The 144,179-nt window shown below is 45.4% G+C and overlaps 1 protein-coding gene across 5 annotated transcripts; it reads right to left on the reverse strand.

Moving 5' to 3' along the window:
* Window positions 1–40,016: 40,016 nt before the first annotated feature.
* Window positions 40,017–99,113, reverse strand: GATA5 (GATA binding protein 5). Of its 5 annotated transcripts, XM_084848410.1 has the most exons (8): window positions 98,987–99,113; window positions 98,015–98,161; window positions 77,243–77,935; window positions 57,560–57,729; window positions 44,939–45,064; window positions 43,966–44,053; window positions 42,642–42,766; window positions 40,017–40,785 (listed from the first exon to the last, which is right to left on the reverse strand). In XM_084848410.1, exons 3-8 carry the CDS (start codon window positions 77,775–77,777, stop codon window positions 40,627–40,629), a joined length of 1,203 nt encoding a protein of 400 aa, XP_084704536.1. In that variant the 5' UTR covers window positions 77,778–77,935; window positions 98,015–98,161; window positions 98,987–99,113; the 3' UTR covers window positions 40,017–40,626. The 5 variants fall into 5 exon arrangements, with proteins under 5 accessions (XP_084704536.1, XP_084704538.1, XP_084704535.1 ...); XM_084848412.1 differs by lacking the exons at window positions 98,015–98,161; window positions 98,987–99,113 and adding an exon at window positions 87,342–87,497; XM_084848409.1 differs by lacking the exons at window positions 98,015–98,161; window positions 98,987–99,113 and adding an exon at window positions 85,849–86,152.
* Window positions 99,114–144,179: the final 45,066 nt, after the last annotated feature.

A 144,179-nucleotide genomic window follows, 5' to 3' on the forward strand; every position in this document is an offset into this window, starting at 1 on the left:
CATGCAGACGGTCCCTGGTTCGATCCCTGGCTATGCTGGCTGGGGCATGCTGGGAGTTATAGTCCAACACATCTGGAGGGCACCAGGTTGGGGAAGGCTGGCATTTTGGATTAGATGGACAACTAGATGGAGCACCTTTATGGGTAGGCATGTGCTGAAGCTGGGGAACAGCACAGGTGCCAGCTCAGTGGTGCACCCTGAAGGGGTGCTGGCAGTTGCCTAAAGGTGCCATGTGAGTGGCTGGATGGGGAGGAATAAGCTGAAGCTGAACCCTGACAAGACCGAAGTACTTTTGGTGGGAGACAAGAGGAGGCTGGGGGATGTTGACCTGGTGTTGAATGGGGTACAGCTACCCGTGAAAGACCAGGTCCGCAGCCTGGGGGTCATTTTGGACTCCCAGCTGTCCATGGAGGCTCAGGTGTCAGCTGTGAGCCGGACAGCGCTGTATCAACTCCATCTGATATGGCGACTGCGCCCCTTCCTTCCCGACCATCTGCTCCCATCGGTAGTACATGCCCTGGTCTCCTCTTGTTTAGACTACTGTAATGCACTCTACGTGGGGTTACCCTTGAAGATGGTTTGGAAGCTGCAGCTGGTACAGAATGCGGCGGCTCGCCTGATTAAAGGCAGCCGCCGGCGAGATCACATCACTCCAGTGCTGAAGGAGTTGCACTGGTTACCAGTTGTTTTCCGGGCCAAATTCAAGGTGTTGGTTTTGACCTTTAAAACCCTATATGGTTCCGGCCCAGCCTATCTTAAGGAGCGCCTCCAGCAGCACCAGACAGGCTGCTTAACAAGATCAGCCTCGGATGGCCTCTCTGTCCCATCAGCCAGGATAGCTAGACTGGTGGGGACAAGGGAGAGGGCCTTTTCTGTGGTGGCCCCCACTCTGTGAAACTCCCTCCCTAGGGAACTCCACCATGACCTCTCTTTAATGAGCTTCCGTCATGCATTAAAAATGTGGTTGTTCAGGCAGGCATTTGGGGTGGGTTAGGGTATTTTAGAAAATGTTTTTACTGTAGAATTGTATTGTTTTAAACTGTTTTATTGTATGCTGTACATCGCCCAGAGCGGCTGGGTGACCAGCCAGATGGGCGATTCATAAATTTAATAATAAATAAAAATAAAATGTGCTGATGCCAGTTCTCACCTCCAATACTTGTTCCCCCAGAAACTCGTATTCAGATGTAGCTATGTACCCATCATGACTAGTAGAAGTGGAGGCTGATGGCTCTGATGCTGGCGGGCTGTGAATCCATTCTGGGATTCAGTCAGAACCAGCCAGATCTCTAAAGCAGGTATCCAAGGTGCTGAACCTATTTTGGGGATAGGGTTCAGCACCTTGGATACCTCCTTTAGAGTTCTGGCTGGTTCTGACTGAATCCCAGAATGGATTCACGGCCCACCAGCATCAGAGCCATCAGCCTCCGTTGTACTGGGAGCCAAAATAAAGGTGTTGTTCCAGTAGCCCTGCCTGCCTAGGACTGAGGCTTACAAGCTGGAATGTCCAGAATCCCACCCAGGACTCAGCTGCAGTACATCAGAGGCTCCTGGGAAAAGTCCTCATGAAGAGGACCCTACTCATGAGACTTACTCGCTGGATTGTCACCTGGCTGTGGTGAATGGGCTTGTATGTTCCAATGAACCCTGTGAGCGAAGCCGTCGGGAGTTATGTACTCCCAGCAGGTCACCCATGGTGGCAAGGTCAAGGGGGAGGAACCAGACAAAGAATGATCCAAGAAAGTCCTCAATGGCAGAACAGGTGGAAGAGAACAAGGTGTATGTTACAATGGTTGAGAAGGCGGATGAAGGCTGCAGCAGATAAAGGACCACCAATTGTCATGATATTCATGCCATTGGATTAGAGCCTTTTCTGTGAAGACTGTGTGTTGATCACTGTGCACTGATCTCCACACATAAAACAAATTAACGCACAGGCGTCTTCCAATCTAAACCCAACCAACCAAAAGTCCCATGGCGATTGGTGAATGGCAACGGGGGCAGGACTGTGAAATCCGGAAGGCCCTAGTCATGGACTGGCACATGGGCGGTGGATACAGATTCAGCCGTCCTGACTCAAGGACTGAAGCAGTTGAGTAGTTCGGCAGCTGTACCCACGACTGAGCAGTCCTATTCAGGATCCACTCTGCTCACCCCGTATGGGGAGGGGGCTAGAAAAGGTGCCCTAAGCATAGTCTGCCTCATCTTCTCCCTGACTGGATTACCGCATCCAGTGGGGTCACCATTTAGCGGTCGCAAAAGACAAATGAACTTTGGAACATGGAATATACAGACACTGCTGGACAATACAGATAATGAATGCCCTGAACGCAGGACTGCCATCATTGCAAGGGAGCTGAGATGTTTTAACATTGACATAACAGGACTCCAAGAAACTCGAAGAGCAGGAGAGGGACAACTGAAGGAAGAAAAAGGAGGTTACACCTTCTTCTGGAAAGGACTGCCTGAACAAGAACGACGAATACATGGAGTAGGCTTTGCTATTAAAAATGATCTTATGAAGCTCTTGTCAGAAGTTCCTACTGGCATTAATGAATGACTCTCAACCCTCCGAATAAAACTCGCCAAAAACCAGCAGGCAACTATTCTAAGTGCCTGTGCACCAACATTAGATGCTGATGAAGACATCAAATAATTTTTTTACTCCCAACTGGACACCATCTTATTAGAGATACCTAAGGAGGATAAAATCATCCTCCTGGGCGATTTCAGTGCAAGAGTTGGGCATGATTTTGATTTGTGGCCAGGGACCATTGGGAAAGAAGGAGTAGGCAATAGCAACCAGAATGGAATTCTACTTCTGACTAAATGTGCAGAGCATAATCTTGTCATTACCAACACACTTTTTCGTCAGACAAAGGACAAAGAGTCTATTGCACTGCACTGGAAAGAGCATTACCACAACCTCCTTAACCATAACTCTGTTGTGGCTGATGAGGTTTTCTCGCAAATCCCACAAAAACAAACCAGAGATGAGCTTGCAGTATCCCCTAGTTTGGAGGAAGTCAGTAAAGCCATTAACCAACTGAAAAATAATAAGCTAGTGGACCCGATGGGATCCCTGTTGAAGTCTTTAAAGAAGGTGGGCCTGAAGCTACACAACAGCTTCACAAGCTCATTGAAAATATCTGGATGAGGGAGGAGATCCCAGCAGACTTCAGGGATGCCATAATTATCACTCTCTTTAAAAAGGGTGATAGAACGGTGGAAATTATTGAGGCATCTCCCTTCTAGCTATGGCAGGCAAAATCCTGGCAAGGATCCTCGCAAACCGCCTTCTACCTATCTCAGAAGACATCCTCCCTGAATCCCAAAATGGCTTCTGCCCTTCCAGGGGGACAGTGGATATGATCTTCACCACACAACAGCTCCAAGAAAAATGCAGGGAGCAAAACCAACCCCTGTACATGGCGTTTATTGATCTGACTAGGGCCTTCGACACTGTAAATTGTACTGCTCTCTGGACCATCTAGGGGTGGACGAAAGTCACTTACCTGTCGTCGAAGCTTGTTCGCGGTGGGGGGGAGGCGCTTCGCTGCTCCCCCCGCGAAGTTCAGGCCGGGGGGGAGGCTTCCCGCCTCACCCCGGCTGAAATTCAGGCCGGGGGGGAGGCTTCCCACCTCGCCCGGCCGAAATTCAGGCCAGGGAGGAGGCTTCCCGCCTCGCCCGGCCGCGAACACCATTGTTTTTTTTAAAAAAACAAAATGCCCCCGTGATAGGCTACGTGACGATTAACGTAGCCTATCACAGCTAGATCTGCAAAGTCAGCCGTGATAGGCTACGTTAATCGTCATGTAGCCTGTCACGGGTGACTTAAAAAAAAAAAGCGCGTACGCTAATGGCGGCCCCCATAGGGAGCCGCCATTCGCGATCCTTATTTGGTCACTGTAGTCTACGTAAATCTTTACGTAGACTACAGCGACCAAATAAGGAACGGGAATGGCGGCTCCCTATGGGGGCCGCCATTAGCGTACGCGCTTTTCTTTTCTTTTTTTAAAGTCACCCGTGATAGGCTACATGACGATTAACGTAGCCTATCACGGCTGACTTTGCAGATCTAGCCGTGATAGGCTACGTTAATCGTCACATAGCCTATCACGGGGGCGTTTTTTTTTTCTTTTATTGGAATGGTGGGGGTGGCAGCCAGTCGAAAGACCGGCTGCCGCTCCCGCCCCTCACGAACACCCGCCGAACCGCCGGCCGGACCCGCCGCCGGGAGGGACATTCGGCAAAGGTAAGTCCCGTCCCGGGGGTGGTGGTGCGGGGGGTGGTGCGGGGGGCGGGGGGGTGCGGAGAATTTCTCCCCGAAACTTGTTCGGGGGGCCGAACACGTTGGCGCTCGGCCCCCCGAAGTCTCGGGGAGAAATTCTCCGCCATCCCTAGGACCATCCTTCTGAAAACCGGATGCCCTAATAAATTTGTGAACATCTTGCAGCTCCTCCATGACAGCAACAATCTTGGATAACAGTGGCTCTCAAAGTGATCCATTCAAAGTGGGATCAGGCGTTAAACAGGGATGCATCATTGCTCCAACCTTATTCGCTATCTTCATCTTGTTGAAGGGAAACTTCCCACTGGTGTAGAAATCATATATCAAACAGATGGAAAACTTTTTAATCTCAGTAGGCTGAAAGCAAAAAGTAAGGTAATGACATCCTCTGTCATAGAACTTCAGTATGCTGATGATAACGTAATCTGCGCACATTCAGAGGAAAATCTCCAAACGATCCTAAACATCTTTGCAGAAGCATATGAAAAGCTCGGCCTCTTGCTTAACATCAAAAAAACCAAAGCGCTTTACCAGCAAGCACAAACCAATCCCTCTGTAGCACCATCAATCCAGCTTAATGGTGTGGTGTTGGAAAATGTTGATCACTTTCTTATCTTGGCAGCCATCTCTCCACAAAAGCCGACATCGATGCTGAAATTCAGCATCGCCTGAGCTCTGTGACTGTAGCATTCTCCCGAATGAAGCATAGAGTGTTTGAGGATTGGGACATTCGCAGGGAGACCAAAATGCTTGTTTACGAAGCCATTGTACTACCAACCTTACTGTATGCCTGTGAAACATGGACCATCTATAAACGCCACTCCCAGCTTCTCGAAAAATTCTACCAACGCTGCCTCCGAAAACTTCTGCAAATTACTTGGGAAGACAGATGGACTAATGTGAGTGTACTGGAAGAAGCAAAGACCACCAGTGTTGAAACAATGATTCTCCAACATCAACATCAGCTGGATCGACCATGTTGTTCGAATGCCTGATTATCGTCTTCCAAAGCAGTTACTCTATTCCCAACTTATGAGCAGAAAACGGAATATTGGTGGACAGCAAAAGAGATTTAAAGATGTTTTTAAAGCTAATCTAAAAAAACGTAACATAAGGATTGAGAACTGGGAAGCTCTAACTCATGAGCGTTCCAACTGGAGGTCAGCCTATATTAAAGGTGCTGTGGACTTTGAAGAAGCACAAGTACAGAGCGAAAGGGAGAAACAAGCTCAGCAGAAGGCACGTCAAGCAAGCCCTCACCGTGACCGCCTTCCACTTGGAAACCTATGTCCTCACTGTGGGAGGCTGTGTAGATCCAGAATCGGCCTTTACAGCCACCTGCAGACCCACTGCTAGAGATTAATGTGTTGATTGACCTATCTTCTATGAATCTGTCTAATCCTTTTAAAGAGTTATCTATATAGACTCTATCTTTGGAAGACAATCTTACTCGGTCACGAGTGATCGCCATGATGATGACTCATGAGAGTCCCTTACTCATGTAGTGCCTTCCCTTTGCAAATAGGCATTCCTTCTCATGGGTTGGTCTGGCCTGCCTTGTGAGGTGCTGCTGCTCTTGGGGTCTAGATGGTCACTCAGCCTCTGTCTCAGAGGTGGAGTTCCCTTCCTCTTGTCAAGATGAACCCATGGCCATCCCCTCTAAGGCCCCAGGCATCTTCTGGTCTTCTGGCATGGGCTGCTCCTCAGTGTGATTTGTCTCTGGGAGCTCTAGCTACTCCTCTGAAGAGGATCCCGCCAGTGGGGGCATGACACCATTCCACCTGTAGAAGCTGACTGGACCACTAGTTGAGTCTTTCTTCAGCACTAGTGATGGGACAGCATCCTCTGCCTCACCTGAGTAGCACACTAGGTTGGGGAGGGCAGGATAGCTTGCCTGGAACACACAGCTCTGACCCCCACCAGGGGGGAACTGCCAGGGCACTGCTGTTGTTGCCCCTTCCCCACCACTCAGCATCTGCTGCCTGAAGTAACTGCCTCCCTCTGCCTACTGGTGGGGCCAGCCCTGCTATACTCAGCCTCTGAGGAATGCTCACTCCAATCTCGCAATTAAATTCCTCCTCCAAACTCCTTGTTTTACTTCTAACTTCACCCCCAGTTTGTCCTTTTCTTGTATTTTAATCTAACCTACAGCCTCTGCCTCAGGGATCTTTGGGGAAACCTATTACGAGGAAAACAAAACTTAACTCCTGTATCTGCGTACTATATGTGCACATCATTTATTCTGTCTTGGCTGTCCGGACAATGCAAACCTAGCCATGTTTACTCAGGAGGTGTAAGGCTCGCTGTGTTCCATGGCCTGTACTCCCAGGTAAACATGCATAGGATTGCAGCCTTAGACTTTCCCCAACTGAGGTGAAAGTGCTAAGTCGCTGCCAGATGCCCAAGGGGACACGGCTCTTGCACCTTTAACAGTTATGCGGAAGAGGGAAACTGAGCAGGGGGGAGATTACCATGACTGGCTACACCTGCTGAAATCCCCTCTTCTATACAACTATTACAGGTGCAGGAGCCTTGTCCTCTGTTCCATCCAGCCGCCCTCTCTCTGGCCACAGCCAGGGGAGGAGGAAGTGCCTCCAAGATAGGCAGGCATTGCATGCGGGCTCCTTCAATTAGTTGCTCTAATTGAATAATTATAACTTATCTGTCTCTGATGGTTTGGCTGAAGACTTTGGGCTCTGTTCAGATGGGACATGTGCACTGAACGAGGCAAGCAAGCAACCAACTGTAATGGCCATGATAAATCTGACTGCATGGATGCTACTTTCTGCCATGTCACTCATGTCAAAAATAAAAATAATAACCAAATAGAACGTAGCTGCAGTGCAACGATTTCAAATACAATGCCAGATCTAAAATAGAAACTGAAAAACTAAAATGCCTGGGAAAATAAAAAAGTCTTCACCTGGTGCTGAAAAGAGCACAATGTAGGCACCGAGCGAGCCTCTCTGGGAAGCTTATTCCACAACCGGGGTGCCACAGCAGAAAAATAGCCACTTCTTAGTAGCCACCCACTTCACTTCGTTTGGTGGGAGCTCTGGGAGAAGGACTGCTGACTGGGGACTGCACAACTGGGGATCCATATTATAAACATGGATGCTACCTCATCCTGGATATGTGGGGCGGAGTGGTGGTGGTGCCGTAGTTCTTCATTGCTGAGAGGAAGGCGCTCTGCATAAGGAGTTCCAGCTAAGTGAAATATTATGGCAGCTAGTGCAATTGCCTTAGGAGATTGTCCCCAAAGGCACACGGCAACAAGTATTAAGAAATAAACACAAGTTACCCAGCCCTGTAGACCTAAATATAAGTTCTCTTCCACACACATAACAAGCAAACCCTATTTAGCCTCCTCCCCTTGACTATATATAACCTCTCCGTCAACTAAGCCGAAAAACGTTACCGGCAAATTCCTGTCATGGGGATATATTTTTAGCTGCTATTGTCTGCTCTGACATTGTGGTATACGGCATGGATTAGGACACACAGAGGAGCCCATCATGCTTTTACAATTAATTGCTTTTAGTAGGAAGTTCTGGTAGAATATTTATAGAAATGGATTTTTGTTGTCTGTTTTGTGACTTGGCTTCTCCGATGGAGGTGTGTGTGCGTGTGTGTGTGTGTGTATGTGTATGTGTGGTAGATGTGGGTAAACGTTACATTATTGCTTTGGCTAGAGAAATCTTGGTGGACTTGCAATGAGGAGTTACAATGCAATCCCATCCATGTTTACTCAGACGTAAGACCTACTGTGTTCCATGGAACCTACTCCCAGGTAAGCATGCATAGCCTTACAGCACAATGCTATGCATGTTTACTCAACCAGGCTTGCTGCCCAGTAAGCCTGTGTAACCTTGTAGTGCAAGCCTATGCATGTTTACTTGAAATAAATTCCATAGTGTTCAATGCAGCCAGCTATCAAGTGTGCAATGCATGGACTGCAGCCCCAGTATGTTTGGTGTAGTTCACACAAACAGCTTAACTGTTCCTGGATTGTGCCACTTTAATGAGCTTCCGCCATGCATTATAAACGTGGCAGGCTTTTGGAGTGGGTTAGGGTATTTTTAGACATATGATGTTTTAATGTAAAATGTTATTGTTTTAAAACTGTTTGTATTGATGTACATCGCCCAGAGTAGCTGGGTGACTGGCCAGATGGGCGATTAAGAAGTTTAATAACTAACTAACTAACGAACTAACTAACTAAACTATAAATTGCAGGTGGGGGAATAGCGCAGCTGACTGTTTCTCCATGGCAGAGGGGGTGGGGGTGGGAAGAGAAACATGTACAAAAGTAGCATATTAGGAGGAAGGTTGGGCTTGTATTGTTTAGGTGATAGAATGCTCAGAACTGCAAGATAGATTCTTATAGTAGTTTGCATCCAGAAGGTCGGAGACTAGAGTGACCTGGAGCAATAAAGCAGCCTTCTCCCACCTGGTGCCCTCCAGATGGTTTGGACTTCAACTTCCATCAGCCCCAGCCAGAATGACCAATGGCCAGGAATCCTGGCAGTTGCAATCTGAAACATGTGGAGGGCACCAGATTGGGGAAAGGAATTTCAGCAGGTGTAGCTTGCATCACTAGGCTTGCATGTGTCTTAGTTTACAGAGAACAGTCCGCTATTCAGTCCTCCATTTGAAGGCACCTCTGTTTGAAGGGCTGTCAGGTTCAAGTTCAGTTTTACAACAAAGAGCCACAAGGAGGGAGAGCCTCCCATAGGTACTCATAATTTTAATGATGAATATGGCATGGGGACTATTTTGCCGTTACTTGTGGGATTGTTATTTTTAAATCTGGCCAGTTAGGGACAGCGCAGTTTAGCCAGCCACCACATCAGTAGGACAGAATTAGTAGGGCCTCAGGGAGCTCATTGAGACCATGGTACAAACATGTTTATTAGCTAATCACATCATTATTTTAATTACATTAAAATAATTTCTAATGGAGTTGGAAAACAGGTCACTCTTAATGGCCATAGAGGCTATAAGCAAGGTCTAAGAAGCAAAACTATTTTTTGGCGGTGGCAGGCAGGATTGGTAGATAGCACTTTACAGAATAGTTTAATCCAACGCCAGGTCCCTGCTGCAAGGGACTTATAATCTAAATTTAGTTGTGTGTGTATGTCTGCGTGGGGTGGGGTGAAGAGACAACAGAAGAAGGGAGGAGAGAAAGGGACAAGGATAATGAAAGATGAATGCAAGCAAATGCATTACATTCCTACAAAAAACAACTTGTACTTATTCATTCTAAAAAATAATAGAAGTACACGCACACACAACCAGAAACCAGCAGCAGTCAAACCATAGCAGATAGTAAATTAACTTGGAGTGCCCTACTGAAAAATAAACAGTGTTCCTAGCTGATGCCTACAGGTACAACGAAAAACAGCCATCGGAATCTCCTGTGGGAGAGAGTTTCAGAGCCTGGTTCCACAGCTAATACGGTCCTGTTCCACATGCCCACATTTGGACCTCAGATGGCAATGGAACATAGACCAGGGCCTCCTCTGAGGACCAGTGTGTGAGGACAGGCTCATATAGATGCAGACGGTTCCGTCACCACCCAGGACCCAAGACACTTAGGGCTTTAAATGTCAAAACCAGCACTTTGAATTGGGACTAGAAACTTATCAGAATCCAGGGAAGTGTGTATACTATTGGTATTATATGACCAGATAATGGGGCTCCCACCAGCAGTCTAGCTGCTTGTATTTTGCATCAATGGATGTTTCCAGTCACTTTTCAAAGGCAGCCCCATGTAGACCAGTTGTGCCTAACTTGAAAGTAGACTTGCTTCTAAAAGCCCTCTGCCTTTATTATTATTATTATTATTATTATTATTATTATTATTATTATTATCTACTACTGCTACCATTCTGAAGGCAGAATCAAACAGATATGAACACAAACACACTTCTGTTATCGGAGATATATATATATATATATATATATATATATATATATATATATATATATATATGACTCCCGGGATTTCTTCTTCTTATGAAAAGAGCTCCTCAAACATAAGAAGAGCACTGCTGGATCAGACCAAAGGACTATCTAGTTATGCATCCTTTTTCCCACAGTGACCAACTAGATGCCTCTGGGAAGCCCACAAGCAGTATATGAGCACAATAGTCCTCTCCTGCTAGTTGATTGGCCATGTTGCCTACTTTTCAAAGGACAGTCCCCTATTTGAAGGTATCCTTTATTTGAAGTTCAGTCTAAGTCTGGTATAAACATAAAGAAGAAGGGAGACCCGGGAGTCTTGATCTACTGCAACTCACCCTGAGATAATGAACCAGTTGATCCCAATCTACCTTCTGCCTGCCTCTGGTATATAGCCATGATGACTGTCATGGGACCAGCTGTGCCCTGATCGGTGTGTGGAAGGAAGACCAAGCCAAATAGAGTGCTCCATTCTTGTTTGCCCTTCCCTTCCTATGACCTTTCTGCTGCCACTGGGTGGAATTCTTTATTTTCCCCAACCGCCTCCATGAAACAGCCTTAAAAACCTTTGGGTCTCTTATAAATACCTTTATGTAATGTGGGTTTGGCTTTTAGGCAATGGGTGGGGGAACCCAATAAAAAAAGTGGCCACAAAGTTTAAATGACAAAATTTTAAACGTTTACCAAAAATGTGTTATTGGGAAAAAGGTTTTAATATATGAGTGGATACAACACATACACACAAAGCAAAACCATGAGAGCAAAAGGGTAAGAAAATAACCAGGGAAACACATCCAGCTATTCCTAACTAGACCATGTCCCTATTTTCCAAGTTCTTCCCAGCAATATCTTACTGTCAGACTTCTCAGCTTTTCCAAGCATTCAGCTTCTCCTAAGGAGTTCTCTGATTTTCTTTCTCTTTTTAATTCTTTTCTTCCAGCCTTCTATTTCAGCCTTCCTCTCTCTCAAAACTGTCTTTGTGCCTTAGCATTTTATATGTTAAAGTTAGCCTGTTCTCTTGTAACTGGTGAATCAAGAGGGCTCACTTTTACCCTACATTCCTTCTGCTGGAGGTCTTTGCAAAACTCTGCAAAAATTGAAACTACAACTTGCCAGTTATAGACTTCTTGACACCACAGTGTAAACAAACCCCCCTCTGCGATGCCTTATTTCTCTGACCATCTGTCAACCACCTGCCCACTCCCTTTATCTCTTCAACTTTCGCAGACCTGATTGTACCAAAGCCTAGTAAAACATTAGCTGAACTTTTAACCTTTACACTGACCAACACACACAAAAAGGAAATTAATCCTATTACATCCAAAAAGCCATATCCAAAATTATACAACAGTTCTGTTCCTTCCCAATTATTATTAGCCATTGATTGCCTTATCCTCCATGAAAAATCTATTTTTTAAAAATATGCCAGTGTCAACCCCAGTTATGCCACAAATTTCTATTCCTTCCCACTTTCACCTCTCCTTTTGCTATCACAATTTGTGAGTTGTTGTTGTTGTTTTTGTTGTTGTTATTATTATGTATGCCTTTTTTCCCTCTTGCAGCTTACCCAAGGCAGGTTACATGGTCCTCTTTCTCTCCATTTTATCCTCACAACAACCCTGAGAGGTAGGTTAGGCTGAGAGTGAATGACTGGTGCAAAATCACTCAGTGAGCTTCATGGCTGAATGGGGACTAGAACCCAGGTCTCCTGAGTTGCAGTCTAACACTCTAACCACTACACTGCATTATCTCTCTCTATCCACATGGTACAGACTGAAACTGGGTTCATAGTCATTCCCTCTTCCCAAGAACAGCCTGGGAATTGTCTTTAGCAGATGCCAAAAAACAGAACTGTAGTCATGTCAGGGAGTGGGGATGTGTGATGTGACAGAGAAATCTCAGCAAACAACATTACTCAGAATTCCCTGACAGTTAAAGCAGCTCGAAAGCACTATCAATGTGCAGAGTAGATATGACCTCCTGTTCTTGCTCCTGTAGACTCTCCAACTGAAAATGTGAGTCTCACACAACAGGGAGAGTAACTTATTTACTTATTTACTGGTTTCCCTAAGCCTGCTGACACATCCTTCTTGTGCTGGGTGATGCTGTTGTAGCTAGGTAAGCAATGACATTCACAGCCTGAATGTCAGAAATAGAGGCAACTATGTTGTGGTTGGCCTGGCTTTTCACCTTCTGGTTAGGCTCGTTTAGAACTGTTGATAACAAATGGTAGGACAATTATGTTTTTCTAGCATCTCTTTAATGAAAAGAAGAAATGCCATCTTGACTGGAACCTAGGAAGCTGCCTTCTATGGGTCAGACTATTTGTCCATGTAGCTCAATATTGTCTGGTCCAACCGGCACTGTCTCTTTCTCTCTCCAGGGTCTCAGGTAGACAGACATCTCTCCATCACCTGCTACACCTGATCCTTTTAACTTGAGAAGCCAGGGATTTGAACCCTGGCCTTTCTGCATGCAAAACAGGTGCTCTACCACTGAGCTAGATAGGACCTTGCAGAGCAAATGAGGCAGAGTAGGGCTTTCAGCAACATGTCCTGAGTGGAGTTTTGGCTGTATGAGAATAGAGCTGTTAACAAGCATGTTCCTTTTTTCATCAATTCTGTGAAATATTGGAAGATATGCAATAGCATTCCTGGAACGTGTACCCAAGTGGTGATTTTCTCTTGGCAACATTATGTTCTGCGAAGGTGCCTATTAAGGGATCTTATGGACTTCTATGTGGCGCTTGTGTAAGGTGAAACCTCAGGAGTTTTGCTGAGAGTCAACATTTCTCTACTTTCCCTGGTTCCTTTATTGTTTTCACTCATTCTCAAGGCCAATACCCATGGCATGGGGCAGTTGTGTTTGTTGTCTGTAGGCTGGTGACAGAGCAAACAGGGTCATCAAGTGATAAATAAACAAACTGACCTCCCTCCCCTATCAAGACTTTTGTATAGTTGCTAGCTGCAGGTGCTTAATGGCCTTTGATGGCTGGTAGCTACTAGATATGAGATGTGACTCATCCTACCTATTTGGATGGGCGCTGAAATAAATAATTGAACTCTCTGAGTATAGCCAGCAAAGGAAAAACAATGTGGCTACCAAAAAGAGGGTCTTCTCTGCTGTGGCACCCTCGTTGCCACTTCCCAGAAAGGCTCGCCTGGTGCCTACATTGCACTCTTTCCAGTGCCAGGTGAATACATTTTTATTTTCTGAGGCATTTTAGTCTTTTAGTTCTGTTGTTTTAACTCTCTTACTGCATTTTAAATCTCTGCATTGCTGCTAGGTTTTGTTCTGGTTTTACTTTTATACTGTAATTTTAAACTTTTAAATTTTATATTTTATGCTGTATTTTGTGGTTTTAATTGTTGTGAATCATCCGGAGAACTTTGGCTATTGGGTGGTATAGAAATGTAATAAATACATAAATTCTGCTTTTTATGTTTTTGGTCTGGCTGGTAAGGAGCACAATGGGAAAGACTGGGGTCTGTAAGGGTATGATATTGCTTTATTATTATTATTTTTGGAAATAATGCCTGTCTAAAGAAAACAGCAGAACAGAATTCTGGGACACCCTTATCTAACTTCACTGCACATGATCCCCTGTGAGGTGGGGAGGGAAAATGGGTCAACAGGCCTTCTTGAGTAACCCTCGCAAGAAAAATCTGTTCATGTGAATACAACCCAAGGCATCATCATCGTCTCCTCCTCCTCCTTCTCCTTCTCCTTCTCCTGGCCTGCTCTGCTTTCTTGGTGCCATTGAGGAAGAATTTAGAACCTTCTGGGAACTGGAGTAGCAGCAGTATCAGTGTCTGACCTGAGAAGAGAAATCCACCCCCTTTTCCAGCATAAGTTACTGGCGGCCAATGGGAAAAGACTTTGAAAATGTCCCTTTACATAAATAAAGCTATATGTCAAAGTGTTGTGTTTGGACACAGAGCTGAAATATCGCGTGCCAAATGACGAGCTTATAAACATTAAAGCCATATGCTCCAGCGAGGAGCGCCTCAGCCAAAGTGCTCTGGCGTTGCTGCAGAAGCCTCATTTATCCGCCAGGCTCGGCTGGAGAACTGGCAGGGGAAGCTGAGAGACGAACCCAGCCTGACCCCACTGCATGGAGCACGCTGAGCCACAGGGGCTGGAAAGGAGGAAATCCAAACCATTTACATGGGCCTTTGGACATCTATCATCCAATAATCTGTTTGGCTCAAGTGGAGACATTTAATGTGTCAATCACATCCGCATTACTGTAGCGATTCATTATTACAGCAGGATGAGAGACTGAAAGAAAACTCCCAGCAAGGGCAACCAGGATGGGGGGGGGTACTTTCTGAAGGCAGAGGAAGGTTGGATCACTCCCATAGTATGTCTTGGTTTCCCCTTTTCAGAGCAGAACAGAATTAAATTGGGTTGGGAATTTCTGGTGCAAAGATGGAGCTAGTTGTTACGAACAACCAGAGTTTACTCTTGATCACTGATTCAGGCTTCGCACGCAGGTTTTGGTAACTAAGGGAGCAATCCTATGGCTGCTAGACAGTGGCTAGATGGCCATAGGATATGCTGTTTTCCGGGAACCGACCTCGGAGTCACTATGACGTCTCCCCATTTCTGCGCTGCCTCGGAGGCAGCACAGAGAAGCCCCATCTTCCGCACTCAGAAGAGGAGTGCGGAGCAGCTGAAAAGGGGTGTTCCGGCGTGGGGCAAAGGAACTGCGTGTACGACACATCCAATGTGTCGTACACACAGCCTCCTCTCCTGCTCACCCCCCCCACAATCGGCTGTCTAGCAGAAAAAGCAGGGCAGAAGAGGTGCGGAGGAACAATCCCCCCGTGCTTCTCCTGCTTTAATTTGGATAGGTGGTCGCCTCCGAGTTCGGAGGCGGCCACCTATCTAGATAGGATTGCACTCTAAGACTGCAGCAATCCTAGACAGTTTCCTGGGTGTAAAACCACTGAACACAGTGGGACACACTTCTGAGTAAACACTCATAGGATTTGTACTGTAATCAAGTTTATTAACACAGGTTATATACAGCAATCTTGCAGGGCTCTTAGTGCAGGCTTGCAGCAGGGTTTCTCATAGGCCAAGGTAGAGTGGCCAATTAGGCATCACTGGAAAACAGGAAACACATCGCCCCAAAAGAGGAAGCTGATTTGCATAAAATGTACAAGTGTATATAATATATTTAACATATATTATACATTATATCTTGTGCATTATATATTCTATAATGATAGGATATAATGATAGATTGATGGATGCACATTTAGAAATGATTACTATAATTTAAATAGAAATACAATAGCCATAATTCAGGTGTTCAGAAATTCTGTTCTGACATGACAATTCTACTCATGCAAGACAAGGACACACTCTCTGGCTCCTTCCACCTCCAACCTCCTTATGTTGTGGGGCAAGTTCTGCAGCACAAATGTAACCGTATTCAACCAAATGTAGTTACAGAGCTTCATGTGATCAGGGACCTCATGTAAACCAGTATGCCTGTGTCCACCAGTTGCTGGGGAACATGGGCAGGAGGGTGCTGTTGCACTCATGTCCTGCTTGTGGTTTCCTGTTTGTCAGCTGGGTGGCCACTATGTGAACTGAATGCTGGACCTTTGATCCAGCATGGCCTTTCTTATGTTCTTAACCCTGATAAGGCAGAGTTCTTGATTGTGTGGAACTCTGCAACCGTATTCAGCTGAAGGCACTTGCCTGTCTGCTGCAGAGCCTGTCCATCAACATGGGGAGGTCATGGCTGGAGGGATCATGGCTGGAGCACATTTATTTATTTATTAAATTTATTAATCGCCCATCTGACTGGTCACCCAGCCACTCTGGGCGATGTACAACCCACCATAAAACAATTTAAAACAATAAAATTTTACCATAACATTTTTTTTTTAAAATACCATAGCCCACCCCATGCCTGCCTGAACAACCACGTTTTTAATGCACGACGGAAGCTCATTAAAGAGGGGGCATGACGGAGTTCCCTAGGGAGGGAGTTCCACAGAGTGGGGGCCACCACAGAGAAGGCCCTCTCCCTCGTCCCCACCAGTCTAGCTGTCCTGGCTGATGGGACAGAGAGAAGGCCATCCGAGGCTGATCTTGTTAAGCGGCCTGTCTGGTGTTGCTGGAGGCGCTCCTTAAGATAGGCTGGGCCGGAACCATATAGGGTTTTAAAGGTCAAAACCAACACCTTGAATTTGGCCCGGAAAACAACTGGTAACCAGTGCAACTCCTTCAGCACTGGAGTGATGTGATCTTGCCGGCGGCTGCCTTTAATCAGGCGAGCCGCCGCGTTCTGTACCAGCTGCAGTTTCCGAACCGTCTTCAAGGGTAACCCCACGTAGAGCGCATTACAGTAGTCCAAACGAGAGGAGACCAGGGCATGTACTACCGATGGGAGCAGATGGTCGGGAAGGAAGGGGCGCAGCCGCCGTATCAGATGGAGTTGATACAGCGCTGTCCGGCTCACAGCTGACACCTGAGCCTCCATGGACAGCTGGGAGTCCAAAATGACCCCCAGGCTGCGGACCTGGTCTTTCACGGGTAGCCGTACCCCATTCAACACCAGGTCAACATCCCCCAGCCTCCTCTTGTCTCCCACCAAAAGTACCTCGGTCTTGTCAGGGTTCAGCTTCAGCTTATTCCTCCCCATCCAGCCACTCACCGTCTCCAGGCATTTGGACAGGGATTCTACGGCCAACCTTGGTGAAGATTTGAATGAGAGGTAGAGCTCTCCTCACTCCCCTCCAGAAGTGGAATATCTGTATACCTGAATAGGGTTATTATGTCTCATCTTAGTGGGGAGGGATTAAAGTCTGTGATCAGGTGACCTGTGTGACTGCTCAGGCTGCTGCCCAGGTGCTAACTGTTGATGGACAACTGCAAGGCCTCTGACGGCTCTTCAAATAGAGGACTATCCTCTGTAAAGTAAGATTCTGGGCCATCCTTGTTTCAGGGGAGTGGAGAAGTCTGAGTTAAAGGGACCGAGCAAAGCCAATTTACTGCGCGACAATGCAGCACGCAGGGAGCGCCATATCCGTGCACGTTGGGGGCCTCTGCAAAATGATGGCACATCCTTCCATTTGTAAAAGAGCAGGAGCAGGCAGAGGGTTTCACAGTGATCAAAAGCAGTGGTGTTGGAGCCTGGAATCCCAGGGACTGGGCTGGAAAATGTGCAGATTGATGATCGTTTCAGTCTGAAAACAGGCTTGCTAAGTAATAGGCAGGCCTGTGTGTGCTCCATGCCAAACAGCTCAAAATCCTGTTCCTGGGAAATCCAAATTCTGTACCCAAAAAATGGAATCCAGAAACCTGTCAAAATGATGCTGAGCAAATTGGAATCACTGCAGAATGGTCTTTTGCTTCTGCCAGTCATGGGCAGTTGAAAGGGGCACAGGGCACAGAAGCTCTAACCACTGGAAATCTTAACCAGCCTTTGAGATTTTAGCAGGTGTTGCCAATGCATTTTCAAGCATATCTCTGCAGCCATAAAGGTTAGAAAAGCTTGATTTTTTTTTAAAGGCAGAGACTGTCAGGAAGCTGACTTCTTTGCCCATTACTGCACCCTCCATTGGTGTATACACAGGCCTGGTTATTATTATAGCTGCTTTCACAGGATCCAGAGAAGCTCATACAATCAGCTGTCACAGATCCTTGTTTGAGTAAAATCAAGCAGTATTCTGAGAATCAAACAGAATGCTGCACAAACAAACTCGGTTAAGATTTGAAGAACTTGAGAAAAGCCATGCTGGATCAAACCAAGGGTACATCTAGTCCAGCATTGTGTTCACACAGTGGCCAACCAGCTGTCAACCACAAGCAGGACATGAGCGTAACAGCACCTCCTGCCCATGTTCCCCAGCAAGTGGTGTACATAGGCATACTGCCTCTGGTACTGGAGGTAGCACGTAGCCCAGAGTAGTGGCCTAGCCAATATAGATTGCCCCATTGGGCATGGTGAACTTGATATCCAGAAGCCCAGATGGCCATTGCTCACTGTGGGTTTCCAAGTGACTGACCTACAACTACCAACAGCTCAGGCCAATGGTGAGGGGTGGGCAGACTTGTAGGCCAAAACATCTCAGGGGCCACAAATTGCCCACCCCTGTTCTAAGGGAGCAATCCTGTAGTCCCTGGGTGAGCATCCCAGGAACCATGGGATTGCTTGGAAATCCTTCCAAAGTTGGAGACAGCACTCTAATCTCGGAAGGGGGAGTCAGAGTCCCCTCTTCCCCCGCCCTTCATGGCCAGTGTGGAAAGAACCATGTCAGCTGCCCTCCAAGGTCAGAAAAGTGACCTCAGAGGAGGAGGAAAGGGGGTGTTCCAGTGGGCAGGGAAGGGAGTTAAAAGGAGAGGATATTCTGAGCTTCCTCCAGCCTCCTTCCCTCTCCCTCCAAAATACCCTTGCTAGCAAATCTCACCAAAGACAGAGGATGGGGAGGTGAAGATCATCTCTATTGCTCTTCCCACCCTGCCAGCTTCAGTGTGGCAGGGTGTAAGAATCTTGGAAGCCTCTGAATTTGGGGGTTTCCAAGCAGCAAGGACCCAATCAATAGGATTGAACCCTAAATCTATACCAGGTTTCTCTGACCTGGTGCCCTTCTGATGTGTTGGACTACAACATCCGTCACCCCCAGCCAATATGTGTTTTAGACTTAGAAATGTTGGCCAATATTCCCAGGATAAAATGTTGTATTGCAACAGGGAAGGGTTTACTGGAATGCCAGAGCCACTCTTCCTGTACGTAAGTGGCAGGAAGACCTAAGTTTGAGTACGAGGCTGAGTTTGAGCCTAGGGCAAGAGTTTATCAGTGGACAAGCAGCCTAGGAGATTCTGATGAGGCGTGGGCAGAATGCCAAAGGCTAAAAGATGATGCAATGGCACTTGTGTCCCACTGATGGACTTCCAACAGGCAGCTGTTCGGCCACTGTGTGAACAGAATGCTGGACTAGATAGAACCTTGGTCTGATCCAGCAGGGCTCTGATGTTCTTAAATGCAAAGAGGATGCATATAGAAATATAGCATGCTGCTGCAAAATGTCTTAAATCAACAAGTCTTTTTGCAAAGTGGTCGTCAGCTACTGCTGTTGCTACAACCATTTATGTCCAGTGGGGTTTCAACAACAACAACAACAACAACAGTCTTACTTTACTTAAATATAAGTGTTGTTTTTAAAAAACAAATAACATTTAATGTTAAGATAAATTTCTGATCATATGCTTCATTACATCATTTGTATTTTTTACAAAAGGGTTAAAGTGCCTCCTTACATGGCTAGAAGTGCCCTTCTGAGTTCACCCAACTCCCCCACCCCAGAAAATTCCTTTGAAAAAAGCATTGCTAGAATCTGCAGTTAAAAGGATCAGATAGCAGATGACAGGAAAGATCTCTGCCGGAGAGCTCCAGAGAGCTGCCGGAGAGAGAGCAGACAACGCCCGGCTAAATGGATGGGCAGAGTAGCCTGTCCTGATATAAGGCAATTTCCTATGGTACAATGCCCCTGTCTCCCTGTTCATAGCCCTAACCATTTATGCCTGATCTGGAAAAGGTTATAAATTTCCCCCAGCTGACAACAATTTTATAGCATGCAAAGAGTAACACTGCACAAAATTTAAAACAAAGAAACAAACATTGCTTGTATAGCTTACAGTCCAATATGGACATGCTATGGGCAAAAGAAAGAAGGAAACAGAAGGAAGGGAAAAGCTGAGACCCCAACGATCCCAAATAGGGGTGGGCAACTTGTGGCCCTCCACATGTTTTGGCCTACAGCTCCCATCATCCCTCACCATTGGTTATGCTGGCTAGGGATGATGGGAGTTGTAAGCCAAAACATCCAGAGGGCCACAAATTGCCCCCTCCTGATCTAAAATCTTGGAAGGCCATTTTTAACAGGTTTAAAGATTGGTGCTGTTTCAAGCTAGGAAGAGACACAGGCCTGGGAGAGCCTGCAGAGCGGAGAAGAAAAGTGGTCTAAATTTAGCACTTGGTGTCCTGGCCCACTGGCTAAGGTCTGTGCCCTCAGAACACTAGCTGTAGCCTTAGGACAGCCCCTTCTCTGAAGATGGAATTTAAAAGCTCTGGAATGCCTTCATCAACACACCCAGCACATCCATGTGCAGAGCCCTGCATTCCATCCCTGTGCTGGTGCATGCATCATTTATGCGCTTCCTGTTTGACCTGAGAGAACAAAGCAGTTGCCAAGGCCCCAATCTGCCTGATGCCGAGTCCTCCTTCCTGGCCCAAGTCCTTTCATCCTTCTTCCATTTAGCAATACCCTCCAACATGAGATGAAGGAAAACAGGCACGTTTCTTTTACAGCAGGGTGGAGGACGGGTGACCCTTCAGATGTTGTTGAACATCTGAACAATTCCTGAGCCTTTGGCTAATGGGAGCCGCAATCCAACAACATCTGGAGGGCCCCATGTTCCCCACCCCTGTTTTACAGTGAGAGTTTCATGATATCATGAGCTCCAACTATCCTTATCAACCAGCCTCTATTTCATCTTCCTAAGAAAAACACTGTCCCCGCTTTTTTTTTTTACTTTGGGGAAAGGTTGGCCATGCCTTTTAAAAATTGTGTTAGGAGGCACACCTGAAGACTAGCTTTCATCAGATTTCGGCAGGTTTCCCAGGCCTTGGAAGTTACGTCTCTGAGTGGAGGGCAGATACATCTTGATTCTAGTGCACATGTACATAAGTGCAACACACATGAGGGTGAAGGGTTCACATAAACCTCCTCACGCTTTGAAAGCATGTGCTGGCCAGCCATGTCCCCTCAACCAATGTGCGTGCTGGGTTGGAATAGCCTTGCTAACACACTGGCCACGCTCCCCGCCTCTGGCCACAGGTTCAGTGTCCGTGCATACCAATGCATGCATGTAAGTCTCCTCCATGTCAGGGGGAATCCTGGTCAATCCACTCATACAGATTAACCTTTCACAGGGTTAAGAACATAAGAAGAGCCCTGCTGGATCAGACCAAGGGTCCATCTAGTCCAGCATGCTGTTCACACAGTGGCCGACCAGCTGCCAAATGTGCCACCAGCAGGAGGCATGGCTGGCATGCACAGAAGTTTGTGAGAACCCTCCACAGACATACAGTGCCAGCGCACTGCTTCCCTTCCCTTCAACCACCACTCCAGACAGCAAAGCATGCCAAATATACTTGAGTTGCAACAACTCTGTAATAAGCAGAGATGGGATTGTGATATCTCTGCACCAGCTGATATCCTCCCATGGTTGTTTTCAAGAGCTTGCTTCAGAGCCAAAGAAGCACTTGTATTTGCAGAACAGTAAAATCGTTCTCCACCACTTTCAAAATGGTACATTTGTACACTCTTTTGTCATAGGCAGTGAGCAGGAGGAGAAGAAAAAGCTCCGATTAAGTTCTGTGTATGAACACCTTCAAGCCATTGAAGAAATTATATGCAGGGACCGCATTTAGAGAAAGTAGGGGGACAGCCCCACCTTTCTTTCAGGCCACGTGCGATTATTCTCCAGGAGTACCTATACCTAGGGTGGCCATGTGTCCTACAAGACTGCTATAGATGAGGATGGGGACCAACATGCTGTCTGAGCTCTTATTAGGAACCTCTGAGCTCCTCACGGTGTGGAATGCAAGTATAAAAATACGAATTGGAAAAGGGAGCAAGAAAGCAATGCCTTTTCTTGGTCCTTGATTAACTTGAGGAAAAAAACTAACACAGAGAGAGGCAGAGGGGCAGAGGCAAGGAAGGGAAGCTAGCTAAGTGCACCTGGCAAACAGTCCTGTGGAAACCTTAGCATAATTCCCTGAGCTCTTAGCTTCGCGAGAAGAAGGGTGAACCACTGAGCTTGAGGTCAACATCCTTGACAATCACGCTGCTTACTCCCACTGCGAGATGTGGGCTTCCTGGGTCCCAAGTGACACACAAAGCATCCATGTCTCCGATACTGCAGTCACGTACACAGTGTGGAGGTCTCTCGGATGGGCCAGGCAGTTATCCATCCAAGGTCCCTGTGTGATTGGGTAACACCATTGGAATGCCTGAATGCAGCAAAGGGGGCTTCACAGGATGTGTAGCTCTACCTGGGCACACGAGGCAACAAGGTAGCACAACCAAAAGAGCCTCGAAATGTGAGTTTAGTCCAAGACGAAGAGAGAGAGAGAGTGAGTGTGAGAGAGAGAACTATGAGGAAATTGCTGGGAAGTGGCAGGGTGGCAGGGTGCCTGCCAGGCAAGCCCTGGGAGAATCTTCGAGTCAATGCAGCAGTGTCCAAGTGCATTGAGTTCTGTGGAAGATCTCCCCTAAGAATGCTCTCAAAGGGGATTAGACCCCAAGGGCCATTATACAGTTCAAGCTAGGAGCACAAAGGAGGCAATGTCTTGTGGCATACCCTGGATGGGGTAAAGCAAAAGATTCAGTAGCTTGGCTCTGGAGACGTACAGAGGTTCCTGGCTTCTTGATTTAATTTGAGCTGGCTGACGTAAGCGTGACAAAAGCCAGGCTTTTATGGGACAAACAGGTCAAGGTTTCTAGAACAAGAGAGACCATGAAGAATTCCCAGGCAATGCTTCAACCCAGTGATTTACTTGAAGTGAGGATGATTCAGTACTGGAGAGTATTTCCCACCATTACTTTAGTTTGGTCAATGTGTAGGTTACTTGCGGGTTGCTTGACTAGGTGGCAACTTAAACATTAGGAAGGCATATGCATTTTATCTGGAGTTCCCATTGTTTATCAACTCACCTGAGGGCAACTCCTATTGACTGACTTATGGTAGAGGACACATAGAGAATAAAGTCAGGTAGGATCCTTTTGCTTCTTTTGTCCCAGAACAAATGACATATTAGACAAGATGCTAGGGTGAGGCATACATGTAAAAGCCATCATGGCTGAGCTTCTTGGTAACAATTTCCCCTGTTAATGGGGAGATGATGAAGGAGGCACCCTATCACAAACCTTCATTGGGTGATAGCTCTTTGTCCCCCTCTAGAGACCAGAACTGGGAAGTGCAATATTTGCAAAACAACAACCCATTCATGATACTATCAATATCTGACAGAGTTCCTCCTAAACAAACAAAGTTTAAAATGTTGCAGAAGGTGCTCATTTTAACTTGGAGGTTCCCCAGGGATCTTAGTCAGTAGTATGCAAAGGTTCTTTAGTTCATAAATCACCTTTAAGCCTCCTTCAGGAGAGCAAGGAAATTTAAAAGGGCAGTTAGCTCCTGGCGTGGAGATGTAGAACTTTATTTGGGTATTCAGTTTCCTCTTTCATTCATAAAATAAACATCTTCTGATTTATTTGAATGAGGCTGTATACTCACTCAATGTTTTCTTAAAGGACCTGGGAGCAGCCCAGCAATGTAAAATGCTTTCGAGAACTTGACCTGGGAAAGGGCAGCCTTTTAAATTATGCCAATTCAGGAAATGGTTGGATTCAACACATTAGACGGAAAGGTTAAAATGTTTGTGCTGAATTGTATTAAATCTTTCTACAGTAAATCCTGGAGGAAGCCGGACATTTGAAGGAACCCACTTATTCTTGGTGCCTCGAAACGCCTCTTGTACTTTCAAAGGGAAATGATCATTAATCAGGCTGGACAAGCGCAAGCTAATAAAAGCTGCTGTTAAATTGGAACACGTTTTCCATTTTTAGTTTTTATTGTCAAATGCCCCCTCTTTTTGTATAAGGGAATAGTGACTCTTTTTTACCCTCTGTCCTGGAATGAGATCCAAAGAAACAAAAAAGTTCGTAAGTGCATTCACATTTCTCGAGGGTATAAGAGGTGATCTCTGGGTGTAACTTTGGGCTAAATAATTTAAGAGCTGCTTTGCTAGATCAGAACAAAAGTCCATCTAGTCCTGTATTCTGTGGCCAGTCAGATGCCTCCAGGAAGCAAACAAGCAGCAGAGCAAAAACAACAACAGGCCTCACTGTTCACTGTTGTTTATCCTGCAACAACTGGTATCCAGAGGTACATACATTCCCCTTGCACAAGTAGAATTATTATTATTAGCAGCATCCCTCATGAAGCAGGCCATGAAGATGTTGGCCTAATTTTGTTGTACTTGTCCTGTCCTAGCTTGGCATGGGGTCCCAGGGCAGATGGGGTTGCAGCGGTGGTACTGCCTGGAGGGGTTGGATCACATCTGGCACAGCAAGGTCAAGTCTGATAAGGCAAGGCCAAGGCCAATCCTACTATTCTATGATTCTATGAAGGTTGGAAATGCAGGTTCCCAACAGGCTGGGCTGGGCCAGGTCAGGACTCTGGACAGATCACTGGCTGAAATTCGCCTGCAAAGCGCAGTTGTCTCAGCAAGGTGCAGAGGCCTTGTGAAGCTTTCCGAAGGCTGGCAAGTCTGGACCTGCTGTTAGCTTTGCCTCCTCTGGTGAATAGTCTGCTACTTAAAGGGCCACTGTCTGATTCTGCAGCAGCTGGCTCCTTTAGTGTGGGGGTGGTGAGGACTGCATCAGAGGGATGCCTGCTGAGTCCATGAAGTCTGGTAATGTCATGTCCTTTGGCCTGGAAGGTCCTGGAGCTTTCTCTGACCAGAGGAGAGAATGATGCTGGAGAACATGACAGTATCCCCCCAGGATCTGTAGTGAATTCCACAACCTAATGGTGCATTTGGTAAAGAATTACTTCTGGTAGCCTGTCCTGAATGTATTACCAACCAGCATCATTAGGTGAGCCCTAGTGACTACCCTCTGTTGTTTGTCCCCATCACCTGGCATAAGAATACAGATCTAGCCAAACATTCTACAACAGTGGCAAGACAGATGCATCTGGAAGTCCACATATATTCCCATTATTATTCCCATTTTACAGACAGAGTGTCAAGGCTGACTCAAAATGTCTAAGAGCCTGCCTCAGGCAGAAAATCCAAATGGCAACACAGTGTGCACGTGTGCATGTGACACACACACACACACACACACGCACACGCACGGAGCACAATCCAGGAGGAGATTCTCTTATACAAATAGCCTTTTTTGTGCCTTTCTACTTCATTTCACCAAGTTTGCTCAGAATTGTTGGTGGATTGCGTCCCATTGGTCCAGAACACTTTTGTCTGTCTCCAACTTTGCTACTGTTATGAGCACCCAAATCCCACCATCTGAGACAACTGCCCAGCTGCCGATAAATAATGTTGCAGAATAGAAGCTTCCTTTAAGCTACCCAGTGAGTTGGTTCAGAGGGAATGCCAAAGCAGTATGAGTGAGCCTTGGGTTTTGGTCCCCTCTGACTTCCTCTTTTGCAGCAATTCATCATTGGCTGTTAAATCCATCCTGGCAAACCTTAGTTTGCCTGGTTCAGATGTAACAGCACACTATGGTTTGGTGCGAAAGAGGAAGTCAGGGAGGAAATTGAAGAGATGGGAGATGGTGAAGGAGGAGGGAGTGTGAAAGCCTAATGACCCTTCATCTAGCATGAAAATATAGCTTGGCACTTGGAAAACAAATCAGAGACTGGTGTGCAGAGAATGGTACATAACATTTGGGAGTATGGACCAATCTGAATAAATTGACTTGGGCTCTTTGATCTAGCCAGTGAATGAGCAGTCCTACTTGGTTTGCACAAAATGGAATGATAAGCCTATTGCAATGATTGACAAGCCCTGGGGTTTTTTTGTAAGGAGATGCCACAAAATAAATTGAACAGTTTTATTAACAGCAACAACAACATGGCATGGCTCTGTGGCTGAACAAGCTCACTGAATCCACTGTTGGGGTGGGATTTGAATGCAGGTCTCCTACGTACAAATATAATACCTGATTATAGGAATATTGAGCAACATTTCTAAATCTAAAACACATGTACCCAAACCTCTACATGGGCCAGGTTTCTCCTTTAAACTCAGCGGTTATTCCATCGTTGTTGTTGTTGTTGTTGTTGTTGTTATTGTCATCATCCTTATCCTTCTCCTTCTCCTTCTCCTTCCATCAATGTTTTGCCCCCTACCACAAGCTGATTCTTCACTAAAGCTCTCCTCCTTGGCCTTTCCTGCTTCTTTGATCACCCTTTTTTGTCATGCTACTCCTCAGTGCTTTGTTGGTAAAATGATATTTCAAGAGTTTGTCAGCTGACCTACAAGTCCTGCCCCTCCTATTCCAGGGCTGTGGAGTCTACCTACACCTTCATTGGGAAGTGAGAGGCTCTCTCCACATGGTCAGAGGGTTCACTTCTTCCTCCAGGTGCTCTTTGCCTCACAGCAATCCTGTGAGGTCATTTGTCTAAGAAAAAACTAACTTGTCCAGAATCACAATGAACATTGCAGCTTAGAGAGGGCATTTGAATCTAGGTTTCCCATCTCCAAGCCCAAGTGATACCCCTGTGCTACCTTCGTTCCACAGTGACCCATGGCTCCATGGGAAATAACGTAGCCAGTTTGTCATTTCTGCAAGTTCTCCAAGTTAAGAAGGCCACATTCTGAGTGTCAAAGTCAACTGCTGCAGGGCAAAGCCTTTGACCGTCTCCAAGCCTTGTGATTAAAACTGACACACAGAAATAAATGAGTTATTAATATTTCATGCCCCGAAGTGGCTAAATCCTTTCTAATCACATTTTAATCCTAGGCAAAGTTAGAATGTTTAAAAAGGAAGATCAAACTTCTGCCACTCACACTCTGTAGGGGCTGGGAATGAGGGATGTTACGGCAATAGCGACAAGGGCCATTTTGAGCACGAAGAAGGAAAGAGGGTTCCCAAGGAGTCCATACCATGCATCAGTGATGGACAATTATTCCAGCCTAGGAAGAGGGTTGATCTTGACCAGAGAAGCTGTTGCCCTGTCCATGATGCAGCAATTTCTCTCTCATTGAGCATCTTCGCTGATGAACTCTCCCATCACTGAATTTATCCTATTGTCCTTCAGGGAAAGACAAGCATTCAGTGGGAAAGCACAAGGTTTGGATGTAGAAGATCTCAGGTTCAATCTCTGGCGGCTCCAGTTAATAGATTGGGAAAGACCCCAGCTTGGAAATTGGTCACTTGTCAGAGTAGACGGTACTGGGCTCAGGGTGGCCACTCATTGCCCCCAAAGAGGAAAGACATCACCAAACAAAAAGGGCAAAAGAGGACAGAGATTTGCATAACATTTGCATGTGCTAATCAGAAATAATGACTATATATCCCACCCTAGAGGGGAAGACTGTGACCAGGTGACCTATGTGCCCTGCTCAGTGCTGTCCAGGTGATGTTCTTAGGGTTCTTTATTTTTTCAACTGGACTTAGACTGGACAGTGCTTCAAATAGAGGATGCCTTCAAAAAGTGGGCTATCCTTTGCTAACCCTTCAAACAGAGGACTGTCCTCTGTGAAATAGGGCCACCCTAAATGCTGACCTAGATGGACCAATAGTCTGACTTAATATAAGGCATCATTCTATGATCTCAGCAACTGAGACTCAAAACTGCATAGCCCTGCTAGGAGATGGCACCCAAGAAATGAACTGCGTTTTTGTCTGTGTTGCAGGATGGATGAATCTAGGAAATAGGCTACCAAGTTTATTGTCCCATCAACAAGGAGACTTCCAGTGGCCTTGTGACCAAAGCTGAATGGCAGAGTGTAGCTTAATGCCCCGTAATCTGGAATGATAGAATGCATTTTAAATGCTTTCTGACAGCCCCAAAACAAACGTACAGCCTTCTAAGTAAGTTCCCATGTAAGCTGTCAGGCTAAGAGAAATGCTATCATTTATTTTTAAACGTCTTGCAGTATTAACAACAGCCTACCGTGGAAATTCTCCTCTTATGTTTGTGGTTTGAGAGTTATTAATCAAAAGAGCAAAGATGACAAGGTCAAATATGGACATCTCATTCACAGGGTTGCCTGGACCTCTGAAAAATCGGGATTCATATGGATCGAGCAATAATAAGATTGGCATACAAAAGTGGTTAAACATTTTTGGCTTGGCTCATGGTCTGCATTCCAATTTAGGAAGGGGCCGCATTCCAACAGTGGGTGGGGCTACAGGCATGTGGTGGGGCCAAGGACAGATGTCTTGCCAATTTGGATATTTTCTCTCCAAATATGCAAAACACAGCTCAATTCTAAGCAAGTCTACTCAAGAGTAAGCCCCAATACCACAGCTTTCATGGCTGCAGAAGCTCACCTCAAGTCTATGCAGGGTATTAAAAATTTAACTGCCTTTAAATACCTTGTTATATTCTGGAGGTGATGGACTTGACCCTGGGGGAGCTGGGGGTGGCGACAGCCGACAGGAAGCTCTGGCGTGGGCTGGTCCATGAAGTCACAAAGGGTCGGAAGCGACTGACCGAATAAACAACAACAAATACCTTGTTATTTCAAATCACTGACTGGAGATAACATTAGAAGAAGGTTGCAGCCCAGATGGGGAACCCATGGATGGCTGCATCTGGCCTGCAGGCAGGAAGCTCCCTATCCTTGTGGCATGCCATATGTTAAGTTTGCTGTCAAAGAGGCATCAGTTGCAAATTGTATTTTTAAGGTTTTCTGTAATCCGCCCAGAGAGCTTCAGCTATGGGGTGGTACAGAAATGTAGCAATAACAATATCAATATCAATATCAATATCAATAACAATAGTTGGGAAGAAATTATGGAGGGAATAGCACTATTTTTTCCTCTACCTTTCCACACTGGGTCTTCAACTACAAATCCCATGGAGTTCCATGAGCCTTTCCTCCGTGGTTCCAGTCTGTTTCTGGACCCAATTCAAAGGGTTGGTGTTGACTTTATTGGCTTGGGGCCAGAGTATCTAAAGGAGTGTCTCCTCCCATACATATACCATAGATCTTCTTTGAAAGCCTTCCTCCTGGGGCCACTCAAGCAGGCGGCTAAGGGGAGAGAGGGGGCCTTCTCAGTTGTGGTGCCCCATTTGTGAAATGCCATCTCCAAGGAGGCTCACCTGATGCCCACACACCCAGAGATTGGATGATGTCATCCATCAGGCAAGGACCCCGCCTCCTGATGTCATCCAGTGTATGGTGGGCTCGTGGTGGGGGGAAAGATCCAGCCTGCCACTGCAAATCAGTTCATCACCCCTGATTTAAAGTATGGTCATTATTTCTAAATGTCTGTCTGTCTGTCTGTTTACATTAGCACAGCCTTCCCAAACCTGGTGCCCTCAAGATGTTTTGGACTGTAGGAGTTGTTGTCCAAGACATCTAGAGGAACGTCAGGCTGGGAAGGCTGCATTAGCATATTCAAATTTTGCACAAATCGGTGTCCTCTGTTGTCCTCTTTTTTGACAATAGCCACCCTACTGTCAAGTGGCTTTTCACCCACAGGGGAAAAGCTATGGGGCTCATGTAAGTGCCTTGTATCTTTTCCTTCTGTGGGTGAAAAAGCAGCTTGTAGAGGGAAAATCTGGTCTGAAAAATGGCAAGAGGAGAAAGGGTTAAGCAGCTTCCGCCAACCTGTCCTGTTTCCACGCAGATGCTGCTTGCTCCAGGCTGCTTTGGGCCAACCCCCCCCCCCCAAAAAAAAACCACTAGGAAGGAAAGAATCGCAAAACTCCCACGTTATTTGTAGTTTTGAGTCTCAAATGCAGCAGACTTGGAAAGAATCACCAAAGGAAGGCAGATAAGAACAGAAACAACATGTTGGCAGGGTAAAGTAATTCAAGGGAGAAGGAAACATGGCACTGCCAGCAAGATCAGGGGGGAGGTGATGCCAACCACCAAGAAAAGGCGCGAGGTAGAACTCTGTAATGACAGCAGTCTTGCTCAGTGGAACAGCAAGTGCCTTATATCCATAACACTGTAAGCCCAGTTCCTGGTATGCTCAGATCCAAAGTCACTGGGGTTGTATGAATTAATTAGGCTGAGTGTGCAGGAGGAATAGAGCCCTAGGGTGGCCACTTGTGAATTGCCCCCCCCCCAAAGAGAGGACATGCATCGCAAAAATAGAGGACAGAAATTTGCATAAAATTTGCATAAACTTTGCATTTGCTAACTTATAGGTATAGATGCAGATTTAGACATTATCATTATCATTTAAATAGAAAAACAGTTCATGTCACCCTAGTGGGGAAGACTGTTACCAGGTGACCTGTGTGCCTTGCTCAGTCTGCTGCCCTGGTGCTGTTGATGGGCAACTTCAAGGCCCTTTTATTCTCCCTTCTGATGGTCCTTTTTTTATGCTGGAGTTGGACAAGACAGCCCTTGAAATGGAGGACACCTTCAAAATAGAGGACAGTCCTCTGGCAGCCCTTTAAACAGAGGATGGCTTCTGTAAAAGAGGGCACATGGCCACCCTACGACCACATACTTTGCATGGAGGAGGTATCAGGTTTGACCTCTGGCATCTCCAATTAAAGCACAGCAAGTAGAAAGGGAGAACGGTTGCCAATAATGTTCAACCTCTTTCTGCCCAAGGACTGAATTCCACTTCGGAGAAGCATTCCAGGGGTGGGCGGGTCAAAGGCAAAAGAGGCAGGGCAGAAAAACCAGCATATTTTAGCTTAAAGCTCCTGCTGGCAGTCACTAAACCGTAGGAGAGGCAATTCAACCTTTCTGAACGGGGAAACAACTGAACTGTGCCAAAGATGGGAAACCAGCACATGATTGGCGGCTGGGGAAAACAGAGTTGGGCCAGAGAAGGGGGAGTGGCCATCTGGGGAATGCTGAAGGGACAGATTCAGCCCCCAGACCTGAGGTTCTGCACCCCTGGGCTAGATGGATCAATGGCCCGGTTCAATATAAGGCAACTCCTTATAGCAAAGCTGGGGAAGGCTGCTCTCTGGAACATAAAAGAGCCAGTCCCCACTAAAGTGCTGGACCAGCGGTTTGTTGTTTATTCGTTCAGTCGGTTCTGACTCTTCGTGACTTCATGGACCAGCCCACGCCAGAGCTTCCTGTCGGCCGTCGACACCCCCAGCTCCCCCAAGGTCGAGTCCATCACCTCCAGAATATCATCCATCCATCTTGCCCTTGGTCGGCCCCTCTTCCTTTTGCCTTCCACTTTCCCTAGCATCAGCATCTTCTCCAGGGTATTCTGTCTTCTCATGATGTGGCCAAAGTACTTCAGTTTTGCCTTTAAGATCATTCCCTCAAGTGAGCAGTCTGGTTTTATTTCCTGGAGTATGGACTGGTTTGATCTTCTTGCAGTCCAAGGCACTCTCAGAATTTTCCTCCAACACCACAAAAACATCTGTCTTCCTTCGCTCAGCCTTCCTTATGGTCCAGCTCTCGCAACCATAGGTTTGTTGTTGTTGTTGTTCAGTCGTTCAGTCGTGTCCGACTCTTCGTGACCCCATGGACCATAGAACCATAGGTTACTATGGGGAATACCATTGCTTTAACTATGCGGACCTTTGTTGTCAGTGTGATGTCTCTGCTCTTCACTATTTTATCAAGATTTGTCATTGCTGTTCTCCCAAGAAGTAAACGTCTTCTGATTTCCTGGCTGCAGTCAGCGTCTGCAGTAATCTTTGTGCCTAGAAATACAAAGTCTGTCACTACCTCCATGTTATCTCCCTCTATTTGCCAGTTATCTATCAAGCTGGTTGCCATAATCTTGGTTTTTTTGAGATTTAACTGCAACCCAGCTTTTGCACTTTCTTCTTTCACCTTTGTGCAATCAGTTTAAGACTGCTCCTTATAGCTGCCCTAAAGTTTAACTGCTGGCTCATTCGTCCAGCACTCATGGGAGCTCTTATCAAAAAGAAATCTAGCTGGGTACCACCAGAAATAGAGTCATCCTGCATTTGTCATGCACAATGGCTCGGAAATGCTTAAGCAGCACACCTGGGACAAATCCACTAGGATCTTCTCCCAGGCAAGCCCATTTAATGAATGGGAGATATACAAGAGCAAGCTTGCGTTCTGGTATAGAACCCATTCATTTCAATGGGATATGTCCAGGAAAATGTTTGGGTGGATTGTGCCCCGGTCCTCTAAATTAAATCTGTATGGATTACTTTGAAGGTACAAAGCTATCTGATGGAACTGAAGCCACAACTTCCATTTTTCCCTACAGAGAGCCTTTTTTTTTTTTTTTTAAGTCTACCAGGTTAGTGCAGGATTTATTGCACCATCAATGTGATCATAAACAAGAACAACCTGTGTTGATATAGATGTGAGTGCTTCATTACTTTACTTGCTGACTTAGTAAAAATTCAGAGGCATCAGTGTAAAGGGCAGGATGAATGGATCACTGCAGTTATGTTGTAAAACCATCTGGGCAGGTGGCCTTTGGACAGCTGCAATGGATAGCCTAAAGGCAGCTGTGCAACATCAGCAAAGATCATAGCCAAGGCACATGCAATGACAGGCACACGTTCATGAAATTGCACAGGTTGTGCACGTGCTTTGGGGTTTTGCTCTTATGGAGAAATGGCAGCGGCACATTACTAAGTCTTTAAGGGTGCAGTCCTATGCATGTTTAGACAGAGAAAAGGCCTACACCTCCCAGCATGCCCCAGCCAGCATAGTAGGCCTTTTCTCTGTCTAAACATGCATAGGATTGCACCCTTAGTTGTATATAAGTACAAGAGGGCTGCAAGGGAGAGGCAGAGAGGATCAGGCAGGCTAGATAAATAGATCGTCATGTGATCAAGGTGCTCTTGGACTATAGATTGAAGGTGGAGAAGTCACATGTTGGAACTCTCCCTCCTATGAACTTCCCACACACAGAAAACTTGATATCGGGGATGAGGGCATCCTCGTTGGAAGGATGCTATCAGGAAGCTCTGTTCAATTCTGCATCCAGTTCTCAAACTGTATCAGCATATTGCTCTCAGTGGAATGTGTGCTTCTATATGTATTCTGATGTGCACTGAAGTACAACCTGAGTTGAGTTTGGCTTTCAGAATGAGGACAACGTTGCTTCGTGGACCTTCACTGATTCCAACACTTTGCCAGATCTGATTGGCTCCATGACGTGATCACATCCACTATGTGATCCCTGATTGGTTGGGATCATGTAGTGAAGGAGAAAGTAGTTTCTACCTTGTTAAAGTAAAAAATAAAACAAAGAAAAAACTGTCACTAAAACGCAGCAGATTTGGAGAAGAATGCTGAAAACAGGCATGAAAAAATGACAGATACATTTTTCAGAATGCTTTTCAGAATCTGTTTTATTTATTTATTTATTTATTTATTTCATTTTATTTCATTTCTATAACGCCCAATAGCCGGATAGTGTGTTTTACATACACACCTTTTGCCTTAAAGTTTTAGAGGGAAAAAAATATTGGAGCTCTAATCTTAATGGTGGCATAAGCTGAAATAGCTTCTAACTAGTGTAACCAATGTATCCTACTTCATGGAGGACAGTCCTCTATTTGAAGGCACCCACTATTTGGAAGGCTGCCCTGCCGAAGGCTGGGTTAAAGATAAAGAACCATAAGAAGGTAGAGCACGGGTACTGAAGATGCATTGTATTTCCATTTAAATCAGAGCTATCATTTCTAAAGATGCATCTACACATATAAATTAGCATATGCACATTTTATGAAAATCTCTGTCCACTTTTCTCCTCTGTGATGCATTTTCTCTTTTTTGGTGATGCGTGAGTGGCCACCCTACTTCTGACTGGGTGGGTGGGGAGGCAAAATATGCCAGCCATCAACAGAAATTAGAGTGGTTGTAGAGGGCACGGAAGACAATAGAGACAGTGCTTGCTTCCTTGCATTTGGAGAATCCAGAACCATGTGAGGAAAAATACTTTCCAGTCAAAGATGGTAAAGCTCACCTAATATCAGGTTTGAACTGAAGTGGCTCATGATGATAACACATTTACAGTTCAATCTGATGCACCATGGAAGCTGGTGGCTCCAATGTCGGTGGGGTGGTGAATCCGCTCCGGGTTTCAGTCAGAACCAGTCAGAACTCTAAAGCAGCTGGATAGCTCCTTTAGAGTTCTGACTGAAACCCAGAGCAGATTCACTGCTCCACTGACATCAAAGGCACAGGCCTCCACTACCGGTGCATGATTACTTAGACTTAAGTCCACTCAGTTCAATGGAGCTTACTGGCAGGTAAGGGCTTCTTCACATGGAGCTTTTATCCTGCTAGTGAGACTGGTCACTCACGGAGGTTTGTGGGTCCTTTAGATGACGTCGTCAACCTCCAGGGCTTCTCTAACCTTTATTACATTTTTTAAAAAGATCGGAGATAATGAGCTATCAAATTACAGTGCTTGAGTTCCCTCAGTGAAAAGAGGAAAACTCACAATAAGAGGAGCTAGACCACAGCGCCATCTAGCAGCTGTATAATGAAACATATCAAAGGCTCAGATAAGGGGGAAAAGGAGGGGGAAAACGGGGGGTGGGGGAAGGAAGCATGTGTAAAGGAAGTCCATCGTGATCGTGGAATTAAAAACGGAAGCAGAAAGCCCCATTTTAAATGTAGGATTTTAGGCTGGTGTAGAGATGCTTGAAATGTGCCTAGGGCCGTCTCAGACTCTTTCAAGTCCAGGATTTGGATTATGACCATTGATTCTAGCCTATAGTGAATATATTGTACTTTAAAAACACACACGTTGCTTTATAGTTTTACAAAAAATGAAAACAAAGTTTAATAATGGACTGTTTCTACCCCCAGCCATATATACCTATTCTACACTGACACTATAAAGTTGAGATAGGATTGGTATAATTATGCTGACAAGGTGAGGAGTCATCAATTTCGACCCTTCCATATCCAGAAAGATTCATAGACAGGTGGGAAGGGGGCTGAAGGTTATTTTGCAAAACTCACTATAGGAAAGCACAAAGGCTGCAAGACAAAACATATATGGACATCACCTTTGGGTGGGGGTATAGAATCATAGAATCAAAGGGTTGGAAGGGGCCTACAAGACCATCAAGTCCAACCCCCTGCTCAGTGCAGGAAGCCTGATTCCCAGGCGGTTTCCCATCCAAGTACTAACCAGGGCTGACCCTGCTTAGCTACCGAGATCAGACGAGATCAGGCGCATCCAGCCCTTTGCATGCTACATTCTAACTCAGGTGCACAAAAGGGAGTCTTGGAACAAGCCCCTCTTCCAGCCCGTTCAACAGCAGGTCAGACTCACTGAGCAACTGTTTCATTTCTTTCCCTGTTGTTATCGTTGGTCGAGCTGCAAGATCATGAGCTGCATTTACCGGCAGTCCATAAATAACCCTACTGGAGCCATCAGTGTCGGGCTCTTGGCAGAGGCTTTGGGTCCCTGCGCTTGCTTTACAAAATGACTCACGGCAACAGGGAGGTGGGGGTTGCACACAAGGTTAAGTACATGTGACGTGGCCATTGTCTGTGGATGTCATTCTGCTACAGTAACAACGGGGTCACTGGATTTAAATAGCTCTCCTAGCGTTATGCATTTGGCCTTGTTTGTTATTTATTTAATGTAATTTAAAGTATTTGTATCCCATTCCTCAGCCAAAAAGGCACCAGGAGAGGCTTACATACAATCGCTAAAACAAGACAGCCCCTGCCTGCAGGCTTAAAATCTAAAAAGACATGACATGCGAGGAAAAGGGGATAGGAAGGAAAGACAAAAAAATTAAGGAGTCTTTCAGCAGGGCTGGTGGAATGGCCCTGCTTCTCCTCCCTTCACCCTCTGTTTCTCCGTTTTGCTAGATTCTTCTTTGAAGCACCCCATATCTGCACCCCACGTCCCCTTGTGTTTACGGAGAGGCATCTAGCCATCACATTTGTCACACCTTCAGCCATTCTCTTGGCCCCTTCCTTCTGAAGGTCCCTTAACTATGAATATGACCCAGGGCAGCCCCATCAAGTAGAAAGGTGACAAAAGTAGGAGGCAAAACACAAAGACATTCCAAGCAAACAGGAGAAATGCTGTGTGTGTGGAGGGTGTGTGGAGGGGAAGACAGGAGGGTATAGGGCCTCCAAGTAGGGAAGAGAACATAGGGAAAGTAGGGAAGAGAAGGGCCTCAAAGAGGAGGCAAGTATACAATACCCCTTTAACCTCCTCTGGTACCCATCACTCCTATTGCAATAATAGAGGTGGCATCTCACACTCATGGCTCTGAATTTCCATCACTCCACCACAGCCCCCTTTATCTGCTTCCTTCCTCGGCATTTGGCCTTGCCTGGTATTCTGCTTCTGCCATTATCACAGCACCTTGTTGTGTTGTCTTCCCTGAAGTCTGAAGTGCCCATTGATCCCTAGGCCAGAGGAGGGGAACCCATGGCTCTCCAGATCTTAGTGGACCCCAACATCCATCAGCACCAGCCAGCATGGTCAATAGTCAGGGATGATGTATTTTGTAGCCTATCACCACCTGGAGGGGCACAGCTTCCCCACTCCTGCCCTACAGCTACTCTTCCCACTCTTCCCACTGCCCTATTCCACTCTCCAGGTAAAATGGTGTCTCCTCCATATCACGTGCTTTACTATACTCCTTGCAGCAAGCACAGCTGCTGTGTAAAGTGGCCTCAGGTTGATCCTATATTACCAAACCAGATTAACTTCCCAGCTTCCTCTTTCATTCTTCCCATGTCCGCTTGGGTGCAGCAGGCTTAAAACCCAACAATATGATTCACCATGGCCATCCATCTCCTCTCTGTAACCTCTCTGTTTCAGTACTGTGGGACACGGTACACATCTTACATTGCAAAAACAAACCACATATTTCTCTTTGACAAGTGAAACAAGCAGTGCCGGAAGCCTTGAGCCAGTTGGATTTCCATTCCAACAGAATGGGCTATTTCTTGACAACTTCCTGATTATAAATAGCTATTGCTATATTGGAGCAAAGTTACTCAAGAACGGGTCATAATGAATTCATGACACTCTGCCTCTCTTCTTCTCCTTCTCTTCCTCTTTTTAGGGTAGGGCTTCAAAAATAGGTAAGAACAACAACAGCGACAAAACCCCCAGAGTCTCTCAGAATCCCCTTACATTGTTTCCTTCCAATAACCTTGGAGCTCCTCCCCATTTACAGGAGCTGGCAAGGAAAGGAACCAGAGGTTATTCAACATTAATATTCTTCATGTTACATCTGTGGAAAGCTGGGAGATGTCAATATATATTTGAATCCAGGGGCAACGATCAAGGTTTGGTTGAGGGAGGAGGCTTGTAGAGGAATTTCCAGAAGACCGTTGTATATCGAGGAGATAGATGTGACATGCTGCAACTGCTCCTCTCATGCCTAAACTTCCTGTGAGGCCTTTAAAGCCAGGTCTCTTAGGCCTCTTCCAGAACTATCGGTCTCCTAGGTCTGATTCTTGTTTTTCAAGGTTAGAACTAAGAGTCAGGATGGCCTTGGAAGGCAAGGAGGATCTCTTTGGCAGTGGTCCACCTGCTAATTTAACTGAAGATGCCTAGACGTCATGAGATCATCACAGCAGGTGATATTAAGATGGCTATGGACACAGCATGTAGACCCAGAGAGCCCCTGTGAGAAACAGCACATAGACATGGGGGACTTCAAGTATATAAGGCCCTCCAGAGCGTCACTCACTCCAGCTTCGGCACAGACTGGGACTACGGAGGTGCTGCGCATCAGCTGACTGGAGTCTCTCCACTGTCATTATATGGGGCTCCCGACAGTAGAATGGAGGAGTAAGTTATTTTGCTTAGTTCAGCTTTATAACATCACATGTTTAACTGTAATAATCTGCCTGCTATAGTTAATAAAGCTTTTTGACTCTTACTGATGTGGTCACTGCTCTGAATCCTACAGGAACCTCTCTGCCTTTGGCAAAACAAGTCCTGTGCATAAAAGCCAAGGGTAGAGGTGCAACAAGGAGTCACAGAATTTTAAGAGCTGGAAGGGAACTTGGAAGTCCTCGAGGCCAACCCCCTGCTGAATGCAAGAATCTTGTAACTATAGCAACCCTGACAGATGGCCATCCAACCTCTGCTTGAATACCTGCTGTGAAGGAGAGCCCACCACATCCTGAAGCTGTCTGTTCCACTGTTGAACCGATCTTACCATTAGAAAGTTTCCCCTATTGTTTGGCCAAAATCTGCTCCCCTGCAATTTCCACCCATTGGTTCTAATCCTGCCCTCTGGAGCAAAAGAAAACAGGTCTGCCCCATCTTCTAGACATTTGAAGACCACTATCATGTCTCCTGAGTGCTCATTGGAAGGACAGATACTGAAGCTGAAGCTCAAATATTTTGGCCACCTAATGCGAAGAGAAAACTCTCTGGAAAAGACCCTGATGCTGGGAAAGATTGAAGGCAAAAGGAGAAGGGGACGGCAGAGGATGAGATGGCTAGATAGTATCACTGATGCAATGAATATGAACTTGAGCACACTCCGGGAGAGAACGCAGGACAGGAAGGCCTGGCTTGCTATGGTCCATGGGGTCATGAAGAGTCGGACACGACTGAACGACTGAGCAACAACAACAACAATCATGTCTCCCCTTAATCTTCACTTTTCCAGGCGAAAATATAGCTGGCCCTTTCAACTGTTCCTCATAGGGCTTGCTTTCCGGACTCTCCCTCTCCTCCCCATTCTGGTGATGTTCTTCTGGACATGCTCTAGTTTGTCAATTTCCTTCTTAAGATGTATGGCCCAGAACTGGTTACAATACACCAGATGCAATCTGAGCACCATAGAATAGACCAGAGCTATTCTTATGATCTGGACACTATGCTGCTGTTTATTCAGCCTAAGATTACATTCATCCTCTTTCTTCATAGAGGTGTGGCCATTTCCTGAGATGATCATTGGAGGCTCTCCTCCAGGCGTCCCTGCCACATGAGGTGTGGTGGTTGGCGAGTGGGGAGAGAGCCTTTTCAGAATGGTGCGCCACAGGGAAGCTCGCCATCTTACTGGCATCAGATAAACACTTCCCCCCACCCCCAGACCTTTTTAATAGAACTTTTAGCTCAGAACATTTTGTTACTTGCGGCCAAAGCAGACATTACTTTTTCATTTTTACTTCAGAGTAAGTACAGGGCCCTCGATCTGGATTGGGGCCCTAGCATGTGGGGTAAGGGGCGCTATGGTCCCAATATGGATAGCACTATTTATTTCCCAATAAAAATTGCAGGTGTCCCCTCCATTTTGGATTGGGCCCATAGAAGGGGGAAAGGGTTAAACCCCTTACCCCCATGCTAGGTCCTGATCCAGATTGGGTCCCTGCCCACTCTAGTGTAAAAATTAAAAAAAGAAATAGCTGCTAGCTACATGTTGAATTCTGTTTTTGGCCCTTAGTTTGGCTTTATGTGTGTACTAGCAAAATGTCCACCATTATGAAGGTGGGAGGACCTTCAGAGGACATTGTACTGCTGTGCAGGATTCTGTCAATGCAACCTGGGCCAACCAGTGTCAAAGTAGAGGGCAGGGTTTGCTCTCATTCCAGCAGTGTCCCCACGTGTAGATAGAGCATTAGGAATGAAGGGAAACCATTACGTATATGGAAGAAAAGGGTGCCCTGGAGTGGAAAGCCAAAACCTCTTTCTAGCTCCTGGTGATTTCTGCCACTGAAAATCAAGCTGGATCCTTTTAGTTCTGAGTCAAACTTTCAACAGACTGAAAGTTTGGCCTGATTCCCCCCCCCCCCCGGAATGTGGGGGAGGCTGCAAAACCACCAGCTCTCTTTTGTGTTTTTTTGAGGTGGGAATTTCATGGTCAAGGAATTCACTGGCGTTCCCCCTTGCTGGTGGCCATTTTAAAAATCACCCAGAATGCCCTGTAACAGTCTTAGGTGACAACAAGGGGCATTTTGAGGGGAAAAAGGTGGACAATGGAATGTTGGGAGACTTCTGCCAGCAGACCTATACTAGGCAAAGCAATGTAATGGAATTTGAGTGTGTGACTTGTTTTTAAATGGTGATAAATTAGGCACTCCAGTAATGAACACCCTATTAAGGTTATTGTTTTTAATATTAAACAGTCAGTGTTTTAAACAGGGGTGGTTTCCTCCTCCACCTTCTCTCCCCCTTGCCTTGCCACCACCAATAAACCGCAGGAAGGCAACACTGTTTACATTTTAATAAAATTAAGTTACCTGGTGCCACATTCTATCATAGTCTTTATTGGGAAGCGGAACAAAATTGCACACAGAGGAGTCATAAAAAGGGGCAGGGGAGAATCACTATGAACAAAACATAGATTCTGGGATTCATTTCCTTAGGATGGATCACAGAGAAGACCTCCTCCTGGGAACAGAGGTCCTGGTTTCTCCTGCTCTCGATTGGTGTGGGTAAGAGTAAAAGCTTTTAGAGAACCAAAACACCAGAAGGGTCAGATGCCTCAAGACGAATGCCATTGACTGTACTTAATTGGTGTTCAAATGCGGAGTCCTCCACAGAAAAAGAAATTGGCCTTTCGAAACCTACAACGGTGTTGATTACAGGAAGTCTCTCCGATCCAAAGCGGTGAGGCAGGAAGGTCCTTTCTGCCTGCTCACCACTGACGTCATAAGAAAAGGTTGTTCTTCTGCAGAGTATTTTATTTTAAAATGGAAGACCAGTTTCCTAGGCCAGAGCCAAGGCACACCACGAGTCTTGACGAAGGGGAACACTGAGCCCCGACTGCTGTGGCACCATGGTGGCTGAAGAGAAAGCGTAATCCTCTGGTTCGTACTTGAACTGGGGGTGGCTGTCAGCCAGTGTATCTTCAGACTGGCTTGGACCCTACAAGGGTGTACAGTAAGGAAATGAATGAGTTTGTCATCATTAAAGGTGAGGCTTCTAGAGCATTTGTTAGTTAAGCCCTGCAGTAAAAATACATGGCTGGTGAACTGGTTACTTCAAATCAAACCCCTGACAATGCAAGCCAAGTGCCTCTCCCACTGCTAGTCCCACACGCTACCAGCAGCCTCTGGCACTGATGGCTTGACGATCCAATACTAGGCTCCAAGAGGTTCCGTTGACTTCCCATTTGGCAATCAACCATCTAAGCTGATTACAAGGGGTTGGCAAGATCTTGTGTAGCAACACAATTCCAGCAAATACGTACTTGTCGAACAGACAGCAGAGAAGGGGAAGGACTGCAGAGAGATGGCCTGGGGCAAAATATAGTTTTGGGGCCTTCCTCCTGCTCTTCTCCCATGCTGTGGGTTGATAACATAGCATATTGCAGGGAATATCGACAGAAGCAGAATGTATTTTATTACAAGAATAAATCCCCTAATACTGAGACATGTACCCTGCTCGAATGACTTCTTCCTTGCTGTCATTTTGGTCAACTTGTCAATTACATTGTTAAAAGGGATTTGCCTAGCATGCTTATTTTCGAGAGCATTATAGGGTGGTTAAGCCTTTGTTGCCCAGTCATAGCTCTTGCACAACCCTTTAGCAGGTTCGGTTTACTAATGGTACACTTGCCCGATGAAACTAATGTATGGTTGTGACTCAGCATTCTTAGGGAAATGCATCTTGGCAGGAAAAGATTTTTCTGGGCCTTTGGCATAAATTTGGTTTGAGGCAGTCAATGTGCAGTTTTCTTTTGCCATGGCTGTTCCACAATACTGAGTCTTTATTAAAATGTTAAGAAAAAGCTGAAGCCCTTCATACATTAACTCCATATAGTCCAGATCTGTTGGATATTTTCTACTCATTAACTGAGTGCTGATCAGAATGGCTGTGTTGTGTGAAACAAATTGACACAGGGACAGGCTGCACGGTGGCAACGTTTCTTGCAGTGTGTGCGTGTTGTGTATTGGGGAGGTAGTCCTCCCTCACACTCAGGGCTGTGACAACTGCTTGTTGTCCCTCAAAATTTATAATCCTCAGCCACTATGATGGCTGTGCATCCTACTTTACAGAGGACAGGTGGCTATTTAAAGGCATTCTCTATTCAAAGGGATGCCCACTCTAAGTCTGGTATAAAAATAAAGAACATCAGAAGGAAGAGCTGGGCCTTGAAGATGCCCATCATCAACACTTGGACAGCAGACACAAAGGTCATCTGGTCACAGTCTTTCCCACTCTGGTGAGATATATCCTTAAATCAGTGGAGGCCAGTGGCTCCAACTTCGGTGGGGCTGTGAATCCATTCTGGGTTTCAGTCAGAACCAACCAGGACTCTAAAGGAGCTATCCAAGGTGCTGAACCCTATCCCCAAAATAGGTCTATCACTGTGGATAGCTCCTTTGGAGTTCTAGCTGGTTCTGACTGAAACTCAGAATGGATTCAAAGTCTCACTGAAATTGGAGGCACCAGCCTCTACTGCCTTAAATTATACTCATTATTTCCAGTTAGCACATGCACAGTTTATGCAGATCTGCACCCTCTTTTGTCTTCTTTTTGAGTGATGCATCTCAACTTTTTTAGTGCTACATAAGTGGCTACCCTACAGCCCATCCAAAAGGAATAGAATAATTCCAATGGTCTTTGATTTGACAGTGGTATTATTGTTATAAAAGTTGCATTGAACATTATGGCTGAATATATTGCTGGTCACTTTGGCAACACGTAAATTGAAAAACTGAGTAAAAATTAAATTAAAAAAAATGTCAAGGCTTTCTGCAGTTCCCATTATACTTTACCTGGGAAGCTGACACTATAGATTGTCCTGGATATTGCGATGTTACCACGGGTTCCGTTTTTAAAGTGACGGTGCTTTCAGAGTTTGTAATGGAGGAAGGGGAATTAGTGGTTGAAGCTGTGGAACCTGAAGGAGAGGGGAAGTTATACATTAATGGAGACATGAAGCAGATCGCATCATTATCACCCACTGCTAGCATCACCTGCATGATTTATTCATATTCCCTTCCCCTTCAAAACTTCTCACAGGCCAAACACCATTCTTTTTGCCTCTATCCTATAGGTTGATAGGAAACTCAATTCTCTAAGTGCTGATTCTTATATACCCCCCAAAACATCATCCATGCACAAGAGAGGTATCAGCAGCCTTCAGGAAACCCCAAGGTATGCAGACAAAAAACATCAGGGAAAACCCTAAGGATCCCCCCTCTTTAGTTCCCCCCCGTAAAGTTTGAGCATGTTCAGTGGTATGCTCCTTTTTTCCTTAAATTTGAGCATGCTCAGTGGTTTGCAGACTAAGGATGGTCAATGGCAATGGACTGACCAACTGCTGAGAGCGAAATCGCACAAAAATGGGTGGGGGGAATTAATGGGGTATCCCGTAAGAGGGCAGGGATGGCTGGAACCTTGACCAGATGCACTTCACACTGCAACATTTTGCTTATTTTATTTTATGCATTTATATGCTGCTTTTCTGCCAAGGCACCCAAGGCAGGTGACACAAATGTTGCCAGAACAGAATAGAGCTCTGTCAGGCCGATGGAAGGTCTTCTTGGAAGATGATGGCAGAAGATCCCTGCCTTGAGCTTCCTCACTTGTTGTACGTCCCACTTGTCTAAGTCCATGATCTTCATTTCCATAATACTGTCATCCTTTCAAGTCACCTTTACCCTTGATCGTTGTTGGTTTTTTAACCCATTTTCCTTTGTTATCTCTCAGGGCCAAGCCAGATGATCAGCAGAACCATGTGAAACAATTCTTGCTGGATTGCACCACTTCAGACTGTGGGTTTGGGGAATGAGTAGGGCTGATAACAATACACATATCTATATCTGTCCATCTCCATCTCCACCTCTATCTCTATCTTGGCTCAACTGTATATCACAGGGAAAGAGAAAGAGTAACTGAAACAAATGCAGACCACTGCCTCCACTTTCCCCTCCCATTATCTCCTCTGTATAGAAATTTAGATGGTAAGTTCCTTAGACTGTCCTCTAGTACTTCATAAAGCACCATGTGCACTGATGACATGATGATGGTGATAACGATAATGATGATGATGATGACAACAGCAACAACAATAATAATAATAACAATAGCAGCTACCTGTTGAGGATTTGCCTTTGGTGACATTTTTAGGTTTCCGCTTCCTTGTCTGGATGCTTTCCTTTTTCATTGCCAGAGGTCTTGGTACCTTGACATCAAGAAGGACAAGATTTAGACCTGCATTTCTATACTATATGCATACACACCACTGAGCTACGCCCTCTTAAGCCCCTCCCCCAACATCTTGAACTCCCGAGTACATCACCCATAGAGAATGTGAAGGATGGCGACTGTGCCAGTGTTTTCATCTTTGTATCTGGCATTGCACTGAACTGATGAAAGAGGCTGCACACGCAATTTGTGGTAAAGATGTGGATTGCATCCACACCATTTGATGTGAGATACCTTATGAAGTTTCTCTTTAGTTGTTGCCAAAAATCAAAAGAATGAAATGATACCGAGATGTCTAAAGGAACTCAAAGTTTGAGAGAGAGACAGAGAGACAGACAGAGACAAGCAGACACACACCACACAGACAGGCAGAGACAGAGACACACAGACAGAAATCACATTTAACATTTTTGGCAATGGTAAATATTTGTTGCAATTATGCCATAAAAAGAGAGAGCAGGGGCCTTGAAGTTGCCCATCAACAGCAGTCTGAGCTGGCATGCAGGTCACCTGCCATAGCCTTTAATCCCTACTACGGTGAGATGTATTGTGTTTCTACTTAATTTATAGTAGTGATTTCGAAATATGTATCTATACATATAAATGAGCATATGCAAATTTAATGCTAAAGCATAGAGTCTTTTAGCCTCTTTTTGGGCGATGCCGTGCTATGAAACTCTCTGGATGATCTTGGGCCGTCACCGTCTCTTAGTCTAATCTACCTCACAGGGTTGTTGTGAGGATAAGATTGCTTGTGTGCAAGAAACCATGTACGCCACTTTGAGCTCCTTGGAGGAAAGGCAGGATATAAATGTAATAAATAAATAAGACCTGTGCTCGGTTTCACAAACCAACGCCTTACCCCATGGAGTTTCATGTATAGCCCACATGCATTGCAGACCGGCTCCCCTTCTGCATTCCGTCTCCAAAGTGTAGTGTTGGTTGTGTGACAGTTAGTGCAGCAGAGACCAGCGCGTCTAGATGAGGACTGAAAAATAAGAAAAACAAATACACTAAGTGCACGGGCAGAGTCTTTGTGTGGGGGAGAATTATATTTGCATCCTGTGGAAGAGGTTGACATCTGAGGTTAAGACCATTTCCTGAATGATACAAAGTGTTGGTTTGGTACCAGAGACAACAGCAATCATTTGTAAGCAATAATGTTCTGCTGAGATCACTTCTATTTGCAGTTTTTAAAAATACATGTGACAAGGTCTAGTAATATCCTTTTAAACCCTTCCAATAAAGTTAAATGGATTTTTGCCAAAGAAGATAGTTCAGAATATGGGCAAAGACTTAAAAAAGGTAAAATTACTTAGCAATCTCTCTCTCTCTCTCTCTCTCTCTCTCTCTCTCACACACACACACACACACACACACACGGTGCGGGGGGAGAGATTTCTTGCTATGAATAGGCCAACTACACTGATTAAATTTCTGAAAATGTAAAGAGGTAAGTCAATTTTCTGGAACAGCTGAAGGTGATTGAGTTCCTTCCATGACAGAACTTTTACCATAATAAGAAACAAGCAAATGCTTAATCAATTAACAAAAACCTTCTGGTTTAACATCTAGTGTTAAGGGTTCACTTAAGCTCCAAAATGGCAGAAAATTACAGCTGTTAAGGGCAAATGGACAAATTCCTGGAGGAAAAGGCTATCAATGGCTATTAATCTTGATGGCTATGTGCTACCTCCAGTACCAGAGGCAGTGAACCTATGTACACCAGTTGCTGGGGAACATGGGTGGGAAGGTGCTGTTGCACTCATGCCCTGCTTATGAGTTCTGGGTTGACAGCTGGTGGGCCACTGTGTGAACAGAATGCTGGACTAGATGGACCCTTGGTCTGATCCAGCATGGCTTTTCTTATGTTCTAAGGGCCACACCCTTAACAGTTGTGTTATTTAGGCACTATGCATCTGATATGGTACCCTATGTTTGGTTAGTTCCAGCTTCACCACTACCTTGGAACTGGATGGCTGTCAACAGCAGAATGGTGGACCCAAGTCCCAGATTTGTCTTTTCACTGGAATCGACACACGGAGTCTATGCAACTGAAGCTATCATGCAACAGACGCCACCTCTCCATGTTACAAGTACCCAACTGGCAACTAATACCATCCACATAGCATCATAGAGTTGGAAAGGACCTTGAAGGTTATCTAGTCAATGCTCTCTTTTCACCCTCCCCAACCTCTTCTGAGGTCAGTGTTGTGACTTTGGAAAGAAGAGCTTTCCATGGAAGCTTTCCATGAAGCTTTCCATGGAAGCTGGGCGGGGTGGAAGGACCCATGATTGGATGTCCTCCTCTGCACTCATAGCTCTGTCTGTGGGCAAGAACGAGATCTGAAGTATCCTATGGCACCCCAGACGCTGTCTAGGGGTCATAGGATTGCTCTGTTAACTGTTATGGTGTAACCCCCCCCCCATTCAAAATCCACCAAGGGTTCTCACCACTTACCTACATCTGCCCTGATCCAGCTAGGGGCACTGTGTGTGTATATAGAAGCGAGCTTTCTAATGGATGAGGAACTGCATGTGGATGTGGACTGGGTGCCAAGCCCAATCCAACAGTGATGGCAACGTGCCTGGATCCTCTCGCTAACAAAATGAAATCCTGACAATTTGTTCACAGGAAAGGGTGGCCTGCAGAAATCAGCCTTCCATGTCCTCCCCCTTCACTGCCAAATAGGATTTTAGCCTTGAGGGGGTGGGGAAAAGAAAGTTCACAGTGGCTCAGTGGTAGAGCACTTGCCTTGCATGCGGAAGGTCCCAGCTTCAATCCCCAGCAGCTCCGGGGAGAGCTGGAAACATCCCTATCTGAAACCTGGAGAGCAGCTGTCGATCGGTGTTGACCATACTGGGCTAAGATGGACCAATGATCTGACTCGGTATAAGGGCACTTCTTATGCCCTCCATTGAATCAGGACAAGCATTAAAACCAGACACCCCCCACCCCCCACCCACTGCACTCTTTATTATATCAGTCTTTATGACGACCCAGTGAGATTGCTTATTTTTACTACCATTTTAGAGTTGCACAACTGAGGCAGAGAGATCATGACACTGTGCTAACAGGGCAGCAGGAGGGCTGTAGATTTCCCAGATCCAGTGTTCATCACTGAAACCCCACTGTCCCTCGCCTTTTAAAGGACTTTAAAAAGCAGAAGCGTTAAGAATTAGAATTATGGAAGCCAACCTCCTTTAGTACCCTTTCTCTGCCCTAAAGGGAGAAAAACAACACAACTGCCACGTACCGTCCACCGTCTGACATGATGGTTGTGCTGATGGTCTGTACTGACTGAGGCATGGGAATCAAAGGGAAAGGGCCCCGGTTCAGTGGCAGAGCACTTGCTTTGCATCCAGGAGGCCCCAAGTTCAATCCCCAGTATCTCCAAGTAGGTCACGAAAAATTCCTGCGTGAAACCCTATAGAGTAGCTGCCAGTCAGTGGGCTAGATGGGCCAATGGTCTAACTCAGTGGGCCTGTTTGGACATCATGACAAATAACTGTAAAACAAGCTATGGGTTATTTAAGGGTTGTCTAACCCTCAAACAACCCTTGCCACCTGGCTTCGCATGACACAACAAGGCATGGCAAGCCAGGTTCTCACCAGGGCACAGCATGATGCAACAGCCCCGTGGGTAAATTAAGCCATGGTGGGTTGTCACGTTGTGCAAACCAGATCAGTATAAGGCAGTTTCCTATGTTCCTAAATGCCTCTCTGTTATTGATTTAATTTATAATAAGAACTCCATACACCTGAAAATCTAGAATGCCAGGGAGAAGGTTCTAGCCATCTCCTTGACAGGCTAGCTGTGTTTGTAGGGTAGAGGTGGGTGAAATCTGTCGGTTTAATTTTGCATTCTTTCAGTTTCTCACTTTTTTGTAATCTTATGTTCGTTTTAGCCTGTTTCTGCATCAGTTTCTGCATTTATTTTTTGTTTAGAAGTCTGCATGAAAATTCATACATATTAGCATGCACATTCCTCCTAATATAGTCATCCCTGTATGCACTTCTTGCCTAATATATGCATTTTTGCCAGCAATTTCCCCTAATTTAAAGCAACTTTGTATGTTATTTTCACTAATATACACATTCCTTATGCGCCTTTCCCTACTATATGTATTTTTGTATACATATTTTGACTGGAGAACTGCAGTGCAAAAATCAGAGAAGTGCAAATACCAGTGGATAACTATATTTTGGTTCGTATATTTATTTGGGAAGTAGGTAGGTTCACATTAAAATGCAAACTGAATGAATTTCTCATCCATCCCTAGTGTAGAGGGAAATCTTTAAATACTAGAGAGTATTTGATTTTGCGGGGGGGGGGGGACTCTCACCCTAGACCCCAATCCCCCCCAATTGGCAGTCTGAAATGGTAATGTCCAGCAGTAGATACATCTTGTGGACTGGCTGATTGCGTGATTCCACCAGCTCTCGCTTCTGGTGCTCCAGTGATACTCCTCAGCCTCAAAGGGAGAAACTATTAGTCCATGAAGTTCATCATCCAGCTGCCTTGGAAATTATGTACACTATGAAGAACTTCATCTCTGTTTACGTTACTATTAAAAACTTGGGGCCACAAATGATGAATGAAGTGAAGGGAACAGGAACCCAAAAGCCAAGCCCTGCCAAGATCATACTCGGGTTCAGCATTTCAGGAAGAAGGATGGTGTGATGAGGCAGGGAAGACATTTGAACATTCTGATTCCAAAGGCAGCAGTTAAAATAGATGCTGTGTCCAGATTCTAGGCTAGCTTGCTTCTCTTTCATGGTCTGGTTCATGATTGCCTGCAAGGATTTGCACTGAGCCTTGCGGCATCTTAAAGACCAACAGATTTATTTTGGCAAAAGCTTTTGTGGACCAGAGCCCACCTCAGATGCATAAAGTGTTAGCTTAGCTGTCAGATTATACTCACATATATATTATATATAGAAAAATGAAAACATAAGGCATTTTTCCTGAATCCAGCACTCTCCAGAAGCATTGGACTTCAACTCCCCCACTCCCAGCATGGTCAATGGCCATGGATGATGGGAACTGAAGTCCAGAATCTGGAGAGTCACAGCTTTCCCCACCCTTGGTTTAGGGCTATGATTCTTGTACTAGGTGTGACAGGTCTTGGGTTGAATGCCCAGACGAGCCACTGCATTGGGGAGAGAGGGGCATTTAGGAAAGGGCCATAGCTCAGTGATGGAGCATTGTTTCTAGTTTCCATTTCTAACATCTCCAGGTGGAACAGTGAAAGACTTCAGTCTAAGACCCCGGAGAACTGCTGCCAGGCAGTGTAGATAACATTGAGGTAGATCAGGCAGCGGAGGCTGGGGGCTCCAATGTCAGTGGGGAATCCATTCCAAGTTTCAGTCAGAACTCTAAAGGAACTATCCAAGGTGCAAAGCACTTTGGATAGCTCCATTAGAGTTCTGACTGGTTCTGACTGAAACCCGGAACAGATTCTCTGCCCCATTGACATCAGAGCCCCCAGCCTCCACTGAGATCAGGGGTAGGCAATGTAGTGCTCATGGCCACCAGTGTGCTCCAGACACATTTCTTGGCACCTATGAAGGTGCTCAAACCCTCTCACTTAAAAAAATTAACAAAAAGATTTATGTTGGTGCTGAACAGTGTGAGCTTAAAGGAGTTGTTTAGTGTGTTGGGGCTCAGCCCCCACCTCTGCTTTGTTCTTAGTCTTTTGGTCAGATTACTTGTCCTTTGTGACTAGCTGTGCCTCCTGTAGCAGCCATTTTGTGGTGGTGACCACAACAGTTCCTCAAATTGCCTAAGGTGGCCAGGGACCCCCAAAGGGTCACCTACACCTGAGTTAGATGGGACAATAGTCTGACTTGGTATAATGCAGCTCCATACAAGTTCCATAAAACTTCCTAGTCCATTTTGGGTTGTTTCAAGATCTCTATGAAGCATATGTGGGATGCCTGGAACAGTTCAAACGTTCTTTATGAAATGCTTTATTAGGATTAGTTCTTTTTCCTATAAGGAAAGGAATCTAGCCGAAGCTGTACCATTGTACCTTTGAGAGGAGCATGCTACTAATAAGCATCTTTTTTTTGTAATTATAAATATATAATATGGGGTCAGCATAGTCAACACCAATCCTTTGGCAGGTCACATTCAGTAGCAACAACAAAAAATGGCCTATATTCCAGAACTCAATAATTTAGAGATTAAAAACAAATAAACATTGTGATCAAGATAATAAGAAATGCAGATCACATTATTGTGATTATTGTTGGCATTTGCTTTAGAGCATTCTCTTCAACATAGGAACATAAGAAGAGCCATGCTAGATCAGGCCAAGGGTCCATCTAGTCCATTCTGTTAACACAGTGGCCAACACGCTGTCGACCAGGGACCCACAAGCAGGGCATGAGCGCAACAGCAGGAATTTGCCTACCCCCCTTTTAAAGCCATCCACGTTGGTGGCCATCACTACATCCTGTGGTAGCGAATTCCATAGTTTAACTATGCTCTGTGTCAAGAAATACTTCCTTTTGTCTGTCCTGAATCTCCCACCAATCAACTTCATGGGATGACCCTGGGTTCTGGTATTATGAGAGGGAGAAAAATCTCTCCCTATCCACTTTCTCCACACCATGCATAATGTTGAACATGGAGGTGTTCAAAATCGTATCTCAGTAATTCTTACACCAGTCCTGTAAGGTAGGCCAGTGTTAGGATCCATATATTACAGTTATGGGCCCCAGAGGTTAGCCCAAAGATGCATTTGGGGACCCACCTTCCTAAGGTAATGGATCCCTTTGAGAAAATGACTTCCCTAAGTTAGTGGTTGTCAACCTTTGCAGACCTGGGATGCATCATTAGCCTGAAGATGCATTTGGGGATGCACTCATTATTATTTTTATCATACATTTGTATGGTGTGGTGGTAGTGCTCCTGTTGTGACCCACCATGGTCAGGCTGTGACCCAGTAGTGCGGGAGTGTGAAAGCTTTTACTGCGGCCCCCCAAGTGTGCTGCACCCCCCACTCAGTTCCCCTCTTGACCATTTCCCAACTACCTGTACTCTCCACTTCCTCTGCCAGAGATCTCGACACAGGTAGCTCTTTCTCTGCTGCTGCGAGCAGTGAGGAAAGGGCACTCTGAATCAAGATCGCTTATGTGGGTATGTGCCTGTGCGGGTATGTGCTTGTGTATGTGTGCACACGCACCTGTGTGTATGCATGTGCATCTCTGCGCGCATGTGTGTGGCCCCCAACTTCCGAGCCAGCATCGGAGCCGAAAAGGGTGTGTACATCTGCAGCTGTGGGTCCCAGCTCACCAACTGAAGACCAGTGGCCTAAGGCCACTTACTGAGCACATGGCAGAGACTAAATCTGAACAAGAGAGACTTCCTGGTTCACAGCTTAGCCTTAGCTAAGCTCCATAAGACCTTAAAGCAGGGGCGCAGAACCACTTTCAGCCCGAGGGCTGAATTGCATTTCAGAGAAGCTCTCGGGGGCTGCGTTCCAGTGGTGGGTGAGGCTGAAGTAGGGATGTACAAAATGTACTTACCCATCCATTCTGGGGCACCGAGGGTGGAGGGGAGGCACTCCATCCCTCCCCCCGGAATCCTTCCCGGCCGGCTCTGCTCCGCTGCGACTCTGTGGAGCTTCCGGCTGGGGCTGGCTGCAGCCAGAATTCCGGCCGCAGACAGGCTGCTGTGGCCGCAAATGGCAGCCACTATGCGGGCCGCCATTTGCATGGCTGCCAAGCCATGATACGCTACGTAAGTATTTACGTAGCCTATCATGGCAAAAGGAAGCCACGCAAATGGCCGTTGCTACGCCATTTGCGTGGCTGCCTTTTGCCGTGATAGGCTATGTAAATACTTACGTAGCCTATCACGGCAAACAGCAGGGGCGCAAATGGCGTAGCAGCCGCCATTTGTGCCCCTGCTCTTTGCCGTGATAGGCTACGTAAGTATTTACGTAGCCTATCATGGCAAAAGGCAGCCACGCAAACAGCGGCTGCTATGACGGCTGCCATTTGCGGCTGCAGCAACCCGGCAGCAGCCAGGAGACCAACCGGAGCAGCTGCTGCTGGATCCACCACCAGAGCCGCTGCTGCCACAGCCGCCACCAGGTAAGCTCCGTCCTGGGGGATTCCACAGAGTGGTGGAGGGATGGGAGGCCATTCCACCACGGATTCTAGGGGGCTGGATTCCAAGGAATCCGGCCTCACTGGAGTCCGTGGCAGAATTCTCTGACATCCCTAGGTTGAAGGCAAAAGGGCCAGAGCTACCCCTGTCCCAATATCAGCATATTTTAAGTTAAAACCACCAATTAAGCCTTAGGAGAAGCACTTCAACCTTTTAAAATGGGGGAAAACTGCACAAAAGATGAGAAACCACCAAATGATCGGTGGTTGGGGGAAAGGGATGGAGCTAGGGGGAGTGGGCGTGGCCTTCTGGAGAGCCCGAGAGGGCTGGATTGGGACTTGGGCTTGTGGTTCTACACCCCTGCCTTAAAGGAAGAGTGCTACACTTCCAGAGGAGAATTACATTTGACATTCCTTGTCTCCAACATTTGGCATTGGTGGTAAAAGAAGAGGGAGATACAGGGTTGTTTTTGATGTCAGGAAGGGAGGGAAACACACACATCACTGTGAATGTGCCAACAGTTTTCTTAAGAGAAAGTGAATTCCTACCCCTTCTTATTCCAGACAGCCTTTGTAGAGCTTTGACCTTGGCTAGGAAGTTGTTGACTTCAATACTGCGCCCTGCCGTGTTTATTTATACAAAACTGGACTGAGCCCTGAAACAGAAAGCCCATCACAGACTGCATTTGGCAGCCAAATGCAGCTGATAAGCTTTCGGCATTGTGCACTTTGAAATTAATTTGTTCAAAATATGCTGGAAAGTTTCACAGGGAGGCTCAACTGGAAACCCAGACAAATGTTCCAAGATGAAGATAGTTACAGTCTCACTTGGGCTCAAGCTACACATGCGATGCTCAGTTGTACAATTCTTTTCTCTGATTGTTTATTGCATTTGAAGAAAGGAAAATGAAAATCCAACCCTGCTCTTCTTCAAAACAGAACATCAGAGCAGCGTGCAGCACAAAATAATTGGATTACAGCAATAAAACCATAATTACAAATAGGAATAGCAATCACATAGAAGAGCACACCCCCACCATATCATTAAAAAAAAATCAAATCAAAGCAGCCCTGGAACCTGCAATACAGAAAGCAGGAGAGTGGGGGAAAGGAGATAAACAGGCCCCCTTAACCCTGTTCCCTTCCTGCCATTTGTCTGCTCAAAAATTACTCCACTCCAACCTGTCTTCCCATCTGTGTGGAAAGAAAAAGAGATACCTTTTTTGTGATCACAGCTGATCAGTACATTTAAACCCAGATGTTCTCTATACTGAAGGAGGGATAGTCCCGTTTTAACTCTGAAAGAGGTACAGAACTCTTCTCAGGCTTACCTCCCCAGAGACTTTTGTTCTCAGCCATGCTTGGCTAGGAGAAAAGAACTTTAGGAGAGAGCTCCGGGCTCTTCACTTGCACACACCTCTGCTGTTAGAACTGGGCAAACAGCCGCGGGCCAACTCTCTCCCTCTTTCTACCCAAATACTAAACAGGCACCATCATGTCGAGTTTGTCCCGTACTAAAGCCACATATCTAGGGCTCGGGTAGTTTCAGTTTTTAATCCAACAACAAAGCCAGATAGAGTTCATGGGAAATACTTTTGGAATCCCAAGGACAAGTCAACACTTTTGCTGCCAGAGGTATATGATCTATTCTCCAAACAACTGATGGAAAAAATGCTATACTTGAACACTTGGTGAGTAATAGTGGAAGGGATAGACACACACTATAAATTTAATGAAGTGTGAGGTACTTAAATTCAAACATGGACAAATAGCCTCCTATCTTGTGACATCAGAGTTTTTGCAGACTGAATTTGGAGTGGACATGCATTTTGAAAGCTTGAGTTTCCATCAAAAAATCCAGAGTTGGAGCCCCAAACTTGAATCCTGAAAAGCAGGGGCAAAGGTGTGTGTGTGTGGTGGGGTGGAGGTTGGGGGGCATGGATGAGAATAACATTCTCAAGATTTAAATGATTTGGATCTATTCAAAATTAAAATGGCAAAAGGCAGTATACATAAAAGACCATTTTGCAATGCCTATGACAAGGTGTGGTGCTATATGGATACAACAGCAGCAATGTTACCGACACAGGTCAAGCTAAATAATTTGAGCTTTTGCCATGAACACCTAGTATATGTAACTGTTTATAACAATATTCACTTGCTAACAGGAATAAGCCCACAGTGGGATTTGAACTGGTGACTCTAGGACAGGGCTGCAGCCCTCTGGCTGTTCAGGAACTGCTACTCCCACCATCCCTCACCATTGGCCAGGTTGGCTGGGGCTGATGGGACTTGGAGTCCAATAACATCTGGAATGGCCTTCCCCAACCTGGAGCCTTGCAGATGTGTTGGACTGCAACTTCCATAATTCCAGGCCAGCATGGCTATGCTGGTTGGGAATACTGGGAGCTGTAGTCTAACACATCTGAGAAGTCCAGGTTGGGGAAGGTTGAACTGGAGGGCCACAGGTGCCCCAGCCCTGCTCTAGGGCTAGCAGGTAGAGATTTTGCCATGCCACCACCCAACTACAGCCAAAGAGAGAAATGGACGACAAGGGTAGCCAAGGAAGGCTTCCGTCCCCTACTGGTTAAGAGAACAGGTCAGCTAGTCACTTATACATCCTCCCCCTCTGGAAAGAGGACTCAATTTGCATAAAATTTGCATATGCTAATTTATACAGATAGATGTACATTTAGAAATAATCAGTGTAACTTAGATAGAAATACCATACTTCTCATTATAGTCAGGAAGCCTTTGACCAGGTGAGCTGTGGGCTTGCTCAGGCTGCTGTCTAGGTGCTCACTATATTGATGGACAAGTTTCCAGGCCTTCGCTCTCCCTCCTTAGTGGTCTTTAAACCAGACTTGGAAGGAACAGTCCTTCAAAATAAGGAGGCCTTTGCACAGAGGACTGTAAAATTGGGCACTTGTCCACCCTAGGCCCCTGTGAGAGTTTGGAGGGGCAGAGAGCTTGGTGTGTCCTCAGGCATACTGGTGCTCATGTACACTACATCAGAGACCTCAGCCCCAAATTCAAAAACACTTGCGCCCTGCTTTTGGCTCAAAGAACTGGGACATTGCCTTATACCAGGGGTGGGCAGAAGGTAGATCTCCAGATGTTTTGGGCTTCAACTCCCAGAAGACCCTTCCATCATGGCCAGTGGTTGCCACTGTTGAAGTGGGAGTTGAAGTCCATAGCATCTGGAGATTGACCCTTTGTCCACCCCTGGTCTTATACCAGTTCAGACCCTTGGTCCATCTAGCCCACTACTGTCTGCTCTGACTGGCAGCAGCTATTCCAGGAGAAAGAGGTCTTCCCCGTCACCTGCTGTGGTACCCTTCTAACTGGAGATGCCAGCCCAGGACCTTCAGTAGGCAAAGCACGTGCTCTCCCACTGAGCAGTGACCCTTTCCCTGAAAATGAATAGCAGCTGAGAAAGACTTAAATGTATAGTATCTAGGAAGAATATTCTAGGAAGAATATTCTAGGAAGTGAATATATAAATTAAAAAGAGTGGTGTATATGGCTCCTGAGGAAGACTTTCCCTAGTTAAAATGGTAAAACACTGGGGTTCTGTTGGACTGATACATTTGATATGATGCTGATATGTTTGATATGATATATATGCATTGGAATTGATTGAGATGTTCGACATGAGATTGGTATGTTTGTACATACATTGGAAATACTTACTTTCTCTGTAATTTGGTGTGTATAATTGTCTGATTTGTTTATACACATGCTTATAACCACTATAAATTCACTTCTTTTATAGAATATATTGATTACATGCAGTTCTATGAGGTCCCTTGTACCTTGTGTGCTTTGGCTGAGATGTAATTGGTGGTCCTGTCTTTTCTGTTTGGTAGGGCAAAGAAAGCCTTCCATGCCATTCCAATTTGGCAGGCAGCTTCCCTTGTGCAAAAGGAGAGGACCACCCTGAGTCTCTACATGGGGCATCTTCTCAATTGCCCGAGAGCCTAGAAACAGATCAGTCCCAGTGCTTATATACTCCAGTATCCTGTGACCAGCCAGACCCTTCCAGGAATCCCACAAGCAGAGCAGGCCACTGTTTGTCCCCCCACCCCCACCCCCACCCCCTCCAGCAGCAACTGATATTCAGAGGTATACTGCCTGTGAACAAGAAGGTTCCATTTAGCTTATCAGGTCGGAAGCAGGAAAAGAGAGGCGAGCACTCCGTGGAAAATCAGCCTGCTGGCTCATTGTCACAGCACTATGCAATTCAGACCACAGCATGTCACAAAGAGAGTATCTAGAGATGTGCAAACCTACCCCTGTCTGGGTTCTCTGAGTGCCCCCCCAGCCTGTGCTCGCGGGTCCCCGGACTGCATTTGAGCCTTTCCTGCACTTGGCGAGCAGAACGCACTCACCCCGGTGGCCTCGTTGAGCACCGTAGTCACCATTTTTTGAAAAATAAAATGGTGATTGCAAAAAGGCGCATATTTGCAAGTGTGGAAAAATGCACATTTTTGCAAATGCGCATATTTGCATATGTGTGAATATGCACATTTTTGAGGCTGCTGGGGTGATGGGCAGGGGCTCGGTGAGTGGGGCTCGGGGGTGTGGGCGGGGGGGCAGGGGTGTGTGGGCAGGGGCTAGTGCTAGCACAGGGGGGCAGGCCCATGGGCCAAATCTGGCATGCTTACAGTCTCAATTTGGCCCTCTGGGCTTCCCCTGTCCCTGGATGCCTCCTCCCCCTGTCCCTGGATGCCTCCTTCCCCTGTCCCTGCCCACCAATTGTTTGGTGGTTTCCCAGCCTTTGTGCCACATTCTACAAGGTTGAAATACCTCACCTAAGGCTTAGTTCCTGGCAGTAAGAGATTTAAGCTAAAACATGCTGGTGGTTTTGGTGTTTTGGCCCAGCCCCTTTTATTTATTTATTTATTTATTGCATTTATACCCCGCCTTTCTCCCTCTCGCAAGGAACTCAAGGCGGCTTACATTATCCTCCTCCTCACCGTTGTATCCTCACAACAACAACCCTGTGAGGTAGGTTGGGCTGAGAGTCTGTGACTGGCCCAAAGTCACCCAGTGAGCTTCCATGGCCAAGTGGGGACTAGAACCCGGATCTCCCGGCTCCCAGTCCGTCACTCTCACCACTACACTACACTGGCTCTCTTTTGCCTTTGGCCCCACCCATCACTGGAATGCGGCCTCCAAGAGCTTCTCAAAATTGAACTCAGACCTCAGGCTGAAAGAGGTTCAACACTCCCATGCTAACAGAACAAAAAGCTATAGGTGACTCGAGCAATGAAGTTAAACCACGTATTGAAGATAAGAGGAGGGGGGAAATTCCCAAGCAGAGCAAAACAACAGCAGCTCAGGGTTGGTGAGCCTTACCAGTCTTTTCTGCGGCTTGATAAGTGGCCGATTAATGCCATTCATCTTGTGATAGAGCCCACAGGCATTACACAGATAATGCCCAGTTCCATCTTTCCTCCAGAGCGGGGTCGACATAGCCCCACAGTTAACACATTCTCTGCCATCTCCAGGGAATTCCTCCAAGAACTCTGTAATGCAAAAAGAAGACACACATTTTGTTAGGCATTCAAATGGGAACCTTTGTCACACCAAGGGACACTGTAGGTAGGGGTGTGCAAGGATTCCATTTCAGTTTGCAAATCATTCAAACTTGCCCTGTTCGCAAGCCCGAACGCAAATGGGAATGCATTTATTTCGAAAAATGTTCACACTTTCCCCAACTTGAAATCGCGTTCGAATATAGTATGGTAACCTTGTGAACAAAATCCATAAGTGTGTATTTATGAGATATAGAACATTGTTATGAATGGGGGGAGAATTTGAGGCTAGTATCATGGCAAAGTCATTCAAAATATTCTGTTGCACCTTAAGGATACCCCATGATCAATAGTGTTGTCAAGTAATGGCAATTAAGCGTGGCCTTCTCAGTTTTTCATTTTCATTATATCTGGTACTGTATTTTACATTTTTGCACCGCTACTAGCTTCCATTTGGTTATTATTTTTATTTTGATATTGTAGTTTTAAACTTTTATAGTGTATTTATCATTTGTATTGCATTGTCTTGCATTTTATGGTTTTAATTATTGTGAATCGCCCAGAGAGTTTTGGCTATTGGGCAGTATAAAAATGTAATAAACAAACAATGTAATAAATGAATGAATGAATGAATGTTCCAAAAATATGCATTCTCACGCTTTCGTCAATGGGGGGAAAGTGCTCATTTCCCCCTTTCGTAATGTATACCTATCTTGTTCAAATGAATAAAAATACAGTTTGTAAATGAAACTGGGAGTGAGCCGAACTGAGCTTTGAAGTGACATGTTTGTGGAAAAAGACTTAGGTTAATATTTTTTGCAAGACGTGCATCGACACATGGACCGCAGTTCAGAAACCCCTTTCCCAACATGGATCCCTATCTGAATGTGGCACAGCTGCTTTATTTCCTCATCCAAGCTTCTTGGGCAAAGAAGAGTTGCACTGGAGAACCTGCCTCACATCCAGAAGCCTTTGCTGCATCCAGCTAGTTGTGCTTGCATGAAAAGCTTGTGCGTTTGGGCACAAACAACATTTTTGTATCTCCCCTCAGCCAGAGTCCAGAGGAAGAGAGGTGATGCAGGAATTATTGACATGAGTGCTCATCCTGGAAACTTGACAAATTATCATGTATTCTGCCCCAATATCTTTTTAATCTGGATGCAGAAAATCCAGGAGGCATCACCCCCACCCCCACCCTGTAGCAGGAATAAGTGATAATTTGCTGTTCTTTAATAGTGCTGGAAATCTGCCTCACCATTCTGGTTCGCGGTAGAGCTGATCTTTAGTAGAAATCATTATAATTGGGGTGCATGAGTCCAAGTCCAAGTAGCTACTGTGTGAAGGGCACATTTTCTAGGATCTGGCTTTGTTTTGTACCTGATTGTGATATTTGTGTACTATGTTTTTTCCAAGGAACTTATGGGGCATAGTGTGTGCGTGCGTGCATGTGTGTGTGCATGCATGCGTGCACAGAGGTGGGTGGCCAGCTGTCAGAGGACCAGAGGATTTGAATGCAGGTCTTCCCAGTCCAACCAGGAGCAGAGCAATTATGTGATTTATTTATTTATGGTATTTATATGCTGCCCAAGAACATATGTTCTCTGAGTAGCTTAGAATAAAGTAAATCAATGACACAGAAAATTAAAACCACAACATCTAAATGCAGTATAAAACCAGGAAGCAGAAAATCACTTTTTTCAGTGCTAATCAGTGAAATCCTATTTTTATCTCCAATAGGTGATCGGAGATAAGAGTGATTAAAGGTGCAATCTTATGCATGTTTAGACAGAAAAAAGGCCTACAACTCCCAGAATGCTCCAGCCAGCCATGCCAGAACTAGCCAGTTTAGTGAAAGAGAAAGAGGTTCCAGGCACAGACTAGTGTGGGATGATCCCAATCAACCATGTGCAAAGTGGGCTACTCCTTCATTGTATGTGAGTGGGAATAGGACACAATTCCTTTGTGATGAGACAAATACACTCAATATATCAGGGGTGGGGAACATATGGCCCTGAAGATGTTGGTGGACTGCAACTCCCATCATCCCTCATCATTGGCTATGAAGGCAAGGGCTGATGGGAGCTGCAGTCCAACAACATCTAGAGAGCCCCAGGCTTCTCATCCCTGCTGCCATATATGCTTAAAAATAAGTTTGCTTAATTATATAGTATGACTTCCTATCAGTTTTCTCCAGAGCAAGAGATGAATGGGGGATAGAGCAACAAAGTCCCAGTGTTACATTGGGGGCAACAACAGAAAAAGCAGGTTTGGCCTCATTTGGAAAGCAGATAGTACAACACAGATAAAGGGGCCTGATAGAAGGATCTGCATCACATAGAATTTACCGGCCATGCATCTTCTTCTGGCATGTATTCTGAGGAATACCAACATTCATGAGAATACAATTTGAAAACTACTAGCGTAGAAGAAGCAGTGCCATCCCCCCCGCATCTTTTAGCCAAGCTGACATGGGGAGGGGAATATTCAGTCTTTACCTCGTATGTACCACTTGGCCAAGGTCCTCTGTACAATGCAGAACCCAGCTACTGCATTTTGTAATAGGCCTATCTATGTTGGTGTGGGCCCACTTCAGGCTTGCAAGATCTACTTTGTTTCTTTGGAGACCTCCAATGATTGGGACCTGGAGCCAATTATCTGGCGCATACACTGGGATGACAGATAGACAGAACTGCAGATCTGTAGCTGAGTTACTAGAGACCATGGACTGAAATGGCATCAGAGCTCCTCAAAGTCTCATACTGCACAGGTGAGGAACATTGGAAATGGGGGGGACATTTGTTCAGTTTGCATTTTAACATTTTAAACCACGATGCGAACTGAAACTCCATTCCCCTCCAAAATTCGCACATCTCCGAATTTTGCAGTGGAGTTACCCAATCAAAAATGTGGACAAAATGCATCTGTTAGGAAAACATAAAAACTGCATTATATTGATTGAAAAAAATGTGCATATATTGGGCAAAAATGCACTCAAAAATGCATCTGTTACAAGGAACGTGCACAAAAATGCTTATAAATTCCCATGCAAACTTAAACAAAAATCTCAAAATTTGGGATGGACTGGATTTATGATTGGACAAATGAGAAACTGAAATTGACAGATTTGTCCATCCCTAAGGAGCTCTGAGGCCGAGAAATAAATGATTAGCACATGGCCAGCCATAGCAGAGGGGTTTAACTTGTGGTTTCATTTGCTATTGTTAAGAACTATTGGAAGTCAATAGGCAGCAATCTACTAATAGATCCCAATCCTTCTCCTGCCCAACCCTTAGTCTACACATGATACAACATCCCCCCTCTCACTGAGGCAGGGTTTCCTCTCAAACCCCAGAGAAAGAGGGCAGATCCCAGGGGATGGCAAAACAACCCATTCCCACCCCCAACAGAAGCTGCTTTTTTCCTTCTGAAATTGAATAAATCTTCTCACAGGATGCATGGGCTGACACTTGGGTGGGGTGGGGTGGGGTAGAGTGAGGAGGGGAGAACTGCAAAACAAAAAATAATGTTCTTCAAGTACTTGAAAAGTTGTCACAGAGAGGAAGGCCAGGATCTCTTCTTGATCATGCCAGAGTGCAGGACACGGAATAATGGGCTCAAGTTACAGGAAGCCAGGTTCTGGCTGAACATCAGGAAAACCTTCCTGTTAGAGCAATACGACAATGGAATCAATTACCCAGGGAGGTGGTGGGCTCTCCCACACTGGAGGCATTCGAGACGAGGCTGGACAGCCATCTGTCAGGGATGCTCTGACTTGGATTCCTGCACTGAGCAGGGGGTTGGACTCGATGGCCTTGTAGGCCCCTTCCAAGCCTACTATTCTATAATTCTAGGATGGAGTGGTACATCTGGACAGCTGAGCAACGTATACAAAACTGCATACAAAAATGGCACAAGTTAAGAACAGACAATTCAAAATGCAACCTACATCTTTGGTGTAAAGTACCTAGCGGTATCCAAACCATACCCCCTGGTACAAGCAGAGACTGAGAACCTGTGTATAGTCAAACCCAACATGTTTTTGTTTTAAGAAGATGGCAAAACCCTAAGCAGACATTCACATGTTTGCATGTAGGGCTAAACTGTAGGGGGATTTGGGTGCACACATAAGCCCTGCCTGCAACGTCCCTGCATGCCTGGCTTGCATGTAGACCTGCATAGGGCTGTGTAAGCATGTTCAGCTGAAGGTGCTTACAGAGGTTCTGTGATTGCAGTCCCTGCTTTATCAGGGTTTCTGAGCATGGGAACTCTGTAAGCGCATTGAGGAGGAAGGTCTGCATGGAAGCCGGGCATGTGGGGATGTAGGGGGCGGGGCTTACATGTATGTCCATGTCCCCCTACACATGAGCTGGTGAACGCCTGCATAGGGCTAGAGGAAAGCCCTTTAAAAAACAGCAGTTAGGGTGGAGATCTGGCAAGGGAGAGGGGTGCTCTTTCTTTGCTCCAAATTGCCTTCTCATCTGCTCTTTCAGCAGCGGCATTCCAAACTGAGGGAAAATATATATTTGGAACCTGTCATGGATGGGTGGCGGCAGGGGTGGGGAGAAACCCCCGATTTCCAGTGGCAGTAAGGGATATGGGGACCACATCCCTGCTTTGGTGTGGAGAAGCAGCAGAGAAAAGGCTGAGCACCCCTCCCCCTGCCACAGTTCCACTCCAAGTGGCCTCTCTCGATGTGGTTCATCTCCCCAAAATAAAAGAAATAGAAGTTGACTGGGATGTGGTTTGTGTGCATTTGTGTGCAGCCGTTCCTTGTGTCCTTAACCCTGGCTTGTAAGTTTACAGATCCCTCCGTGTGGTGTAGCTTTATTGCTCCAGCCATGTGAGGGGTCAAGGACATATATGAATGCTGCCAGTTCGGGCCAGTGGCAGGGGCATGCATGGTGGGGCCCACACCCCAGCAGTGGCCCACTGACAAAGGCCCCCTGGACTTGCTCCTCCTCTTCACCATTGCAACCTGCCTGTTCATCTGCTGGTTGCTCTAGCCTAGACAATAATGGTGGTGGTGGTGGTGGTGGTGAGAAGCAGTAGATAGCACTGCCTATTCGCTCACCGGCTCTTGCCTGTCAAGCAAGCTAATGGTCACAATGATGAGAGAGAGGATGGGGAGACATGGCAGCTAGTGGAAGTGGTGAATTACAGAGGGAGGAGATCTGTTAAGGGTGGCTTGTCCAAGGGCCTTCAAAAACCTGGAGCCAGCACTGCTCCCAGTCGCAGGGGGACTCAGTCATGTGTATTCTCCTCCCACTGTCTGAACAAAAATTCCCAAGAAAGGCCTTCCATGCTGCCCTTCATAAAATCTTAGCCGAACAGACACAAGGGCAGAACCAAATACCATGGATGTCCAGACTCATAATACATCTGCGGACTCAGATGAATGCACGGAGATTGGGTGTGGGGCAGTGAGCATGATTCTGACTGCTCTCTCTTCCACATGCTCACTGGTTGTCTGTAGGCTGGCCGTTGGCACTTGGTGACTTCTAGGACACAGCCATGGGATTGCTGCATCTGGGGAAGTTTTAGATGCTTGAATGGAGCATAGTTAAAATGGGAGGTCACCTCTACAGCTTCAATTGCTAAGTAACTCAGTCTCAAGGGAGAGGGACAATCCCAACATCAACAGCCTTTTCTGAGCTGCCTCAGAAGCCTTCTCCTATAGAAGTCCATTGACTTCTATGGGGAAAAGAAAATGAGCAAGAACACTGAGAACCTCTATAAGGATGGACTGCACAGAGGATTTTGCTCCCCCCGCCCAACCTGGATCCTTGTCCACACATACTAGAAATACAGTGTGATGTCCTGCACAGGACCGGAACGTACTGCACAGGGAATCCAGTGTGAGCAAGACACACTAAGTGTGACTTTTAAAAATACAATATATGCCCAAGGTGCTCCCAAGACATGGTGAGTCAGCCAACTTCCATGAGAATCCTTCAGATCCTAAAGAGCAGAATACATTAAAAAGGGGGAAAACAACATTGAAATCAGTCATGTCTAAATGCACTGTCAGAAAGATTAGCCATAAAATTAGTCTGCTACATCAGTCCAAAGAAAGTTGCTGGAGTATTTTCCATTCTGGAGAATTCCCATACAATTGACATCATAGCACTGAGCCCACTTAATTTGGTTCCGACAGTGTACTTAGCTGAACCGTTCAACAGAGCACCTCATCGGTAAATGTGCTTAGATGCAACCAATTGCACTAGCCAGAAAGCTGGGTCGCTTTGACCCAAGCTAATCCAAGGTGAAGACATGGAGTATCCGAAATCCTTGATCAGGAATGTATTTAAGGTATTTGTATAATGCCCTTCATAAAATCTTAGCCCAAGAACAAACACAAGCAGTTCTGGCCTGGTTTCAATACCGAGACTGCTTTGATCTCCCTGTAGGATGACCTTTGCCAGGAGAGAGACAGGGTGAGCACACCCATTCATTCTGCTTGATCTCTTGGTGGCTTTCAGTACTACTGATCACGTTATCCTCCTGGGACAGCTCTCTGAGTTTGGACTTTGCAGTGGTTCTGCTCATACTTGGAGGGTGGGCTTCAGAACGTGGTGTGGGGTGGTATGGTCGGGCTGCTTTTGAAGATGGCTTGGACACTGCAGGTAGCGCAGAATGCTTCAGCCAGGCAATTGGCCTGAACGTGTAACTCCGGATCTGGCCTGACCGCTCTGGCTGCCAATTTGTTTCTGAGCCCAATTTAAAGTGCTGGTCTTGACCCATAAAGCCTTACACAGCTCAGGACCACAGTACCTCAGAGAACCCTTGTCCCCATATGAGCTTGATCTATATCCAAGGCCCTTTGCCCCCTACCGCCTCCTAGAGACGTTGGGAGCATGGTGATGACGGAATGGGCCTTTTCTGTGTAGCCCAATTATGAAATGCTGTCCCTACTGCAGCTGTGAAAAAACTTAAACCCAAACCCAGGTGCAGGGGAGCCTGGTGGCTCCAATTTCGGTGGGGTGGAGATTCCATTCTGGGTTTCAGTTACAATCAGCCAGAAGTCTAATGGGGCTATCCAAGGCGCTGGACCCATTTTGGAATGGGGTTCAGCATGCTGGACAGCTCCTTTAGATTTCTGGCTAGCTGGAACTAAAACCCGGAATGGAATCTCTGCCCCACCGAAACTTGAACCATCAGCCTCCCCTGCTGTACTCTCTTCCCACCATACATGTGGATATAATTTCTTTATATCTCAGCCACTGTGGAATTAAAATCTACTAATTTCACTGGAATTTATTTTCAAGCTGGTGGTGACTGATCAAGAAAGAGATCTCAGAGTTGTGATGGACAGGTCGATGAAAATATCAGTCCAGTGTGCAGCTGCTGTGAAAAAGGCAAATTCCATGTTGGGCATAATTAGGAAAGGAATCGAAAATAAAACTGCCAAGATCCTACTGCCCTTATACATATCTGTTGTGCGACCACACTTGGAATACGGTGCACAGTTCTGGCAGCCACACTTAAAAAGGGATATTGCAGTGTTGGAAAAAGTGCAGAAAAAGTCAACTAAAATGATCAAGCAGCTGGAGCATCTCCCCTACACATTAAGGGTCCAACCTTTGGAGCTGTTTAGCTTAGAAAAAAGGTCAGTATAAGGAGACATGATGGAGGTGTACAAAAGTATTCATGGTGTGGAGAATGTGGATAGGGAGACATTTTTCTCCCTCTTTTATAATACTAGAACCCAGTGGGGTCATCCCATGAAGCTGAATGGTGGCAGACACAGGACAGATAGAAGTACTTCTTCATACAGCGCACAGTTAAACTATAGATTAGAATTTAAAATGTGGTGGTGCCCACTAATTTGCACAGCTTGAAATGGGGATTGGACAATTCCTGGAGAAGGCTATCAGTGGCTACTAGTCCTGATGGCTCTATGCTACCTCCAGTATCAGAGGCAGTATGCCTATGTACAGCAGTTGCTGGGGAACATGGGCTGGAAGGTGCTGTTGCACTCATGTCCTGCTTGTGGGTTTCCCCACAGGTTGGCCATTGTGTGAACAGAATGCTGGACTAGATGGACCCTTGGTCTGAATCAGCATGGTTCTTAGGTTCCACTTAATGGTTGCCAACCAGAGGAAGAAAGCAGTACTTTATTTCCACTAAAATCTATGGGCCTTGAACATTCATCTTAAACACAGGGACTGGATCCAGACTTGGACCCAGTGAAATCAATGGGAGAAGTAATAACTAAAGTAAGCCTCATTGATTTAAATGGATCTACTGTAAAAATGACTAAGTCTGGATCTAGCCCAGGATAACTATTGATTTTGATGAGACTGCAGTGCATCTCAGTTTATTGTTTTAAAACTGTTGTATTGCTGTACATTGCCCAGAGTGGCCAGGTGACAGGCCAGATAGGTGATTAAGAAATTTAATAAATAAGTAAATCTGGATTTCACCCAAGGAGTTTAAGATCATAGCATAAATACAAATTTCTACAGCCCATCTTGTTTCTTTTCATTCCATTTTAAAGAGGTAACCATTCCTCTCCTTCCTGACTTAGTCATGTAGGAAAAGTCTCTTTAATCCCCCTGCTTTCCTTTCAGTTGATTTCTTTTCTTCTTTTTAAAATTAGTAACAACAACAACAACAATCTTGTCAGTAGAACGGCAGTAACTAATGGCCATCGACTTCTCCAGAGGCTCAGAGAGTGCATTGCTAAAATTTGTGCCCAGAAATCAACGTCTCGTGCAGCTTGACTAAGCTGGGTGAAGCACAGCTCAGCTCGGTTGTAAAAATAAATGATCGGGATGATGTTATTGTAAGATGATAAAAGGGGAGGCGGGGAGGATCAAGAGACTTCCCCGATTTCAATCAAACAGTGTTGCTGGTTGACTGGTGGCGACAGGCAGGCTGGACAAGACCCAGTGGAATGTCTTTGGCTGATGGAGAAGGTTGGGGGATACAGAGCTTGGGGTATCAATCACGCCAACAGCTCAGAGTTGACAAATGACAGACTCACAACAGAAGTCGGATGGGGTGGTGGGTGGGGGAGAAGTCTCCTCTTGAGTCAGTTTTACAGCCTTACTTTTAGGCCAGATCCTGACCTCAAAGACAAAGAACTTAAGCACTGAATTCTGACGGAAAATGAGAAGAAATCACACGCCCTTGAACTATACTTGGGTATTAGGGCTGCAAGGTTTGAGCTGGTAGATCAACCAAATAGGGTTTTAGCTGATTATGCATCCAGGCTTATTTTAAGTTCTAGTGATGGCTGAGAGTTAAGGCCACATTAGAGTGGCCATGTGTCATAGGAACAGAGGAAGCTGCCTTATACCGAGGCAGACCACTGGCCCATCTAGCCCAGTATTGTCAACACTGACTGGCAGCAGCTCTCCAGCTTTTCAGGCAGGAATTTGTCCTGTTCTATCTGGAGATACCAGGGACTGAACCTGGGACCCTCTGCATACAAACCATGTGCTCTACCACTGAGCTAAGGCCCTTTCACTATCACAGGGACAGTCCTCTATTTGAAAGACTGTCTAGCCTGAATCTGGTGTGAACCGCCCAGAGAGCTTCGGCTATTGGGCGGTATAGAAATGAAATAAATGAAATAAATGAATGAATAAATAAATAAAAATTAAAGATAAAGAATAAGAAAAGTTGCCCATCAACCGTTAGCACTTGAAGAGCAGACTGAACAGGCAGGCACACAGGTCACCTGGTCACAGTCTTCCCTGCTATGGTGAGACGTACTGTATTTCTGTTTAAATGATAATTTGCATTGACACACATAAATTAGCATATGCAAATCACTGTCCTCTATTTTTGGTGATGTCTTCCATCTTTTTGGGTATGTGTGTGGGGGAGATTCATAAGTGGCCACCCAAGGGCATGCTAGTTTCTCTTTCATTCCCTACGATAGGGACACACTAGAACCAAATTAGGCAAAAGGCCTGGAACTACAGGACACTGTGAGCACACCCCAAGATGGTGATGGCCACCATAAGCCACCAGGGTAGCCTGAGGGACAGGATAAAGTGGGTTAGGAGTACACTTTGATGTCATCACCAAAGATAACCCCAGAGTATTGCTGGCAATGGCAGCAAGACATGGTCTGAAAGCACATGAGGTGGCTACCTTGCTGAAGCAAAGCAGGTCTAGGTCTGGTCAGTTGTTGGAGGGGAGGCTACCTAGGAACCTTGAGTTCCACAATGGAAGAAAGGTGGGATATAAATGTAATAAAATAAATTAGTAAGAGGAAGCCATTGCCTTCTCCAAAGATCAGAGGCTCCTGGGACCCACATTAGCCCCAGGGACCACAGCTTATACCTGTGCAAGCTTTTCTTCGCTTGTATTGTCTGCATCCCACTTCCATCAATGACCTGTATATCATTATTTCATACAAGTGGACTGGAGGCATATTGGTATCCTCAAATCTATTTGGTGTGGCTCCTGAGTGGATCAGCACCAGGTTTAAGACAGAGAGGATACATATGCTCCTTACTTCTGCTGCCCACATCTCTACCCCATTTGGGCCGCTTCAGTGGTGTAACCTTGCCAGCAGAATAACTCTGCTGGCAGACTCTTCTGTCTGCATTTCAGAGGAGTTCTGCTGGCATGTTACACCACAATTGTGGGGTTTCTACCAAATCCTAAAGCCCCATCGCTGATGTTAACACCAGGATGGGACTGCCTCCTAAACCCACACAGGAATACACATTTTAGAAAAAAAAATGAAAAAATATGCATAAAAATATTTATAAAAAAAAAAAATATTTTGCTAAAATATTTAGCAAAAATATTCTGCTAAAAGAAAAAAATATTCTCCATTAAGATGAAGCATTCGTATGGCCCAGCAGACACCATCTCTTTCTTCCCATTTTATTTTGACTTAAAACAAAACTCATAAATATAAGCAGTCCTGATCATCTTTCAAACAAGCCTCCTTCCATCTAGGGATGTACGAAAGTCACTTACCTTTTAGCAAAATTGATTCAAGGGGTGTGGAGGGGAGGCGCTCTGTCCCTCCCCCCGAAATTCTGGCCAGGGGGGAGGCGCTCTGTCCCTCCCCCCCGAAATTCTGGCCGGCTGGCTCCGCTCCGCAGGGATTCTGTGGAGCCGCCGGCCGGCTCCGCCAGCAGCTGGACATCCGGCCGCTGGCTAGCAGGGACGCCAATGGTGGTGGCCGTAGCCGCCGCCGTTTGCGTCCCTGCAGTCAGCCGTGATAGGCTATGTAAATCTTTATGTAGCCTATCACGGCTGATTTTTTAAAAAAAGAAAGCGTGTATGCAAATGGCGGCGCCCATGGGCGCTGCCATTTGCGTTCCTTATTTTGGCACGTCTTAGTCTATGTAAACATTTACATAGACTAAGACGGCGAAAATAAGGGGAACGCAAATAGCGTAGATGCTACTCTATTTGCGTTCCCCTTATTTTCGCCGTCTTAGTCTACGTAAATGTTTACGTAGACTAAGACGTGCCAAAATAAGGAAGGCAAATGGCGGCGCCCATGGGCGCCGCCATTTGCGTACGCGCTTTTTTTCTTTTCTTTTAAATCAGCCGTGATAGGCTACATAAACATTTACGTAGCCTATCACAGTGTTTTTTTTAAAAATCTAGCCGTGAGAGGCTACATAAAGATTTACGTAGCCTATCACGTTTTTTTTGTTTTTTGTTTTTTTTAACTGGAAATGGCGGCGGCGGCAGCCGGTTGGAAGACTGGCCGCTGCCGCCTCCAGGAAGATCCACCCAAGGTAAGTCCCATCCCGGGGGTGGCGGGGGGGTGGCAAACCGTTCCGCCGCTGGTATTCGGCCTCCCTGAGATCCGTGGCGGAATTCTCTGACATCCCTACTTCCATCCCATTTACAAGAGTGGTGTAAGGGTTCGAACCCTTTCAGCCAAAAGACTGAATTCCATTTCAGAGAAACTCTCAGAGGCTGCATTCCAGTGCTGGGTGGGGCCAAAGACAAAGTGGGTGTGGGCAAAAATACCCCCCCCCCAGTATATTGTAGCTTAAACTAGCGCTGTGCTGAAAATTTCTCCCACATTTTTTCGACCACTCTCATTCAATGTGATAGAAAAGAAATGGCTTTTGAAAAGAAATTCAGAGGAGGAGAAGTTTTGGAGAAATTCTCATGAGTTAGGTTTGGGGTTCTTGTGCTACTTATGAGGTGGCTGAGGGGCATGCACGAGTGTCTTGTCTGTCATTGTACAGTAATCTCTGTAGCAGCCAGCAGCCTCCTCAGCTTCCCACACAGTTAAAGCCATTATGAGGAAGACATCAAGAGTCGATTCCTCATGGGGCTTTTTCAGTTCAGAAAATGCAGGTGGCCTGGGAGGTTGCAGAGCAATGGAAAGATGAGTAATGGAGAGAGCACACACAGCACCCTCAGCCACCTTGCAGTGATTGGGTAAGCTCAAAAATACAACCAAAAGAAATGTTAAACTCTGCCTCAGAAAAGTGGAAGCCTCAACACAGTTGTTGCTGTTACCACCTACAGAAGCAGTACAATAAACCAAAAACCCTGAGGTAAAAAGAAAGACCCTGTGTTACAACCCCTGCCAATAGCAAGCCCTCTCTGTGAGAAACTCTTGGAGAATTTCTCTCCCTTAGGAGAAATTCAGTGAAATTGTTCTCTGCCCACAAATAGCCTGGAGAGTTTTGAGAGGCCATTTGTGCACAGCTCTAGCTTAAAGACCTTATTGTCAGTAACTGAGCCTTAGGAGAGGCATTTCTCTCCTAAGAATGGAGTGGGGAGGGCGAACTGCACAAAAGCCAGAAAACCACCAAATGATCAGTGGTTGGGGGAAAATGGGGTGTGGACAGGTACAGGGGTGTGTCCATCTGGGACCCCTGGAGACCAGGATTTGGCCTCCGGGCCTGAGGTTCCCCACCCCTGCATTACAACAACCACTCCACTTTGAGCAAATTCTATTGATAGGCCATACAGCAGGGAGCACCTTAGAAGACGCATCCCTTCCAGTGAGAAGTTTCCAACCACTTTATTTTTAGTATATCAACTTAAAAATCTGCTGAATTAAAATGATGTCCTTGATTTGATCAAGAGATTCTTTAGTTCAGCATTCCCCAACCTGCTGCCCTCCAGATGTTTTGGACTACAACTCCTAGAGGTCCTGGCCACTGGCCATGGTAGCTGGAACTGATGGGAGCTGAAGTCCAAAACATCCAAAGGGCACCAGGTTGGTGAAGGCTGTTTTAATTAATCCAACCAGTGAAATGACCCAGAGGGATGGTACAAAGATTTATTTTTCAAATAAATACTGTGTTATCCTTGATTTGGAAATTGTATAACCTCACTTCACTTACATCTGATGAAGATGTGAAGACTGTAATAAAAAAATAACACGGGGAAAGGGGAAGAAGCTTGTGAAACTGCGGTATTAGTTCATATTGCAACCGCGTGATCCTCAGTGCTGTAATTCTGCTATTTCCCCGCAAAGGGATTTTCCTTCAAGTAAATGTGTTTAGGAGGTGGGAGGCGCACAGGGCGGGGTTGCATGCACCAGAAACCATATGGCAGCAATCTTCTGCACACTAACTCTGGCAAGAGCCCTCTTGAACACCATGGGATTTACTGCCATTTAGAACATAGATTGGGCGGCACTCTGGCTTGTACATCCAGCTGTAATTGAAGTGTATCTAGCTCCTTCCTAGAACAGCTATTTCTTAACAGATGCATTTTAATACAATACATTCTGCTCTCACAGTTTACACTTGCTACTCAGGCTAACACTTCATGCATCTGATGAAATGGCTGTAGTGCACAAAGGCTCATACCATAACAAATTGTTAGCCTTCAGGGTGCCACAAGACGCTTTGTTGTTTTTGCTGCAACAGACCAGCACGGCGATCTGTCTGAATATAAAACCTCTAGTGGACATGATAACACTGAGGAAGGAATACATAAAACTGCAAGGGGAATAAAAGCCTGGAACTTTTAACTTAACTTAAACTTAAGTTAAACTTAACTTAAAAGTTTAAGTTAACTTAAACTTTTAACTTAAAAGGAACTTTTAAGCCTGAAATGGAACTGCATCTCTATTGCTAATGTATTTCAATGACACACACACAATCAACCCTTCCCAAGGGCATTTACTTGGATGTAAATTCTAGTCATTTTTCTTTCAACCCAGCCACAGCCAAGTGGGTATGTTTCAGTTTCACATCAGAGACGGATAGCCCAATCCTGCTACAAGTTTATTCTCCAAAGACCCACCATATTTGGTAGGGTATACTTCCTGATTGAATGTTATTGTGTAACTGTATTACCCTTCTCTTTATAAATGCAAGGGTTACGTGTAGCACCCATATAGACTAACTGTTTTAGTTGCTCAAGTATTTTAATAAGTTCATGCTAATTTATTAAAATATCTGAACTAGAACAGGCTGTATGTATGCTACACTTAACTCTTGAATTCCTGATTTAAGTGTGCTTAGCCTACTCAACTGAACAATTAGATTATAGAAAAACCATTTACACACAGTGTATTGATTTTTTAATATTAAAATTATAATCAGTTTAACAGTTAAACAGTAAAGTTTAACTTGCTTAACAACCCCCCCACCCCGACAAGTAATTTCATATACTTAGGATGCAATCCCATGCATGTTTAGACAGAAAAACTCTTACAACTCCCAACAGTGTTATGACTTTTTTCTGTCCAAGCATGCATTGAATAGCATCCTTAGTTGATCACCTGTAATTTAAATTGATCTGTGATAGTTCAGTAACAATTTAGATATCAGTGTAAAACAAAAGGCCTCACTACAGGAAGTAGGGCATTTTTTTGCATTGCATTTTATTCCTTTAGCCCAGTGTGATCCACCCAAAGAACTTTTTATATTGGGTGGATTAAAAATACATAACTCATCCAAGAAGGGATGTGTAAAAAGCCTGCTAGACTCAATCCTATACCGTAATATTGACACTGACCATCTAAAGCAAAAACATTAAACATTGTTAGGGAGGGCAATATAAATTTGCAGCGTATTGTATGTTATACTTGAAATTAATTTGATCTCCGGTAACTCTAAAAAAGAGAATATGTCAGTGAAAGTTGTGGTTATGTTTGAAATGTTAATGAAAAGTTGGCAAATGTATTCCTCTTGTAAATTGAAAAAATATTTAAATAAGGTTGTAAAGAAAGGTAAATACTGTTTTGATAGCAATGGACATGTAAGCTAAACCATTTTTTGTTGTTACATTGTAACCTTCATTGTTAGACAGAAACCTCACTGTTTCCAATTTTGCATCAGCACTGGACTGACCAACAACTCTCAAGAGTGTATACAAATTTAATGCGAATAGTCCCATAGAATTGTAGTGACATATGCAACCCACTTCTACCAGTTTATTTCCGGGAATTTATGTTCAGGGATCTACTCCCAAATCACTGGGCATAGTTGGAGAGTGTGCAAACTACACCAAAGTAAATATAGTTTAAAATCAGCCGCTTTAGTTAGGGCTGCTGTCCTATGTTTACTTAATTGAGAATCCCATTGAAATTGTGGGACTTACGTCTGAGTAAACATGCTGAGGATCTGTGAGCACATTTACTGATTAAATCTTGCAGCCCGTAAATTTGGAATCAGAACCGACTGGGAAATTCATGGGATTCTCTGCCATGTAAAAGAGTAAAATCCAATGCAGATGTGATGCAAACTGGTTGGTAGATAAAGGTATAGTAGAAAACCGGTATTGTAAAACTTACATTTTCTTGCTTTTTGAATAAAGTTTGAAAAATATTTTCCTCCAACAATGTTGGCGGCACTGGACATTACTTAGAACTGTGATCCTGAAGGCATTTAAGCAACAATCCTCAAATCTCCTATTCCAGAAGCTATTTCTATTTATTTCAGTGGGCTACTCAGAGTAAGGGCTTTTAAAATTCTAGAGCCTTCACCTTGAATTGGCAAGAGGTGCAGAGAAAGGATCTAATTCTGATTTGTTCTTCGGATAAAGAATAGAGATGGGGCAGGGAAGAAGACATAAAATACCACCATAAACCAAAAGCCAAGTCGATTTTAAAAAGGCTCCAGAATGTAAACCCAAATGAAGTGACATTTTAGAAACCAGATCAAGACCGATTTTATTAGCCAAGTGTCAGCGAGGAAGAAAATTTGCCTGACTCGATCATTGTTGTTGTTGTTGTTTAAATAGTGTGAACTAAAAGCGAAGTGAAGTGGCTTTGATTGTGCCATCCTTGGGTGATTTTGAGTGTCTATGTTGATGGATGCCATAGGGTGCAGGGAAGGGGGGGAGAGATTTGTTTGGGTGAAGAAGGCGAATTAGGAGCCCAGGAGTCTGTTCAAATCTAAACTCATTTACCCCAATAAATTACTTTTAAAGGGCAGAAGCTGTAAATCTGCCCACCTAATTTAAACACCAACTAGACTCAGGATTGAAACCAGCACAACTTGGATATTGTAGAGAGAGAAACAGATATCACTGTTGGGGAAAGAAAGACACTCAAAGAACCTACTATTATTTCAGCCCTGCGGGGAAAGTGCTACCTCATTCTGCCTCTTGTATGTCACATAATATGAATATAAAAGGCTATTCACCAACACAGCTTTGGAAAGGCACAACAAAGCTCATTTGCTTTTAATTTTTCAAGGAAACAGAGGTTTTTTTTAAGCAACCGCTCCCAGTAAAACTGGGGGTTACTTTTGACAGCTCCAGGAAGTGAACACAGCAATATTCCAATGCTCCTATATGCACTTACTTTTGATTTACCTTCGAGTAAACATGCATAGGATCAGGCTGCCTTCTTGCAGGAGTTTTTGCAGAACTTGACAACAGAAATACTGAGGTCTAGCCCCTCTACTATAGAGTTGCAAATATTTTTTTTCTATAAATGTTGAGTTATGGTTGTGCCACAAAGACTAGTGCTTGAAGTAAGAACTCTTCTACAGCCACAGTATGAACAAGACCTCAATTTTGAAGATATTCTTTTAAACTGGCAGATAGTTTTCAGCTCACTGAGTTTTTAAGTTGTCAAATGTCCAAAGAATGGGAAGTTCTTCTATTTTTAATCTGCCAGCTGAAAACTTCACTTCCATGGCACATGTCCTATTTTTCACATTGCACTTGGTTTTATATATGTTTGACAGGTGACAGCTAACAAAACCCCGATTCTCTGAAACCCAAAAGTCACAATACTACCACCCTTCCAAAAATATTCCTAGGATTTCAGTAGGAAGAGGTTAAATTGCCCTGGCAACCTGGTTAATTTGCCATCTTGGGGTTGAACCAAAGTGATGTGGTCCCAAGACCTACTGCAATGACATACCTATGTTTAAACAATGGTGCTAGTCCCTTTGATGCCAATAGAAGTTTTACCTCAATTCTAAGAAGAAATGTGGAAGTGTTTTAACAGATGCTGGAAAGTACACTGTAGTGTAGTTCATTCAATAGCTGTATGAACACATCTCCTTTCTTCTCTTTCCCCTCCACACAAAGCAAGGCCAAAGTTTTGACAGCAATCAGCATTGGACCCAAATGATTCTTTCCTGTTTTTGCTAGTCTTGACAGATTTCATAGTGAGCAAAGCTGATGAGGCATAGTGGCCAGGTGTGCACACCTAGCACGCTCCATCCCCAGTCCAAATCTCAAAAGTCACAGGCTCCAAGGCACGCTTAGCCACAAGCTGGTTGCATCAATGCACATTTGCTTCCAAGTAAATGGAACCAACTGCCTGGGGAGGTTGTGGGCTCTCCATTGCTGGAGATATTCAAAGACTGACTGGGCAGCTATCTGCCAGGGATGCTTTAAACTGGATTCCTTCCTGCACTTAGCAGTATTGCTCTATAGTCTATAGTAAGTTGCATTAAATAATCTACATTCGAGTCATGAGAAACATTACAGTGTACCCGCTCCACATTTCTTTGCATCTGGACAGTGATAGCCAGTATGTTCCAAGAGTTCCTGTGACATCACTAACAACACCACCCATTTACTGTATGCTTGCAGAGCACAGCAATACCCCATGCATTCATGTGCATGCAAACACTCACTTCTGCACATCCCAGAATTTGGGTTGGATCCAGTTGTAGGCTGCTTCCAGGCTTTTATTGTGCCATCAACCTCCTCAATCACAGAATTTTAGAGAAGGTACAGACGACACCATCGTCAACACGCAACCCTCGTGTATTTTCTAACTGCTTCTTCAACCTTTTCTCTTACCACAGAAAATACATTAGAGATGGAATAGCTGCAAAATACCTTATCAGTCTGGAAGCACCCTTATCTTGAGTAGACCCATTGAAATAAATGGGACTTGAATTAGTCATGACTGATTTAAGTCCCATTGATTTCAATGGGCCTACTCTATGTATGACTAAATCTGGATCCAACCCCCAGTCTTTACAGTTTCCTAGCCTTCATTGTTACGGAAAATAGATTCTTACAGTCGGGGCAACAGTTGCTAAAGATTCTAACATGATAGGGGTATTTATTTATTGAATACATTTCTATATGTATTCTATACGTATATGTTATTTATTTATTTATTTATTTCTATACCGCCCAATAGCCGAAGCTCTCTGGGCGGTTCACAAAAACTAATGTATTCTATATGTATTCTATATGTATTCTCTTATGGCAGGCAAGATTGAGTTGCGAGTCAGAAGAATAACACTGTCCAATATTCTATGACTGCTGTATACCACATCCCCCTCTTCAACACCACCATTTATGTAGCATTCTCAATACCATCTCCAATAGACCATAATCCAATCATGGGGATGTTGTAGGTATGAATGACTGTGTGGGCACCCATGTAAGATCAATCCATTGTCAAAACACCTTAAGATGGTAAGAGACATCAATATAGCCCACCCTCCTGTTTTCAACAGCGCCCAGTCATGATGTCTTCATGACCTGGAGCAGGCTTTGTAGAAGCAACTGGTTTTCAGAGACTCTGAATGATGGAGGTTCCATTTTGCCATCATGGCTAATGCACATCAATAAACTTGCCCTCCATAACCAACACGCATACACCCAGAGGCCATTTGACTTGCTGCTTCTTAGAAAATTCTCTTTACAGACATGATTTCCAGGCTAGCATACTTGACGAGAACAGTGACAAAGTGGCTCGATACTGGTTTCAACGTATATAGTGTAGACATGCCTTTTAGAGTCTACTAGTCACATATTTTGGCTCACGGTGGATTTGCAGGATTTTCCAGGTGTGGGGCTTTTGCTTGTGATAAATTCAGACTGGACACAGATCGATGCCCTCCCCCTCCTAAGAGAGAGTACTGAACATGGTATGATACAGGAAATGTGGCGTGCCCACTTCACTGGTATTTCCACGGACAGATTTTGCAAGGGCCTGCAGTGCTCCAAAACCCTGCGTTTTACAGCGGATGACAACAGGACAAAAGAAATGGGCAAACAAGGCCTCCATCATACCACCTTCAGCTCCGGAAAGGGAACGTCTCCGGCCTAAATTCCCTGGTAGCAGAGATTCACACAAAACTGGAGCAGCTTCTAGTGTTGATACTCTACATACCAAAGGTGGGTCTCCGGCCAGAGAAGGTCCCCTGTCGTGTCTGGAGGCTATGCAAGACGCTGCTCTCAAAGTGTCCCGCAGTCCAAGATGGCGGCATCTCCGCAGGACTGACATAAGCACCCGGATAAGGGCTGGAGTAGGATCCATTGACCGAACGCACCAGGGTGTTGCCATACTGGTCACGCCCCCCGGCACCTAGTAATAGTGGGCTCTGGTAGCCTCCATCTCGTCCGGCGCTGCTACCACCAGGGGGACTGTGGGAATAGGAGAAGCCCGACGGCGGATGAGGACTGCTAGCATTGAAGTGCGATGCCTCGGCACTGGCGGTCTGTGCCCATCCTGGGTGGCTGCTCAGCGGGTGACTCTGATGAGCAGGTTCACAACTCTGCAGGTAAGGCAGGCTCTGGAGCATTGAAGGCACCCGGCTGGTGGGCACATACACGGCTGGACTTGCTGGCGAATGCAGGAAATTGCTGGAGTCGTGGGAGTATGCCGACTGGCCAGGGTTAGGGGCAAGAGCCAAGCTCTGGTACATTTTATATCCTTCGAAGCAGGGGCTGAGAGAGCAAAGCAGCAGCTGATGGAGCACAATCAAGGCAAGCCAAGATGTCTGAGGGCAAAGGCCGGAGGTGGGACATGAAGAGCTCGGCTAAGCCTCGCAGGCTGTGGCAACTCAGGCTGCTTTTCAAGCACCTGAAAACAAAGAGAAGAGAAATAAGGACAGGCGTTCGGTCCTGTATCCACCCTCTGCCAACCAACTTTGCCTCTTCCAGCTTTTTACATCCCTGTTCTACATCTTGAAGAGAGCAGGTTGAACACCAACAAAGGTGTGGAGAAGGTATTTGTAATTTTAGGAGGGCCAGTTTTTTATTTATTTTGTTTTATACTTCCTCCACTCCTGTGCTTTAACTGCAGCTTGCCCTGCCAAAACTAAAATAAATAAATAAATAAATAAATAAATATCAGTCAGTTGGTGAAGCTTTCCCTAGCTAAACTTCTTTAGCTTAATTTCTCACCCCCCCCCCCATCTGTAGCTCATCCTTCCGCCAAGGTGGTCAGAGTAGTTTACATGGCAGTAGTCTGTTGCATTTTTTATTTGTTTATTTAGGAAATTCATAAGCCACCTTTCAGCATAAATTCCTAAGGCAGCTGAGCATACAGTTAAGGGAACGAAAGCTATACAATTAAAACTATGACATAATCTCTTCATAACAATCCTGGAATGGCAACTGGGCCAGAACATCTAGAGAGCTTTATTGCATTCTCTCTCTCTGAATCCCAGGCCCTACACCACAAAGGGTCTCATACATTCACCTGAATTCTTTTATAGCATTGCTCTATAGTCTATATGAAGCTCTGGACATCAGCCCTACAGCCCTAGTAACAGATGAAGCAGTCCTAAAGTACACTTAATTGAAATAAAAAGCCAATGGTAGACACATTCTTCAGTTCACTCCCACTGATTTATTGATTAAAAAAAGATGAAACTGCAGTAACTGTACCCTAAGTAACTGCATGATCCTATGCAAGGTTACTTACAATTAAAAACTACTGAGTGCAGTGGTGGTTACTCCCTAGTAAGTGTGCACAAGATTGTAGACTCTAATAATACTAAGCACATTTCCCTGACAGGAAGGCCTTAATAATTCTTCCTTCGAAGTGAGCAAGATGCAGTATGCTCAAATCCACTTACTTTGAAGTAGCCCTATTGCCTTGAGTTGGATTACCCTAGAAGCAGCTGAAGGGATGAAGTCCCAAAACTCAACAGAAAATCCATGACAGGCATTCACTACAGTTAGGAGTTGTGGATTGAAACATTTCACCTCAAATGATATTTGGTGTGTGTGTGTGTGTGTGTGTGTGTGTGTGTAGGGTGATGATGGGGAGGGATAGTTCTGGATGGAAAGACACATGGAACACATTTTCAGGAATCAAGAATAGCACAGAAACAGATCATAGCACCACACAAACCTATTTGAAACATCCTCTTATAGAGGAGATCAATTCAGAACTGGCATTTCAGCTCCAAGTGAATTGATCCATCCGTTATGTACCAGCTGATATGAAACAACTTCAGTCTGATAACTTATCAAATGAAAAAAAGTTCATACACTCTTATAATACATCTGGCAAATATTGAGAATACATTTCCATGAAATAGGTCTTACTAAAACATATCTAGTAAGCTATGGGAGAATGATGGACCCCTTTGAGGATAAAAACGTGCATATGGAAAAGAAAAAAGGCTCCACCATATTGCAGTAACCTTGTTTAAACACATAGAATGGAACAGGCTACAAATCAAAGAAAAACAAAGATTTGGGAGTCCCAATCTTCTGCATGTTTTCTCAGAAGTAAGACCCACTATATCCAATGGACTTACTACTTGGCAAGTATGGCTTGTAGCTTCAGGAATGGCTTGTAGCTTCAGGAATGAAAAAGGGACATACATCACGATGCACAGTTAAACATACAGCATTCTTACCCACAAGAGGTTGTGATGGGCTGTTGGCTTTGAAAAAATATGATCGGATACACTTATGGAGGGTATGTATACCCATTAATTAAAAGCAAAACAAAATGATGAGCCAGGAATGCTAAACTGTCATCATTTGATCTGGGAAGTATCAGCTGCTGAGAAGGAACAAGGGAAAGCCTGATGAAAGCCCACAGCCATCCAGCTGGTGGATGCAAAATAGACCTTTGGTCTGATCAAGGCCATTATGGTTTCTCCCTAGACAGCACTGACAGCTCACCATTTTGTGGATAAAGCAAGAAGATTGTAAGTCTCATTGGAGCCCCTGAAGTTCATTTACACCCCGATTATAAAAGTGTTAGAATCATATTGGCATTAATGGCCAGCAAAGCACATTTTGAATCACATGGCCACGTTGTGGCTGGCATTGTATGTATCTGAAGCAGTCAGGAATGGTATGCAGCCTAATTTTGTGCCTAGGACTAAACTGAAAACTTGGCCTATTTAGACAAAGGGTAACAGTTTAACAGTTCAGGCAGCTGAAGTCAAAACTTAAGATTGGATACAATGTTAGTTTAATTTAAGTCCCATTCATTTCAACAGGTCTACTCTAAGTAGGACTAGCACACAATTTACCACCCAGTTAAGATACACCACTAAAAATGACCAAACAGGTGTGTTCCCATTATTTTTAATGAATTAGACCTCAGCCCCACTTGCATTTACACGGAAGCAAGTCCCAGTTCTTTGAAAGGAGTTTGCTTTCCAGTGAGTGTAAAACCTGGGCCTTAAGATGAGTTGTAATCTGGCCCATTGCAAGTGTAATAATAGAGCTCATCTTTTAAAGCTATTTAATCTGGGGAATATCAACAGCTGGGTCCTAGGCCTGTCTACTCAAGAGTAAGGCCCAATTTCAAGTGAGACTTACTCACAAGTAAATGTTACTGGGCTGCAATTCTTGCTTGCAGGAAAGCAGTGGTCCTGAATTGTGGTGGTCCTTTTCTGCAAAAGGACTGGACCAAGAAGAAGAAGAAAAGGAAACTAACTTCCCCAAATTCAGTGACCACAATCATTTAGCTTCCCCAGCCCCTGAACACTGAGATGGTTCAAACTGGTGGGCTTTCCCCCAAATAACATAATTTTCCTAGTTGCCAATGGTCATCCTAATGACAATTTAAAAATAAATAAATCCAGGCAATAACTTCAACTAGAACATCAAAGTAGGTGACATTAATACAGCAGCCAAACCAATCACAAAACCTGGTCCTACATATTAAAGCCACACTTTGCCCCCAAACCCACACTTTGCCCCCAAAACTCAGAGTGCACGGGTGATGTGGTGGCTAGAATGGTGGGTTAGAACTTGGGAAGTCTGGGTTCTGGTCTCCACTTAGAAACCTTTACGAAGTGACCTTGGGACAGCCCCTTAGCCTAAAACAAAATAAAAGTAAAGAAATAAATTGCAGGGCAGGGGAGAGAGATTTGCAGCTCTGAAATCCTCAGAGGAAATGAGAGACAAACTTTTACTGGCCTATTAAAAAATAAAAATAAAAGCTGTAAAGTAGAAAGGGCTTTCAAGATATTGAGCCAGAATTCGCCTTACAAATTAACGTGACAGTTCAAGAAACTTTAAATTCAAGTAAGCAAAAATTATGTAATACAAACTAACAGCAATATTTTTGATGTTTGTGTTTTTGGAAAGACAAAAACACGAAAGAACAATGCGTTCTTAATACTAAAGGCTGACTTAACCGACAGCCGCGCCTTCGAACTTCTACTCGGAAGTAAGCCTATCAAATTCAAGGGAGTTTTCTCTCGATTACAAATTCTCAGATTTACCCGCTGAAGTTAATGGATTTCAAGGCCACTCTGGGTTGGCAGCCTTATTTAGAGAGGAATTCTAGAGCGAAGTCGATGGAAGTGTACATCCGATTAATTGCAAGATCGCAAACAAAAGTCGTAGGCTAGCCCTCTACAGTTTTCTTCGCGGGGGGGGGGGGAGGGGAATGTTCCCCAAACTGGTTGCAAGTCCCATTAAATTTAGGGGACTTACTTCGGAGTAAATGTGCACGGGGTCGAACTGCCTGTTTATCAGGAAGTAAAGTTCTGTTCCCCTTGAAACCGGCGGAAATACTTTCGGCCAAATCTTTAAAACCCCACCAAAAGGCTTCAATCCTCCCCGCACTTACTTGAGAGTAAACCCTTCCACGATCACCTAATTTTGAGTTAGGACACGCAGAGGGGTGGGATCCCACTGCAACTTTGTTTTCTGTTTTGTTGCTGTTGTTGTTTTTAAGGAGACCAAGATCTTAACAGTCCAATCCTGTCTACACCGAAGTTACCCCCCCCCCCCATGTAATGATGCTTGCTCTCAGGTAAGCGGGTATAGGGCTGCAGGTTAAAGCCACTTTCTTAGAAGTAAAATTCATTCAAACTAAAATAGGACTTAGTTGCCGGAGTGGGATTATTATTATTATTATTATTATTATAATCCGGGTGTAAGAGAAGTAGCGTGCTAAACGAAGGTGGGGGAAAACGGGTAACTCCCTTGCAAAATCTGTCTGATGGGGAATGGGAAGCATACATATATATATCTTCCAAACCAACCCTATAGCGACCTTCGCGATAAGGAAAGGGGTGCGGGGAAGAAGCGAGAAAAAGAGAACCTCTCCTGTATGAACACAGTAATCTGAAAAGATTATGAGTGGGGTTTTTTTTTCCTTTTCAAAAGGGGGATTTAATCAGCAAACCCGTAAATCACAGAAACGGTTATCAAAAGTAGGTCTTTCCAAAGCTAATGGACCCCCCCCCCTCCTCCCAGCTTCTCCAAGTGTGCCATTATCTGGTAGATAAGCCCAGCTGCAGAATAGATAAGTTTGCTACACGGAGGGACCGGGGGGGGGGGAGATAAAAGTACTTACGTCGTAAGAGAGAAGGGAAAAGTCCCATGATGAGGAGGGCCGAAGCAAAAACAATAAGAATTTAAAAAAAGAAGAAAGCAAAAACCCAGGGTAAAACAATTAAAAGGAGGGGAGAAGAAGACGAGTTCCTAGACACCCCCCCGAGTCCTGAACAGCAACCCGCCCTTTGAAGCGAGGCACCGCCGGGGCCGCTTCTGCCTCCGCCTTTATCTCTGATAGCCTGATAGCCGCTTTTGACCCAGCTCGCCTATCGCGCCTTCACTGGCTCCTCTCTCGCCTAATCGCGGCCTTAAAGTGATCCCCTTCATCTAGGGCTCGGCCCCTTTACGGCAGGCGCTGGGGCCGGGTCACGTGACAGACTCCCTCCCCCCCCCCCCGGGCCTGGCAAGCTAGAGACTGTATATTGCAAACTTGGGTGGCTAGGGCACAAAGCCCCCCCCCGCTCCCTGGGGGAGGCCGGGATCTCCCACCCAAGAGCCACCAAAGGACCCCCCTCTTTTAATGGCAATGAGCTCCTCACTTTTCTTTTGGATTGATGCCCCCACTCCTTTTTTAACATTCCGCTTTTCTTTCCTTTTCAAAAAGGTCTCCTTGTCAGGCCGGGCAGCTCTCTCAGCAGCCAGCAGGGAACATCGGGGTGTGTGTGTGTATTATTAAAATGTGTTGCCAGTCAGAAATATTCTTCCCCGTGCCCCTCAAAGCTGGGATTTCTTTCCTTTTCAAAAAGGTCTGTTTGTCAGGCTGGGCATCTCTCTCAGTAACCACTACGGAACATCGGTGTGTGTGTGTCTAGGGTGCGTGTTAATTATTAGAACGTGTTGCCAATCAGAAATATTCTTCCACCCTCAAAGTTTGGATTTACTGCACGCCTACCGGTGAGTAAGTCCCACTGAACTCAATGGGACTTACTTCAGAGTAGACACGGATAAGATTGCACTGTTGTTTGCGCTTTTAAAAAAGTTGGTTTAGGGATCGTAGCCCTCCCTGTCTCTCCCTCAGCGCTGGTTTCAGTTCTTTCAACTTGGGCTTGTAATCCTTATCCACCCTTACTCGGGAGTAAGACCCATGCAGTGGGACTTCCTTCTGAGTAAGCGTGTTTTGGATCGGGCCACACGTAGAATTTCTTGGAAATCTCATTAACATCAAGGGGACATTAACAATGCAATCCTCTACATGTCTACTCAGAAGTAAGTCATTGTTTTCAATGGAGGTTAGTCCCAAGTAAATGCGTATAAGATTGCAGCCTTTCTGTCCTCCCCGTTTTCCGACTCTTTTTTCTCTTCTAATGTTTTCATTTTTTCTTCTCACACAGCGCAATCCAGTGTATGTCTATTTAGGAATAAGCCCCATTTTGCTCAAGGAAGCTTACTTTCAGTTAATTGTGTTTAGGATTGGGGCCTTAATCTTTGTTGGTGAGGTTTGCCTTTTCTTTATGGTTTTTATGTCTATCCATCCTTCCAGATATTATGTATATCTCTTCCCTGTTTGGGATATGCAATGGAGGGGGACTGGCCTAATATATTTACATTCAATTCTAGGCATGTCTACTCAGAAGTAAATTCCACTGTGTTAAATGGGGCTTGTTCCCAGGCAAGTATCCATAGGATTGCCCACTTAATTATTTTTTTAAAAAAATATATATATATGCCGCTTCTCCAAATGGTTAACAACCCGGCTTGGTTTCGGTTCAAAAATCTGGCCCAGTGAAAGTGCAGATCGGTTTTAATTGTGAACTAACACAGTTGCTAAGATCCATTTGAAGCCTTACAAATAATGTCTCTAAAATCAGGCCGAATTTTACTCGTGGGAAAACATAAAATGTTCGGCAGAGAGCGAGCGAGCGCGCGCATTTTAAGTTTAGCGTTGTTCTCATATTAAATATAGATCCAGATTAAATGTTCGTATTTAATGCTCGACCCGCTAGTGAACACGTTTCTTCCTTCGTCATGGTCTCATTTCCCCACTTGGGAGTGTTTTGTAAGAGCGGAGAATCTGGCACTAACGGGCAAAACTGAAATCTGCTCTTTCTTTCACCTCATCATCTTTCTCTCGCCGCCTATACCTGAACTTGCAATTCTGGGAATGTCGAAACTGACCCAACGCCCCGTCGCTCCGCGCCACTATAGCAGGGGACCTTGTCAGTTTCCAAACACAGCCCCAACCTCGGCGGAACCAACGCCCCCCCCGCGGGAACTGGGACCGTCCAGGGTCGGCATTCGGAGCCGCTGGGACGCCCCTTCTATTTAGACGTTTGTGGGGAGGAAGAGAAGGAACGGCTTTCTTCTTTTTTTGCGGAATTGGATGACATTTCAACATAAAATAAAAATAAGAGCAACCAGCCCGAGACAGCACAATTGGTCAGAAGCATTGGGATTGCAAGACAAATTCGCCACACTCACTTCACCCGGGTGAGATGAGATCCCAGGACTTCGGTAGCATTGTGCCCGAACTTGTGAAGAAGAAGTTTCAAGGAGGGGAATCTAATCTAGTTGTTTTTGGTGGTGGTTGTATAGCGAGAAAGGTATCAGATTAGGCTGTGTTTTGGATCAACCCAGTCAGTACCATTATTATTATTAATCTATTATTGGAATACAGTTTAGTTTTTGTGTTTTAGTTAGAAAAGAACATATAAACCTCTCTGAAAGAGGCTTTAAAACCACGAGAATGGACCCGATCCTTGGGGAACTTTTAACAGTCTGATTCGGCCTCTGTACTATTGCCTCCGCATAATCCTATACCTGTCTACTCAAAAGTAGGTTCCACTGTGTTCGATAGAGAGTGCTGCTCCCAGATAAGCGTTCATAAAGGCTGCCGCCTTAACAGACTGATCCTAGCTGTCTTTATTTGGAAATCAGTGACTTCAATGGTAGTAGAATCATAGAATAGTAGGGTTGGAAGGAGCCTACAAGGCCATCGAATCCAACCCCCTGCTCCATGCAGGAATCGAATACTGAGTCGCTTTATAAAACGATGCACACTTACTCAGGAGCAGGCCCTATTCAACTGGGAATAAACTCCCAGAGGAAGGAGCAGAATGTCTTACACCGGAATGAGTAAGGGAGCTGAGGCTGTGAGTCACTAACTACGAAACAGAAGTACTCTATTTATAAATACATTAGCAGCGCAATCCCATTCAGATCTATTCAGAAGTAAGCCCCACTGAGTTCCTCCCAGGTAAGTGAATATAAGATTGAGTCTATGAGACTTACATCCATGTAAACAGGCGCCGGACTGAGGAGAACCCTCGTTGATCCCAATCCGAATTCTGGTTTGGCATATCAATGAGAACTAGCCACCTGAGTTCTCAGTAAACCGATTGGGAACTGCAGCCTGGGCAGGCCTTAATGCTTAAGAACGCAATCCTAAGCATGTTTAGACAGACAGCTAGGCTGGCTAGAGGATGCTGGGAGCTGTGGGACGTTCGTCTGTCTGAACATGCCTAGGATTACGTCCAACGTGGTATAAACACAGGCACCTGTTCCCGTTTGACAATTTTTATCAACCAAGTTAGGAGAAGAAACTAAAGAGTAGTAGCCCGTAAGTGCAAAAGGACAATTGGTTTTCCCGCAGAACGATTAAAAAACACCCGCGACCTAATTCATGACAGCCGCCTCCGTTGCTTAAAGGGCAACATTAATTGGATGCCCGCCCCAGAACAGCCCCTTCTGCCCGTCTTGGGTGCGGCGGGCCTGAGCTGGGCTCCCCGGGGGGCCTCGGTTGCTCACAAAAGCAACGTCGCCATTTTAATCCAGAGGAGTTTCGCAAGGCTCGCTTGGCTCCAGAAGTCTAAGGAACCTTGTTTTCGTCTAGCTGCGATCATCGGCCACAAACTGGGGAGCCCGGGGCCTTCGGACTGAAGGCCCCGGGCCCTCCCGCCCTAACGGTGGGGGCTTGGAGAAAAGTGCCTGTCACGCCGGCTGCATGTTAGGGACTCGGATCTAACTCGTTTGGGCATCAGGCCGTTTGCTCCTCCTGAACCATCTTGTTTCTCCTAAGCTCAGTTGAAATACATCCATCTCAGAATCCAGGCCGGCTTCTTGGGCTGCTCCCTCCCTGATCCGAAAGATGCGCGGTCTCTCCTTTCTCGAGCGCTTGGCTTCGGAGCCAAGTCGGGAATTTGGGGCTGCTTCGGCGTCCCAGGCGAAGGGAATGAAGGTCTCTTTGCAGAGTCTCACCTAAGATCAACCTAAATCAAGTAGGGGCGGGGAGCAGCGCGCCTAAAAGGCCGCCCCCCGCCCGAGGATAGCTTTCTCCACTTTTAACAACTGCGCCAGGCAGATGTTCAACAGGTGTTGCTTCTCCCGGAGTGGAAATGCGGGCACACCTGATGAACGGCGCTACCTGACACAGCAGGGCGGGGGAAGTGGCAATGTAACCCTAATTTTACCGTTGTGGGCTGTATGTTTATAAAAAAAATTATAACACCCTCCCTCTCCCCCCACCCCCGCCAGAACCATAGCGCTACCTCGGTGTCTCCCACGCACTTGCGTTGCTAGTAAGTGTTGACTAGTGGTGCTGTTTTATTCTTTTTTCTTCCACTGACTTTAGTCTATATTTATTAATAATAATACAATTATTATGTGTAACTTTGTTTATTATTGTTACTATCAATTATTAAATTGGACGCTGCCTTGGAAGTCTGTCGTGATGGAAAGGCGAGGCATACATATTTAACTAAGGCTGTAGTCCTATGCCCGCTTACCTGGGAGTAAGTCCCATTGAACTCACTGGGGCATACTTCTGTGTAGACATGTAGAGGATTGCACTGGAACCATGCAAAGCTCATGCGTATTTCCTCAGAACTAAGCTTGGGTGTGTTCAGTGGGGTTGACCCCGACATAAATGTAGATAAGACTGCAGTCCAGCTAACTGATCCACAGGTGTTAGTCGAAAGGTGATTTCCTGAGACTGGGGTAAAAAGGGCTGGTTTTATATTCTGTTTTCTAAAATGAAACGATTTGTCTCAATGAAAAAAAGAAAACAAAAAACTGAAATAGATGAGAATATCTCAAGATACGTTTCGTCCATATATTATATTCTAAAAAGCCAGCAATTATTTATAATTATTTATAATCCCACCACACCCAGTTGTCAAGTATTAAAAAAATCTTCCTTCTCTTAAAGTTTTTAATTTTTTCCCCATCATCTTACTTAAAAAAAAGAAGCCTATGGCAAGAAACAAATGATAAAACAAGCCACAAGGACTATCGAGAGCTAGATGTGCCGCCTTCACAATCAGCGCTATTGTATTGAATTGACTAATTTTCTGCTGTCTTTACCTGTTCCATAATAGGTTGGAGGGAGCCTCCAGGAGAGGCCTGAGATGATGTACTTTTAAAATTGTCATTTCGCCTTTCTGGCCAGTATGCCCCTTACAAGTAGGTTTACCTTACCTTACTTTTCATTTTAATTCAAAGTATAGCAAAGAATTAACAATCCAAGATGTTAACAACAGTAATACATTAACAAATACACCCAACTAGGATTGCCGTCTTGTAAAACGTATGGAGAAATGATTACACGGAACATTAACATCAGTAATGGAAAGAATCCATTATCTCTCACTTTCTCTCTGTCTTGTCAGTTTCCCCTCTGCAGTCTGCAAAATGGGGAGAACAGGACCCCCATGAACCTCCAGCCTTTAATGTGAGATACGTTTCATTCCTAGACTTTCAGCCCGGCCTATGTATGCACATTTACTCCAAGAAGTGTGTACTGAGTTCAGTGGGACTTACTCCCAGGTAAGAGTACAGAGGATCGCAGTCCCTGAATACAATGCCTGGGCTTCGTATGTAAATATGAAGCCGTCCGTCTTAAATTAATGTCGCAGGTCCTGAGATCCTCCTGGGGGGAAATGGGAAACAAAATGTATTTTCTTATTGTCGAACTCTTAAATAATCCAGGCTGCAATCCTATACCCACTTACCTGGGAGCAAGCCCTATTAAACTCAATGGGACTTAGTTCTGAGTAGACATGTATAGGACTGCATTGTAAGGATTGTATCCAATGTTAGTCCTATTTAGAGTACACCTATTGAAATAAATGGATCTTAAGGTAGACTAACATTGGATACAACTCTAAGGGAGCAATTTCATATCCACTTACTCAAGAGTAAGTCCCAGTAAAATCAGTGGGGCTTATTTCTGAGTAAGACCGTTTTGAAGACGAAAAGGGCAAAAGCGGCTGACATTGATGGCCAGGATTTACCAAATGGCAGCCAGAAATGTCAGTTAAGCCCAACCTGCGTTAAACAGTTCTGTGGGTTGTTCATCATCATCATTATTTATGGACCCCAAGGTAGCCAGTCCTTTTTCATTATCATCCGGAATCATGTTCCAGAAATCAAAGGTAAAACTCCACAGATGACTTTGATTCTAAGCTCAGATGTCAATTCCTTTGAAATCGGTGGGACATACTTCAGAGTAAACATGCGTAGTGTCAAGTTGTAATTCCGAGTAAACATGGATTGGATCGGGATCTCCTGTGCCTTAGGATTCTAGAGCCAGAGGCAAGAGGGCAAAACCAGACACTACTTTAAATCTGTATCTAGTTTCTATGTCCTTTTTCATTATTGCTCTAGAATAGGTGCACGGCCCTCTATTCGGATCAGGACCCTAGCTTAGTAGGGTAGGGGGGCTTTTATGATCCGGATTGGGCTCCCTGCACCTAAAAAAGAAAAGGAAAAGACATAGCTGCCAGACACAGCCATAAACTAATGTCTGATTTGGCCCTACGTCCCGAATCGGGTGCCCTCTGTTTAATTAGGTCATTTTCGAAATATTTTATAAGTGTTTCCAATCCAACCCATCAATCAAGAAAGGAATTACTCCAAGTTTGTCTCATTGATTTCAAAGAGATTTATTTCCAAGTAATTTGCTCACAATTGTAGCCCTCTTTGGGAAACGTGGCATTGCATTCAGTAGGAATCACTTTCGAGGGAATAATATATTCAAGGATGGGGTAACAGTGCCAAGGTCCTTAATGTGGACTGGTTACACTGTATCCCTTGTATTAAGTATCTAGACTTACCCTCATTCTGGGGCACCTAAAGGGTTAAGAATGGACGATTTCACCCTCCCCTTTTCGGAGGCACCCTTAGGCACCTGGATGGACTAGGGAAAGGACTGGAATTAACTACTGTAACTCTGGAACTCCCGAGCCCCACATTTTTCCTATGCATATTTACTTGGAAATAATTTCCATACAATTCAGTGAGGTTTACTCCTAGATGAATATGTGTAGGATTGCAGCCAGAAGGGATATGAGTAACTATTCTGGATAAACTAAACTGAGCAAATTCATGGTCCTTATCTTGCATTACTGGTGTAAAATCGGAGAAGGGGAGTCTTGAGAAAGAGGCTTCCTAAAACATTAAGGAAAAAAAGAAGCATGTGTTCCTTAGTGGAATTTTCTGTAGGCTTTAATTTTATTTTCAAATGAAATTTGGATGCATTTCCAAATCCTTCTTTTAACACACACCAAGAGCACACACTCACTAGATCATACCCAGGGCCCAGTATGCAGTTTCCAGCAGCGGACAGAGAAATACCTCTGAGTGTTGGCGAGCTGGCTATAGAGGCAGAAACCACAGTCTGTTGCTTGTTCTCAGGATCTGCTCTTCAGATGTTTACTGCCTCTGCCTGTGGAGGTTTTATTTAGCTATCATTGCTGATAGCCACCAGTAGAGTGACCTCCATGACTTTCTCTAATTCCCCTTGAAAGTTGAAAGCCTTCGAAGCTAGGCCTGTGCTGAATAGAATCAGAAAGCTCACCCTTGGGAATGCCTTGCTCACACGTACATGTTTGTTATTGAACATAGCATCATGTGAGGACTTGTGTTTACGAATGGGCCCTCAGTCATCAATACTTTCATTCATTTATTATATTTCTATACTGCCCCGTAGCTGAAGCTCTCCGGGTGGTTCACAAAAATTAAAAACCATTAAAATACCTTATAATTATAAAATATAAAAACCTTTCACATAATGGCATGAAACAAATGACACGCACAATAACATATATCTAAAACAATTTAAAAACAATCAGCCAAAGACAATCAAGAGACTCATTATATGCTGCCAAATGCCTTAGAGAAGAGGAGGCATGCATTTGTCCCTGGGTAGCACCTTCATACCTGGGCCCACCACCTGGCTGCTGCTTTTCGATAGAATCAAGCCAGTATTGAGAGATGGACAGGGCTGTGTGCGAATTAGGCCTCAGCCCACAATTATGTCTTATTGGGTTGTGGGGACAACAAACTTGGATGACTTTCTGTAGTGAATGAGCCACCCATGACCTATAGAAGCACAGCCACGTTTGGAGGGGAACTCTGGCTGCTGCCTCTGGCTTTAAGTCCAAGAATCCTGCTCTGTGTTGTTCATGTAGACCCAATTATGTGGCAATCACTGCAAGACCCAGGTGGTCAGAAGCTAACTTACTGGAGGACAACTTTCAGAATGTGAGGTGAGAGGCAGGAGGAGTAAGCAGATTGCCAGCAAGTTCTACTGCCACTGTTCTCAGTACACTCCTTTTCCTGGTGGACCATCTACTTTTTTAGGGGCCAGATTTGGACCCAGGGCCTCCCTCCAGGTGCTGATCTCTGTGCTATTCCAGCAGGCTGAGATGAGGGGTGGGGGGAAGCAGGGCCATTCTGCCAGCTCTGCTGGAAGACTTCCCTCCCTCTTCCCTCCCCATCCCTTTTTCCTTGTGTGTCATGGCTTTTTAGGTTATAAGCATGTGGGCAGTGACTTTCTTTCTTTCTTTCTTTCTTTCTTTCTTTCTTTCTTTCTTAATTTCTTTCTTTCATGTTAACTGTTTCTGGAGTCTTTTCAGGTAAGGAGTGAGATAAAAACACTTTAAATAAAAATCTTGATATATAAGAGCCAGTTCCCAACATCCCATCTCTTAGAGTGTAATCCTGTGCATGTTTAGACTGTAAAAAAAGTCCTACAGCTCCCAGCATGGCCCAGCCAGCATGGCTGGGGCATGCTTGGAAACATAGCACTTTTTTCTGTCTAAACATGGATAGGATTGTGCCTTAGGCTGCAATCCCATACCTATTTACTTCAGAGTAACCCTATTATTTCAATGGACTTCTGAGTAGAGAAGGAGAGGATTGCACTGTTACACCTGCCTTGCAATTTTTACTTTCTGTATTGGATTTCCTTCTCACCCCACTCCTGCACCATATTGTACTGCACATAAACCTGAAGCTTGCTATAATACTCCATGTATCTGATGAAGTGGGCTCTAGTCCACAAAAGCAAATGCCAGAATTAATGTGTGAGTCATTTAGGTGCTGCAAGACTCTTTGCTGTTTTTAAAAACACAAAATCAACAAATCAATGGACCATAAGAACAATTGTGTGAAAACAGAAGGTACATAAATAATCACTCATGATAATCAATTGATAAACACCTATACATCAAGTAAAAATAGTGTAAACACAACCATGTAATCAAGAATACATATTACATACGGTACACATAACAATGCTGTAATGAACACAGAGTCTCTAGTTAACAAATTGCTATAATACTGATCAATCGTTTATTGTCACGCAATATGATGAAAACTCTGCCTTTTATTTCCATTCTGTTTCAGAATGACAAACCAGTTATCTTATTTTCTATATCTGTTATGGATGGCAGCCAAACTTGTTCTTCCCTTCAAAAATAGCAAAAGTGCTCCAGTACAACTAGTTGCCAATGCCTGTGCTCTAGCAGGGAAATAATATTCCTAATTTTCTAAAGATTTCCAAGGCTATCCTTACAATAAATACTGGAGAGGCAGAAAGCTGTAGGCATGAAAAAGGTAATCCATGGTTGTTCCTATAATATGTATTCTTGATTACATGATTGTTTGTACACTTGAGTATTTTTACTTGACGTATAGATGGATGTGTAGGTTTTGATGTGTTAGGTTTACTTGATGTATAGGTTTTAATTATTTCTTTATTCATGTAACTTTTGTTTTCAAACAATACAATTGTTCTTTGTTTCTTTTGTATCTTTACTTGAGGGACCTCCTCCTCTTGTTTGGCATTTTTAAAAGCACAGCTACACATTGCAATTCCTCCCCCACTGACCCTTCCGCCTTTCTGAAGCCTGATTCTGCCAGGGGTTCTGCTTATTCTTAGGAACATCGGAATTCCATATGCAGGGGTCTCCAAAATGTTTGGACCCATGAGCATATTTGGGAGTTTGAGAGACTACTGCGAGCACCACCACAAAATGCCTCCCATGGAGGATGTGGCTAGTCACATAATGGCTGCTGTGAGTGGGGGGGGGGCAGGCTCATCAAAAGAGGTGGGCAAGGCTAGAGGCTGGGAGAGAGGGGGAAATAAAGCAAAGGGACAGGGGAGAGAAAAAGTGAGGCTAGGAGGAAGGAGAAACAGTGAGGTGTGGTGGTGGGGGAAAGAAAGAGCATGTCTAGAGGCTGGGAGAGAAACAGGAAGATAATGGGGTGCGTAGGAGAGAAAGAGCAAGGCTAGGGGTTAAGAAGGGAGAGAAAGAAGAAGGCTAGGGATGGGGAAAGGAGAGAAATAGTGAGGAAGGGTGTTTCATGGAGAGAAATAGCAAGGCTAGAGGCTGGGGACAGTGAGATAGAGAGAAAGCAAAGGGGAAAAGTAGGGCCAGGAAGCAACTCTTTCCTTCTCTTCCTGCTTGCTGAACAACTGATCAATGGCAGGTTTAGAAACAGGAAGAAGAACCTGGCATCCTAATATTTTCCAAGTTTTTAAATTAAAATATTGTTTTGAAGGGGAGGGGAGAGCTTTGTGGGTGCTGCTGGAGGTCCCTGGAGGCTCTGCCTTGGGGACCCCAACCATACAGGGTCTGGAATACACCCAAATCATCATGGCCAGCTGTAACTTGTCTCAGCAATAGCCACACCCAGGAACTAGTATTCTGAGGTATCATGCATCTGAACATGGAGGTTCTACCTTTAGCCATTGATAGACCCATCCTCCATTTGTTTCCCTAAACTTGTATAAGTATTGACTTGCTGCATCAAGCCAACTTCCACCCAGTCCTGAGGGAGGCCACCTGTTGTCTTCCAGATATTGCTGGGCTCCAACTCCCATTAGACCCAGTTAGCATGGCCAATGGTAAGGGATTATGGGAACTGAAGTCCAAAATATCCAAAGGACATCAGGTTGCCTAGCCCTGATCCAATCCAAAATTCTGTATCGAGGGCCAGAGGAAAATGTACCAGGGTCATCTTCTAGTTCTGATCTTGACCACTACAAAGCATCGCCCAGTAGAGAATAGTTCACTGATCTTCAAGTGCAAATGTACTTCTGGTAGCAGAAGTAGCTTTGTCTGCCAGTATTTTTTTCAGTCTGATAATGTTTTTGAATACACTTGGGAATATAAAACTCTGTGGGTGAGGTGGAGAAAGGACAGGGATGGGGAGAGCAGGCGGAGTGAGGCTAGAAGAGCACAGCCATTTTACAGGGAAGATGAGGAAGATGGTTCCAGTGGAGCAGCTAGGATTGGACCTCGGGGCCAGAGTTTAGGGCCCCTAAATGACTGCCTAGAGAGTGGCAGGTGATGGGGACTGGAGCAAATAGGACCAGTATTGGGCTGCAGGATCCTTTCTATATATCCTTACTTTCTGTGTATTTTGTACAATAAAATGGCATTTATTAGTAAATGTACAATCTCATGAATGTTTAGACAGAGAAAAGTCCTACAGCACCCAGCATTCCCCAGCCAGCATGTCTAAACATGCATAGGATTGCACCCTAAACATGTTTAGCATCAGAAACTAACTCCTTTTTATTCCAGTGCTATGCTTTAAATGAGTTTAAATTGCAAACCTACATGCTCAAGGGTATTGCTTCTTTCTTCTTTCTTCAGTTGGGGTCCAGAAAGTTTTCTGTTGTTTGCCCTGGCCACATATCAGCAACCTAGTGGCAGTTGTAAAGCATGGAATTGTTGTGGCAGGGAGAAGAGAAATGTTAGTTGCATGCTTCATAACTGAAGCAATACAACATGGTCATCTCAAGTGCCCCCCCCCCCTCTTAAGTCCAGGATCTTACCTAACTTTAGCCCTGATTGTTCCAGGGAGCTGGCCTTGGCAAGAGCCTGTTAGAAATAAACATACAAATCCAAAGCGACATATTTATTTTGAATGGGGGTCATTCCCACACATTGCCAGCATACAATTTTATACAGCAACAAGGGCAAGGTAGAAGATAGGAATGAATTAGTAATAATTATTAATTAAATAATTATTCCAGGATATTTTATAAGTTTTACTCCAGTCCTTCTATTCACTAAGCTGGTAGCTTCAGGCACACTCCTATGCCCGTTTCGACAGAAAAAAAGGCCCACAACTCCCAGCATGCCCAATGCAACTCCCAATGGAACAAGCATAGGATCACACCCTTATGAATAGCCAGAAGAATGGCAGTAATTACCCTAAAATTACTTTCCAGTGCAGTGTCAGAAATACTCCTAGTGCTAGGTATTAATAATTCGCAGCTGGGCTGGATGCAAAGAAGAGGGGGTGGGGGTGAGAGGGGGAGAGTAGATTTAGGAGGGGTGAGCTGTCCAGGTGAGTTTTCTTCCAGGGCCCTGGAACAGACTGAGCGGCGCCCTTCAGACGCCCCCGCCTTAATCCAGCCCCCCTCCTCATGCTTCCCTTTTGATTTGTAGACCTTTTGCCCTAACCGAGACACGTGGCGTCCTTAGCCGGGGTTGCGATTCGGGATCGGGGCTTTCTAGCACAGTAGCGATCCGGGGCCTGGCTTTGAACGGCGATATAAGGAAAGGGAGATCGATCGAGACGGGAAAGGGCCCGAGGCTGCGTGGAGGGCTAGGAAGGATTAGGCTTCCATCGCCTTTTGAAAGGCAAACGAGTGCGGAGAGGCGGATAGAACGAGAGATGCCTCAACTAAGTGGAGTGGAGACCTGGGTTGGAACCCCTTCTCTTCCATGGACCCAGTGGGAGGCGCTGGCCAAGTCACGCTTTCCCAGATCCCCCTCCGCAAATTATATATATATATATATATATATATAGCCACCTTTCCCGCAAGGAGCTCTAGGCGGGATCCATGGTCCTCCCCTCACCATTTGACCGTCACAACAATCCTGTGAGGTAGGGAAGCCTGAGAGTTGGGGACTAGAAACCGAGGGCCGTATCCAATGTTAGTCCTACCTAGAGCTGACCCATTGCAATGAAAGGGACAAATGGGTTGTGACTAACTGAAGTCGCATTCGTTGCAATGGGTCTAGGTAGGACGAACATCGGATACTACCCCGATACACGCTTACCCAGGAGTAAGCCCCGTGGAACCGAATGGGGCTCCCTTCTGAGTAGTCATGCATAGGATTGCGCCGCAAAGAAGGAGCCGAACTCTTCCAGGGAGACCGAAAGGTTGTTGCGCTCAAAGCTCCACTACCTCTCTCTCCCCCTCCCCCACAAGTCAGAGGAGGGGGTGTCACCCCCAAGAGCCCCCCCCCGGCTCTTGGTTAGCTCCCGCCCTACATGCCACCCGCCCGGAGGAGCAGAATAAAGATTGCGAAGCACTTTTGAGAATTCGAAGTACCAGAGAGCGAGATCAATGTTACAGAGCGTAATAATTCACCTTTGCCAAGCACCCACACGCGGATGCTCCCAAATCGCTTACTCCACACGGAAAAACTGGGATGTAATGTTATTACTTGCAGGCGTCTCGATTTATATACGAGTAAAGTGTGAGCATACGCATCCAGTGGAGGCTGGTGGCTCCAATTTCGGCGGGGCTGTAAATCCATTCCAGGTTTCAGTCAGAACCAGCCAGAACTCTAAAGGAGCTATTCAAGATGCGGAACCCTATCGCCAAACTAGGTTCAGAACCTTGGATAGCTCCTTTAGAGGTCTGGCTGGTTCTGACCGAAACCCGGAATGGATTCACAGCCCCACCGAAATCCGAGCCACCAGCCTCCATTGTACACATCTATACATATCCATCCCCACCGCCACAAACACAGGTATTTGATATAGGAAGTAAATATGTTATTTATGGAGCTGTAAGAAACGTGCTAAAGTTGACACACGTACACGTATGCGTGCACCTCGGAAGTAAATCTCCTTGCTTTCAATGGGAGTTTGGGACAGGACTGCATCCTTAAAGTGGAAGCCCCATTGAACTCAATGGGTCTTATTTCCGAGTAGGCATTTATAGGATTGCACTGTTACACGTACTTCATTTTGGCTAGATCGTGGTTTGCCTTTAAAAAAACAAACCCCTGCCTAAGAGCACAATGCTCTACATGTCTACTCTGAATTTAGTCCCATTGAATTCAATGGGGCTCACTCTCAGGTAAGTGTGTACAGCATTACAACCTACATCTTTTAAGCCCTGGTTGCCAAAATTTGACACAGCATTGACACAGAGCCGAGAGCTGAAATACAGTTCCTTGGCTGAAATTCCATGCAGAAAAGTCACAGAGTAAATTCAAAATGCAAACGTTTGGTACTTCTTGATTGCTCCGCTCTGTGCAGTTTGGGATTTTTGAAAACCTGAGCGACAAAAATCCCCCCCCCCGCGTAATTACTTCCTGTGTGCGTTTTATAACGCGCATCCCTGCAGTATATGTTGTAGGTGAAATTATATGAGTCACATTTACCCACAAGTTAGACAATACAATGCACGGTTCAGCATGCAGCTCATGTACATAAATAGCCTGTTGTGGATATAGTAGTCGAGTAAGGATATCTATGAAGCTCAGCAAAATGATCTATAGTTCTGCAGCACATACACAGCACGCCCACTTTGCAACATAAATTGTACATCCAGGTCTTACTACGCTTTCCATGTTGGCAACAGCTGTGGTCTTATATGTGTGTGTGTATGAAATATTATGTAACTGCACAACATATGCAAAGCGCCCTTTTTGTTTGGGTAAATAATGCTTTGATGATGTTCGTATAATTTCTTTCATATGTTAAAAGAATCGGGCCGTGTGTGTGTGTGTGTGTGTGTGAGATTTACTAACAATTTCCAGAGGGGAAACAATGTTGGTCTTTATGGGGACACAGGGCTGATTTTATTGTTATTGTTTTGTGTTCGATCATGATGTAACAGAGGCTACCCGTATGGGATATATACCAAAAAAAAGATGTTTGTAGGTTACTCATTGACGACTTGAGGAGATGGGAGACACTCGATATTAAGTGTTCAAATCAAAGCAGTCATGATTTGGACACACACAGGCGCGGGCACAGATTATGACTGGCGATGCTATTCAACATTTGTTTAGTGTTAATAGTGATCTAAGCGCAGCGTTCAGCTGAAGCCAGTTTAGCACCTCGAACCCTAACCCGAAATCCATTTAAATGTGGTTGCTAAATCCCCTTGATTTTAGTGGAATGTATCCATTACCTTAAGAATGGGGTGCGACGCGATTTTACATCTCGATGTAGTTATGATATTTGCCTGTCTGACTGTTTGTTCCAGAGTTCTATGGAGCAGCGTTTTCCATGGAAACCTTTTTCTTTAATTCACCAATCTGTAGTCACTGCAAACCAGCTCCAGAAAAAGAGGAGTAATTGATCACCCCGGCAATCATACTAATAGTAAAACTAATACTAATACTACTAATAGTGAAACCATCCGATTTCCACTTCTGATCTCGCTAATAATAATAATAATAATAATACTTTATTAGGGAGGGTTATTGTATAGAATGTGGGTACAGCTGTCTGTGTTCAAGGGTTTTGGCCACAATTCTATTGAATATTGGGACTTTCCGGGTAAAGATATATAGAATCGGGCCTAATTTCCCTTTTATTTCCTGTTTCAAACGCAAAAGTAGATCGACTTGAATACCATGGCGTGGGTGGAGGGATTATTCTAGAGAAGAGACAGTCCGATCCCGAAAAACTGAAGCGGGAGGGTTTACATCCTAGCGGACGGAATTGGCACTGAGGAGGACAGGTAACTGGATTAAACCGCACACTTCGCCGGGATCGGTCTCGTAGTGAAAACGGTTTGGAGGATTAAAAACCGGAGAAAATAAATAGCTTAATCCGCAGGCGGCTAGTTTGAACACCCTGATCGAAGTCCTCCTCGCCACCGCCTCAAGTAAATCGGTTTACACGGAAGTTGTGAATTCTGAGGCGTTGTTCAGTTCGAAACACGCAGAACAATTCTAACTTTTCCCAAGGAAATTGACTCAACAATATCTTAGCCATGAAACTGACAATATCGCAGCCTGAGTGTTGTAAAATTATGTTCGCAGAATATAAAGACTTTAAAGAAAAAAATGTGTTGGTGAATCAGTCCAGGACGCCAACTTTCTCCCCTCCCCAAGAGCCCAGCGATTAAAAAAAAAAAAACCTTTCCCCCCTCTACCTGTCCAGAGTAGCTTTTCTGGGCGTTTTGGCTGGTGAGGTCCTGCTTTCAGGTGCCTCCTGAAATCGACAAGCGAGGAGGGAACTCCAGTCATACAGCGACAGAAATCAAAAGATGGTCAGGAGGAAAGGAGGAGGGGAGGAAGAGGAGAGGAAGACGACGAGACGGATGTTATTTGGAAGGTGAAAAAATATTTTTTGGAAGAGATACAAGATCGGAGGAGGACAAAAGAGAGAGAGGGAGAGCTCGGGGAAAGGAAGATGAATGGTGCAGACTGAAAAGAGAAACAGCCTCCCGGGTGGAGGGGGAGGTAGCAGGCTTGGTGTGGGAAGGAGGGCGAAGAGACAGAGAAATCTGTCTCTGGAAGGGTTAAATAAACAGATCGCCCAGCAGGAAAATGATATGCGCCTCGTATGCGATGCGCCCGCGGCGGCCCTGCTAGCCGGAGGGGAATCCCATTTGGTGCGTGAGAGTGTGAAAGCGGGTTGAGCCCCCAAGAGCCGTTTCTTCGAGCTCCCTCCTTCTTCATAGGAAAATGGTCATCATGGATCGCTTCTTCGGAGCACTCACTTCCAGGCCAAATCTCACCCGCCCCACACACGAAACACCATTATGATGCTACCTTAAACCAGCCTTCCCAACCAGAAGCCCACCAGATGAGCTGGACAACAACTCCCAGCATCCCCAGCCAGCCATGGGATGCTGGGAGTTGTAGTCCATTACGTCTGGAGGGCCCCAGGTTGGGAAAGGCTGCCTTAAGCTTGATGGTCCCAATCCAGACAAAGTTAACGGCGCATAAGGCTGAGATCCTATGCACGCTTGCCTGGGAGTAAGCCCCGCTGAAGCCAGTGGCGGTCTGCTTACTAGTAGAACAAGCCTAGGATCGGACTGCACTAAAATCCATGGGGCCAGGTAAAGAACGGCCCGCGCAGGCCGACCCTCACCACGTTGGCTCAGACGGAATTAGTGGGACTACTAACGGGAATGACTCTCTAGTGTTTAGGATCGCCTCCTTGACAGCTGCCCTGATCCTGTGCCTGTTTGCTCAGAGTAAGTCCCATCCGGTTCAACGGGGCTTAGTCCCAAGTAGTTCCGGCTGAGCATCAGGAAAAACTTCCTGACTGTTAGAGCAATATGACAATGGAACCAATTCCCCGGGGAGGTGGTGGGCTCTCCCACACTGGAGGCATTCGAGACGAGGCTGGACAGCCATCTGTCAGGGATGCTCTGACTTGGATTCCTGCACTGAGCAGGGGGTTGGACTCGATGGCCTTGTAGGCCCCTTCCAACCCTACTATTCTATGATTCCAGGCGTGCACAGGATTGCAGCCTGAGTGAGTCACTCACATCGGGTTGATTTGCAATGGGATTGAAGCGCGACTCTCCTTCGCTGTATGGAGGCCTATTTGTTTTAGGATGATAACATATTCGGGAAGCCCTATCCAGGCCAAGAAATGGAAGGGGGCGGCAAACTTTTCGAGACGTTATGAATATCTATCTATCTACACACGCACACACAGACACATATACAGGGAGCCCGTTGGCTTTCAGTAGAAAGTGGGTGTAGTCCTCTTCTCAGATTCGGGGCTATAGGCAGGAAGAGCGCTGCTTACTTGAGAGGTGACAACGCCGAGGGATGCTAACGCAATTCCCCCAGCAGGCTGGGGCGGATGGGACTTGTAGTTCGACACAATCTGCAGGGTTACACGCTCCCAGCCCAGCTAGCACGCTACGCAGCACACTAGCGGCGCTCGGTTTCCACCTTTACTCTGAGTCCCCTTTTACTCTCCGCGCATCGTAGATTATTATAATACTCTCCCAGTGAAAGAACAATCCGTTTGAGTAACGTGACGAAACGACTCTTTTCCTAGCTTGAGAAAAGGGGTTCAAATATGAAGTCTCCTTACTTTAAATGTTCAACAGTTTTGTTGGATTTGGGGGTTTTAAAAAGTGGTGGTAGGGAACGAGGCACAATATACAGTCAAAATTAAGCTCTGTTAAATTTCACTGATTTCAACTAGTGTTAAGCGTATGCTTATGGCTTCTGCTGAATGCAATAGGACTTTAGTACTGCAATCCAACAAAATACACACCTATTCAGATGCAAGTCCCATCAAAGGTAAGTGTGTATAATAGCACTGCAGCCTAGAATGCTTAACTTTGGCTGGATTATGCCCCAGATACATTCTTTTGGCAGTTATGCACCATTATTGCCAAAGAATTCACCACCAAGATTTAAGATTTAGTTTAAAAAACGAACCAAAAACACCATCTAAAAATGCATTTCAAAAACACGGTTCAAACTTTTTGAAGTTTCATAATACAAATCATATTTCTGAAGCCTAATGTTGGATGTGTGTGAAATCATCCGGGTCAGGCACTTGGAAATCCCATTGAGAGGAATGCGATTTACTTTCATGTAAATCTGTTTAACCACCTTAAATTCAAGTGCTTCAATATCATCATATTGCAAATGAAGGTCATTTGGAATACAGCTGAGTTACGAGTCAAGTTATATAATGGCAAATATGAAAGTAAACAGCAGGGATCAATTGCTCTGATGAAAGCTCCACATTCAGTTTTGCTTCCCTTGGGACTGGCTAAACTTTAAATGGACATTGGGGAGGTATTTTCACAGATCTACCCTAGTCCATATTAGAATCACTTTGTTAGCCCATACAGTCTGCCACGCCTTTATAGTTATAATCTGAAATCTAACCTGCCCCATATCCATATGTTTATGATACTGATATTTTAGATATTTCATTGGAGCTTAATAGGCAGATCTAATGTTTGATTAATAATGCTTTATTAAGCAGAGCACAGAACTTTGCTGTGGGTTTTTAATGCCCAGAATGAGAGTAAACAATGGAATTACAGCATTCGTAATCTTTTTGCGAAATCCTAGGCTGAATCCACAGGGCACTTGCAGTGGACTTCTTGAATTGAGCCAGTGTAGTGTAGTGGTGAGAGTGACGGACTGGGAGCTGGGAGATCCGGGTTCTAGTCCCCACTCGGCCATGGAAGCTCACTGGGTGACTTTGGGCCAGTCACAGACTCTCAGCCCAACCTACCTCACAGGGTTGTTGTTGTGAGGATACAACTGAGAGGAGGAGGATAATGTAAGCCGCCTTTGGTTCCTTGCAAGAGGAAAAAAGGCGGGATATAAATGCAATAATAAATCAAAATAAATGGCTGGTAAACTATGGCTCAAGTTACCTTGAAAACAACAGCATCAGGGACACACGTGCGCACCACACGAGTGCACCTGTCCACAGCACAATGCACCTCTCTTACACTGGGTGTGTTGGAAATTCATATGGAGCAAGGTGATCCAGCCACAGTGAAGCATGGTTAAGTTCCAGTGATTTTAATGGGAGAATTAAACACATTTACTTGGGATTGCATCCATTTAATAAAAAATGAAAATAAAAGGTGGACAGTGTTAAAAGCAACTTTAAAGTATTGCAGCATGTGGGAAAGGCATATCAGATCTTTCCTTAATAAACTTAAGACCATGTCTCACACACAGCACTTTTAGATGTATATGTATCCCAAAGATGATTTGTGTGGGCACTTTGAATGTAACAAGCAACTGTGTCCAACATATAATGCAAGTGCATTATAAGTACAGGTACATTTACCAGTTAACCAAGATTGGCCACAGCTTCTTCTTAAGTGCACTCTTGGTGTCAAACTGGGCTTTGCTGCCACATAGTGTGTGATGGCTCATGTATAATCCAATCCATCTGAACAGAGCCAGTGTGCTGTACTGGTTAGAGTTTTGGACTAGGCCTGGGGAGACCCAGGTTCGAGTCTCTGCTCTGTCATGAAGCTCACTGGGTGACTTTGAGCCAATCACTGACTCCCAGCCTAACCTACCTCACAGGGCTGTTGTGAGGATACAATGGAGAGGAGGAAGATCATGACCGTTGGAGGAAAAGCAGAATACAAGTGTAACAGACAAACAAACAAACAATGATTTAATGATGATATTGTGAAGATGCCCCATAAAAAGTGAGTGAACAAAAAGTGGCAGTTCCAGAGTAAACAACTAGAGCTGAGGCACACCCGAATCATATGATACAATGTCTTTTACAATGCCCATTACCTCTCCCTCTCTTTTAAAAATTTAGCTGGCAGTTGCTGATACATGATGGAAGCCAGTTATTTTTTAAGTTGTGAGGGTTTTTTGGTCAAATGCATTTTTCGGCTATTTTAGCAAACTGCTTTGTGAAGCTTTATTTATAAGATGGGGGATCCATCTTTAAAATCCATCAGTTGATCAGACTGGGATGAAAAAAAAAAAAAGAGGAATTTTGCGAGTGCAAAAACACTGATTCAGCCAAAGTTAAACACTTTCAAGCCTCATTGATTTCAATGGAAAAAGTGTACAGCAGTATTTCTCAGAGATAAACTAGGTTGAATTGAATGGGACTTAGAGAGGAAACCTAGCCAGGTTCATTCAGAAGTTAGACCCATTGAGTTCTGTGGGGCTGACTCCTGGGAAAATGTGTATAGGACTGCAGGACTGTTACTTTAAGGGTATACTGAACTCTTTCTTTGATATCAATGAGATATCAAATGACTTTGATTTCAGTGGTGCTTATGATGTTACACCTGATCCACAATCATGTTAAAGTGAAATATTGGGATTGAAGCTGATTTGTATCCTGTTTCTGAATCATCTGTGTACAACCCATGAGCTCCAAGTTCTGTTGGGATAAACTGGACCTACTTAAGAGTACATCAGTGCTCATGTGCATTCCAATGGGGCATGCACAAGAAAAGTTCCAGATTCTGTGTCCATAATGCAATCATGCACATAACCTCAGAAAAGCTACTAGTCCCCCCTCTCCATACCCATATACATCTATTTAGTTAGCTTATTCACACATGCCTATGACAATATGGTGACACCATGACATTTAAAAAGAACAAATTGTTTTCCAGTCTAGAGGAATTTCTCTGCCTGGTGACTGAGATTACTTTTTTAAAGTTACCCCAGGTGACTAAGTGAGTAGCTATTTACAAACCCTTCATACAAATTGGGATCATTTTTGTTACCCGTCCGTACCCACTGGTCACTTATTCAGAAGTGGGAGGGGCTTATCTTTGGTGTCAGTGGCTTCTCTCAGCAGCTGTCCCCTGGTGGCTGATACTTTCATTTCCCAGAATGCCTTGGATCAGCATTCATAGAATCATAGAATCATAGAATAGTAGGGTTGGAAGGGGCCTACAAGGCCATCGAGTCCAACCCCCTGCTCAATGCAGGAATCCAAGTCAGAGCATCCCTGACAAATGGCTGTCCAGCCTCGTCTTGAAGGCCTCCAGTGTGGGAGAGCCCACCACCTCCCCAGGTAATTGGTTCCATTGCCGTATTGCTCTGACACTCAGGAAGTTTTTCCTGATGTTCAGTCGGAATCTGGCTTCCTGTAACTTGAGCCCATTATTCCGTGTCCTGCACTCTGGGATGATCAAGAAGAGATCCTGGCCTTCTTCTCTGTGACAACCTTTCAAGTACTTGAAGAGCGCTATCATATCTCCCCTCAGTCTTCTCTTCTCAAGGCTAAACATGCCCAGTTCTTTCAGTCTCTCTTCATAGGGCTTTGTTTCCAGTCCCCTGATCATCTTTGTTGCCCTCCTTTGAACCCTCTCCAGCTTGTCTGCATCCTTCTTAAAGTGTGGTGCCCAGAACTGGACACAGTACTCCAGATGAGGCCTAACCAGTGCTGAGTAGAGGGGAACTAGTACTTCCCGGGATTTGGAAGCGATGCTTCTATGAATGCAGCCCAAAATAGCATTTGCCTTTTTTGCAGCTACATCACATTGTTGGCTCATATTCAGCTTGTGATCGACGACAATTCCAAGATCCTTCTCGCTCGTAGTGTGGTTGAGCCACGTATCCCCCATCTTGTAACTGTGCATTTGGTTTCTTTTTCCTAGGTGCAGAACTTGGCATTTGTCCCTATTAAATGCCATTCTGTTGTTTTCTGCCCAGCACTCCAGTCTATCCAGATCACTTTGAATTTTGTTTCTGTCTTCCAAAGTATTAGCTATCCCTCCCAATTTTGTGTCATCTGCAAATTTGATCAGCATTCCCTGCACCTCCTCCTCCAAGTCATTAATAAAAATATTGAAGAGCACTGGGCCCAGGACTGAGCCCTGCGGTACCCCACTCGTTACCTCTCCCCAGCTTGAGAAGGTCCCATTGATAAGCACTCTTTGAGTCCGATTCTGTAGCCAACTGTGGATCCACATGATCGTTGTTTCATCTAGCCCACTTCGAGCTAGTTTGCTCATCAGGATATCATGGGGCACTTTGTCGAAAGCTTTGCTGAAGTCAAGGTATATGATGTCTACAGCATTCCCACGGTCTACAAGGGAGGTGACTTGATCAAAAAATGAGATCAGATTTGTCTGGCAGGACTTGTTTTTGACAAATCCATGTTGGCTTCGAGTAATCACTGCATTGTTGTCAAGGTGCTTCCAGATGGATTGCTTTATGATCTGCTCCAGAATTTTCCCAGGGATTGATGTCAGACTGACTGGTCTGTAGTTCCCAGGTTCCTCCTTTTTACCCTTTTTGAAGATAGGGACAACGTTAGCCCTCCTCCAGTCATCTGGCACTTCCCCGGTCCTCCATGATTTCTCAAAGAGAATAGACAGCGGTTCTGAGAGCTCTTCTGCCAGTTCCTTTATGACTCTAGGATGCAGTTCATCTGGCCCTGGAGATTTGAACTCATTCAAAGTAATGAGGTGTTCCTTGACCATATGCCTGTCGATCTCAAGCTGCCCAGCATGCAAGAGCTCATGTTGGGAGTAGTATGGTCATCTCTGCACCTTTCTGAGTGGTTACATGCTTGCCCCTTGCTAAGTACTCATCTGAATTAGTGGCATGCAAGAAAATTAATGTTCATTCCCCAACCTGGTGGCCTCCAGATGCTGTTGGACTACAACTTCCAGCATTCCATGGAGCTGCCCCAGATGGTATATCATTCCATGAAAAAAGTGGTGGCTGCTAATAGGGGCCATTTTTTTCCAGAATGCCCTTGAGCAATGCAACACCCTAGGCAATCTGGGAAAAGTAAATGGCTAATGCCAGGAGGCACCCATAATTCTGTTGCTTCTGTTGCTGCTGCCACCACACCTGTCATCACTACAGATGGCAAGAAAGAAAAATTAAGGAACGGGATTACAAGAAAAAGCCAGGAACATGAATACGAATACAACAAATGAATAAAATAATATGAAATAAATAATGAATGAAATGTAATTTTTTACAAATGAATAATGAAGCAAATGAGATATTTTATCACGGTGTTGAATAGAGCAACAAAATGAACATTAATTTTCTTGCATGCCACTAATTCAGATGAGTACTTAGCAAGGGGCAAGCATGTAACCACTCAGAAAGGTGCAGAGATGACCATACTACTCCCAACATGAGCTCTTGCATGCTGGGCAGCTTGGCTATCCCGCCACATAATTAGGAGAATTTTGTCTTCTCTCAGGTGCAGATGTGTGGTAAAACATGTGGCAGAGTGTGTGGCTGGCAATGCAGCGATTTGCCAGGGCTGCTTCCTGACAAGATGTGTGGAGAGTTTCCCCATACATCAGGGGCAGATGTGTGATAATAAAGGTGTGATCAAACAGTCATCTGTATGATGCCTTGTAATAGGTAAATAAACATTGTCAGATTCCATCCTGGGTGGCCCCAGAAATGGCCACACAAACTACAGGAAATTCACCCAAACTAAAAAAAGCCCCAAATCATTGAAGTTGACACCAGCAAATGTCGACCTTCCCCAATCTGGCGCTGTCAAAGGGATTTTGGAATACAACTCCCATTATCCTCCACCAGCAGGCCGCTACAGTGAAACACATCTGGAGGGCACGAGGTTGGCAAACATATTCGCTGAACCAGAGTGAGGATTCTCCTCCTGATCTTGACCGTGCTGTTTTCGGCTACAGAAATGGTAGCTCTGCCTCTTGGATCCATCTACCCTTGACGGAGGTTGGGTTTCAGCTGTTTGGGATCCTTGCTTCTATAAAAGAGTCACTTTTTCCAGAAATGCATGGTTTCCCCCCTCCCCATTCCGCATTGCTTGATCCTCCACCCCAAAGCCAATAAAGCAGGGTAGGGAGGGCGAGGAAGAGGAAGAAGAAGGAGAAGAAGGCTATTCTGGTTTATTAACCTCTTTTGTGGCCAGGTGAAAGGTTAAATTCACATGATTCATTGGAGGCTAGAAGACAGCACTTTGTTGCTAGGAGTTTGGGGAATGCGGAGGGCTCCAGCGAAGGATTCTGACTAATCTTTAAGGGAGAGCGCCAGGCTCCTGTCTGACTGCTGCAGCCCCAGCAGTTCTGTGTTTCATTTCAGACTGTCATTCTCCTATCTCTCAGCTCACTCCCAGCTCTAGCCTTCTGCCAGATCCTGGGAACCGCTGGCTCAGACAAATTTATAGATGCAGAGCGGGGGTGGCGGGGGCAGTGGTGGCACAGGGGTGGGGGAGCAGAGCTTGCTGGGGTTTGGCTGGGCCAAAAGCAGAGCTGCAGCCTCCTCAGCTGGGATACAACACCGAGATTTTTTGAAGGCTGAGCAGAGCGAGGGGCACAGAATCGCTCCACTCGCTGTGTTAACCAGTTGCAAAGCTGGCTGTTGTTGTTGATCAAGGATGTGGACTCTCAGACCTGCTGCAGGCCATATCTGGCCTGCCTGGCATCGCAGTCTGGCCCTCTCTGGTTCCCCAGATGGCCCCGCCCCTTCCCATGGCTCCACCCCTTTCCCCCAGCCCCCTTTCCCCCAGCCCCCTTTCCCAGCATTTGTGCAGTTTTCCCCCATTCTAAAAGGTTGAACTGCCTCTCCTAAAGCTTAGCTCCAGGTGAGAAGAGCTTTCAGCAACCACATGCTGGCATTTTTTGTATTTCTGCTGTTTTGGCCCTGCCCCTTTTTGCCCTTAGCTCCACCTACCAATGGAATGTGGCACCAGAGAGCTTCCCTGAAATGGAATTCCGTTGGCTGAAAGAGGTTCAACACCTTTCTTGCTGCTCTTTCCATTTGAAATCTGCAGTGTGACATTTTGAGTTATCAATATCCAAACATAGAAATAAGGGAGAGGCTAAGGGAGTAGCTGCTGATGTCACCATGGTTCTTAACCATGCATTGCGATATCCTTTTTCTTACTGCTGTTTTTAGGGGCAGGGGAGGAATGACCCATTTGGGGACAACCCAAGACATTTGGGGGCAGATAAGATGGTGCCCCCCTCCCATTCCATGTACAGAAGCAAACCAGACTGGCAGTTGACTCTTATTTCAACACCAGTAATGGGGCAGCATCCTTCATTGCACCTGAGGCCAGTTGTTATTTTTTAAAGAAAGAATCTTCTGTCTTATTAATTAGGGAACACCATTTTTAATCAATCAAAGGGTTATGAATCAGTTATTTGGTCAGATGCAGCAGTGCTCTTAAGTTCTTAAGAGTGCAATCCTATGCATGTCTACTCAGAAGTACAGCCCACTGCATTCAATGGGGCTTATTCTCAGGGTAAATGTGTATAGGATTGCAGCCTAAATGGATTAAAACCAATTGACCTGCAAGCAGAATCCTATGCACATCTCTTCTGAATTCGGTGGGACTTACTCCGAGGTAAGTGCACATAAGATTGTGCTCTAAATGTTTCAACCATATCATGTGCCTCTTAATCAATGGGTTGTATCCAATGTTAGTCTAACTTAAGTCCCGTTCATTTCAGTGAATCTACTCTAAGTAGGATTAGCATTGGATACAACCCAATGAATTCAATATTGATTTATGCTGCAACGTTGAACTCATTTCCAGAGGGGAAGGTATATTATACACTACAATCTTATGCATTTTTACTTGGAAGCAAGTCCCAGTATGTTCAGTGGGGCTTACTCACAGGTAAGTGGGTGTATGATTGCAGCCACAGTCCAGCAACGAGTCTTGGGGCACAAAAGCTTAGCTGTCGCAATAAATCCATTAGTCTTTAAGGTGCCACCACACTCTTCCAGCACAATCCTTCTCATAAGCAAGTCCCTCCAAATTCCATGGGACTTACTCCTAGGTAAGTGGACTCAGAATTGCAACCTTTGTTACATATCCATAAAAGGCCTCCTCCTCCATTAATAGTGAAGTGAGGCAGTGAGCGCTGACACTTTGTAGCCAAAAGGCAGGTACTGAGAAACAAGAGAGAAGCATCTGCATACTCCGGAGAACCCCAAGATTTGCAGAAGCAGAAAAACAACTTTAGGAGAATAACCTCCCCAAGGGGTCACCCACCTCCCAGGGAGCACCCTTCCAAAAAACAGTCTAGTGAAGACTGAGCATGCTCAGGGGCCACAGAATGTTGAGCATCTGTTGGGGATGAGGAATGGAAAAGGGGGGTGGAGTGGAATGGAATGGAGTCTCCTGGAAGAGGGCCTGGCTGCCGGGCTGGTTCCCTGAACAGGAGCATTCCATGCTGCAACATTTTGTTGCAGATCCTACTTGTAGGCCTTTTGCTCGGCTCCTCTGGCTTTCCCCTCCTTGGTACATTCACTCATTGCTCCTGATGAATGCCTTCCCATCCCACCTAATTTTTTCCTCCAGGTCGTCTCACTTTCTATTGCTCAAAGCTCTACAGATAGCTTCAAATTCTTCCCATCCCACCCCTTCTTTGGCCCTATGTCTCTTCTGATTGCCTTTGTTATTTGTTCACATTTATATCTCAGTCCTTCACTTTCATTTCTCAGCCTATTTCTCTCACTTAAAAAAAAAACAAAACCTCAATACAGCTGAGCATTGTTTGGATCCTCATGAAGGACGTATGACTATGTGATGGACGACAGCCCTTCCACTAGTGTGAGTGATCTAAACCACATTGGTTCTCTTCAGGGGGATTTTCTTCTAGGCATGGAACTTCTCCATGATCTGATCCACCATAGGGCATTACATTTGTTTTTATTTGTCATTTGTGTATTTAGCGTGAGATTAGAGTTTTACCAGCAGAAGAACACATAACTCCAGCAGCCTTCTCCAACCTGGTGCCCTCCAGATGTGTTGGACTACAACTGCTATCACCCCAGCTGGCAGGCCAGTGGGTGCACTAGTTGGGGATGATGGGAATTGTAGGCTGTCTGCTCTCTAGAAGGCACTAGGATAGGGAGGGCTGATTTATGATGTAAGATGTGATGCTAGTCACCAGATTAGATAGCTACCAGATACATTCCTCTGTTACCTATGATGAAACCTCCAGGCACAGAGGCAGTATATCACTAAACAACATTTGGTGGGGAACAACAGGAGAGAGGGCTAATGGCTCCAAGCCTTGGTTGTTGGCTTCCTAAAGGCACTGGTTGGCCACTGTGGAAAGCAAGGATGCTGAACTAGACAGACCTTTGTTTTTATCCAGCAGGGCTCTTTTTACATTGGTAAGTGGCGATTGTCACTTGTTCCAGTGGCACTTCAGAATTTGAGCTGTCAATTTTGTTTTTTCTCAATTTCTCATCTTTCCAGTCTTAAGTTCATTTCATCTCAAACTTTGAGAATTTCTCCAGTCTTACATTTGGTTCATCCTGAATTTTGAGATTTTTGGTAAAATTTGCATGAAAAGTTACAAGCATTTCTTTGCACATTTCTCCTAATGCAAGCATTTTTGGATGTACCTTTTCCTAATGAACAAATGTTTGCCTGCATTTTTTCATTGGAGAATTCCACTGCAACATTTGGAAATGTGACTACGAACAACTGGGTTTTGGTTTGAGTGGTTCAAAAGTGCACGATGAGGTACATTCACATTAAAATGTGAAGTGAACAAATTTGTCTCCCATGCCTAGCTGGGAGCTCTGAGGATTGGGCAGTGGTGGAGGAGGAAGCTTCCAGGCAGTTTGGGATGGGATATGCCTGCAAATTTCATCCCATCTTGTCAAAGAGCCAAAACATTACAGCTATTGGTAGAGTGGGAAGCACAAAGCTTCGGATTTCTGAATCTCGCCTTAGGTTTGGTCCCCGAGCCAAATCATGTAGCATCAGAAACAGTCTTAACTAAAGCAGGCTGTTTTCTGATTCACTGTATTGGGGTCTAAACCAAATCTTGAGGTTGGTGCACACCCCTAATATTCACACAGCAGCCTGGAATCCTCCTGGCCCAGGGAACTAGGTGCTGCCACTGTCTGAGGTAAAGCTCCCAGATCAGCCACACACTTTCATCCTGGGCAACCTGTTGCTGAGGGAGGCTACCAGGTTATTTCTGTGTGTGCTGTCAGCACTTGGGTCTGAGCAACAGACCCCTGGGTCTCTGTCTGGGGAAATAGCTGAGCACGGTTGAGTTTGAACCCCAATTCTCCCAGTGATTCCCTTCACCACTTCATTTCATTTATTATATTTCTATACCGCCCCATAGCTGAAGCTTTCTGGGTGGTTCACAAAAATTAAAAAACCCCATCAAAACACATTATATAAAGTATAAGACCATTCATGTAATGACATAGAACAAATTGCACATACAACACAACATATATCTAAACCGATTTAAAACAATCAGCCAGAGACAATCCAAGAAACTCCTTATATGCTGCCAAATGCCTGAGAGAAGAGGGCAGTTTTAGCCTGGCACTGAAAAGATGACAATGTTGGTGCCAGGACGGCCTTGTCAGGGAGATTATTCCAAAATTGGGGGGTCACCACTGAGAAGGCCCTCTCCCTTGTTGCCACCCTCCGAGCCTCCCTTGGAGGAGGCTCCCAGAGGAGGGCCTTAGGTGCAGAGAGTAGTGTATGGGTCGGTTAATGCTGGGAGAGACGTTCTGTCAGGTACTGTGGTCCTGAGCGGTGTGAAGCTTTATAAGTCAAAACCAGCACTTTGAATTGGGCTTGGACGCATACAGGCAGCTGGTAAAGACTTGGCCAGTCTTTCTCATTTTGAAGACCAAGGTAGCCAAGGGCAACTCCTGCGAGGCCCCCATTGATCCGTATCCATGGCTTCTTCCTGAGTTGAAGCTGAGGTCACCCTTGAATAGGCTGCCTTCACGAGCTTGTTGACCAAGCAGGATTTGCCAACCAAGAGAGACATTGACAGGTCTGATGCTGCACTTGACAAGGGTGAATGCTGCAATGATTTACAGTCCAGGTGCTGTTGTAAAAGCAAGATATTTACCAGAGATTCCAAGGAAGTTAAATTTTAAGCCTTGAGGCATTGGCTACTGGGATGTTTTTGGAAATGTCTAGTTTTGACCTCCGGTGGCCATATCTCTCCCCCCCCCCCATTTGCTAGCCACTAGGATGGAATTCTGGACTGTTGTTTCTTTTAAATGAAAACAAATGAACAGAAAACCAAAGCCAAAAGCATGATCTAGGCCCAGCTTCCCCAACCTGGGGCTCTCCAGTTGTTTTGCACAACAACTCCCACTATTTCTGTATATTGGCCATGCTGACTGGGGCTAATGGTGGTTGAAGTCCAACATGTCTGGAGAGCACCAGGCTGAGGAAAGCTGATACAGGACACCCATGTGCCAGCCAAGTTTTTTTGTTAGTAGAGAACTTCAGGATTTTGCAATGGGAAAACTAGTCTCAAACAAACTCAGCCTGCACCAGAGTTGACCCTGGGGTGGTGCAGAGCTGGCAGGAGAGAAAAAGGAGGGTGATGAAAGAAAACAATGTTCGTAGGTAACAGTCTCCATTCATCATAAGCCGATCTGGTTTCAAAGCCAGCTGCCATTTTTCTTAACATTCAAAATGGCAGGAATGCTTTCACTGTAGATAATCCAATCCAATCCACTCTGCTCATTGTGTGTCAAGCACATCACTGCTAATGCATCCTGGGACCCAAAAGTGATCAAACTTCATTGTGGATTTCTTTTTATCTTTGTTCAATGGCAGGAGCTTGCTCCGTGACCCAAACATTAACAAATTTACGTCGTGCACTGCAGAATATTTATTGCTATCTCTTTACTAGCTCAAGTAATTGGAGAGCCACCAGTCATGTTACAGAAATCTCTGTCTACAGAGACAATAATGAATATTTAAAGATTGATTGAACAAATAAATACACATTTAAAAACTTTTTTTTTCAAGGTCTTAGTGCTGCCAACTAATTAAAGAGTTATTTAGTTAGTTGACCAGTCATTTGGCTTTAATTTACACATTATTGCATGTTACCGAAAACCCAGCATAAGTGGCTTTTTGAGGATACTGAAAGGGCATTATTTCTCTTATGTCAGATCATTTGCAATCTAATAAACAAAAAATGACAACTCTTTGTTAGACGGAAAGACTCTCTCTCTCTCTCTCTCTCTTTCAATATATGAATCTGAAATATAGAATATTCCCTGTTACACTTAATATTGCAGAGCTGAAGTAAGAAACAAACAAGTTCAAAACCCATCAGTACCGTGGAAGACCCAGGTTTAACTTGACTTTGATTTCAGTTGAGTAACTGTCAGCTTTCATTGTTGTGACTCTTACTGTGAATACAAATGGGATAGGCAGATAATTTTCATGTTTTCCCCTCTTCTCTGGAACAAGGAGTAAGGCCTGTTCAAGACAACATTATGATTAATGTTTTGTGCCTTTAAACACGAACACAGTTGCACTCATGCCCTGCTTGTGGTTTCCTGGTCAACAGCTAGTTGGCCACTGTGTGAACAGAATGCTGGACTAGATGGACCCTTGGTCTGATCTCATCCCAGAGTGCAGGACACAGAATAATAGGCTCAAGTTACAGGAAGCCAGATTCCAGCTGAACATCAGGAAAAACTTCCTGACTGTTAGAGCAATACGACAATGGAACCAATTCCCTAGGGAGGTGGTGGGCTCTCCCACACTGGAGGCATTCAAGATGAGGCTTGGCAGCCATCTGTCAGGGATACTCTGACTTGGATTCCTGCATTGAGCAGGGGGTTGGATTCGATGGCCTTGTAGGCCCCTTCCAACCCTATGATTCTATGATCCAGCATGCCTCTTCTTATGTTCTTACATTCCCTGCATATAATTCCCAACATGTATGGTAGGAGGTTATCTGTGGCTTACATATTTAACTATAAACTCCATCCCTACTTCAAAACTAGACTTGGTCTACAGATACTGGGGAGTGAGGTGGGACGAGCATCCTTATGTTAGACAGGACTGCACCATCTCACACTGGAGGTGGAGATACAATTTTGGAATGTTCCCCCTTGTAAATACTACATAGGAAATGAGAAATGAGCATATCAGGGTAAAATATCCTATCCCAGATAGCTCTCAGCTATGCGAGCTTTCTACTTGCGGGGAGTTTTTTGTTTCCATAGCAGAGCACTCGAACAAGGGATTTCCCACCTGTAGTCCAAAAAGCTACAGCCAGTTTTACCACCTCAAGAACCTACCACTTCAACACCATCTCATGCTCTTGCATGCATACACCAGGCCTCTTGTGTGGCTATCCACTATGAGTCTCCAAGCCAACTATGCACACATATCTCAGGGGAGGGGAGAGGACAGAGAACCCAGTCCTGTTCCCCTGAAAAAGGTGATCAGAGCTGTTGTCAGTGATCTGACTGAGGTGATAATGGGGCCAGGAACCACACAGGCAGCACCTCTTAGGTACACACTTTTTGGGGTCCAGTTTAGTGTTTGGCCATGGAGGCCTGCTCCTGCAGGGCATGTCTGTAGGTGGGGGACCTTGGTGTGTATGCAATAATGTAGTTGTAAAGTCTGAAGTGCAGGTGCTCATCATGAGAGTCCCCGGAACCATGTCCCCAAGGAGAGTCCAAAAACTCATAGCCACCCTAGCAGGTGTATCACTCAATCAGCTCTGCTTCATTGGGCAAGGAAGGAGGCTTCTACGGCTGGCATTGTTGGTTTCTCTGTAGCTCCTCCCTTTGGCAGACCGTAATAGTAATGTGCAAACTGAAACCCAGCCTGACATCCGTTAGGTCAGGGATAGGGGACCTCCGGTTTTTGCCTATTTTCATGCAACCCTCAGTCTAATTTTATGTGGCCTACAGCTATGGGGTGGCGGAGAGGGAGAGCAAGAGGGCTATGCAATCTTGCACTGATGCAAAGCCAGCCCTATGTCTCTTGCACTCCTGTCCTGCTTGTGGGTTTCGTGTGGGCAGCTGGTTGGTCATTATGTGAACAGAATGCTGGACTAGATGGACCCTTGGTCTGATCCAGCAGGGCTCTTCTTATGTTCTTATGTCTCTGGTTCTGCCCATTGTCAGCACGCAGCTCCTGACAGATCACACCTGAGCAAATGTGTCCTGGCCCTCGACATAAAATGGGATGCAATGCCAGAGTAATAACGGTGTTCTTATAGCATGCCAATGCAGGTCAAGCGACCCACAAGCCTTCCTACAGCTCTGCACATAAGCCGTGGTGGGCCAGTTGAAGGACAGGTGCTCATCATCGTGACAGTCCCCATAGCCCCCAAGGAGAGTCCAAAAATGCAGGCAGCTGTGATGATCCATATCAACAAACCAGTTCTAGCAGTTTTCATCTCCACCAGGATCAGGACTTTAGTAAAGCTGTTGTTGTTGTCGTTCAGTCGTTCAGTCGTGTCCGACTCTTCGTGACCCCATGGACCATAGCACGCCAGGCCTTCCTGTCCTGCGCTCTCTCCCGGAGCGTGCTCAAGTTCATATTCATTGCATCCGTGATGCTATCTAGCCATCTCATCCTCTGCCGTCCCCTTCTCCTTTTGCCTTCAGTCTTTCCCAGCATCAGGGTCTTTTCCAGGGAGTTTTCTCTTCGCATTAGGTGGCCAAAATATTGGAGCTTCAGCTTCATTATCTGTCCTTCCAATAAGCAGTCAGGGTTGATTTCCTTTAGGATGGACTGATTTGACCTCCTTGCAGTCCAGGGGACTCGTAAGAGTCTTCTCCAGCACCACAGTTCGAAAGCAGCAGGTCTGAATAGCCCATTCAAGACCAAACCACCCCGATATAATATGCATTACAACAGAGAACAACATGGTGTTTGGAAAATTCATTCTCTCCCCCCTCCCCCCCCAGCTCAAAGCGAACAAGGAATTCTGAAGGGCATTGGGTGGCAGGTGACAGGAGCATCTCTGCCTATTAAAAAGTGCCAGGGTTGTGTCCCTGCGAGCCCTGGCTCTGATACACCGATCACAATTTCAGTCCTATCTCCCTGGGTGGCTGCAAATCTCTCAGAGTTATCACTTGGCAAAATGGGAGTGTTCTTGACCTACTACCACAACACCCAGGGTTGTTGTGAAGGCAAACGAGATAAAACTTTTAAAGCCACTTTCATGCTGAAAGTGATAGATAAGTGACTAATGATCACAAGTAAAATCAATTCCATGAAGCCGTAAAGCTCATTGTTGTCAATGTATCCCTTCTTGCTGCTTTTGATTGTAGCTTTCAGATATGACTGGGCAATTCGTAAAGAAAATAATAATAATTAAAAAAATGCAATTCCTGAGCATGTAGAACATTCAGCAGGCTAGCTGGTGATTCCTACTTTCAATCTATTAACTGTAAATTATTTTAACGTGAGTGACATCACACTTGACTCTTGGCAAAACAGTGTTAAGTTAGTGGGTAATAAAACAGCTTGACACTAATTATGGGTTCTGTCTGATAAATTACTGTCAGGGATCAGATAAGGGTTTTTGAGAATAACCTTGAACCAAATCTGGGTTTGTGTGTGTTTGCTATGTCTTACATGCACAGTTTTTAATCTCAGCTGGGAAAATGAAGTGCTAAGGGCCCAATCCAGCAAAATGTTATATGTGTGAAGAAAGACTGATATTTTTAAGTCCATGTCCTCAGCTGTAGGGATTATTTTCTGAACGAACAAGGTTTTTTTTGAGAGGTGTGTGTGTCATCATTTTTATATTATGCTCCAAGAAGAATTTTGCTCTAGAAATAATAGTGCACTATAGATTGCTTATAGAATCCAAAGCAAGGTTGCCGCTTAAAAACAAAACCAAAACTGGACAGAGGCCTGAAACATGGGAATTAAGCTGGGAAAGTTTTTCCATCAGCTTAATTTGTAGGCATGTACTGCTTTTGAAAGCGTAGGGTCTTCAGTGACAGTGTTGGATCTGGGTGTTTCCCCAGACTACAAACCTGATCTTTCAGAGGGAGTGTTATCTCTGTCTGTCCATTCATCCATCTATGATCCTTAGGTGGCTCATTCAATGTCCAATATACCAAATTCCACACATGCATGGTGTCTTGCAAGAGGAAAAAAGGCAGGATACAAATGTAACAAGAAATAAAATAAATATACTGAATGTACAACTCTGCTCATAGGGCATTTTTACATAAGAGCTTCCCAAGGTATCAGTTTGATGTCTGAGCATTACACCAGAAGTAGGGGAAAGTGGGATCCCTACCTGAAAAGGAGGCCCATGTGGGTGCAGCTTTAACCCGTGTGAAGACTGTGAAAGCTGCACTGATCACATGGTCCTCTCAGTCTGTTATGTGGACCGGCAAGGATTGATATATAGATTAGTACAACTGCCCTGTTGCTTGCAGCAAGGATGATATGTGCTAATTCAGTGCACTGGTATCCTCCATGTCTATTCAATGCAGATACTTAGATATTGACAGGACATTGCCTTTGAACATGGCCTGGTGCCAATACTTCTTGGCAGAAAGGTGGGGTACAGATCAAATCAATCAATAAACAGACAAACGTGTGCAGAGGTGGCTTTTTCTTTACTGTCTTACATCTCAACGTGCATTTATTGGGCTCTGGTCTAGCCACTGAATATTGATGTACGTCTGGGTATGCTAGAAATGGCTTGCCAATGGACTTGAAGTAAGCCCTCGCAAGTTCACATCAAACACGTTATCGTGTCAACCACACTGGATCTCACTGAAGTGTAGCATTATTATGGCCTTGTCTTGAAAAAGGTGGCAGATGGTGTGCTCAGAAGTTCCATTCCATGCTCTGTAAAGAACAGAAGGATTGCAATGCTGTATTAGAACGAGCCAAAGGTCTATCTACTCCAGCATTCTGCTTCCAATGGCTGCCGTCGAGATGCTTATCTGGGGGCTCAGAAACAGTGGTGGAACTAGATAATTTTGGATCCTGGACCTAATGGTGTTGCAGGGAGAGGAGACCCTTTCAACAACCATGTGTATTACTTCAGTTGTGAAGCATTCAATTAACATTTCTCTTCTCTCCACCTGCTGCCAAACCATGCTTTATATCGGTTTCTACATTCCTGATATATTCCTGATCTATTTGTTTATGATTACATTTATATCCTGCCTTTTTTTTCCCTTTTGCAAGTAAACCAAGGTGGCTTACATGGTCCTCCACCTCTCCACTTTATCCTCAAAACAACCCTGTGAGGGAGGTTAGGCTGAGAATCAGTGACTGGTCCAAAGTCACCCAGTGAGCTTCATGGCTGAGTGGGGATTAGAACCCGGATCTCCTGAGTCCCAGTCCAACAGTCTAACCACTATACCACACTGGCTCTCTTTCATGTTAGAATGGGTTTAAGGAAAATTGTATGTGTAAAAAATATGATGAAATTTTAATATAAATACTGATATTTCCCACAAAATGTAAAACAATTGATTAGCAGTCCATCAATATATAAGAACATAAGAAGAGCCATGCTGGATCAGACCAACGGTCCATCTATATCACACGTACATAGTTACAACACTGATTTCCAAATAAAAAGACTGTACAAATATATAATGCTGATGTCTCAAATGATTCTTGACCAAACTGGTCTTCCGCAGTGGGAAAAATATAAACAGTAATTACAGACCTTACAAAAACATGTCCTTATGATGTTAAACTTCCTACATGGAACCTGTAGAATAAAATTCACAGACTTAGAGATACCTGGGATAATATACCTTACCCAAATAGTTAGATAAATGTAAACGAATAAAAACCAGTTTTCCAGTAAATTGTTGTTGTTGTTGTTCAGTCGTTCAGTCGTGTCCGACTCTTCGTGACCCCATGGACCATAGCACGCCAGGCCTTCCTGTCCTGCGCTCTCTCCCGGAGTGTGCTCAAGTTCATATTCATTGCATCCGTGCTATCTAGCCATCTCATCCTCTGCCGTCCCCTTCTCCTTTTGCCTTCAGTCTTTCCCAGCATCAGGGTCTTTTCCAGGGAGTTTTCTCTTCGCATTAGGTGGCCAAAATATTGGAGCTTCAGCTTCACTATCTATCCTTCCAATGAACACTCAGGGTTGATTTCCTTTAGGATGGACTGATTTGACCTCCTTGCAGTCCAGGGGACTCGTAAGAGTCTTCTCCAGCACCACAGTTCGAAAGCATCAATTCTTCGGCGCTCAGCCTTCCTTATAGTCCAGCTCTCACAGCCATACATTACTACTGGGAAACCATAGCTTTGATTAGACGGACTTTGTCGGCAAGGTGATGTCTCTGCTTCTTACTATGCTGTCTAGGTTGGCCATAGCTTTCCTCCCAAGGAGCAAGCGTCTTTTAATTTCATGGCTACAGTCACCATCTGCAGTGATCTTGGAGCCCAAGAAAGTAAAATCTGTCACTGCTTCCATTTCTTCCCCTTCGATATGCCAGGAAGTGATGGGGCCAGATGCCATGATCTTCGTTTTTTTAATGTTGAGTTTCAAACCAGCTTTTGCACTCTCCTCTTTCACCCTCAACAAGAGGCTCTTGAGATCCTCTTGGCTTTCTGCCATTAGGGTGGTATCGTCTGCATATCGGAGGTTGTTGATAATTCTCCCAGCAATCTTAATTCCAACCTCTGATTCATCCAACCCGGCATTTCTCATGATGTACTCTGCATATAAGTTAAATAAACAGGGTGACAATATGCAGCCTTGTCGTACTCCTTTCCCAATTTGGAACCACTCGGTTGTTCCATGTCTGGTTCTTACTGTTGCTTCTTGACCCTCGTACAGGTTTCTCAGGAGACAGGTAAGGTGGTCTGGTACTCCCATCACTTTAAGAATTTGCCACAGTTTGTTGTGATCCTCACAATCAAAGGCTTTAGCGTAGTCAATGAAGCAGAAATAGACATTTTTCTGGAATTCTCTTGCTTTCTCCATGATGCAGAGAATGTTGGCGATTTGATCTCTAGTTCCTCTGCCTCTTCTAAACCCAGCTTGTACTTCCGGTAGTTCACAGTTCACATACTGCTGAAGCCTAGCTTGTAGGATTTTGAGCATAACCTTGCTGGCATGTGAAATGAGCGCAATTGTGCGGTAGTTTGAACACTCTTTGGCGTTGCCCTTCTTTGGAACTGGAATGTAAACTGACCTTTTCCAGTCTTGCGGCCATTGTTGAGTGTTCCAAATTTGTTGGCATATTGAATGCAGCACTTTAACAGCATCATCTTTTAGGATTTTAAATAGCTCAGCTGGAATACTGTCATCTCCGCTAGCTTTGTTGTTACTAATGCTTCCTAAGGCCCACTTGACTTCACTCTCGAGGATGTCCGGCTCAAGTTCAGTGACTGCACTATTATGGCTATCAGGGACATTCAGATCTTTCCTGTATAGTTCTTCTGTGTATTCATGCCACCTCTTCTTAATCTCATCTGCATCTGTTAGGTCCCTGCCTTCTTTGTCCTTTATCATGCCCATCTTTGCACAAAACATTCCCTTGAGATCTCCAATTTTCTAGAAGAGATCTCTAGTCTTTCCCATTCTGTTGTTTTCCTCGATTTCTTTGCATTGTTCATTTAAGAAGGCCTTCTTGTCTCTCCTTGCTATTCTCTGGAACTCTGCATTCAGTTGGCTATATCTTCCCCTTTCTCCCTTGCTTTTCGCTTCCCTTCTTTCCTCAGCTACTTGTAAAGCCTCATCAGACAGCCACTTGGCTTTCTTGCACTTCTTTTTCTTTGGGATGGATTGAGTTGCTGCCTCCTGAACAATGTTACGGACCTCCATCCATAGTTCCTCAGGCACTCTGTCTATCAGGTCTAATCCCTGAAATCTATTCCTCACCTCCACTGTATATTCATCAGGGATATGATTTAGGTCATACCTGAATGGTTTAGTGGTTTTCCCTACGTTCTTCAATTTCAGCCGAAATTTTGCAAGAAGCAGCTCATGATCTGAGCCACAGTCAGCTTCAGGTCTTGTTTTGACTGACTGTCTAGAGCTTCTCCATCTTTGGCTGCAAAGGACATAATCAATCTGATTTCGATATTGACCATCTGGTGATGTCCATGTGTAGAGTCGTCTCTTGTGCTGTTGGAAAAGAGTGTTTGCTATGATCAGCGTGTTCTCTTGGCAAAACTCAATTAGCTTTTGTCCTGCTTCATTTTGTACACCAAGGCCATGCCTGCCTGTTATCCCGGTGATTTCTTGACTTCCTACTTTAGCATTCCAATCCCCTATGATGAAGAGGACATCTTTTTTTGGTGTTAGTTCTAGAAGGTGTTGTAGGTCTTCATAGAACCGATCGACCTCAGCTTCTTCGGCCTCAGTGGTTGGGGCATAGCCTTGAATTACTTTGATGTTGAATGGTTTGCCTTGGATTCGTACTGAGATCATTCTATCGTTTTTGAGATTGTACCCCAGTACTGCTTTTCCCACCCTTTTGTTGACTATGAGTGCTACTCCGTTTCTTCTAAGGGATTCTTGCCCACAATAGTAGATATGATGGTCACCTGAATTAAATTCGCCCATGCCTGTCCATTTTAGTTCACTGATTCCCAAGATGTCGATGTTCAATCTTGCCATCTTGTGTTTGACCACCTCCAGCTTACCTTGATTCATTGATCTGACATTCCAGGTTCCTAAACAATATTGTTCTTTACAGCATCGGATTTTCTTTTCACCGCCAGACACATCCACAGCTGAGTGTCCTTTCGGCTTTGGCCCAGCCACTTCACTCTTTCTGGCACTACTTGGAAATACCCTCTGCTCTTCCCCAGTAGTATATTGGACACCTTCCGACCTGAGGGGCTCATCTTCCGGCGTCATATCTTTTAGCCTTGTGATACGTTGCATGGGGTTTTCTTGGCAGGAATACTGGAGTGGGTTGCCATTTCCTTCTCCAGTGGACCACATTTTGTCAGAACTCTCTGCCATGACCTGTCCGTCTTGGGTGGCCCTGCATGGCATAGCTTATGGCTTCACTGAGTTACGCAAGCCCCTTCGCCACAACAAGGCAGTGATCCATGAAGGGGTGCCAGTAAATATTTTTATACAAATTCTGTAATCCTCATCATGAGGCTGTTAGCTGAATGCAAAAAGGGAGAAAAGAACATGCAGAGAAACATGCAGAGAAATAAAACAATTTTGTATTAATTTAATTAATAATTTATATCTCCAAGGTATATCCGAAATGTAACCAATTTACTACAATAAAAAAGAGCTCAAACAACCCAGAGAGCAACCCACTATTAAAATAGAGTGGAGCATTCTTACCTAAGATGATTAGCTCTTTCTGTCTAGAGCACCTGTTAACCATAACCACAAAAAAATAAACCAGACTGTGATGGAAAAAAAAGAGACCGGAGCATTCTTACAAAAGATGACTTCGTTCCTTCCATCACAGCCCTGTTTATTTCTTATTTTGTTAAACCTGTTCTGTTTTGTTGTGTGTTACTGACTAAGGATGGAACTGTTTTACTGGTGTTCAGTAAACACCAACAAGAAACTGTTTGCCAACCCTGACAACAAAAAGACCTGAGCATGTGCAGTTTTGCATATTAGACTCACTCTTCTCAAATTGGGGAGAGGTCATGAGTGGGGTACCGCAGGGCTCAGTCCCGGGCCCAGTGCTCTTCCACATTGTTATTAATGACTTGGAGGAGGAGGTGCAGGGAATGCTGATCAAATTTGCAGATGACACAAAATTGGGCGGGATAGCTAATACCCTGGAAGACAGAAACAGAATTCAAAGTGATCTGGATAGGCTGGAGCACTGGGCAGAAAACAACAGAATGAAATTTAATAGGTATAAATGCCAAGTTCTGCACCCAAGACGAAGAAACTAAATGCACAGTTACAAGATGGGGGATACTTGGCTCAACAATACTACAAGCAAGAAGGGTCTTGGAATTGTGGTAGATCACCAGCTGAATATGACCCAACAATGTGATGTGGCTGCAAATGCTATTTTGGGCTGCATTAATAGAAGTATAGCTTCCAAATCATGTGAAGTACTAGTTCCCCTCTACTCAGCACTGGTTAGGCCTCATCTGGAGTATTGTATCCAGTTCTGGGCGCCTCACTTTAAGAAGGATGCAGACAAACTGGAGAGGGTTCAGAGGAGGGCAACGAAGACAATCAGGGGACTGGAAACAAAGCCCTATGAGGAGAGACTGAAAGAAATGGGCATGTTTAGCCCTGAGAAGAGAAGACTGAGGGGAGCAGTGGTGTAGTGGAGGCAGGGGTCACAGGGATGCAGCCCCAGCACTTTTTCATAATCAGGGACTCTGATGTCATCTGCCACCCCCCTCAGAATTCCCTGTTCCCTCTGAGATTAGCTGCGATCCTCACTGTAGCTGTGGGGGGAATGAATTTTCCAAGCAACAATACATTGTTCCATGTTGGAATGCAAAGTGTTTGGGATGACTTGGTCTGGAATGGGCAATTAAGACCTATTCACTTTACCAAAGACGTGCTTCTGGTGGAGATGAAAACTCCTAGAGCTGGTTTGTTGATATGGATCGACACATTGGCCTGAAATTTTTGGACTGCCCTTGGAGACTGTCACAATAAGCTCCTGCATTTCTAAATTTACTACTACACCACTGGGGGAGAGATATAACAAAGGAGCTTAGAGAAGACTAGCGGGTAAAGTTGGGGCGCTAAAGGAGTGTGCAAGGGGGCTGCTTAAATGAGAAGGGATCTGTCCCTGAGGGCTAAGTTGAGAGGGTGAAGTTTCCATAGAGTATCATATTTGGAAAACCTAAAATGTTCGTGTTTGAGTGAGCGAGTGAATGAAAAAGATTTTAACACCCCTGCATTTTTTCTCAGACATCCAGTTGAAATACCCCTGCCTTACTCTCAGCTGCACTGTTTTTGGATCTCAGCTGAAGGCTGTATATCTTACAAGGTTGTATAATCTTAGAAGGGGGCGTGGCTGTGAGGGGGCGTGGCTGTGACTGTCATGAAGGGACCCTGCACTTCTGAATTTGCCACTACACTACTGGAGGGGAGATACGATAGCACTCTTCAAGTGCTTGCAAGGTTGTCACAGAGAGGAAGGCCAGGATCTCTTCTCGATCAATCCAGAGTCCAGGACACGGAATCATGGGCTCAAGCTACAGGAAGCCAGATTCTGTCTGAATTTCAGGACAAACTTCCTGACTGTTAGAGCAATACGACAATGGAACCAATGACCTAGGGAGGTAGTGGGCTCTCCCAAACTGGGGGCATTCAAGATGAAGCTGGACAGCCACTTGTCAGGGATGCTCTGACTTGGATTCCTGCAGTGAGCGGGGGGTTGGACTTGATGGTCTTAGAGGCCCCTTCCAACCATACTATTCTATGATTCTATGAAATGATAGCACCAGCATGACTACAGTAATAAAATGGGGTTTGCTTCTGCTGCCCTTATGCTTTCATCATTTGCTGCTGTCTGGGTGATTACGTACTTACTTACTTACTTACTTATTTATTTATTAATCACCCATCTGGCTGGTCACCCAGCCACTGTGGGTGATGTGCAACAATAAAACAGTTAAAACAATAAAATTCATTAAAAACATATTTCTAAAAATACCCTATCCCACCCCAAATGCCTGCCTGAATAACCATGTTTTTAATGCGTGGCAGAAGCTCATTAAAGAGGGGGCATAGCAGAGTTTCCTAGGGAGCCACAGAGTGGGGGCCACCACAGAGAAGGCCCTCTGGTCCTCACCAGTCTAGCTGTCCTAATTTACCCCCCTCCCCCGTCCCGGGCTTCAGGGCCCTGGACTTCAGCTCCAAGTTCCAGGCCTAGCTGTACAATTGCCCAGAAGGAGAATCTTTCTCTGTTGTGTGTCCCCAACACCTAGAATTCAGAGGTATACTGCGCCTGTATATGGGGGTTCCATTGAGCCATCAATAGACGTGTCCTCCATGAAACTTGTCTAATCCATTAAGGACACAATCCTATGCATGTTTAGACAGGAAAGAAGTCCTACAGGTCCTAAAATTCTGGGAGCTGTAGCACTTTTTTCTCCGTAAACATGCGTAGGATTGCATCCTAAAAGAGCTTTCTAAGTTAGTGCCCACCACCACAGCAGTGAATTCTTCCAGCAGCATGCTTCTCTTCGGTAAAGAACAACTTCCAGTACTCTGTCCTAAATGGAATGCCAACCGACTCCATTAGGTGAGCCCTACGTTCTAGTGTTTGGGAGGGAGGGAGGAAAAATGGCTGTCTCTCCAAATAAACTGCAGCCACACAATCAATATTCTTTTGGAATAATATAAGCAACTCTTGTATTCTTGACGGAATGCATTTGTGAACTTGACGGTCATTAGAGATGTAAGCCGAAGGCAACAAGATAACCTCCTTCTCAAATGTTCTATTTATTTCTGTAAAGTAATTTGTATGATTTATCTCAGAGACAAAGGTTTATGGTTCACTTTGAACTCCAGGTGCTTAACTCCAGAAATGCCTGCTAAGGCTGCAGTGCGTAAGTGATGGCATGACCCAGAGTGCGAGATGAAAGCGATGAGACAAAAACAATACAGGCTTCTGGGATTCTTGGACCTCACATTTCTATATACCACTGACATCTATGGGTTATTCCTGCCCCCCTTTGGAGGACTTTATGATGCCTTTCCCTACAGTTGCACAGTCATTCAGGAACTGGCCAAAGTTTAAAATCTGAACATCCTTGAGTGGAAGGCACACTGAAAAGTTACTCTAAAGCAGTGTGTATGTGTGAGAACCCCCAGTATTCCAATCAGGACTGATAGCATGCTCTGTGGACACAAAACAATGACTGATTGTTGTGTTTTTAATTATGTATTAATTTTTACTTTGAGTGCCTTCATTTCAGAGGTGGAAAGATGGGGTATAAATCCTCAGTCCATCAGTCAAAGAAACAATCAGTCAAACAAAAAAGGGTCTCTTTGGACGGAAGTAGAGAAGGGACAAACTACACACAGTGCTCAGTCAACGTGCTTAATTCCCCTTCCCACCAAGCTCTCTCCCCCACTCCAATTATAAAGGACGTAATTGGCAGTGAAAGATCTGTGAAAGGGAAGGGGCTTCTGACCCCCCCCGGTTTTCTGCTAAAAGTCACTTCAGTCTGTTTTCTGCTGATAGCAATCTCTGTTAGACTAAAGATTTCATCTGTTGTCTCATGCCGCCACCTGTTTTCTTTGGAAGCATCTTATCTGTGGAACTCATTGCCTCCAGAAATCCGTAAGTTTCCTCACTCCTCCTTTTTAAGAACTGCCCCAAGGGGCTCTGCAGCAGGAGAGATGGTGAACTGACACCCACTCCATCGGCTCTGCTGAGATAGGGAAACAGGGCCTCTTCACTGGATCTGCTGAAAGACCAGCTCACTCAGCTCACCCGGAACACTTTTCATTCAATCTAATCATATAAAACTATGTAACTTCAAGAACTGGTGCCTGGTTTTGCTTCTTTTCCTCTTCCCTCCACATCCCTTTTCTCTTTTATGTCATGTCTTTTAGAGCATTTCTACATGAGGCTTTTATTGCATGCTCATGATTTGTCACTCACAGAAGTTTGCAGGTCCTTTACATGACGCCGTCAACTTCTAGGGTGTCTCTGACCTTTATCCAATTTTTGGATAAAGAAATCCAACCTTTATCTAGGGTGTTTCTGACCTTTATCCAATTTTTAAAAAGATCAGGGATAATGCAGTAATAAATGTTAATCCGCTTTAATGGCCATGTGAAATTGCACAGTTCCGCTATAACACAGTGCCATCTAGTGGCTGTATAATGAAACATGTAAAACTTGCTGACAAAGGAAGTCCCAGAAAAAAAGCCCGTGTCAGTAGGTCTAAGGAGCCGATCGTAATCCTGTAAAGGATCTGGAAGCAGAAACTCTGGTAAGTGGCAGGATAAAAAACCTGGTGTGGAGAAGCCCTTCGACTGTAAACCCATTGGCAGGGACTGTCATATCTTTATTGATCTTACATAAACTGCTTTGGAAGCCTTTTTGGCTGAAGGCTAGAGTAAAAATTGTTTAAATAAACAAACAAATGAATCACTAAAGAAATCTATTTCCCCAAGCTCTCTCTAATTCAGTCTTTCGTCCTCTATTGTCTTCCTGCACCCTTCTTCTTTCTTTCTGTAAGACTGTAAGCCTGCAGGCAAGATTTTGTCAGCTGTTAATTCTGTGTTTTATATTGTACAGCGCTGAGGTGCTTAAGAAATAATAGTGGTAACTGTCATCATTATTAAAGTAAATTAATATTCAAACAATTTTTTCTTGTTATTTTGATGTCACTATGTTAAAAGGAAGAAGAACCCACAGGGGAAAACTCAGGGAGGGGCCATAGCTCAGTGTGATAGAGCACCTGCTTTGCATGCAAAAGGTCCCAGGTTTGATCCCTGGCTTCTCCAGGTAGGGCAAGGAAAAACTCCTGCCTGAAACCCTGGGGAGCTGCTGCCAGTCAGTGAACAATACTGGGCTAGATGGACCAGTGGCCTGACTCAGTATAAGGCAGCTTCCGATGTTCCTATGATGACATGCAATTTGGCCCTAGTTCCAGAGATGGAGCCAATGCAACCTCTTCAGCTCTTCCTCCGTTTAAAATATGGCCCCTGTTAAAAAATAGTTGAAGACATGGGCCCTCTGCAGTCAGTTCCATCATGAAGAGATAGGACTGGAGACTTTTGCACTGTGGTGGTCGGAGCTGCAGGCTTGGACTAGCAGGGCCCAAATTCAAATCCCCCAGTAGGGTGGCTACTTACGCATCACCAAAAAAGAGGAAATGCATCACCAAAAAGGAGAATAAAAGGGGACACATTTGTATCATATCTGCATAAGCTTATATATTGCTGTAAATTTATAAATAATTGCTAAGGCTTAAACAGAAATACAGGACATCTCACCATCGTGTGGAAGACTGTGGCCAGGTGACCTGCGTGCCTGCTACTTGGTCTGCTGCTTAGGGGCTAAGTCTGGATGGGCAACTGTTCTGGTGGTTCTTTCATCTTTGCACCAGAACTGGACAGGGGAGGCCTTCAAATACAGGAGGCCTTCAAACAGAGGGCGGTCCCCTGGGAACCCTTCAAATAGAGGACTGCCCTCTGTAAAAGAGGACACATGGCTACCCTAAGCTCCCCACACATCTGTGAAGCTCACTGGGTGACCCTGTGCCAGTCACCATCTCTCTCAGCTTGACCTACCTCACAGGGTTGTTGTGAGGATAAATGGGGGAAGCATGTATGCTCCCCTAAGCTCCTCAGAGGATTTTTTAAAAATAAATTGTCATCTATAGGTAGCGACCTTGGGGAGGTCCTTTCTTGTGGTGGCACCCCGTTGTTGGAATGCTCTTGCCAGAGAGGCTTGCCTAGTGCCTACCTTGATTCTTCTCAGCATCCCTATTTCTCCAGGCCTCTTCTGAAGTCAGTTGAATTTGGTTTTTATTCTCCTTCTGGGATGGCTTGAGTGTTTTTAGTACCTCTGCTGTTTTAATTACATAATTGCTTTTATGAGATGCTGATTCACTGTTTTAACTGGTTTTTCCCAATTGCCAGACACCCAGATATCATTTGGCTGAGGGGATGGATGAATTAATGAATGTAACTATTAATATTGATAGCTGTGTTTTTAGACACACATATACAAGTTAAGCACAGGGGAGCAGACAAGCACTTCCTGCACTGGGGTAGGCAGTCTTTGGTGTTGGGGGGGGTGCATTGCTCCCCTGGAACTAGTGGTGTAGTGGAGGTAGGGCTCGCAGGGACGCAGCCCCGGCACTTTTTCATTAACAGGGACTCTGATGTTATCTGCCATCCCGCTCAGAATTCCCTGTTCCCTCTGATCTTAGCTGCAATCCTCACTGTAGGGGTGTACGAATTACTTACCCTGTTCTGTCTGGGGCATCCGCGGGGGGGGGGGGGGAAGGCAATCCGTCCCTCCCCCCAGAATCCTCCCCGGCCGGCTTCACTCCACGGCGAGCCCACAGAATCGCTGGCCGGGCCTGCCCGCAGCCAGACTTCCGTCCGCTGCCGGGCTGCGGCCGCCATTTGCATCCCTGTGTTAGCCATGATACGCTATGTATATATTTATGTAGTCTATCATGGCAAAAGGCAGGGACACAAATGGTGTAGCGGCTCCCATTTGCGTCCCTGCTCTTTGGCGTGATAGGCTATGTAAATACTTCCGTAGTCTACCACGGCTAACGCAGGGGCACAAATGGCTGCCGCAGACCGGGGCAGCCATTCGCGGCTGCAGACCAGGGGCAGCAGACAGAACGGATGGCGGACACCAGGTAGGGTCCGTCCCGGGACAATTTCGCGGGGTGGTGGTGGGGAATTGCTCCATCCCGCCACGGACTCCAGGGGTCCTTTAGAATCCAGCCTCACTGGAGTCCGTGGCGGAATTCTCTAACATCCCTACCTCACTGGGGGGGAATGAATTTTCCAAGCAACAATATATTGTTCCATGTTGGAATGCAAAGTGTTTGGGATGACTTGGTCTGGAATGGGCAATTAAGACCTATTTGCTTTACCAAAGACGTGCTCCTTGTGGAGATGAAAACTCCTAGAGCTGGTGTGTTGATATGGATCGACACAGTGGCCTGACATTTTTGGACTGCCCTTGGAGACTGTCACAATGAGCTCCTGCTTTTCCAAATGTACCAAGACACCACTGTGTGTGTGTGTGTGTGTGTGTGTGTGTGTGTAGTTCAATTCAGCTGGGTGTGTGGATGTTTCTGTTGGAGCAGAAGTGGGGAGATATAATGAAAGAGCTTAGGGAAGACTAGCGGGTAAAGTTGGGGCGCTAAGGGAGTGTGCAAGGGGGCTGTTTTAATGAGAAGGGATCTGTCCATGAGGACTGAACTGGGAGGGTGAAGCTTCCATAGAGTATCATATTTGGAAAACTTAAAATGTTTGTGTTTGAGTGAGCGAGTGAGTGGGTGAAAACATTTTAACGCCTCTGAATTTTTTTCTTAGATGTCCAATTGAAATACCGCCGCCTTACTCCCAGCTGCACTGCTTTTGGATCCCAGCTGAAGGCTGTATATCTTACAAGGTTGTATAATCTTAGAAGGGGGCATGGCTGTGAGGGGGACGTGGCTGTGACTGTCATGAAGGGACTCTGTACTTCTGAATTTGCCACTACACTACTGCCTGGAACACGCAGTGGGCCATGCCACTGTACCCCACCACAATGCCACCAAATTTTCTGTTGCCTCTTTTTCTTTAAAATAAAACCCTTTTGCCACTGCTGTGTCACTGAATTTTGGTGGCTCATTTGGCGGCACGGCGGGGCCAGCGGGGGACCACAGAAAAGGCCACAGTGCCAGATGTGGCTGATGGGCTGTGTGCTGCCCACCCCTGTCCTAGTCAATAGCCCTTTGAAGACATTGCGGAATTTCTCCTCCTGCCTCTGATGTCATGTACCCCTAGCCCTTGGATGTCTCTATGTTTAGCATGACATCTGTGAATGGGAACCCTATGTGCATATAGTTGAATACATATAGGATATCATGTAATCAGGAACACCAAGTGCTCAGGGTTCCTGATTGTGTGAAGACCTACGTGGCACATATTTGGCTCAAGGGACATAGGCTTTCTATCTGCAGACATCACACTCAGTGCATGGACTTCCAGGGGATGGGCCCAGTAGGGTGCACACTGTCAGCAAGCGTGGCCATGCTCGCATCCACTCATGTACCCTACGCATGGACAGGAACATCTGCAAAGAGGTCATGTTAGTCTTGAAAATGTTGCTTCCCCCAAGAGCAAACAGCATGCCAAATGGTTGACTGTGATGAGGGACAGGTCCTTGGAGACTGGACTTCCTTGTGTCAATGTTCACCGTGATGAGTGGCAGGACCCAGGAACCCACCGTGTCACTCCTTCATATTATCAAGGAGGACGAGACCTCTTGATCTTGCAAAAAAAGAAGCCGGATTCAGCCTTGGGAATTTTCACTCAGCAAGACTGATCCTCCTCACCAGAGCTGTTCAGTGGCATCCCCTTCCAGTTGGGAAAGATCTGATTGGCCATGTGACGTAGTGTTTGTTGCATGACCTGCCAAAGGGGAGATCAAGCAGAGGTCACCTCTGTAGCAGAGATCAGAGATTGCCTTGGTGCTTATCTGCTGTATCTTGTTGGGGTGAGAGAGCAACATGGTGAAGGGGGCTGTCATGGGCAGATTTGATAAGGTCGATGATGGGTTGCGAGCTATTGGCAGCTGTGATGAGGGGACCACATCCAGTGGTCAAATCCAGAACTGCAGTTCAGATGGAATAGAAAAGCTTGCAGGTTATTTGGCGAAGAATAGTTAGATCCTTACTGATGTCTGTTTGTGTCTATAACCCAAGGCAGGATGTGAAGACATAGGAGGATATAGCCTTACTGAAACTAAGCAGGTCTGGGTGTGGACAGTTCCTGGATAGGACTCTGACCCACGTATACCATCTTGAGCTCTTTCATGCAAAAGAGTTAGGAAATTTTACTTATTTATTTGTTGCATTAATATCCTCCCTTTTCCTCCAAGGAGCCTGAAGGCAGTGTATATGAACCTCCTCCTCTCCACTTTATCCTTACAACAACCCTGTGAGGTACCCCAGGTCCGAAGTCACCTAGCGAACTTCAAAAAGGGTCCCCAAGTGGGGCCTTGATCCCAGGTCTTCCCAGTTCAACGTGCTAAGCACGACACAGCACTGGCTCTCACAATAAATGTAGTAACATGTAACATCAAGATATTTATATATAGCTCCATTATCCTCATGGACAGAAGGTGCTTACCTGGGAGTAAGACCCATTGAACTTCTGAGTAGACATGTATAGGATTGCAATTACTGGTTGTTAAAATGCAGAATAAAATGTATTTATTTTTACAACAAATCAACAGCTCTCAGATCTCTCCCAGCAATCGCTTCCTCTCCCCGTTCCCATTGATCTGTCCCACTATGGTAATTCTTGCCTTTTGTTCTTGAATTCGGTGACATGAAGTTGGGGAAGTGCTATTTTATTCTTAAGGGGCCTCAAAACGTCAGAAGTAAATAAATAAAACAGCAGATTGTCTTCTCTCCGCACCTTTATCATGAGGAAAGGTTGGGCAAAGCAAAGGGTGACTTCCCTCCCCTCAGGGGTGTTGCTACTGTTGGGCCTGTAGTTCCTCGGCCCTGAATCTATTTCTTAGGCCCCTGTATCTATTCCCCAGAGCCCTTGGTGTGCACTGGTGCCAATGGAAGGCTTTTTCCTTCCTTAATTGCCATGCATGTGTGTGGGGTGGGGGGAGGGGTGGGGGTGGTTTTCAAGGGGGATTGCAGCTGGCTTAGAAAAAAACCCATTGGTTCTGGATGATCTGGGTATGGTGCCCATTAATTAAATAATGCATTTTCTTTTAGATTATTTGGATGAGAAATCAGTGACTTTGCTTCCTGTGAGATTTAAATAAATGCTGGTAATTATGTCTACATTTGAATATGTATATTTGTGTCTGTCTGTCTGTCTGTCTGTCTATCTATCTATCTATCTATCTATCTATAGATATAGATATAAATCCACATATATGCAGATTTGTGTCTTATGCTGGGCACAATCTTTGAAGTGCCTAGCAAGACTCCTGCTCACCTGCATTATATATATGTGTGTGCGTGCGTGTGTGTCTATCTCTCTCTCTCTATATCTATATGTGCTATTCATTCTGTTTGCCCATATCAGAAGTCAAATTTCCCTTTCCACACATCTGTGAAATGTCAGTGGCACAAGAAGCTTAAATCAGGCTTTATTAATTAGATAGATACCTGGAACTGGCGCTTGGCCTGGACTTCAAGGTTTATAAAGACACTTACCTGTTAATTCACCATGGGCTTAACTTTTTGTGCTGCGGAATTCCTGGGATTGGTGCCAGCTTTGAGCGGTGGTGTTGGGGAGGGGTGCCAGTTGTAAGACAAATCTCAGCACCTTAGTAGTTAAGACAAGAGGGGTCTTGGGAAGAAGCAGAGCCCACAGCTTTTATTGATTTGTTTGATTGAGACCCCAGCTTTCTACCCCCAAATGGCCCTCAAGGCAGCTTTGAGCTTTGGAAAGGATGGGCCATTCTTGACTTGAAAAGAGGACATTTGGGGGAACTGGATGTGCAAATAAATGGGAATTTCAACTGACACGCCCAATGGATGAAGCATTTTCCTTGCTGCAGCCCTTGAAGGCATATCTACAGTACAGACGTATTTCCATGTATTGCATGGCTTCCTCTAAAGCAAAGGTGGGGAACTTCTGGGGGGTCAGGAGGCCTCATTGCTCCCCTGGACCCCAAAAAGGACCCCGCCCCTGCTTTCTTGCTGCAATTTTGCTTCAAAACAAGGCTTGCAGGGAAAACATGTCTTGTTTGGAAGCAAAATTATACCACTGGGAGTGCAATTTTGCTCCCCTTGCTGCTGCCAGCACTGCTGCACTTGCAGCACAGTCAGCATTGTCAGCATTGGTGGCGGCTGTGGGTCCCCGAAAAGGCTGGGGGCGCATGCCACCCATGGGCCATGGGTTGCTCACTCCTGCCCTAAAGGCTCCTGGGAGCCATAGTTTGTTCAGGCTCAGAATGCATCGTTTACACTACAGGCTTCAGCTGCAAACCTATGGTCCCTGGAAGGATGTCCCAGGGGCCACAGGATTAACTGGATGTCCCCCTCCAAGGGCGGAGAGAGAAGTCTGCCCTTGGAGGGAGAAATCCAACCTCAGCTCACCTCCCAGCCAATGTGGAAATGCCCGTGCCGGTTCTGTGCTGATGTCAGAACTCTGACATTGGAATGGGTGCAAAGGAGGCATGCCAGGAGTGGGACAAAGGGAATTATGGGAAGGGCTGTCTATCCACAGGATCTACACTTCTCTTGGCCTCCAGACATGCTCCTCACCAGGGTACTGATCTGCACTAGCCTTGGTGCTGGCATAAATCAATTCCCTCCCATTGATTTCAATGGGAGGGAATTCCCCCCAACCAGGTTTGTTTAAAAAAATGGCCCCAGGGAGGGAGGGGGAAGTGGAAATGATGTGCCTCCCTCTCTTCCACTTTGGAGCTCTCTGAGAGCATTTCTACACCAGACTAAAATCCAGCAACTTTACTGGGGCTTTCTGCTTCTGTTTTTAAATGCAGGATCATGATGGGCTCCCTTTACATGCCCTCCCCCACCCACTTTCCCCTCTTATCTGCGTAGTTCTATATGTTTCATTATACAGTCACTAGATGGTGCTGTGATCTAACTCCTCTTATTGCAGGGTTTCCTCTTTTCATGAGGGGATTCAATGCGCTTTAATTTGATAGCTCATTATCTCCAATCTTAAAAAACAAAGGGGTAAAAGTCATTTAGCGTGGGAAACACCCTGGAGGTTGACGACATCATGTAAAGGACCTGCAAACCTCCATCAGCAACCAGTCTCAATCGCATGATAAAAGCCCCGTGTGAAGTAGCCCTGAAATACAGCACAGGATCAATGGAGAATAGTGGCTCCGATGTCAGTGGGGCAGTGATTCCACTCCAGGTTTCAGTCAGAACCAGTCAGAACTCTAAAGGAGCTATCCAAGGTGCTTTGCTGCAGGCACCAGCCTCCATTGCATAGGATTGCTCTGCCCAAGTGGTTTAACAGTCATGCTGTCTTCCTTGCAAAAAAACTAGAGTTTTGACTTGTGTGAGGGGCTGGGTGTCAATGATCTTTCAGCTCTTCATGAAACAACAGTCCTTAAGAACCTCCAGTGGAAACTGTGACAATTAAAGTAGCTTGTAGTAGTGCCCTTAGTTTAGCCAGAGACAGCGTGGTGTAGTGGTTGGAATGTTGGACTGGGACGTGGGAGATCTGGGTTCTAGTCCCCACTCGGCCATGAGGCTCACTAGGCCAGTTTGGGCCAGTCATCGACTCTCAGCCTAACCTCCCTCACAGGGTTGTTGTAAGATAAAATTGAGGAGGACCGTGTAAGCTGCCTTGGTTTCCTCGGAGGAAAAAAAGGCAGGATATAAACGTAATAAATAAACAGATAAAATACAATGAAATGAAGCTCACTACTTGTGTAATGTTCCATTCACTCTGTCAATCGTTTCTTTTCTACCTAAAATCTCTAAGCTCTGTTATTTTCCAAGGGTATATGGGGATGGACTTGACCCCTTATCGAGATCTAGAGTCCAGCCATTTCCCCAGTCACAGAAAATATTTCACCAGCATCCCCATTCCTCCCTATCATCATTATCATTCTTGGCCTTCAGCAATTCCCCTGGATCTTGCTTTTGTTTACACTGAGGCATGAGAAGGAGTGAACAGAGGTTCTGGAGGGAGAGGTCAACAGGCACAGTTCAAGCAGAATGAGGAAGCCACTCTCCGGCCTTGCTTTGATCTGAAGAGGATTTATTCTGCCCATCAGACCAGCCAGAGATGGATGCTGGGGAGTAGCAACACCGCCAGAGAGCCAGCCCTCTTGGAGCCACTTTGGAGGGCCCATCGGTGTCTCTCCCACCCTGGCCCTCGCGCACTGTAATTCACGGCGGCCTCTGCAGGTTTATGGCTGGACAGGGCGTGAGTCAACAGGCCTCGTAACTGGCGGTACCAAGCTCCTTGTCGCGTTGCAGTTTCCGAGCTCTTTGCGATCGCTGAGGCAAGCTGTTTGCTGTTTGCCACGTTTCACGGCAATAGGGGAGAGGCTGACAAAGGGCTTGGGTTGAATCAGAGGTTTCTCAAAACAGCCGTTCTGGACTGTTCTGCCCCGTGGTCCAAAGTCTGGGTCTTGTTTTTGCAGCTTGATTTGTGTCATGGATGCACGCAGCATCCTTTCCTTTCCTTTTTCAAAACAACAACAACAACAAAACAACGGCAACAACAACAACAGCAACAAGGGAAAGCCAAAGCCACCCCTCCGACTGCATTTGCAAGATGCTTCAGAGTGTTCAAAGAGGTCCCCGAACATTAACTCATGAATCTGTAGATTACCATAAGGCAGCCTTCCCCAACCCAGGACAATGGCCCTGCTGTTTGGGGATGATGGGAACTATAGTTGGGGTTGAGGAAGGCTGCTGTAAGGATGATGATTATAATTCTATAATGCAGGGTTGGGCTGCTGTGGGAGGTGGCTGGGGTGGGGCAGAGAAAATAACAGTTTGTTGAGGACCACCTGAGGATGCATAGCTGAGACACTATTTGATCCAGGACTCATAGCTCACACCCCATCTTTTTAAAGATGTTATCTGAAGGCTAGGAGGGATCCTGTGTGCTGAGCCTCCCTGCAAAATTGGGAGCCTTGCTTTTACATTCCCTGACAGAGGTTCATAGGAGATAAAATGAATGCGTGCGGGGAAGAGAGAGCATTATAGCAGCAGGCTTTGCCCCTGACCTAGGCATGCCACTGGAACATCTGTAGAGAGCTCCTGATGGTACAGCTGTATGTGCAGTGGTCTCTCTCCCTCTCCCTCTGCACAACTGGGAACCCTGCACAGCCCCCTGCACATGTTTGTTTGTTTATTTATTGCATTTATGTCCCACCTTTCCCCCTCCTTAAGGAACCCAACGTGGCATACATAATCCTCCTCCTCTCCATTTTATCCTCATAACAACAACCCTGTGAGGTAGGTTGGGCTGAGGGTCTGTGACTGGCCCAAAGTCACCCAGTGAGCGTCATGGTCTGAGCGGGGTCTAGAACCCGGATCTCCCGACTCACAGTCCAACACTCTAGCCACTATACCACACATGTACAAGGGTATCCGGGGGGGTGGGGAATCACTGCAGACATTCAAATGGATGCACATTCATTTTTACCCCATATGTACATCTGTAAGGGGCTTTCAATTTTCATTGATTGGGGCCCAGGGCCATAGGAGACAAATCTCCATAAAATCTGCATATGCTATTTTATATATGATGGGATTATTTAGTAATGATGGCTCCTATTAGAAAGGCAATTGGCAGAGAAAAATGAAAAGCAAAGCAAAATGAGTGTTTACCAGTCCCACATACACAAAGGCTATCTTATAACAACACAAGGAGACTACACCCTTCTTTGGTGAAGAAAAGGTAAAATGGTTTTACTCACAAATGTTCTTGCATATAAAATGCAGGTACAGCACAGAGTTTCAGAAGAGTTTGTGTTCCATTACACAGGCAGGAGTGAGAGGGCAAACACAACTGCTCCCAGCAATGGAGGAGGTCAGAGAGAGAGAGGGAGAGGGGAGGAAGGAAGGGGAGGAGCAAAAGGAAGAAATCACAGGAAACCACATTGTAGGCTATAGAGATCCTAAGCCTAGCTGTGGTCAGAATTCCCATGAATTAACTAACTGCAACATTGCCCCCTTTCAGTAACTTGCAGACAAGTTGCAATATTCCCAACAGTGTGTATATACGCAAATTTAGAAATAATTACTAGGATTTATTTAAGTATCAGATAAGGCAAAGAACAGCCAATCGATTTCTCATCCAAATAATCTCAGATAAATTCTTCTGTTGACTTGTATCCATCCCAGATCATCCCAAATCAGGAATTCTTTCTCAATTACAATTAATTTGGAATAGTGTGAAAGACAGAGTGCATAGAAGTGCAATAGGCAGAAAATCAGCCCTCGCATGGCAGTTAAGGGTGCAACTGTATGCATGTTTAGACAGAGAAAAGGCCTGGCTGGTGAACGCTGGAAGTTGTAGGCCTTTTCTCTGTCTACATAAAGATAGGATTGTGCCCTAAGCTAGGAAAAAACTCTTCCGTTGGCACCAATGGATGCTCAGGGCTCTGGGAAAGAGATTTGGGGCTGGCAACACCCTTGCTTTCAGGGTTTCTGATGGCATGATGGGGAGAGCCCTGTGCATGTTGCACATGCATGGTGGGGCCCTCTTTCAGAGCTTTCCTCAGATCTTATGCATGGAGAGACTGACTTAGGTCTGACTCAGATGTTGCATCGAATGTGACTCATTTCCTGCTTCTGACATGATATGCAAGGGTGGGATTCACCGATCCCAGCTTTGATGATGTCCCCAAGGATCCAGACACCATTGCATGGCTGCTACCGGAGACCAGCCAGCTTTTGTGGCATTCCAGCTCCAGCAGCACAAACTGTGGGGGTTGTGCTGTTACTGCTGAACCCTGTGCAGTTTGGAATTTTAGCAGGCCGCTGGAAATGGCCAACTGTATTCCAAGGAGACGATGCGCTTAGCAAACAATCCACGCATGCCCTGGCGGCAATCGCATGACCTTCTCAGCCGGGGCTGGAACTCAGTGCAGGCTGAATAATATTTTCCAGTGACAGCCGTGCAGGCAGAAGGTCATGTGACCGAGCCCTATGTCTCTCTTGTCTCTCTCCGCTTTGCAGATTGCATCAGAAATGGGGAATGAGAAGCAAGAGCCTCACTTTCTGTGCGGCGTAACTTTGGGGTTCTTTAGTTCTGTATCCAGGACAGAGATTCTCTCTAGACCAGAGGCTGGGCCCTCTAGATGTGGTGGCACTGCAGCTCCCATCAGCCTTAACTGCCATAGCCAATGGAGAAGGAGTGGCAGTCCAACAACATCTAGACGGCTGCGCCCCCCATCCCTGCTCCAGACAATCCGAGGTGTCTGCTGGCAGAAAGTAAGAACTAGGTGGAAGCCCTGCTGCTATGCTTTTCCTGGTCCTGAGCAGATGGCTTTACAGAAGGCCCCCAGTCTAACCCCTGGTACCTCCAGGTAAAAGGATCAGAACCCCACCGCCTGAGTCTCTGGAGTGCTGCTGCCAGTCAGAGTGGACAATACTGGGCAAGATGGACAATAGCCTGAGCCACTGGAGGCTGGTGACTCCGATCTCAGTGGGCTGGTGAATCCGATCTGGGTTTTATCCAGAGCTTCCGCACCTTGGATAGTTCTTTAGAGTTCTGACTGGCTCTGAATGAATCCTGGAGCGGATTCACTGCCCTGCTGACGTTGGAGCCACCTGCCTCCACTAGCCTGAGCAGCTGCCTATGTTCTTAGGAACAGCAATAGGCCGAGCAAGAACAGACACCCGGAAGCAGAAGCAACCAGGCAGAAGGCAAGCAATCCCTAACTGACAGTAATAATCAGCCCAGTTCTCAAAAAGGTGGTAAACCTGTATCCTGATTGGACTATTTGAGGCTGGAAGTGAACGACTCCCTTGATGGAATTCTCCACCATGCAACAATATTCCTTGCACGTAGAAAATTAGCATGTCAGTGAGAAGGGTAGGCTCTAACCCTTCTTCCCTTACATGCTAGTTTTCTATGTGGAGGAATATTTGGAGCACTGTAGCTATGGCAGAACACTTCCATCATGTGAGCCTGCATCTGCAGTCCAAAGTTGTACAGCCCATACACATGTTCACCACCTCCATGAGAACTTAGATATTATATGTATATATTTTTAAAGGTTCAGTTGTATGACATCACAAGGCTCCACCCCACAAGATCACCATGACCCAACCAATATCAGGCTTTGGGGGAGACCGCCATGACCCAAGACCATGACCATGACCCAAGACCATGACCATGACCCAAGACCATCATGACCACCATGACCCACCAAGATCACCATGACCCAACCAATATCAGGCTTTGGGGGAGACCGCCATGACCCAAGACCATGACCATGACCCAAGACCATCATGACCACCATAACCCACCAAGATCACCATGACCCAACCAATATCAGGCTTTGGGGGAGACCGCCATGACCCAAGACCATGACCATGACCCAAGACCATCATGACCACCATAACCCACCAAGATCACCATGACCCAACCAATATCAGGCTTTGGGGGAGACCGCCATGACCCAAGACCATGACCATGACCCAAGACCATGACCATGACCCAAGACCATGACCCAAGACCATCATGACCACCATGACCCACCAAGATCACCATGACCCAACCAATATCAGGCTTTGGGGGAGACCAGGCAGCCCTATCTAAGTCCAACTCTTTTGCATGGAAAATGGCTTCATCTGGGGCTAAGCCCTAGTGAACCTTGGCTCAGACAAAGCCCCCATCAAATTAAATATTTTTGGCATGGAGTACATGCAGCCCTGTATATCAGGTTAATTGAAATGGCCAAGGTTTAAGTAGTGGTTCCCAGCCTTGGGTCCCCAGATGTTGTTGGCCTATAACTCCCATCCATCCGAACTATTGGCCATGCTGGCAGGGGATGATGGCAGTTGTAGTCCAATAACAACTGGGGACCCAAAGCCAAAAAACACTGGTTTCTAGCATATTAAAATATCTGCCGTGTTTGAATGATATGCTACAGGGGCTGCCCCGTGCATTGCAGCCCAGGGCCTTCTGTGTCAGAGATCTAGGGTTTGACCCAGGAATCTCTTGGATTGAAGCTGGGAGCTAGGCTAGTGAGTTTTGCAGGATTAAGGTCTCAGCACCCTCTTCAGGTGCATAATGGAGTGGGGCATGCAATGTCAGCACCTGTGATTGGCAGGTACCTTAAAGTCTCTGGATTGGCTAAGCCTGGTATAAATCATAGGATTGTGCATTCCTTTCAGAACAAATGAAAAACTGAACTGAATGGGGCATGCTTTGTTGAATCCGCACTTTGAGGGAGACCGCCATGACCCAAGACCATGACTATGACCCAAGACCATGACCATGACCCAAGTCCATCATGACCACCATGACCCACCAAGATCACCATGACCCAACCAATATCAATAATCTGAGTAACAAATGGTACGTTTTCCATTATTCACGTTAGTACCTATTTGTGCCCATCTATACCCATTTGAGGTTTGGCAGCAGCACAGCCAATTTTGGGGATTGCTCCCGCTTTTGTTTTCTTTTGCTTTTGTTTTCCCAGAATCCCCCAGAGATTATTCTTTTCCCAGAATGCACCATTATTCTGGTGGCATTCTGGGAATAAGAAATGGTGGCTGCCAGTGGGGGCCCAATTTTTTGGCTGGTGGCTGCCATTCCCCTCTCCCCCATGCCTTGGAACTAGGCAATTTCTGGAGCATTCTGGGAAAATAAAATGGCAGATACCAGCAGATGGCCAGCCAAATCAGCTCTACTGCTACCACTGCTGCCAAAGACAGAAAAGAAAATGAAAATGATTACTGAAATGAATGAAATGCAAATGACTGAGATATTCATAGAGACAAGCACTGAGGGAAAAATATTCTTGAGCCATGGAGGGCAAAATGGTAGAGAGAAAAATTACACCACAGAAGCACGGCACATACTTGGAACTGGGTTGCTGTTCCCTGCTGTCATTCCCTTTGCGCATTTCCCATGGTTTTATTTTGCTCTCGAAACCATTGTTGCCTCCCAAGGCTTCTATTCTCTCCTTATCTCCTTCTGAAATGTTAAACTCCTTGAGTCAACAGAGTCCTAATGTTTCGTATTGTTGTTTCAAGTGAATTATCAGCCCCACCAGAGCTGGCTAAGGAGATCTTATTTGCGAAAGTTTGAAGTGTTTGGAAGACAGAGCAGTGAATTTCTCCTCCTCCTCCTCCTCCTTCTCCTCCTCCTCCTCCTCAAGGAAAACTATCATGAAAATGGGAAAGGAAACTGGACATGATCCATCTGGATTTTCTCTTAGGCAATGGAGGCTGGTGGCTCTGATGTCAGTGGGGCAGTGAATCCACTCCAGATTTCAGTCAGAACTCTAAAAGTGCTATCTAAGGTGCTTTGTACTTTGTGGTTTTAATTTTTGTGAACTGCCCAGAGAACTTTGGCTTTTGGGAGGTATAGAAATAAATAAATAAAACTGGAGATGTCGGGATTCAAACCTGGGACCTTCTCCATGCAAACCAGGTGCTTTACCACTGGGCTATTATGTAGTCCCTTTAACCTGCAGACTTTTTTGTTTCCTATGATGGGCTCTTGGCCTAGCCTGGCTGGTCACTTCAATATTTCATATATATGATGCTGACCATGCATACACATCCCTGGGTCACACATTTGTTTTAAAGAAAAAATGAGTCACCAGCTCAGCCCTATGGGTCTCTTGGACACCTACTGCATACCTGATTATTTGCATATTTAATGCCATGTGAGCGGCATCCTTTGCATAATATTTACCTGGCTACAGTAGATGCAGTAGCACAGGTGGCAAACATTTTATCTTCATTTTTCCAGGAATCTTAGGGCGGAATAACTAGATAGGCAGACGCCTCCGAACTTGGAGGTGACCACCCACCCAAAGCAAGGCAGGAGAGACACAGGGAGGGGGGGGATCATTCCCTCTGCGCCTCTCCTGCCTTGCTATTTTTCAGTAGACAGCTGTTTTCGGCTGTCTAGCTGTCGGGGGGCCGACGAGGAGAGGAAGCTGCCATATGACACATTGGATGTGTTGTATGCGCAGCTCTGCTCGCCCTGCGCTGGAATGCCCCCCAGAACGCCCCTTTTCAGTCACTCCAGGCTTCTCTGCACTGCCACCGAGGATGGCGGTCAGTTTTCTAGGAACTGACCTCGGAACGTGGGCTCTGAGGTCGGTTCCTGGAAATGAGCATATCCTATGGCCATCTAGACAGTGTCTAGTGGCCATAGGATTGCTCCCTTAATGTGAAAAACTTTCAGCCAGACCTAGCAGCTCTGTTAAAGCCTGACTGCAGGGCAAGGGGTCCAGTGGCCCACAGTCAGGGAGGGCCCCCAAGTGGCCCCCTGACTGGTGGCTCTGGGCAGCACCATGGGCTGTGGGGGCTTCTCCTCGTGCCATGCCACAGAAAGCACAGTGGCAGCTGGCCAAGGCTATTTTTATTTTCTATTTTTTTTTACTGACTTTGATTAGCAGTGCACTGAGCCAATCAGAGGCTGCCTTTGGAGGGGCATGGCCAATGAGAGCACCAGAGAGGTCAGAGGACCCCATCCACCCCACCCAAAGGCATCATCAGATTGGTTCAGTGCACTGCTAGTCAAAGTCAGTCAAGAAGAAACAGTGTAATTAAAATGGGGTGCACCGGTGCACAGGGCTGCAGTCTTGGCGCTTTCCTTTGGCAGCACCGCAGCACAGCAAGAGGAGAAGAATCTGTTGCCATCACCCTTTAAAAAACACTGAACAGGCTGGGTTGGTTGGCAGGGCAGCAGGGGGAGGCTGCCAGGGGAGCCCCCACCCCAATATCTTGGCGAGTGCCCTCTCAAACCTGGCGGCACCACTGATCAGACCCTCAAACACGTGGAGACGATGGCATTTTTTTAAAAAAAACAAACCCTCGAGGGAACAGCTAAACACCTCATTGTGCGTGGCAATGCATCTTGCAGCTTTGGGCGTGGCACAGAGGGACCATTGATTTGAGAGTCCCTTCCTAAGCAGTCACACAGCTCTGCACACTCAGGAAGATGGATTTGGAGGATGCCTGGAATGTCCCCGTAATGATTGTTTTTCCTTTTCCTTGTTGTCCACTTCCTTTGGCATCTGGTATGTGTGTACTAAATTTCAGCTTTCTATTTGTGGTGGAAATGCCCTCACAATCAAATACCAGTGTGAGAGACTGAGCCAGCCAGCCACTCCCCCCTGCTCCACAAGTGTCACAATGATGATCTTTATCAACACTGCCATTTTAGTGTGTGTATTCATTCATTCCAGACCGCAGTGCCACATGACTGCTGTTTCTCTGTCAATGCATCCCACACTGCCCTAGAGATTTTTTTTTTAAAAAAATTAATATCCAACCTTTTCCCCTCTTGCCAGGAACCCAAGGTGGCTCACGTAGTCCTCCTCCTCTCCATATTATCCATATTACCCTCACAACAACCCTGTGAAGTAGGTTAGGCTGAGAGTCAGTGACTGGCCCAAAGTCACCCAGTGAGCTTCCATGGCTGAGTGGGGACTAGAACCTGGATCTCCCAACTCTCACTCCAACACTTTAACCACTACACCACATTGGCTCTCTAAAGATGCATGAAATGGGGAAAAAAAATCACGTGGGATGTTGCGTATCCCCATAGACATTCCCACAACAGCATCCTACCTTTCTGGAGTTCGTCTCACATGGAGCTGAGGTTATCAGTGTGTTATAGGGAGAAAGAGGGAGGGGTGCCATTTGCTTTCATGCTTTTTGCAGCGTGATTTGAGTTCATGGTGCAGAAATCAAATGGAGTTATCTCAGTCTATACTATTGTTTCCTTGCTTCCATATAGGCCTGCCTGGGAATTAAGACCAATTTGCTTTTGGTGTATGAGAGAGGGCCTGTTTTGTGGTGGTGCCACAGCTCTTGGTTCAGTTGTTGTT

The sequence above is a fragment of the Heloderma suspectum genome, chromosome 4, assembly GCF_057233095.1.
Source record: "Heloderma suspectum isolate Gila_16-S chromosome 4, 16-S_ref, whole genome shotgun sequence".
NCBI classification, from domain to species: domain Eukaryota; kingdom Metazoa; phylum Chordata; class Lepidosauria; order Squamata; family Helodermatidae; genus Heloderma; species Heloderma suspectum.

Excerpts from the sequence above, each read along its gene's own strand:
- GATA5 (XM_084848410.1), bottom strand. The coding sequence starts at position 77,777 with ATGTACCAGAGCTTGGCTCTTGCCCCTAACCCTGGCCAGTCGGCATAC. Across the intron at positions 45,065-57,559 it reads TCAAGCCGCAGAAAAGACTG|TCCTCATCTAGACGCGCTGG; the intron begins GTAAGGCTCACC and ends CTTATTTTTCAG. Across the intron at positions 40,786-42,641 it reads CTATAGTGTCAGCTTCCCAG|GGTCCAAGCCAGTCTGAAGA; the intron begins GTAAAGTATAAT and ends ACACCCTTGTAG.